This window comes from Rhinatrema bivittatum, chromosome 1, assembly GCF_901001135.1.
Source record: "Rhinatrema bivittatum chromosome 1, aRhiBiv1.1, whole genome shotgun sequence".
In the NCBI taxonomy this organism is placed as follows: Eukaryota; Metazoa; Chordata; class Amphibia; order Gymnophiona; family Rhinatrematidae; genus Rhinatrema; species Rhinatrema bivittatum.
This window is the reverse complement of record NC_042615.1, coordinates 348429114-348556519: the sequence shown is the minus strand read 5'-3', so window position 1 is coordinate 348556519 and position 127406 is coordinate 348429114. Positions and strand designations below refer to the sequence as shown.

Below are 127406 nucleotides of genomic sequence, written 5' to 3'. Positions count from 1 at the left end.
CAGGGAAGTGGGTGGGGGAAGAGGACTGATGCTGGGCCCCTGGAGAAAGAGAGAGGGGATGCAGCCTGCCTGCTGGGAGAAGGGAAGTGACCACCAAGTGTATGTGTGTGTGGTTGGGGAAGGATGGGGTAGGGTCTTATGTGGGAGCTGCTTTTTTACTTTTTGTTAATTGTCCTCTGTTTAGATTTTTATCTGCATTAGAATTGTTTAAGAAACACCTTAAGTAAATTCTAGGGATTTCTGGAAGAGAATAACTCTCCACTTTCAGAAATGTATTTGCCTAAGGCTAAGAAAGAGATTGCCTGTGGAAGTGGCAGGAGTAATGGGTCAATTACTTTAAGGGAGTCTGGCTTTATCAGACCACCTTGAAGCCTTGATTGATGATATCCCTAGTAGAGCTACCGTATCAGTTACCTTTTGTAGGAAATTAGATAAAGATCTGGTATTTCAGAGATTCTTGGATCAGTTGTTTTGTGGACAAAAAAATAAAATATTCTCTGTTGTTTCTAGGGTGAGTCAATGTCGAAAGAAGCAATTTAAAAAAAAAAAAGATTTGTGTTTACTGATCCTTTCCATTTGGAAACTTTCTTGAGAGATAAGCAACAGGATAATTAACATCTTATATTTAGCAGATTATATATATATTTTTTTTTCTCCTCTGTTTCCTTGTCTCTTTGAGCTTGATATGTTCTCTCCCTTTTTTTATTGGGGATTTCAATCATCGTCTGTTTCTGGTATGCTTTTTTGATGCAATAATATGATTGGATTCTGTTTTGTATGATTAGATTTATTTTATTTGGCTTCTAATATATGATAAATCAAATTATAAATAAAAAACAAAACAAAAAAACAAACAAAAATGTCCACATAACAAAGGCAGAAAAAAAAAAAGCCTTTTCCTTCTGGTTTAGTGCTTCGGATACATCAGCTTGGGAATGTGAATGTGCAGCACCTCTGATTTCTTTGTATTTTGCAAATTACAGACTAAGGGCCTCATTTTCCAAAGCTATCGCAGGCCTGCGCTACTGAAATGGGGGCGGAGTCGGCCCTGGAAGAGGAGGAGTCGGGGCGTCACCGGGGACGACTCCGCGACGACGGCGCACACAGCGAAAAGGTAAGTGCCTTTTCGCTGCCTATTTCGCGCCCAGTAACTACACCTTCTATGGTGTAGTTATTGGGCGCGATGCCGGCAGCGATCGCACCGCGGCAGTGCGATCGCTGCCGGCTAGCGCAGGACTGCCTCCCAGTAGCGCAATTTTCTAAAGTATCGCAGGCCTGTGATACTTTAGAAAATGAGGCCCTAAAATGCATTTTTATTTCTCTAGTGTTGCATTGCATGCACAGTCTGGCTTCTTGAGCTCTCCAATTCAGATTTTGTCTGCATATTTCTACTTAGCATTTGTGGTCAAGTAATTTATATTTGGTGAGAGTCTGTCTATATTTTGTCTGTTATGTATGATCAAAGTGAGGTATTCGGCAAGCTTGTGGTTTCTGGGTAATGATCTGTAGCAATCCAGCTTGTTCTATTTTCCCAGTAAGAGGCGTATTGGTGTTCTAGGGTTGGATATAATATTTGCAGTGCTGTCATTTTATAGCCCCTGTGGCCAATTGGAGGGAGTCGGGCCCTGGATGGTGGCCCCTTCCCATTCCAGTCACAAGGAGGGCCCTGCGTTTGAGTGCCGGCACCTTTTTTTCCAGAAAGAAAACACTAGCAGGACCAAAGATGTGTAATGGCTTGCCGGAGTAATTGAGGGCAGAGACAGACATAAAGTGCTTCCAAAAAAATGTTTGAGACATTTGCCACATTACAGGCACAAATGCTGCATGCCTTCTCATCTTCTCTCCTCCTCTGTTTGCCTCTTCCCTCCTTTCTGCTGGGCTCCCTCCTCTCTTTCCCACTTCCTGCTGCATGCCTTCCCATCTTCTCTCCTGCCCTCTGCCATTTTCCCTTGTTTTCACTACACTCCCTCCTATCTTCTAACCTCTTCCCCGCTCTCTCTTCCTCCTTCTTGCTCCTTTTCCTCCTCTCTCAGAGGCTGATGCAGTAAGCTGGGTTTGGCAGAGCGCACAGTTTAACCCTCAGTTGTGCACGAACCTTACTTTCGCTGCAGCAAGGAGGTTTTGCACACAAAAAGATGTGCTTACAACATTGTGCGTTTAAAGTTCGTGCCCTTTGCTTGGAAATCCCATGCTAATGACGGCATTAGCTATTACTTCCCTAGGCTGAGTGGTGGGCTGGATTGCCTCCTGTTTACTTCGAGCTGGCAACTTAACTCCTAGTCTGAGGTGGAGTAAAGTTTCCACTGCTAATGTCAATCTATTGACGGAAGCTGGAGTTCCAGTGCCAGGACCTGTACCTGGTATTTTTTATGAATAGAAAACATGCTTTGTGTACCGAGAACATTTTTTTGTGCAAATAACTCATATTTTATGCTCAGAAAACTTGGTTTAAAATAGTTTCCATGCATAAAATATGATTTACGTGATAAAAGTTTCTGTGCGGAAAGCACTTTTTGTGCACCGAAATCATATTTTATATATGGAAAACATGATTTGTGTATGAATCCTGTTTTTCTGCCAGCCAAGCCCTTTTCTATGTGCCCATTTTCTGGTTTATGTGTGTATTTTAAACTCCTGATGCATTAGCATACAATTAGCTCACTGCATGGGGAGCTTGTGCATTAAGAAACTGTGCACTGAATTTCGGCGCAGTTTTAACACTCCGCTTTTTGCATCAGCCCTTCAGTCAAACCCCCCCCCCCCCTCTATGTGCCAGCAGTAGTCATTTGAGCACATGGCTGCTTTCCTTGTCTGTTTGGTTCTCCTGAGGAGGGTGAAATCAATCAGTTCCAGGAGGGAGGAGAAAAGCAGCTGGCTGTTCTGCTAGATATCCTGAAGAGGACTTGCTGGGGTGTGGTCAAGACCGTTTTGGGTGTGGCCTATCTTAAGCACATGAAGGAAGGGCCGAGTCAGCAAAGCTGGTTTTGCACTGTGTATTACTATTTATTTCTGAGTGTTGGCTGAAATGTGAATTGCCTGTAGCCCCTGTCCCATCAGCTCTTGGGCACAGGAACACACAGGGAAGGCCACGGACCACACACAAGAGCCCATGACTTTCCAGGATTCCTGCACAGGGGGGGAATAATCAGCCTTTTTAAAGGCCATTAGGGTTTTTTCTTCATCAGGAACTCTTCTGCAAATCAGTCAGTCACGCCAAATAACACGCTTCAATCCAAAAAGTGCTGTTCAAAAGGAAATCTTTACTGAAATTGGTGACAGGACGACAAACCAAAATCCGACAGTACACTAGAGGGTGGTGCACTCCACTGTACACAAAGTCCAAAAATACAAATTTCACTCTCCTTCACACATAGGTAGATTCTTTGGGACAGGTTCCCTTCTTTCCTGGACCCTCCCAGTATCTTTTGAGTACTGCAGAACTCACTTCCTTTCTCTTTCCTCTTTGTTGAGCTTCTGGCTGCCTTCTTTGATCAGCCAACACTCGGGACTTTTCTTTGTGGTCCATTCTCTCTTAGGGCTCCCGGGTACCCTCATCCAGCAGTTTCGGCAGCATCTTTTCTTTAAGGCCTCAAAATCTGGACTTTCGCAGGGATGCTTTGTCCTCTTTCCATAAGTGTGTTTGTGTTTATTAAGTGTCTTACTTCAACAGCAGCCTTGTCTGTATACACTTGTTAATGCTGTGTTCATGCTTTTATTCTGCATACAATTTGTTACGCCTGCTGTCCGCGGCACGGCCCCCTCACCTTTCTACTGTAACTCCAGCCACTGGTTCCTCCTCGCTGGCGGCGGCGGCCCATCAGCTTTGTCCTCGGGCCTCCCCCGGTGCCTCCGGCTCTGCCACAGTCCCCGGCGTTCCCGGTCCTGCTTCCACTTCTTGGTGGGCCTCTCCGCGTGGCCCGAGGAGAGAGACTGCTACTTGCGCCGCGCCCCTCCCTAGGCACGCACGCACGCACGCATCATTGACTCTTAAGTAGGGACCGCAGCGGGAACCTAGCCGCGGCCCCGGATGATGACGTCAACACAATCTCAGTATTTAAGCTCAGGCTCTGCTCCCTAACGTCGCCTTTGCAACAGGTCCCCTTGCTGGTCGAGAACTCATTGCTTCTAGAGATTCGTCTCAACCCTGCGTTCCTGTTCCTCGTTGTTCCTGGTTCCTGTCTCTTCGTTCCTACCCTGCTTATGCTTTGGATTGACTACACGGACTTTGACCTACGCTTCGCCTGACTACGCTACTGCCTATCTCCAGACCCAGACCTCTGCTTCGTCCGACTACGCACTGCCTATCTCCAGACCCAGACCCTGCTTTGTTCGACTTCGCATTGCCCATCTCCAAATCTAGAACTTTGCCTTGCTTGACTACGATATTGACTATCTCCATGATCAGACCTCAGCTTTGCTTGCCACTGCCTTTGGATCGCCGCCAGCCCTGACTCAAGCCTACCATTGGACGCCTCTTCTGCTTACTCCCTGGACGTGGTTTCTTCAGGCTTCGGCCTACTTTTGCTCGAGCGCCCCCTGTCTGCCTTCGTTCCATTGGTGCCCGAGTTTCCAGGACATTACCTAGTCCGGAGTAAGACTGTACCATCTTTCACCTGCTGTCTTTGGGCTGAACCAACTCCTACTGCAAATATATACAGAGGCCCACCTAAGTCCTGCTGGCCCCGGCACCCAAAGGCTCAACCTGCGGGGAACGAGGGCTGGTATAGGTGAAGCTCCAGCAGCCTCTGCCTTTCATTCCACTCCACCTGCCGACGGTGGGGACCCGTAGGTCCCTACCTACGGGTTGCATCAACCCCACCTTGGCCCAAGGGTCCACCTCCGACGCAACACAATTGTTTTGTTTTCGGTTACATTAGCAATGGGTGGTCTGCCTACACATTCACTGCTTTTGCTGTTTTCAGTGCAGCTGCCTCTTAACTAAACCTCTGAGGTGAAAGTAGGGAACTCAGAGTTTTCCTTGTATTTCCAGTCGGCTCTGCTCACTGTCAGGCCAATGCAATATCAGCGTGCGTAAAAGAGGCGCACATGATTGAGCGCCCAGTCTCTTAACGCTCGCTGATCCACCTCTCCTGGGCACTCGATTTAATATTAAAATTAGCTACCATGATAAAAAGGAAGCGCTTGGGGAAATTGTGAGTCCCTAGCGCTTCCTTGGCATTGGGTGCCCAGGAAATGTGGCTGATAGTGTGGGTTAGTGAATAGATGCTCAATGAAAGTGTCTGTTTTGTCCTGCTGCTGGCACAGTATACACCCACAATATACATAGCCTGCACTGTGGATATTGTGGGTGTATATTGGGCCCCCAGAAATTTTTTTTTGCAAATTTTTTTTAGATGATTCTGTGATGATAGTAGTAGGAGGGATTACAGAAAGCAGGAATTTTGTTATTTTTACAATGACCCCTTGAGCTTGGCAGACCTTTACGCCAGGGGCTGGTATAAAATTTGCCATGTTGCAAGGGTGCATTGGCTGTGTGGGAAATGTTTTGCCTCATGGGGATTAGCTAATAGCCTCATCTACATGTACTTTACATGTGCTGAATGCTATTAGCTACTCGCTCGATTGAATGCGCGTTTTGGATGCGCTAATCCCTGTTTTGCATTGGGGGTTATGGATGTGCATTCATAACACGCGTCCAATCGCGTGTTGAGCCATGCACTGGCCGCAGCGCACAGCATTGAATCGGCCTGGATGTGCTTCAGCAGCTGCTCTGCCTTAGCCTTGCAGTACCATCCTCATTTTAAATGTCTTTATTTGTGGTGACCCACACTGCTTTATTTGCGGTTTTCTCCTGATTATTTGCAGTAAGACTCTGTTTATTTATTACTAAAGTTTGGAGTTGAAGAAGTGGCCTCCTCCTCTATCTGCAAATTAAAGACTGAGTTAAGCTGTTTAGGAAATGTGCAGTGGAGATCTTCAGCTTGGAGAAGAGAGGACTGAGAAAGGAGAGACGCTTATAAAATCATGAGTGGGATGGATACGGAAAACAGTTATTTATTTATTAAGCTGTGGAATTTGTTGCCACAGGATGTGATCAAGGATCTAGCAGAGCTGGGTTTAAAAAGGAGTCGGACAAGTTCCTGAATGAAAACTCCATAAACTACTATTAGCCAGGTAGACCTTAGTGACCCGATTTATCCACTGTCGGCAACAGGATATTGGGCTCAGTGAACCTAGGTTCTTATGTTCTTAAGCGAAGAACAAAACCTCACAATAGTGGAAATGCCAGTAAAAAAAAAATTGCACAGTACAGAAAGGACAATAACAAGAACACCATTCTTTCTTTGGCACGGACGCGGGCTGCCCAAGGTGGGCGATGCCTTCCCCACCAATCGCAGGGTCGCAGGCGGAGCCATTCCCCCAGCCACAGCCTACCAGCGAGATGGTGGGCGGGGTTACGTCCGATGGGAGGCGGGGGGCGGGGAAGCCCTTCCCTGGGACTCGCGCCCCTCTCTCTCTCTCTTTCCCCGTGCACTCCCTGAGACGGAGCGGGCCAGTGGCCATGGAGGCGGTGGGGATACTGGCGCTGAGCGCGGTCTCCATGTGGCTGATGCTGGTGGTGCTGCTCATCCTGCTGCCCTCCGTGCTCGGCGTCTCCCTGGGCATCTCCGAGCTCTACATGAGCGTCCTCGTCAAGACCCTGGAGGTGGGTGACGGGAAAGGGAGGGTGCGCGCCGATCCCTGGGGTGCACTGACGGAGCGGTGCGAAGGGGAGGGCGGCCGCTTCCGGAGGCTGGAACCAGTGTCGCCGCCGGCGGAAAGTCAGCGCGATCTTGGGGGAAGAGAGAGTGTTAGAGGCGGCCTTTCACTCCTTAGCCGTCAAGTAGTTGTGAAATTCAGCAGACGGACGTTGAATACTGCGCCTGTTGGGTGTCCCACCCTCTCTCTCCCCCCCCCCCCCCCCGATTACTGGGAGGGAGTATAAAGGAGGTGCATGGCACGGAGTTCACTGCTTTCCTAATACAGCGCGCTTAACTTTTGGCAGTCGCCGGGGCCCTATTGCGAGACCCGCATCTTAGGGGGCCAGTGTCAGCTGCTTGTGACATTTAAATGAATGCGCAGACATGAGCGCAGCTTGGATTTTGTGCTGCTGTGAAGGTTCGGAAGTATTCGATGGCCACTATTAGAGCCTTGGAGCCACAGTGTGTGATAACTAGACCACTTGTTGTGATGGTTGTGTATGTTCTTTAAATTCTTTTATTCGGTTATTACAAAATATTTCATGGTGCAGTCTACTAAATCTGCAGAGGACTTCATTTTTTTTTTTGAAGCATATAAACACCAGAAATACAAGACTGACACTCCCTGTAAAACTCTGCATATTCTTAAAGGATGTTGTCCAAAACTAAGTTTTAGAAGAAAACACATTGATGGGGTGGGGCTGTAGCCGATCACCATATTAGGATGAAAAGCAATAACTTCCCTGTGCTGCAGTGTTGGCCGCAGTTGTAGTCCTTTTTCACCTTTATCGCATTGCTGGGTATAGAGAGGTTATTAGATGGAGCTGGATTCCATGGCCCTCTGGACCTCTGCCAGCCCGAGTTTGTGAACCGTGTACATCGTTAAACTCTGCCAGTCTCGCTTTTTTAACCTTTGACAGCTTCTGCTCTTTAGTAGGAGCCAAAGGTTAAAAAAATCTAGCTGTTTGATTTATAGTGTATCAGTTGGGGATATTTAATGCTTACTGTAAAAAAAAATAATTTAATTTATAAAATGGCTTTACTCATTCCAAATACCCTTCATACTGTATCAACTGATTTATCACCCTGTTAGAAATTTGTGATCAGAGGGTCACTGCCTGTCTAATATTCCAAGCTGATTAGGTTTTCATAATTCAGAGCTGTTTTCAGTAGCAAGTACAATGATATGGAACCAGCTCCCATTCTGGTCTATTAAAAAAAAAAAACCCTACGCGTGCCAAAGCTGGGAGTTACACGTGTGACTTGGCCCAGCGTGTGCCACGCGTATTTTATGTGTAATTTTGTTTATTGAGCAACAAGTAAAATACAGTGCAAACAAAACAGTGCATAACATTTTTTGTAAGAATCACCGTCCCCCCCCCATACATCCAATGCTCAAAGATACAGAGATTGCATCAAGTTGGGGATGATGTTGGGGTCTTATATGCCAATCCCCTTGTAACTGGAATTGGATGGACTTCTAGGCTCCCTCCCCTGTTTCCCCCCCCTCCCCTCCCTGTGTGATTGCGGGTCCAGAATTATACATCAAAACATAAATAGATATAGTTGTAACAATTTACAGAGTATTCAAGACCATACTCCGTGCTCTGTGGGATAGGGTGTGAAGATACAGGTCCCACACCTTCAGAAATTGGGTCCTTGTGTTGGGTGAGGATCGCGCCGCTAGGGATTTCTATCTGCATCATCTCATGAACAGCATTGCGAACCGCGTGAGTCTGCATACACACACTTTTTTTCACAAAAAGGGGCGGGACATAGGTGGGCTGGGTCTGTACCATGAAGTCTGCATGTAAGTCTTTACCCACACAAGCACGTGCCAGTGTCCCCTACCGCGTAACTTTATTTCTGCTATGGATGGTGTGTAAGTTGTGGTAAAAAAAAAAAATAAAGTAGTCACTGAGGTTTTAATGCTCAGGGCTAATAGGGTAAAAGGGAGGCAAGTTAGCTAGTGGGGTTAGGAAGCCCTTTCCTTTACTGGGGCGAACTGGGAATGAACTGGGAAAAGAGGTAATTGTGTTGGTGCGCATGTCTAGTAAAATCCCCCCACTTATGCCAGAGAGGTGGTGTTTGCATGCATGTGCGCGCGCGTCAGTATGACATCGTGCACACGTGTACGCACAAATAGCCGACTTTAAAACATGAACGTATATGTGTGTATACGTGTGTAGGTTTTTAAATCACTGCGTCCATGTGAGTAAGCCAGAAAATGCACACAGGTCTTATTTTTACCTCTTTGAGTTTGCACAAACAAGTCTGCTGGAAAATGTGCAAAAAAGCAGCTGAAAATACACTTATTCAAGCAGGCATTTTATTTTACCTTATTAATCACTTGTATGGCCATGTTTTTCAGGTATAGGCTATAAAGTTTATCAGAGTCGTCACTGGCCTATTTGGTGTAAACTGTTTTTTGTTTTTTTTGCCTACTAGTTTATGTATTTTTATGAATGTTTTAGAATGGAAACTGCTTAGAACATGGGATTATGCGGTCTACAATTAAAAAAAAAAAAAAAAAGATCATCCCTCTGCAGCAGCCAGTCCTTTGGTTAATCTTGGACAGCCGGGTGTGGATGATTTTCGAGTCGGCATGTGGGGTAGAACCATGAGAGTTGACAAGGAAGTTCCTGGCAAACCTTTTCTGCCCTCCTCGCTGCTCCCTGTTCAGAGACCTACTGTGTTCTCCTTGGAGGCCATCTGGGACGCCGTAGTGGAGTTGCGCAGTTCTATTTTTCAACAGCTTTCCCCTGTTGTGCAGAAACGTAAAGAATTAGACCAAAAAGTCTCTCTTTTGAGTAATACTACTACTGATTTGGGACAACTTACTGCTGTAAGTATCCAAGCAAACTCAGTCCAACAAACCCAGCTTGTACTGGTGAAGGAAAATGTTAATCTGGCTTTAAAAATGGACAATTTAGAGAACAGTGTGAGGAATACAAATCTCAGATTTATTAAATTTCCCAAAGTGCCTTTAATATCTCCTAGAGAGGTGTTAAAGAGATATTTAATTGAAATTTTACAGGTTCCTGAGAACGCAGTACTCTCTATTTCTAAGATCTATTATCTACCACCATTTAAAAGGGGTATGAATGAGGCACAGGGAGAAGGAATGGAAACTCTGAGACCTGTGGAAACTCCCATTGTGGATGTCTCTACTTTGCTTGAGACTTCGGACACCGAGTTGGCAGTTCCAGCAATGCTTATTGTATCGTTGGTCCTTGAACCGGACAAAGACTGGCTGTTGAGACTTTTTCTTTCGACATAGATTAGACCCTTTTATGCAATTTAAAGTAAAAGTCTCCAGACGGAATAAAAAAAAAGCACAAGCAGTTTCTACTAATGCGTTTTCAGGTTCTGCAAATAGGGGGTATTTTTTTTTCAAATATCAGAATAATTCATATATATTTTTTGACCCCCCTCAGCTGACCCAAGTTTTGATTGGTAAAACATCCTATCAACTCTCCTGACATCCCCCAGCCATAGTAACTTGTAAATAGTTCCTCATCAGTGTAGTATGACTGTTGTTTAATTGATCATTGTTTTCTTTTAATATAATTCCTTGGGTTGTGAATTGGAATGCCCTCTTTTTTGTTTTTGAGAACTTAAACAGGGGATTGAATGAGATATTTGTGTTATTTATGGTGGTGATTTATTTTCCTTCATATTTCAGTGTCTTGTTTTCTATCAAGATGTGCATCTTGTTTAAATTGAAAATGCATAAATTAAAAAAAAAAATCATCCTTCTTGGATGCTTTCCTTCATTTTCACCCCATCTGTAAATCAATTTTATTGTGGCTAGTGATCAATAAGAATTTTAGCAGAAACTTGAAAATACATCTGGAGATTTTCACCTGATTTGTAACCTTTACAGTAAACTCCTAATTACCCGTGCCAGTGAGGAGACACCAAATTGACAGAGTGCACAAAGTCCTGTCATGGAGCTCGGGTGCCAAAATTGTTTGCTGTGTGCGTTTCTGAAGTGCTTTGGGATCCTGGCCCTCTGAAAACTATCATGTGGCCTTCTGTGTAAAGAGTTTTATTGTATTGCCTTCTTTTTTTCCCAAGGCCTCATGCTCACCAGGGTGAGCTTGCTCTACACACACTGGATTGCAAGAGGGCGCTTGCCTTCTAATCCATTCAGCTTTTTGTCTCCTTCAACAGAAACCGAATAGGAGTCGCTGTCTCTAAACAGACTCTATCCCATTGGCTAGTGGACTGCATTGCTTTCTGCTATGTACAGGCGGGCCTGCAGCTTGACGGTCATGTCAAAAGCTCACTCTGTGCAGGCCATGTTGGTCTCGGTGGCTCACTTGCATGCAGAATGGCGACCTGGAGTTCCCTCCACACTTTAGCCTCGCATTACTGCCTGGACAAGGATGGTTGGCAGGACAGTCGTTTCGGACACTCCGTCCTCCGTAATCTTTTCCAGCCATAAAACCTAACTCTCGCTCTGTGGGGCCCTATCCTTGGGTGCAGGCCTGCTTCTGTGGTTGTTGCAGCTCTAGTTTTTGCACACACTTGCACCTCTTCTCTGCTGCACATGTTCGGAGAGGCCTGGAGCTACTTAATCACCCATCTGTGAGGACTACCATCCTGCTTGTCCTTGGAGAAAGCAGTTGCTTACCTGTAACAGGTGTTCTCCAAGGACAGCAGGTCTCTTCTTTCTCCTGCCATCTTGCTGGTCCTGAGGGGTAGGGGAGGATGGGGGTGTGGTGGGGAGTGAGGCTTGATGGGGATTTTTGGTGAGGGCTGTTCTAACTGGCCTTTAACTTTGGGTGGTTATTGTACAAAGGCAGTGCTTGTTAGAGAGATGCAAAGTGCTGCTTGGTTCTGTATTTAACAGCAGTTTAACGTAGCTGGTAAATTCCGCCACTAATATGCGTTAGAGGCCTATTTTTTGGCTTCCATTAATACATAAGCACATTTTTTTATACCCGATGTCCTTTCATGAACCCTGTTTGATATTAATTACCTGAGGGAGAACTATGTTTATTGTTAGTCAGGACAGCAGCTAGAATTTTCATGTCAATATTGATTAACGAAATAGGGCGGCATGACCCCCACCTCCAAGGGATCTTTACCCCTTTTGGGTAAAACAACTATTACTGATTTGTTCATATTGGGAGATAAAATGCTCGAGGGTACAAGACCATTATAAAACTTAGTCAATGCAGGAAGTACCGAAAATTTCAATATTTTAAGGAATTCTGTCCCCAGAACGTCCGTTCCTGCAGCTTTCCCAAGCTTCAACCCTTGAATAACTGAGAATATTTCTTCTCCATGCTTAGGGACATTAAAGTATCAACTCCCATCTTCTGCGAGAGTTTGGGCCACAGAAATTTGGTAAAAAAAGTTTCTCAGGCCTCCATATTTATGTCTTTATGGCTATTGAGATCCCTTTAATACTCTTAAAAACCTTTCTGTAATGTCAGAAAGTGAATGTTTTCAGCTCCCCCATGCCATCTCTAATGCCTGCTATACAAGATTTTTGGCCACGTATCTGCACCAAGTTTGCCATGAGTTTACTCTGCTTGTTACCAAACTGGCACAATTGGTATTGAAAAAATCTTAGAGACTTTTTAGCTCTCTGGTGCAAGAGGTGATTCAAAGCAGCACAGACTTGGTCCACTTTAAATTTGGTTAATTCGGACAAATCCGTCCTATGTTGCGATTAAGCAGCTTTCAAAGCTTTTGTTAAACTTAGAATCTCTGCATTCTGAATTCTGTTAGTTTTTACTTCATAGACAATTATGTGACCCCGCACCACAGCCTTGCCAGCCTCCCAGAGCAATGAAGCTGAAATTCCAGGTGAGGAATTTTGTCTTCAAGTATTCCTCCCATCTATTTTTCAAGTACACATGAAAGCAGTTGTTGAAATAGAGTTCAGGGCTCATCCGCCACGAAAAAGAGGAATACTGAGAGCTTCCAGTGCATGCTTGGAAATGGATATTCTACCTATTGTGTGTGGCCTCCCCTCATCCAGGGAAATAGCTTTTCAGACACTAGCACATAATCCAGTCTAGAATAGGATTTGAGGATTGGAATAAAAAGTGTAGTCTTGCCGTCCAGGGTGTAAAACCCTCCATATATCTAGCAAACTCAGCTCTTTATACAAAATGTTAACCCCCTGCCCCTCCTCCTTCCTTTCAGGGTTTTTCATAGGTTTACAATCATTTTTCCTATCAACTACAGTATTAAAATCTCTCCCAACCATCAATTTATAGTCTGAAAATTTGGCAGGCACTCTTCAACTTAATGAAAAAGTTGTGAGAATATGTATTGGGCACGCATAGATTAAGTAAAACAATCTCTTGTTCATATAGCGTACCGGCCCCTATGACATATCTGACTTCCTTGTCCTGAAGTTGGCACTCGACTTGAAACTGCACCTGTTTATATATGAGAATCACCACACCCCTGTTAGAGGAATGTATGCACTGTCCCACCCCCCTGCCATTTCAATTTCTTAATGCTCCTTTTCTGTCAAATATGCCTCCTGCAAAAATACAATCTGGGAATGCAGCCTTTGAAACACAATCAATAGTTTTTTGGGGTTTTTTTAATGTTTTACTGGTGAGTGGATACTGACTACATTTGAGTGTAGTGATTTTAACCTTGGCCAAAGCCAAACATGAGTTTTATAATAGCTTTCCCAGCACTTTTCAGGGCATGATGAAGGAACTCTCATAGTCCAGAGGCCTCCCAGCCTAAGCCTCCAGACTACTCTACTTGCGTTATGATTCCAGTTTCTGTCCCCCTTGACATTATAGCTGGGAAGTATGTCCCCCATTCCCCTAACCCCTGCTTCCTCTTCCACACAATCACACTCAAACACATTCATACACACCATCATAAGCATATAACACAGAACAGTAACTCCCTTCCCGCTCCTAGAGACATAATTTCCCCCAGTATTCTCATTACTTCTTATCCTTCTCGGGGGGAGGTATCCCATAGATCATCCCCTCCCTCCTGTGAAATTAAACAGACCCAGTATTATCGGAAACCAAAAAGCCTGCCCTAGTACTATGCACTCAGAGGAGCATTCAAGAACAATGAACTGATCTGTTCCTGACAGTCATATTTTAAACCTTTTTATAGTGAAATGACCTGTTGGGGTAGGGAAAAAGCAGTATGGGCTAGCCTAAAAAAAGATGATGCTTCCATTTACAATCGGTGTGGTCTACAGGCCTCCAGTTCAGACAGACGAGCTGGACAGAGATCTGTTCAGACATCGAAAAGAAGGGAGAAGTGTTGCTCGTTGGAGATTTTAATCTGCCGGATGTAGACTGGAATATCCCTTCTGCGGAATCTATGAGAAGTAGAGAGATAGTGGAAGCCCTCCAAGGGGCTATGCTCAAACAAATGGCAATGGATCCCACAAGGGACGGAGTAATCCTGGACTTAGTGCTCACAAATGGGGATAATGTCTATAATGTCTGGACAGGTGCCCACCTGAGTACAAGTGATTATCAGGCAGTATGGTTTGATTTTGCGAATAAGATACAAAGCAGTCACACGAAGACCTGAGTTTTGAATTTCAAATATACAGACTTTGACAAAATGGGGATATACCTAGAGGAAGAACTGGAAGACTGGGAGAAAATGGGCAAGGTAAAACAAAAGTAGGTTAAAATAAAAGGAGCTATTACAAAGGCAACAAATCTATATGTTAGAAAAGTAAACAAAAGTTCAAGGAAAAAGAAACCAATTTGGTTCTCAAAGGATGTGGCTGCCAAAATAATGTTAAAAAGATCAGCTTCAAGAAGTATAAAGGATCCCAAAAAGAGGAACACAGGGATCAATACCTGGTAAAAATGAGAGAGACAAGGAAAGAAATCAGAAAAGCAAAAGATCAAGTGGAAGAAAAGATTGCCCAAGACAGGTAACAAAATACTTTTCAGATAAGAAAATGAAGAAAAGCCCAAAGTGGAATATTGAAATTGAAAGGTGACGAGGAGCAATGTGCTGTGACAGACAAGGAAATGGTGGAAATATTAATCAAATTCTTCAGTTCTGTGTTCACTAAAGATCCTGGAGAAGGACCGTTGCTGATTGACAAGACCGTAGAAGGGAATGGCTAGTCAGAACACCTTTTACTGAAGAGAATGTATGGGAAGAGAAGGATAATACGAGAACTCGGAGATGTCCTGGCAGGTCCGCTGAATGACCTGTTCAATAGACCCTTGGAACCGGGAGTGGTGTGAGATTTTAGAAGAGCGGTTGTGGTCCTGCTTCATAAGAGTGGTAGCAGAGAGGAGGCTGGAAACTACAGACCGGTTAGCCTCACTTCGGTAGTGGGAAAATTAATGGAGATGCTGCTGAAAGAAAGGATACTTAACTATCTACAATGCGGTAAGTTGCTGGCCCTGAGGCAGCATGGATTCACCAGAGGAAGATCCTGTCAGACAAATTTGATATTTTTGATTCAGTGTCTAGAGAACTGGATCGAGGAAGAGTGCTTGAAGTCATCTATTTGGATTTCAGTAAAGCTTTTGATACCGTTCCACATAGGAGGCTTGTGTACAAAATGAGAAGCTTTGGAGCGAGCACCAAGGTGGTGGAGTAGATTACAAACTGGTTGACTGATAGGAGACAGCGTGTAATGGTAAGTAGAACCTACTCTGAAGAGAGAGCCATGTTAAGTGGAGTGCCACAGAGATCGGTATTGGGAGCGGTTCTGTTCAATATCTTTGTGAGCAACATCTCGGAAGGGATAGAAGGTAAAGTTTGTCTAATTGCGGATGATACCAAGATTTGCAACAGAGTGGACATGCCCGAAGAAGCAGAGAGAATGAAAAGGGATTTACAAAGGCTTGAAGAGTGGTTTAAGATTTGGCAGTTGGGATTCAATGCCAAGAAGTGCAGAGTCATGCGTCTGGGATGCAGTAATCCAAAAGAGCAGTATGAGATGGGGGGGGGGGGGGGGGGGAGCTGATGTACACGGACCAAGAACGGGATCTTGGGGTGATAGGTTCTGACGATCTAAAAATGGCAATGCAATGTGACAGAGTGATAGCTAAAGCCAGAAGAATTCTGGGCTGCATAGAGAGAAGAATAAACAGCGAAAAAAGGAGGTTGTGATGCCCTTGTACAGGTCCTTGGTGAGGCCTCATCTGGAGTATTGTGTTCAATTGTGGAGCCATTATCTCAAAAGGGATAGAGACAGGATGGAGGCAATCCAGAGAAAGGCTACCAAAATGGTGTGGCGAGAGTATCATAAAACCTATGAGGCGAGACTGAAGGATATGAATATGTATACCCTGGAAGAGAGGAGGTGCAGGGGCGATATGATACAGACCTTCAGATACCTAAAAGATTTTAATGATGTACAAACGTCAAACCTTTTCCGTTGGAAAGAATTCAGTAGAACTTGGAGTCACGAAGTGAAACTCCAAGGGGGACACTTCAGAACGAACATCATAAAATATTTTTTCATGGAGAGGGTAGTGGATGCCTGGAATGCCCTTCCAGAGGAGGTGGTAAAAACCGAGATAGTGGAAGAATTCGAAAGGTCATGGGATAAGTAACTGTGGATCCCTAAAGGCTAAAGGATGGAAATGAAGAAAAGAGTGCATGGAGGAACTTGATGGTGCGGCAGTTATTACCGTGAACCAATAAGCCTTGATACTGTTGATGCAACTCCATCATTGCTTTCTGTTTCAGAGGCTGGGGAAAAGGGGAATTGGATTTATTCAGCAACTGAGGGCCCCGACTTTTACGGACTGAGGAAACAAATATGAATGTAACTTGCTGATGTGGCGGTTACTACACTTTAACCAATAAGACTAATACTTGATGCTACTCAAACATTGCTCTCTGCTTCAACAGCAAGGCATAACAGGGAATTGGATTCAACCGCTACTCAAAATAGAGCGATATCCCTTGGTAGCCCAAAACTTTGGAACTCCCTCCCAACTAAACTCAGAATTCAAGAAAACCTAAAAACATTCAAAAGAGAATTAAAAACTTGGTTGTTCAACAAAGCATATCAAACCACCCAAAGAATCAACTAATCATCACCCCCTCCATTACAACCTCATGATTAAATGAATATCAGCACAACTATGCTTTTCAAAATAAGAATGAACTTGTTTTGATCTTAAGCATGGATTTGTTTACTACTAAGCCTAATAACATGTTATGTTTTTACACCCCTTGTCAACCTTTATCCCTATAACCTAATTTTGTAAACCGTTATGATGGCGTTATTTTGACGTTTCCATATGACGGTATATAAAATTTGTTAAATAAGGAATAGCCTAGTGGTTAGAGCAGTGGACTATGAACCAGGAGACCAGGGTTCGAGTCCTGCTGTCGCTCCTTGTGACCTTGGGCAAGTCACTTTACCCTCCATTGCCTCAGGTACAAAACTTAGATTGTAAGCCCTCTGGGGATAGAGAAATACCTACAGTACCTGAATGTAAACCGATGTGATATCCCGATTGAGATCGAATGGCGGTATATAAAAATAATAAATAAATAAAAAAAATAAACAGCAATCAACGAGGGCTAGTGTGGGAAACTTATAAGCACAGGGGTAAAGGAGAATTGGATTCAAATAGCAACCAACGAGGGCCCTAATTTTATGGTCTGGGAAACAGATAAGCATGGGGTAACCTACATGGCACAGCACAAACTACCATAAGTTTACTGGGCTGACTGGATGGACCATTTGGTCCTTTTCTGCCTTCATTTCTATGTTTCTATGAACCAAGAAAAAGTTAGACTGGCATAAAAGTCATATCCAACCTGAAGTTATAGACCACATATCCAAAGTTTTCAGAGCCACATCCCACTTGAGACTATCCAACAGGTTATCCATCAGTGAACATGTGTGATTAAGCTTGAGAATCGCTTAGCAGTAAAACTGTTGAAGTTACTTGCTGGTGTCTGATTATACAAACACTATGCTATCACTCCTTATTTTCTTTTTCAAGGGTGGACAGGAACGTGGCAGCTTCTGTTTTGGTTTTATTATCGAAGTGTACTCTAAGCTTGTCCGGAAACAGTAAAGCAAATCAGATCCCTCTCTGGTGTAATTTGGAACACGCCATCAACATTTCTCTCCGCTGTGCAGCAATTTGAGCTAAAAAAATCATTAAAAAGCAAGATTTTGTTTCCCATGTATTCTTCGGCTGCTTGTTGATCTTGATCTTATGAGACCAATTCAGGATATGTGCCATGACTGGCCTAGGCTTGCCTTCCCTAGCATGTGGCGGGTCAATATGGTGTATCCGCTCACACCTGAGGCGATCCTGCGGAATCACTACGCCAACACGATCAGGAAGCCATTTTTCAAAAAAGTCATTAATTCGTCCTCTTGCAACCTTTCGGATAGGCTGATGATCTTTACATTATTGCGCCTGTTTCGATTTTCTTAGTTCTCAAGGCGCTCTGTTAACGCTGCATTTTTTTCAGTCAGTTCCACGACTTAGTGCTCTGCCTCGGCCAGCCTATCATCTTGGGCCGAAATGTGCTGCTCTGGGTAGTCTAAGCACTTCGACTGCCCTTTCAGGCTGCCTTTGATATCCTCCATAGCAGATTGTATTTTTATGTTTAAATATATTTTATTAATTTCAAGAATGCAAACAAAACCAGGAGAAGGTGTACATTTTGAATTTTCACAAACATAGAAATACATATACGGTAGTAGTCATAGTTCCCCAGCGCATTAACAAGCCAACACAAAACTATTTATGCAAATGTTAATATATACTTCCTAATTCCCTCCTGGTTACTGCCATCCCAACTAACCACCCTCACCTACCAAGGAAAGTTCACCAACCAGTCAGATGCCGTGTTCTTGCACATCTGACCCTACCCAAAAGCCCAACTCTTCCTACCCTTCCAGACCCCACCTCCCTCTCCTTACCCCCTACCCCCAGATTCTACCTCCAAGTGTGTGGGTAACCAATATTCTCTACAAGGTATTCAAAATTAAGCTCCTAGCTCTGCTTGAAAGAATTTGGATATACAAATCCTATACTCCCAAAAAATCTGGTCTTAGATCTAAAAGGGGAATGAGCTGCCAAAGACTCCATATACATCGTGGAGTGCACAGCATGGCGCCATTGCCAGTAAGGAGGAGAGTTGTTTCCCCTCCAAACCAACAAGATTGAATGCTTCTCCTGAGCTAGTAATTTCCTCACAAGAAGTCTCTCCTCTGGCTTTAAAATATATATAGATAAACGCATTTCAAATAATGTTTTGGGCTGCAAAGGCAAAGCACATCCCAACAGATTATTTATGTAAAGCACTAGTTTCTTCCAAAAATGAGAAATAATAGGGCATCCCCAAAAAGCATGGACAAAAGAATTAGAAACCCGCCCTCCAATGTTCCCAAAGAGAACGTATGCACCCTACTGGGCCAAATCGCTGCAGCCCTTTATTAAATCAAAGATAAAGAAAGTTTGCTCCATCAGCAAGCCGAGAAAGTGTAAGACTTCTCTAAACAGAGGTACCCTGGTCTTCTCATTCATTCACCCTTAGTAAATTTTTAAAAACATTTTTCTTTTGCATTTTAAAAATTCAAATGTTGTCATTAACCCTGAGTAATACAGAAACAATTAAATGCAAACAAATTTGCCCTGATGTCAGCTGATGTTTTGAAAGGCCTGCACTGCACCAGGGGACTTATGTCTTTGTAGTCTGTTGCTCTAGCCAGGATCTCCCGATCTCGGCCCACCCAGCCCCTACCTGGTGCCATCATGTGATAGGGGCATACCTAGAAAGGCGGCCAGATGGCACCATTTTTTTGCTATTGAGCTGCTGGTCTGGAGTCTAGGGGGGCACTCCATGCCCCACTAGGCCACCAGGGAGATAAAGGTTAGCCCTGGATGGACTGGGGTCATTTAAATGCCTACGTTATTTTTGCAAAAATATCGCACGCTCTTGCCACGATAGGGGTTTATCAGGTGATAAATGCCTGTCGTGGCTGAGTTAATGATCCCCTTAGACTGTAAACCCTCTAGGGACAGGGAAATACCCACAGTACCTGAATGTAATTTGTTTTAAAGTGCTGAAAAGTATATAATATAACTATAAAGTATAAATCAAACAAGTGATATCCTAAGAAGCAAGGTATAGGAGCATGAAGCCATAAGAAACAGCCATAATATTTAATAAAAAATTATCATCTTTCTTTACGCATAAAGAAATTTCACTAGGGTAGCAGGTTAAGGTAACTAAAGAGTTTTAAAATAGTTTTAAATGTGTTTTTTTCCCTTCATCTCTGGTGATTCACGATTGGTGAGTGACATTGCAATGCAGCCCACGATGCTGATGTCCCAAGCCAATTTTAGCTCTATAGGGAGCACTACATTCTAACTCCCCCCACCCCCCGTCTAAAGGTCTGAATTGCTAACAGAACTGATGCTGACGACAGTTGGTAATAGGATATTTATTTATTTTTTTTATTTTTATTTATTTTGAATTTATATACCGACATTCTTGTACCAGATACAAATCATACCGGTTTACATTAAAAACAGAGTATGCAGGAGTATTACATTAAAAACAGAGTATGCAGGATATAAGACCAAGACCAGGGCATGTAGTGTATCCGGTCTGCTATTAATAAGCCATCTAGTTCAAACGATCAGCTCAGCTACAAACGGCACAGCATGTGCTTTTCATTCAGTCAGCATGCACAAATGTGAGGCAGACGGTTACCTACCATTTTGTCCTTTCGATAAAGTTTCGGTGACCATGAAATCCTTCTGTCACTTTTCAGAGCAGCTTTCAAAAAGTCAAGAAGACTTCCAGTTTAATCTCTTCATACGTAAAATCTGGTCTTATCTATGATTTCAGTATTTGACCAGAAAGTTAGCCCTGTCCCCAACCTTGGCTCCGTTCTACCTAACATCTAATGCCCCCTATGTATCTCCAGCAAGACATTGTGTGGTTTGAATGTTCAGTTATTTGAATGCATTTCTCTTCATATTTAAGGGAATCTCTGACAATCATTTATTCTCAAACCTTAAGGCATGGGTTGGTTTATAAATATTTAAGATGGAATTTACCCCGCAATCAGATTTGCTGTGAATTGACCGTTGAACGGTTTGCTCAGTGGGATGAATGGGCTCCGGTTCAATGAGGAGTGGATGTTCCAAAACCAGGGGTCTGATTTATGAGAGATTTTCCCATAGGCACAAAATGAGAGAGGTTTATTGAAGTGGGAGGAGGAGGAGGGGGAGGTGTTTTTAAGACAGCTTGTTAATGTGTTGCTTTTCTCCCCCTTTTTTTTTTTTCTCCTTGAACAGTGGGCCACGTTGCGGATTCAGAGGGGGTTCAGAGAGCAGCAGAAACTTCACCCTTCAGCTTCCAATGGTAAGAACTTTTCAATGCTCTTCGTAAATCTGGAGCACATCTGAGCGGGTCTTCAAGAGCTCAGGGGAAGGGGATAGTCTTGCTCTTTTCTTTTTTGCCGGAAAGTTCTCAGTCCTGAACTTCTCGAGTAGGAGCTGAAGCTGCTGGATTGAGGACCTGTTACTATTGAAGTGCACTCGCTGTTGTTATCTGAGGTATATTTGAGGCCCTCTGTAAATAGATTGCCAATATCCATATGCATCCAGTTTTTTGCTGTGGTTGTATTCTTACTTTGTCATAACTGGATTTAAATATATATCTTGTTTGTGGAAGTTCTACCCTCTTGATTTTAATTCAAAGTATATTTTTGTATTTTTCGGGAGCAGTTTTTACTTTTTTCAAATTATGTTTGGATATGGCCCTGCTCCTCTAGTGCCAATGGCCCTCTGCCCTGAACTTGGGCTGTAGATGTTCATATTGTTTTCCTATCTTTTTGTGCTTCAGGGTAATTGGTAAACCTTTTTTTTTTTTTTTGTTTATCTGTGTGTGTGTTTCTAAAGTAAGACCCTTAATTTCCCCAATTTGTGGAAACAAAGAGTGTGATATTTTTTGTCTTATGAAAGGCATGAATAACAATAGATTGATTTTTTTAATTTTGATGCAATTATTTGAAACCATATCTGGAATTATCTTTCATGGAGCGGTTTGTACTGTGTGGAGGATTCATTTTGACGTTATACCTATCCTGGACCAATTGAACTCATCTGGGTCAGGAATTGGGTCTCCGTTCTCATGTGGGGGTGCTTGGAGTATTCTAAGCTACTTTTGGTTTGAGCTTAAGTCGAGTATGTAACTTGAAGGCGATTGCTAAGCCAGGGCCTTCCACTGGCTTTTTAATACAATCCAAAGTGTTGTAGAATTTTTCTTATTTTCTGATTTATTGTCATATGGATACTTCTGTAGTTCTGAGTCAGGGCATGCAGTTGTAACAAAACAAAAAAAAAAGGAGCAACTGTTCTGGTGTATCCCAGAAAAATGAATGACTTGGGGATCTTATGGGTCTCTCTTTTTTAATCACTGCTAAGTTTTAATAGGGGGACACTGAAATTAATTTTTTTCAATGTTTGGCTTTTACTGACTGAACTTGGCAGTGAGTGCTTTTTCTTTTAAAACAAAACAAGACTGCTTTCAGAGGACTTGACAGTCTCACCTCTTTAAAGGGGCCATAGAGTTGACCGAAGGAGACCTTGGGATTGAGACTCTTTTATATATATATATATATATAACTGCCACCTTCCCCATCTCCCGAGTAATTCATCTCATTCAGTCATGGTGATTGGTCTAGCTGGGAAAATGTTATTGTCAGCCAGTTTAGTTCTTCATTGGCAGGGTCCCACTCTCTTACGAACATGCGAAATATGTATTTGACAGCTCGCTCAACAACCTGGTGTCACCTGTTTGCCTGTAGGCGTGCACATCTTTTGCTGTCCCCTAAAAGGAAATTCTGAGTAACAAGAGGTTCCCAGGATGTGATCTGCCGGCTGAGACCCTGATAGTGGAGTATAGTATCCTTTCCAAATGCCTCCTACTCCAAATCTCCTACAACTATGATTATCACTTAGCATTTCTAGAATGCTGCCGGACATATGCAGTGCTGCTCACTAGTGCTGTTCAGCATTAGTAGGAGGCTATGCTGTTGGACACCATGAAGCGAGGGCAGAAGTAATTTTTTCCAAAAGAAAACTCTTGGCATCATAGGGCCATTTTCAAAGTCTCATTTGAGGGCTGACTTGCGATAACTGTTAAAAAGTCGCCCCTTTGTGATTTCATCAGAACTTTCCTCTGATCTTTGCTTGCTTCCGTGCGAAGGAAACCTGCAAAGTATGTGGTTTCCCACTACACAGGCATCATGTTATTTCTGAACCAGGGTCTGGTCCTGTTAAGTGTGCACAACTGTAAATCAAAAAAGCCTCACTCCAGCTTCAGTCCTCGCAGGTATAGCTAACTTCAGACATGTCAGCACAGGTAGGCCTGCCTCTCTTGCTCTGCTTTTTCCCTTTAACAGCTAATGCCTCTGGAATTCACTCCTTTTCACCGTGGCCACATGAGTTACACACCAACAGGAGCAGAGAGCTGGCTTCTAGGAGCTCGGCCTCTGGGGCTCTTTCTCCTGGGAGTGCTCTCAATGGGTTGACACCTGCTCTTTAAATAGAGCCTTAAGTGGCTTCTCCTGGGCTCACCCATTTAATGTTGCAATCTGCGCAGCTTCCGCAGCCACAGGTTTAACTCTCTCTTTCTTTCCCATTTAATGGGTGAGGTCTGCCCACTCTATCATAGCTGACTTTTTTTTTTTTTTTTGGTTTAGACTAGAGGATCGGCTGGCCTGTTATTTCAAACATTAGCATAACTTTGCTGCTGTGTAGTCGAATAAGGTAAAAAGCTAAAACAAAATGCAAGATTGAACTGTCACTATAAAAGTTTTTTAATTGGAAGGCAAGTTCAAAACAGTTTAGGCTTGAATAATAAACAACTAGCACTAATTTGACACAATCCTTCCATTTCTGTATATTCCTTCTTTGATAATTTAGAAGTTTGGGAAAATAAAGATTTAAGATGTCAGCTTTGGGTGGTGGGACATATAGTTCCCTTCGAGCATCTGATCAGTTAGTACAAAATTCCAGAGTCTACTCTGTTCATAGTGAAGCTTTAGAAAAATCTCTCACTAAATTGAAAGACATACTACTCCATAATCAGCTTTAAAACTTTAGCAACTTAATAAAATGAAGATGCAGACAGAAGACCAGCAGCAATTTGGAGGCTATCCAGTTTTTTGCACTGAGTGCCACATGTATGATTATCTGCTTGTTGGTGAGATCTTTATCCACAACTTAATGTACAATATCACCTTCCCCGGACAAAAACCACTCTTAAGTTATACACTCCTAGTAGAACCTTACGTTCCTCTAAGCATTCGTTACTTGAAATTCCTTCTCCTCATTTCACTCTTCTTGACTCCACTGGAGAGCGGTCTTTCTCTATTGTGGATCCAACCCTGTGGAACTCCTTACCCATCCAACAGTGACCCAAAGGAATTCCAGAAAGCCTAAAAATATTTTTCTTCAACCAAGCATTCAAAGATCTTTTAGTATATGATCCAGTCGGCTACTTAACAGGCATATCTCTTTTTAAGCTAGGCCCTCAACCTTCCGGATAAGCTTTGTCCAGACACCTTTGTGTGTTTTAATCGTGTTGTATTTGTCCTTGAATTTTCATGACTCTTTTTTTTTTTTTGTTACCTGCCCTTAACTTTGGAGGGCATGGGATATGAATTATTTTAAATAGATGTTGTATGTGTGTGACCCATGCAAACTGCTCCTGGTTCTCAGAGAACAAGATCGATCTCTGGAGGCCAGAGTGGCACACCTGGAGGAGCTTAGATAGAGAAGACCTTCAGAGATATAGTGGAGATGTCCTAGCTTCCGACAAGTAGCCCTTGTGTTGCTTTGGAGGAGCATGTTCACCTGGCAGGAGGTCATCACCTTAGTGCGGCAGGATGTGACCCTGTAGCTAGGACCTGCCCTTCAAGTGATGCTGTATTGTCGCACACTGGGGATGTGTCTCCAGGGATCCATGACTAGGAGGGAAGACCACAGTAGTGAGTATTTGATCATTAGGAAAGTAAATAGCTGAGTGGCTGTGGGCATGAGGATTGCTTGTTAACTTACCTGCCTGGTGTGAAGGTAATGGTCCTCATGTGCCACCTAGATAAGATTTTTAGAGTGTGCTGGGGAGGAACTGACTGTTGTGTGGTACATATGGGTGCCATTGACATAGGAAAGTGTAGGAGGGAGGTTCTGGAGGTTAAATTTTGACACTTAAGTAGGAAACTGAAATCCAGAGCCTCCAGGGTTGGCATTCTCAGAAATGCTTCCTGTTCCATATGCAGGATCCCAGAGGCAGCCTGAGCTCCAGAGTCTCAATGCATGGATGAGACAATTGTGTAGGGAAGAGGAGTGTAGATTTTCTGAGGAACATTCTGGGGAAGGGGGAGCTATTTCGGCGGGATGGGTTTCACCTTATCCAGAGTAGAACTAGGCTGCTGGCACTTTAAAAAGATGATAAAACAGCTTTTAAACTATATGATCAGGGAAAGCCGACATTTGCTCAGAAGCGCATGGTTTGGAATGATGTCTCTTTTGAAGGATACTAGCAAAACAGGGAAGTCAGGGCATCCTGATAGGTTGCAATAAATGTTAAAAATAGCCCCAGTGCCTTTTAAGTAAAGAGCAGACAGAGCCGAAGGATTCCAAATTACTCCTGTCAATTGATGAGCAGATTGTTAATACAAACAAAAAACATCCTTTGTAAGTCTGTGTATACAAATGATAGAAGTCTAAAAAACAAGATGGGGACATTAGAATGCATTGCACTGAATGAAGAGGTAGATATAATTGGCATCTCAGAGACCTAGGGGAAGGAAGTTAATCAATGGGACACTGTGATACCAGAGTACAAATTATATTGCAATGATAGGATGGATCAAACTGATGGAGGGGTGGCACTACGTTAGAGGGTATACAGTCAAACAGGATTAAAGTTCTACAGGAAACAGAATGCAATGTAGAATCTTTATAGATAGAAATTCCATGGGGCGGATTTTAAAAGGGTTACGCACGTAACCCCGAAAACCTGCTCCTGTGCGCGCCAAGCCTGTTTTGCATAGGCCCAGTGACACGCGCATGTCCTGGGGCTTGAAAAAGGGGCGGGGAAGGGGCGGGACCGAGGCCTCCGGCACAGTGGCCGTGCCAGGGGATTGCACGCTGGCACTTGGCCGGCGCGCGCAACCTACGCCTGCCCAGAGGCAGGTGCAACTTATTTAACAAAAGTAAGGGGGGGTTTAGATAGGGTTAGGGAGGGGAAGGTGGGGGGGCGGGGGGGCGGAAGGAAAGTTCCCTCAGAGGAAAGCCATCGGGGCACTCCTAGGGCTCGGCGCACGCAAGGTGCACAAGTGTGCACCCCCTTGTGCGCGCTACCCCGGATTTTGTAATATGCGCGCGGCTGCACGCACATGTTATAAAATCAGGTGTAGATTTGTGCACGCCGGGTTGCGCGCACAAATCTACGCCCACGCGTATGTCTTAAAATTCGGCCCCATGTGAGAAGAGGAATAGAATAACATTGGGGTGTATTACCATCCACCTGGCCAAAATGAACAGACAGATGATGAAATGCTAACAGAAATTAGAGAAGGTAACAAAATTAGAAGCACAGTAATAATGAGTGATTTCAATTACCCCAGTATTGTCTATGTAAATGTCTCATCAGGACGTGCTAAGGAGGTAAAGATTCTAGATGAAATAAATGATTGCTTAATGGAGTAACTGGTATAAGGACAGACAAAGGGGGGAGAGGAACTATTTTAGACCTAATCCTTAGTGGAAGCATGATAGATTTATTTATTTATTTAGGATCGTTTATATACCGAGGTATAGCAAGCTGCCTTCACTCCGGTTTACAGTTTAACAACTTCTGTGAATGGTTGACTGAAAATCCAAGTTTTGAGCTCCTTTTTGAATGATTTGGTGTCGCTGATTGTGCTTAAGTAGTCTGGTAAGGAATTCCATGCTTTCGGTCCCACAATGGAGAACGCTCTGTTCCTAGTGTTGGAAAGCTTAGCTGAAGGAAGAGGGGGTATGGTTAGGTGCAGTTTGCTGGTTGTTCTTGTGCATTGTGGTTTGTGTATCTGGATCATGTTATCGAGGGCGTTGTTCTCTGTTCTGTAAATAGCGTTGTGTAAGATAGTTAAAGTGTTGAACTTGATTCTTTGTTCGACTGGAAGCCAGTGCAGACTTCTCAGAACAGGGGAGATGTGGTCTGATTTTTGTTTTCTTGCTGGTTCTGCAACAGTTGGAGAGGTTTTAAGGCAGATTTGGGAAGTCCAATCAGGAGAGAGTTGCAGTAATCGATGCTGGTGAAAATACGTGATTGCAGGACAGTTCTGAATTCTTGTTGGTGTAGTAGCGGTTTAAGATGTTTAAGTATGCGTAGTTTATAAAAGCTGCCTTTAGTTTTCGTCGCGATGTGCTTTTTGTGGTTTAGTTTGTTGTCGATCCAGATATCGAGGTCCTTAGTGTTGTTCTTCAGTTGGATGTTAGTGTTGTCGATTTGTAATGGCGGCAGTGGGGTTATTTGGCCTGTGTTGTTTCTTTCAATGAGGATGCATTCAGTTTTGTTCATGATGAGGCATAGTTTTAGGTGGTTCAGCATGTTTCTGATTGTGATAAGGTGGTTGGCTGTTAGACTCAGTGCATCTTCGATCGTTGAGGTTATTGGAATGAGGAGTTGAATGTCGTCGGTGTACATATAGTATGTAACACCTAGACTTGAGATGAGTTGGCAGAGATTTGGTGAAAGAAGTAATGGTGTTAGAGCCATTTGGTAATGGTGATCATAACATGATCTAATTTGATTTGATAACGGGAGGAAAGATGCTAAGGAAATGTACTGTGATAGCATTTATCTTTCCAAAGGGAGGTTATGAGAAAATGAGAAAAATGAAAAGAAGATCTCCAAAGGTCAATAGTTTACATCAGGCATGAATGTTGTTTAAAATTCCATCTTGGAAGCACAGAACAGATGCATTCCGTGCATTAAAAAAAGGTGGAAGGAAGGCTAAACTACTGCCAACATGGTTAAAATTTGAGGTGAGAGAGGATATTCTAGCCAAAATAATCTTTCAAAAAGTGGAAAAGGGATCCAAATGAAGAAAACAGGGAACAGCATAAGCACTGGCAAGTTAGATGCAAAGCAGTGATAAGGAAGACAAAGACAGAATTTGAAAATAAGCTTGCTGTGGAAGCAAAAACTTATAATAAAAACTTTTTCAGGTACATTTGAAGCAAAAAGCCTGTGAGGGAGTAAGTTGGAACATTAGATGATAGAGGGGTAAAAAGTACATAAGGGAGGACATTAATTAAATTATTTGCTTCTGTATTGACTGAGGATATTGTAAGACAGATATCCATGCCAGAAGTAATATTTAAAGATTATGATTCAGAGGAACTGAAACAAATTTCAGTGAACCTGGAAGATTTACTAGGGCAAATTGACAAACTAAAGACTAGAAAATTAATGGGCCAGATGGTAAACAGTGCTGAAAGAACTGAAAAATGAAATTGTAGACCTATTAGTAATCTGTTGACTATCAAAATCAGCTACGGTACATAAAGATTGGAGGTTGGCTGATGTAACACTGGTTTTTAAAAAGGGATCCAGGGTTGATCCAGGAAACGTCAGGCTACTGGTTTTTAGTCAGTGCCAGGAAAAATGGTTGAAACTATTCTAAAGAACAAAATTACTAAACATAGATAGACATAGTTTAATGAGACAAAGCTTGAATTTAGCTGAGGTAAGTCTTGTCTCACCAATTTTATACACTTTTTTTTTTTTTTTAAGCTGTGGGTAAAGGTGAGCCAGTTGATGTGTATCTAGATTTTTTCGAAAGTGTTTGACAAAGTACCTCATGAGAGACTCCTGAAGAAATTAAAAAGTCATGAAATAAGAGGCAAAGTTTGGTTGTGGATTGAGAACTGGTGAAAAGATATAACATGGAGAGTGGGAGTAAATGGTCAGTTTTCTCAGTGGAGAAAGGTGAATAGTGGAGTGCCCCAGAGATCTGTACTAAGACTGCTGCTTTTTTTTTTTTTTAAATATAAAGTTTTATTGACGTAATGAACAATACTGTAGTATACAAACAAAGGCAAATATGTCAATTGGATTATCATAGAATAAACCCCCAGTTATCTCCCCTCCCTCTCCCTGCTCTTCGTCAGGCATATACATCATAGAAACAAAAACAGTATTGTAAGAGTAATGTGGAAAGTAAGTTAAGATGTTCAAAACCGTACACCAGTGGTGTATAGCGCAGAATGTAAGGGCGAGATTATAAAGTTTGTAATAAAGCACACGAAGAAACAAAAATGTCTCTTGTTATTTATTTACTTGTCCAAGTTGGAATCAAGCCGTAAGGCGCGCAAAAAGGGGATGAGGTATAATATAAAAGAGAAGATAAAATTCTCAGATTCCCCCTGGCTTAGAATGAGTGTTAAGCCACTTTAAAAAGGGAGTCCATAAACTCTGATGCGCAGCCATCCGGTCACGACGCAGAGCAGTGAGATGAGCCATCCTATAACAAGAATAAAGTCTATGAATCACAGCAGGCAGAGATGGTAAGTGAGGCGATTTCCAGGCCTTGGCACGTTCACAGCGGGCTGCAATATAGACTTGTGATGTGAAGGATTGCAGAGGCTTAGGCAGCTCCTCAATGGGAAGGAGAAGGAGCACGTGGGTCGAGTGCAGGGGAACGTCCACTTCAGTAATGGTCCATAGCCACTGTTGCACAGTGTCCCAAAAAGGAAGTACAAAAGGGCAAGTCCACCAAATGTGAAGATAAGTACCTGCCTGCCCGCAATTCCTCCAACATTGATCAGGAACATGAGAATACATAGCATGCAATCGAACTGGTGTCAAGAGCCACCTATACAATAACTTATAGCAATGCTCCTAAGACTGCTGCTTTTTAACATATTTAGAAATGACCTAGAGACGGTAACAGTGAGTGAGGTGATAAAATTTGCTGATGATTCAAAATTATTCAAAAATACTTAAATCACAAAAAGATTGTGAAATATTGCAAGATGACCTTGCAAGACTGGGAAACTGGGTATCCAAATGGTAGATGACATTTAATGTGGACAAGTGTAAAGAGATGTATGTATGGAAGAGCAACCCAAATTATAACTACACAATGCAAAGTTCTACATTGGGATTCACCATGCCGGAAAAGGATCTAGGCATCGTCGTGAATAGTAATTTGAAATCCTCTATTCAGTGTGCGGTGGTGGCCAAAAAAAGCAAATAGAATGCTAGAAATTATTAGGAAAGGAATGGAGAATAAAACAGAGAATATTATAATCCCTCTGTTTCACTCCATGGTATAACTGCACCTTGAGTATTGTGTGCAGTTCTGGTCACCGCAGCTCAAAAAAGATATATCAGAATTAGAAAAGGTACAGAGAAGGGTGACCAGAATGACAAAGGGGATGAAATGATTCCCCTATGAGGAAAGGCTAAAGAGGTTAGGACTCTTCAGTTTGGAGAAGAGGTGGCTGAGGGGGGATATGATAGAAATTTATAAAATAATGAGTAGAATGGGTTAATGCAAATCTGTTTATTCTTTTTCAAAATGTACAAAGACCAGGGGACATGCAATGAATTTACTAGGTGATATATTTAAGAGAAATAGAAAATATGTTTTTTTACTGAATGCATAATTAAACTCTGGAGTAATTTGCTGGAGGATATGGTAAAATCTGTTAGTGTAATTATGTTTTTAAAAAAGGTTTGGTCAAGTTCCTGAAAGAAAAGTCCATAAACCATTATTAAAGTGGACTTGGTGAAATCCACTGCTTATCCTTGGTATAAGCAGCATGGAGTCTATCGACCTTTTGAGATCCTGCCAGATGCTTATGACCTGGATTGTCCACAGTTGGAAACAGGATGCTGGGCTTGATGGACCTTTGATCTGACCCAGTATGGCAAATCTTATTTTCTTAAAATGAAAGTGAGTGGATGGAGTCTCAGGCAGATGAATCTAGTAGATTTGGTGTCTGTGTAGAGATCTTTCCTCCCCCACCCCCCCAACCAAATGAAATTTATAGCAGTACTTTATGGAGGACTTTAAGGGCTAAAGATTTGCATTTGTGTTCTTTGATAATGAAATGGAATCTTGAACTTTGACTTAATCTTGATGAAGATGATTTGAATGAAATATGGGAAGAGGTCCACCACATCTCAATATGTCATAGAAGAGTTGACATAATGATTAAACTCTTGCCTCATGCTTAAGATATTTTCATTGTTTTATCATAATTTTAATCATAACTATAGTCCATGGTTCTGGAGGAAGTTTGGTTTAAAGCAGGGGTGGGCAAACTATGACTAGCGGGCCAAATCTGGCCCTTCATCAGCTTTCTTCCGGCCCTCCTATCGATTTTTAAAATTTACATTATATGTGGCCCGTGCAAAAAGAGGGCCTGGCTGCCTTGTGGTGCATGAAATTATGCACTGGCAGGGTTCCCATCCCTTTGCTAGCAAGAACAGACCCTACAGCATTGCGTGCTTGTGGGGCTCCCACTCCCTGCCAGTAAGAAGAGGTCCTGAAGCTTGGTGGGCCCGAAGTTGACCTGCCTGGCTTCCAGCATCCAGCCAGCAGGAAGAAGACAGAACAGTGACAGGAAGTGTGAGGAAGTAAGGGTGAAAAGTGCCTGAGAGAAAAGGGGAGGGAGAGGGTGTGTAACAGAGAAGAGTGAAAGATGGGAGGGGTGTGAAGGAGGGGAGAGGGTGTTTGTCTGAGAAGGAAGGGCATGAGTAGGAAGGAGGGAAGTGTGACAGAGGGAAGAAAGTGAGTGAAAGAAGGAGCCTGACTGACAGGTTTGGGAGTGAGGAGTGAATAAGATGCAAGGGAAGAGTTGAATGGGAGAGTGAGTGACTGACTGAGAGGAAAGGGAAGGGAAGGGGGTGAATGCAAGAAAGGTGAGTGAGAAGGAAGGGGGATGGAGGAAGTAGAAGAGGGAAATGAGAAGAGAAGGTAGAAGGATTACTGAGTGTGAATGTATACGTATGAGTATATGAGAGAGAGAGGAGAAAGTGTGTTCTCCTCACTTTCGCTCCTCACTTTCGCTCCACTAATCCACCAATCAAAAGTTTGTAGGTATTGAGAGACAAACATTTTTATCCTTATTAGTTTTAATTATTGGGTTTTTGATATGACTGCTGTTTTGAAATATTTGATTTTTGGGAAACATTTCATGTTTTTTTTATCCTTATTCTTCTTAACTATTATATATTCTATTCTTCATCTGTTTTGAAATATTTTTATTACTATGGTTTATTCACTGTTATGATTGATTTATATTTTTTGACATTGTTTTATGAAGAATTGTGATATTTCTGTTTTTGCATTATTGCACTGAAATATGAATCTGTCTTGTAGTGGTTTCCAGTTAAATTGTTTTGTCTGCATCTTTCTATTTATACTTTATGGCCTTTTTCTTCTTCTTTGGTGAGGGTCTGTTTCTGTTCTGCATTTGTGAACGAGGTAAGGTAGTCTGCTAGCTGGGAAAAACGTCTTGTACCTCGTGGGTTGAAGATCTTGCTAATTTTGTTAGAGGCTGGGATCTGTGATTGAAGGGGCTCCTCAGGTGCTAAAAATGATCGTGCGTAAGCCTGCTGGATACTGAAATGCTTGCAGCAAGTGCTGGGGGTTTGGTTGTCATGTTGAGCTCTAAAGGGAATCCCCCACCAGGCTCACTTGGCCCTCGTTGCGGTCGATAACTTGAAATGTGGACCCAGCACAAAAAAGTTTGCCTACCCCTGGTTTAAAGGGATCTCATCTGCATGTCCACCTTTTCTAGATTTTAGGTCGAAAGTGTTGAGGGAAATGTTATAAAGTAGGTTTTGAGTTCTGCATCCTGCCCAGGACTAGCATTATTGGGATACTCGGGTAACCTGTCTGTAGTCGACAAAATGAAAAATTTTGTCCCTCAGATGTTAGCCATGAGATTTATTATTACTCAGTGTTGGAAACTGTCACGTGTTAGAGATAAGTGGAGGTCTCAATTCTTTGAGATTTCTTGGATTGAAAGACTGTCATATTCTCTTAAAATTATTTAAATATAAGAAATCCCTTATTTCATTTTCATCAAATTAACATACAAACTTTGCAATGGTAAGCTATTATCCATTGCTAAGCACACAGTGAAATGTATACAAACATCAGACAAAAACATTATTCCCAACCTATGCCATCCTTCAAATGTACCAATAGTTGGCTTACTTGCCCTCATGTGTATTTTATTTACTTTACAGACAAATCATTCATAATCATGCTATGAGCTGTACATGATAGTGATTGCAAATACATATTCCATGTCTGGAGAAATGTAGGCTTGGTCTTAACCATATCATATTTAAGTACACATTTTTCCATTTTTCAGAAATTAACCATAGCATTTCGTAATTGTTGTAGGTGGTTCAGGTACCCTCCATTTCTGCAAAATTGCATTTTTTTTTTCCAATAGAAATACCTTTCTGCACCATAGGCCCTGTTGCGGAAGAGCATTGCATGTAAGTCATGAAATAAAACTGCCCTTACATTTAGAGGTACTCGTGTCTCCATCACCGAAAAAATTAGTCCCATGACCTTTCGCCACGAAACGAATTTTGGGACATGTCCAAAATTGGCTAAGGGTACCACATTTCTGATGCAAATCTGATGTAGATAAATGTAGAGCTTTGATTTGCCTCTGTGGTATGTAAAAACGGATTAAAACTTATATTGGATTTCTCTCAGATCCATATTGCTAGTAATTTGCTCAAGTCTTTTAAAGCAGTTGGTGTAATGATTGGGAGCAAGATGAAAAGCTATTTCCTCTTGCTAATGGTTCTGTTGGGAATGATACACTACTGGTTTATACTTTTTTTTTTTTTTTTTCAAAAACTTATAGAACCCTGAAACAGTGTGGCATGTGGCATGAGGGATCCTCCTGATCAAACAAATGCAAGAGGAGCTGCCTGTTTTCCAACTTAAGATCCTGTATATTTAAAAAGCTTACATTTGAAAAAATGACATTTGTTCCATATTAACATTTTCTTTGTAAATCTTGGCAAGTGGCTATCTGAACACTGTCCCCAAAAAGATGCCACAACTATTTGCAAACCCAGTGAGGCCCATTTTGTAAAAATGGCCAGACGAATTCCTGTTTGGAAAGTCTTATTACCTGCACTAGAGAGAGAGTGAGAAACCCTGTAATTCAATTTCAACTGAGTACAGACCCATCTTCAAGCCTTCATAAGTGGTTTATTCGATTCACTGTATTGTAGCTGACCTGGGAGTTGGGAGACAGTACTCTGTAATTGAAATGTTAAAACCAACTTTTGCTCCAATATTTGAGAAGTGTAATATGTAGTATTCATTAACCAATCCACTATGTACTTAAGTAAACATGCCATATTGTACCAATGCAAATTGGCCAGGCCCATTCCTCCTCCTTCCCATCTCTCCACCAGAGCAGTCAAAGCTATCTGGGGTTTTCAGTGTCTCCATATGAAAAGACAAATTAGAAACTTGATCTCTTATATTTTTGGTAGCGAGGAATATTGGCAAAATTTGGTCCATATAGAGCCATTTTGGCAAAATTTATCATCTGGAATAAACTGATCCAGCCCACTAGTGACAGTGGTAAATCTCTCCAATTCAATAGCAGGCGCTTAGAATCATCGTGTAATCTATTATAATTAGCTGTATGCAACCTGGTAATATCTTTATAGATATTAATACCCAAATATTTAATTCATTCATCTGCCCATGTCGGTCCAAATAGATGCTTCACAGTATCCTGCATTAGTAGGGATTCATATTTATTCAGATTTAGAGATCAGGGTGCTAGCAAGCTATAGTTCATGAATTCCTGCAGACATTGTCAAAGGATGTAACTGGGTCTGTAATATGAAGTAAAATATTGTCCGTGAAGGTGACCACTTTAAATGTTTGTCGCCCATGAACCAATGGGAACTCCTTTTGTATTAGGATTGTCGACTGTCCTCTTTGAACTTCTAAGGATAATAAGAAAAGCGCTTGGGACAATGGGCATCCCTGTTTTGTGCCTCTTACTTATTTCAAAAGGTTCTGAAAGGGAGTCATTCACTATCTCCAAGGCCACAGGTCCATGTATAGCGCATATACAACCTGTAAAAAATAACCTGCTATACCAAATGCTTGCAGAGTTTCCATCATGAAAAGCCAGTCCACTTTATCAAAAGCTTTTTCAGCATCAAAACTAAGAACAAGAGGAGGAGTCTTATTCCAGGTACTGGACTCCATTGATGCCAACAAACTGCGAATATTCAGAACTGAGCCTCGATCTTTCACAAAGCCTACCTATGCTTCCCCTATTAAGGTTGAAAGATATTGTGCTAATCTGTCTGCCATAATTTTGGCTACAAGCTTGAGATAAAAATTTTTAAAAGGGAGATAGGTTTATAAGACTCTGGGTACTCTGGTTTTAAAAGGAATATAATGTGAGCCTTGTTGGAAAAATAGGGTGGGTGTTCAGTTGTTTTACATTCTTCTGCCATACTATCTAAAGGAAGGAGAAGCTGATTCATCAACAGCTTATAAAATTCTATCGGGAAGCCGTCTGGGCCAGGGGATTTCATAAGTTGTGCTCTCTGAATACACATCTGAATTTCTTGTGCCTGAATAGGAAGTTCAATTTGATACCTGATCTTCTGTCAATTTAAGTAAGCCTATTGATGCCAAATATTCATGTACTTTGGGATGATCAGGTGAATATAATTGGCAATAAAAATCCATAAAGATTTTACATAATTCTTTGTTGGTATGCATCAAATGGCCTGAGGCCATTTTCATGGCCATTATAAATTGGGGCTGACTCCATCTTTTAGTTAAATTTGCTAGTAATTTCCCTGCTTTATTGCCATAATTATAATATTTACAGCGATAGTAATTCAAGCCCTTTTTAGCTCTCTGATGAAGTAAGGTGTGCTTTTGAAGTAAGGTGTGCTGATGAAGTAATTTGTGCTTCTAAAACTCTTGCTTTATTGCCTGCACAAGGATTCTGTTCCTGAGTCCTTTTTGCTGCTTGCATACAGCACTCCAAATGTAAAATAGCCTTATTGATAGCCCTTTAACTCTTAGGACTAACTTGGCAGTCTTCCGAAAAAGAATTGGGTTCTCCCTGTGTGCCCCATTTGTCTCCACAAATGCTTCTTAACTCTTTAAGTATTCCCTAACTATAACTACATGGGAAAACTCTAGGTTTTATGAGAGTCTGAGGGTCTAAGGCCTTCAACCTCTATCCCACACCATTGAATGGACTGAGAAAGCAGCAGCCATTATCTCTGTTCTACTGACTTGAGAGAAGGTCGCACTACTAACAAGTAGTCTACACGCGAACAGGTTTTATGTGCTTGTGAGACATGAGTGCATTCTTGGGTCATAGGATGTAACACCCTCCAAATCTAAATTCTGGCATAGGTAAGAGACACCCAACAGTTTCTTTTGTCCTTGTCCCAGAAGTTGTTTTATTCAGGACCGGGTCATGTAAACAATTAAATTCCCCTCCTGTAAGCAAGTTTGCCTGGTCATAGCCAGACAAAATATGAAATAATTTTGTGAAACAGACATGCTCATAACATTTGGGGCATATAATTTACATAATACATTTATAAAGCAATTCTACCACTGTTACGTATCTACTTCAGGATCTTCAGTGATCTTATTTACCTGAAATGGCACTCTTTTCCCCACCAATATGACTACTCCCGCTCGCCTTTATCCTGACTGAGCAGGATAAATTTCTCCCTGCCATTGCCTCCTAAGCTTTGGGTGTTTTCATTAGATAAGTTTCTTGTAGCATTGCAATGTCTGCTTTCGCTCTTTGTAGAGTCTGAAGGATTTTATACCATTTAATTATAGTACAAATGCCTGATACATTTCAAGTAATGTAACAGATCACTTTATTGCTCATCTAACTCTCTAAGTAGCAAAATATACATACATTAGTATTTCAGATTCATTGCCCATAGCCCCAGCTCAGAAAAACCAGCAAAACCCCTCTTGTTATCTAAAAAGATGCCCCCTCTCCTAGAAGTTGCGGAGGTCATTTGTTGTGAGTAGGGGGCTCCACTCACAAACTGATCCTCAAACCACAAACTCTCAAACTCCAAAATAATTTTTAAGCTGTAGACTACACTGGAAATTCCAAGGTAAACTACTCCATATAAAGCAAACCACTCTGGAATGATGATTTGAAAAAAAAGAAATCTCAAAATACTTGCTTCCCACTCAGTCCATTATCATAAACTGAATAAAATCTTCTGAGATCCAAGATCTCGTTGCCTAACGAATTATTGCCTGAAATTCCCCATTCCGGGCGAAAACGAAGGGCTCGCGAGAGGCTGAATTTAGAAGCCTCGACGTCGGGTTAGTGCAGAGGGGCCGATTGATGCCCATGTCCTCAGATGGAATGGAGAGCCGTGCAAAGAATCTCTGGAGGCTTGTCGTGGAGACGCAATGACATCCGACAATCTCCTTGATTCGATAACAACTCTATTCCCGGCTGAAAGAATGGCCCCCGAAAACCCGGCATTGAGGCAACTACCCTGGTCCGACCTGAGAAGTACCCGGATGATGCCAGGGAGGAACCCCCACGATACTTGGAAGGAACCCCGAGTAGAGTGGAGGCTTCAGCAATTGTCGGGTTAGGAGGAGGAGAAACCCACCGATGAGAAATTCAAACTCTGGAGGAGATTCTGGCTTGGCAATCGGGTGATGAAGCTGAAGAGGTTCTTTCCCAGGAAATGGAACCCGTTTCGACGCCGCTGGTAAGACCTGATTTGTTCACATTGGAAACAATATGGCTGGCTACAGAGACGGTGAATAAAAATGTAACGACACAACTAATATCTGTAAAAACTAAAGTGGGTCAAATGGATAAACAGTTAAAGAAAGTGAAAGAAAAGCAAACTGAAACAAAAAAGGAAAGACTGTGAATCAGATTTTCTTAAAAGATACATAATTTGTCCCATATCTATAGATAGATTGGAAAGTTTAGAAAACCAACAAAGAAATAAAAATCTAAGATTAATAAACTTTCCTAAGAAACTGACATGTGGACAAAATATGCATTAGAAATTTTGAAAATTCCACAAGTGACATTACCACCATTGTCCAAGATATATCTTTTTTCTTGTGGGTAAATAATATCAAGTAGAAATAAAGAGATGCAACAGCTGTCTCCGATAAATTTAAATTTGACTGAGAGATTGGAAATGTCTACCGAGGAGGAACCTTTACCAGCAACTTTGATTATAACATTTCTATTGGACTCAGATAGGGATTGGATTCTGAGGGTTTATTTTTGGAGTCAACGTTTGAGAGTTCAGATTTTTCCCGATTTAACCAAGGAAACGCAATTAAAGAGAAAAGAATTTCTTGAATTAAAACCTAGTGTAATACAACTGGGAGCACATTTTTAAATTAAATTTCCTTGTAAGTGCCTTGTTAAATATAGGGACCTTACTTATACCTTTTTCTTGCAGTCTCAGTTAAGAAAATTTGTTAATGACAGAGTGTTAATCAATACAGAGAGGAATATAAGTCCAGAGATGGAATAACCTCATAAAGGGGGTAAAAGTTCAGAAAAATTAATGCCGTTTCCAATTAGCGCTTTCTTATAAATGGAGTAATTTTCTTTGTATTAATATGTCGTCTTTTTGTGATGGATTTCCCATGCATTATAGTGGGCTATTGTATGGTATGATTATGATTGATCTTTTCCTGTAATAATTAATGTGATGTAGTATTATATTACTAGTCATAACCATTTTTTCCTTTCAATGTGTATTGTTCTAACATTGAAAAAATCAATAAACAGTAAATTGGAAAAAAAAAATCTGCTGAAGATGGAACACAATCCATAGTGATGTTCCATAAACATTGTAAATCTCAGCATGAAAAGGAACGAGTATCCAGTCTGCTTTTCTTGGCAGTCCTTCCAGAGTAATACAGAACGAGGGTATGGAGATCTCTGATTCACAGTCTTAATATTCAGCCAACCTAGAACTCCCAATAATTCACGTTAACGGGAATTCAATATTTAACTGTCATTTGCCAAACTCTGACACCACAATTTGGTTGATGTCACAGGAATTAATGTATTAAGGAATGCCTGTGCTTCTGGCATGGATTCATAGGTCAAGGGCTGAGTTCCATAAAATACCTTCAGTTTTGCTGGATTTCTGTAAGTGGAATCGCAAGTTCAGCTCAGCTATTTTTGCACATACTGGTGAGAAGGCTTTGTTTCACAGAGACTGCTGCGTGCCTCCGTAAGTTAGGAGTCATTTTTGCGATAAAGCTGTAATATCTGAGTTTTATGGGCCGAGTTGAGCAATTTCGCAAATACTGGGTGCGGTTTGTTTCCAGTAATTTTTATTCCCCAGGTGGGGTGCACGCTCAATTTTGAGAGGCCCATGATGACCGCTTAATTTAACGGTAGGTGACAGCCAGGATTCCAGGGTTTGCACTAATTTACTGTCAGAGATTGCCTCCGGGAGGCCGACAAATCGCAAGTTCCCCCACTTGGACCTGTTAATAGAATCAGACAGCACAGTTGAAAGACTGTCAAACTTGGTTTATATTTTCTCAAATTTGTCTGCCAAGGCACTGGCTACTGCTGCCGTCATTTCCTGCATGCTTCGCTCAGGTGCCTCCGAAGCAGAAGATGAGGTTGCCACATTCGTCATGTTTCCCGGCCCAGTTTTCAACTTGTCTCTCTCTCTCTTCTGAACTTTTGTGGTCATATCATCCTTGACGTCCTCCATTACTGGCTCTTTTCTTTCCAGCCTGATGTTTTAAGAACATAAGAAATTGCCATGCTGGGTCAGACCAAGGGTCCGTCAAGCCCAGCATCCTGTTTCCAACAGAGGCCAAACCAGGCCATAAGAACCTGGCAATTACCCAAACACTAAGAAGATCCCATGCTACTGACGCAGTTAATAGCAGTGGCTATTTCCTAAGTCAACTTGATTAATAGCAGTTTGCACCTAATAAGCTGCAAGTGTCATGATCTCCCAAGATTACACTGTGAGGTTTTTTTTCTTCAAGTTGGGGAGTGGGGTCCAGGATCAGAGGGAAATGCGACCTCTCTTCCACTACATCACGTGACCCTCTAAGATTGCTTAAAACATATAACAATTTTTGGGGGAGACTGGAATTTCTACTCTTCGTCAAATGAATGTGAAACCAAAGTGTCACCAGATATACTTTATTTTCATCGTGTACAGTTCATAATTTGTCATATTTTTATTTATATTCTTTCTGTAGTACTGCTTTACTGTGTTTAAATCACAGTTGGATATGTAAAATGTTAACTGTCCTGTTAAGAAGTAAAAAGTTTAAATTGGATCAATTTTGCATGTGTAGTTTTGGGGTGAAATTTGTAATTCTGCCTCTGTTTTTCAGTCTCCCCTTTTCATTGTTCAGCCCCGTTGCAGATTGTGATGAGCCGGTCTCTAATGACCTGCAATAAATTCTCCCTGCTTTTACAGCAGGGTTTTAAATGAATGTCAGCCTGTTCACATTTTGCCAGACTGACACGTGGCTTTTCATTAAAGGCTGCCGTCAAGCCAAAGGACATGCTTGGTTCTTCAGAGTATCAACTTGTTTTTCCTGGCTCTGGTTCTTTCTGTTGTCTCCTAGAAATGCATAAATTGTCGAATTTTTTTGTAATCTTATTTTTTTTTTTTTTTTTTAATGGCCAGAGTTGAAGCCTTGACAAATGGCACCACCACTCACAACTTTCAAACTTGTACTAATTTAGTCCCTTTGCATGTCTGTAATGTTTACAGTATATGTGCACGTATTTTTCTGTGACTATTTATTTTTTTAAGGTATGTATTTTTTTTATTATAGCAAGCCACTTGTTTACAAAACATTCCTTCTCCAGTTTCACATGCTACATTTTGGTGTGGTCTCCTATTAAATAAGGATTGTTTGATGTAGGCGGAGCTCTCAGATGTTTTAAAAACACATCCTAAGAATGAAATAAAAACAGGAACAAATACAGGAAGAACTTAATGGTTTTAGTGTGTGTGTTTTTTGTTTAAACTGCCAGCTGAATCCTTTTGCCAGCAGTGCTGTTTTAAAACTTCCTCTCTCTTTTTTTTTTTTTTTTTTTTTTATGGTGGTGGTGGTAAACTGAAAAACTGTCATTCAGAAGTTTTTGGGGGTTTTTTTAAAATAAATTGTTTTAATTGTGGTCTTTCTCCCTAGCTGGCATTTTCATCTTGTGGTGATTACCCTTAGCTGCCCATGCCTCTCCCAGCAAACTTGTCTGGTGCTGGGTGTTCTGCAGTAGTTGACAGGGAGCCACCCTCGAATGAATCAGTTGTCACCACTGCAGCACAAAGTGATAGGGGCAGTCTGTTTACTTATAAACACGCCCCCTTTTCTCCACGGGTTTTGGAATGATGCTTTTGTGCATCTAAACTCTGATATCCAGGCTTGCAGATTGGATCTGCGAGCCTTATGAACATCTTGTGGGTTTCTCTTTTTTTTTTTACATCAACAAAAAAACAAAACAGGTATGAGGAAGGAAAGCAGGAGGTAGTGAGGCACGGTCCTTGCTCTTACTAGGAACTTTGCACCCAGGGCAGAGTCCCTCCAGGAACAACACATTAAGTTCTTTTGCAATACTCAAGTTTGGCTTCTCTTTACTGAAACATAGAAATGACAGCAGAAGACCAAATGGCCCATCCAGTCTGCCCAGCAAGCTTTGCATTTTTTTTTCTCATACTTATCTGTTTCTCTTGGTTCTTAGTAACCTTTTGGTTCTATTTCCCTTCTACCCCCACCATTAATGCAGCGAGCAGTGTTGGAACCGCATCTAAGTGAAATATCTAGCTTAATTAGTTAGGGTAGTAACCGCCGCAATAAGCAAGCTATACCCATGCTTATTTGTTTACCCTATGTAATTCAGTCCTTGTTGGTTGTCTGTATATAGATCCATTTTTCTTCATCCCCCCTGCCGTTGAAGCAGGGGGAATGAAGAAAAGTGTGTACATGAAATATGTGTAACTGAAGACAAGCGTGTGTACATGAAATATGTACACACGCAGACAGGCCAGAAATCTCTTTAAAGGCAACCCAGAAGCAAATTTGTTTACCCAGACTATGTAATTCAGTCCTTGTTGGTTGTCTGTATATATATCCACTTTTCTTCATTCCCCTTGCCGTTGAAGCAGAGAGTTATGCTGGATGTGCATTGAATGTGAAGTATCAGGCTTATTTGGTTTGGGGTAGTAACCGCAGTAACAAGCGGTTACTACCCCAAACCAAATAAGCCTGATACTGAGGTTTGATATATCAAACAGGTAGTGGGTTGAAAGGGTTTTTTTTATTTTTTGTAAAGGAAAAAAGAGCGGTTGGGTACTCTTTGTTTCTTTTACTTGATCCTTCCCTGAGTAGCCTCTTCCCTTCTTGCCATCTCTTGTCACAGACAGCAATTTGCCTCCCATAGTTTTTCTTTCAGCCCCACCCCTACATTCAAACCAAGTGTAATAGTGAGAGTCTGCCCTCAACAGCAGAAGCCCCCCCACACCCAGGCTCCACTGCAGTTCTTCGTGTGCTGCTGGATGTTAATATAGTACCCGTCATAGGTTTTTCTCCATCATGCACATGACAGCGACTTCAGGAGCGCATGCCCAGCCCTGGTCAGATCATGGGAGAGCACAAGTTGAGAGCAACTGGGATCTCTTGCTTGGCAATGTCGAACGCCAGCCTCTGTAATGAATGCCTGCCCCCCCCTCCCCCGATGGAGCTGAAGAAGTTTCTGAGCAGTCAGCCCAGCAGATTCATATCGTGGCATAACATGCAAGAGCTATCCCCCTGGTCATGGCAAACACTAGCTGTGACCTCCTTTTAGCATTAGAGCAATGGTTCTCAGCCTTGTCCTTGCATGCTCTTGCTTCCAGGGTAAGCAGATAAACTTCATGCGTGTTCCTTGTGGTTATGCTGAAAAGCTGACTGCCTGCATGGGTTTTGGAGGACCAGGTTGAGATTAGAGGGATTAGATTGCTTGTGACGAGAGGGAACGTCTGATCCTCTCTCTGCCATGCCGAGTGCCCATTTTGGTGATTTATATTGCTCCTAAGCCTTTGCCTGGCATTGCCGCTACCATTTTTAAAAATTTGATTTCAGGACAGATTTGGTTTGCTGCCTCATATTTGCACTGGTGTAGCGGTGGTCCGGAAGAGAACTGGTGGTGATAAAATGGGGAAGACATTTTTAGCTCTAAACTTCCTAATGAGGAATGGACTCACTGTGAAGTCTAAAGTATCACTTGACTGTCTGGCATTAAATAAGGGGTTTGCATTTCTTAAAACGTAGTATCTAATTCACTAAGGGTATTTCCCATAGACACAAAATGGGAGAAGAGCCTTAATGAATCTGGCCTGTAGTGCATTGCTGGAGCTGTGCAAGAACTTCCAGCCCTTAGTTTAAATAGAGCCGTTTAAATGCCCTCAGCACTTTGTCTGTGTTCTGAAATTGTTGTTGCCTGGAACTTTGGAGATTATATGACAGCTGAAACGAGGTAGGTTTAGGAGTGGCATTAGATAATATTTCTTCACTGAAGAGGCCCAGAGGCTCCCTAGTTGTGAAGGAGAAAGCCAAAGATGGGCTGGAGTCTGTGGTGGTATGACGGCAAGAAAAATTGGCAGACCAGATGGAACTGACAGTTCTTTCTACTATTATATTATCATATTCCATCTAAGTTTCCATTAAACAGCAGCGAAAATTCAGAGATAAGTGCTGCTTTTGGGGGACAAGACTGTTTAGATTGAAGCACGTTATGGGCTAGATTAGGCTGAAAGAGGACTTTTGTGCTGGGATTTGCGAGCACCCGTTTCTAATTTCCACCAGCAGAAGAGCAGTCAGAAATGTTAGCAGGCACCGTTTGCCTTTCAGTGAAGCAGGTCCGGACAATAACACATGCCATGCTGGGAAAGAGCAGGAGCCATGGAGCCCAGCATCCTGTCTCCCAACGGTGGCCAGTGCAGGTCACGAGTACCTGGCGGATCCCATAAAGCAGATCTGTTTCCTGCTGCTCACTCCCAGGGAAAGCAGTAGCTTTCCTTAGGCTACCCTGGCTAATAATGTGTGGTGGACGCTTCCTCCAGGAACTTGTCCAAACCTCTCTTAAGCCCAGCTATGCTGGTCACCCTGATCATGTTCTCTGACGGCGACTTCCACAACTCGATTGTGCGCTGAGTGGAAGAGTAATTTTAAGTGATTTGTTTAAAGTCTGGTTGTTGGTTTCATGGCGCGCCCCCTTTGTTTTAATATTTCTTTTGAAAAGGTAAATAACTGTCCACCCCTATTCATGATTCTATAAACTTCTATCATGTCCCCTCTCAGCTGTCTCTTTTCCAAGCAGAAAAGCTGGAGCCTGCGTAGCCTCTCAACACAGGAGAGCCCTTCCATCCCCTTTATCATTTTTGTTGCCCTCCTTGGCACCTTTTCGAATTCTGCTATGTCTTTCTTGACATGGCGACCAGGACTGCACACAAAACTGCAAGGTGCAGTTGCACTTTGGCTTCATACAGAGGCAATATATTTTACATTTTATTCCTAACACTGTGCACGCACGCATCCACGCACTCTCTCTCGCACGCACGCACTCTCTCTCACACGCACGCGCACACGCACGCACGCACACGCGCACTCTCTCACTCACACACACACACATGCACGCACTCTCTCACTCACACTCTTACTTTCAATTTATTTTCCATAAGGACTCCAAGCTCCTTTTCCTGGGTGGGCCAAATGCTCCTTATCTGCTTAAATCTATCATGTTATGTACTTTCTTTGACCCTATGAATACTCTGAGCTGCCATGGGGTAAGGAGTATTTGGCTCACTCTGCCTCCCTGGGTGCCCTTGCCTACGCTCCTATAGCTAAGGGCAGTTCTCAGCCATAGAAGTTTGACTCTTTCCCCTTAGCTGGGAAGTGTAGCCAAGTCAGCCTGCGGCCCATGAGCAGGAGTAGGTGGCTTGACTATTTCAGCCAAAAAGCAGGAACGTAGACCTTTTTCAGAGTTCTTGGTACTTGGTAGTGTGTGACCGAAGAGCTTGGTGCCATATTGGAGGGGGTGATATGGACTGCAGTTCACAAGTGGCTCACTTTTTGCAGATTTCTTCTTGGCTATAGTAGTGTGTGGAAATCCAAAATGCAGGGTGAATTCTTAGAAACCTTTGATGTGACTAGTTACCGTGTGGTTGTCATAAAGCTCTGGAGCTGTACCGGGCTGGGTTCTGCCTCACATTTCAGCTGCACATTGTTTTTTTTTTCCACAAGTACCACCTCCCCTTCCCGGAGCAGTTCCTATGCAAGTCATTTCCCTTTGCTGCTGTTTTTATGGCTTTTTGTTTGTGGGGGGATATCCTTGTGGTTGTCTGTGGTAGAGAACGCATACAAAGGTTCTCTCAGCAAGTGCTGGCTGGGGCCTTTGTTTGTCTTCTACTCTGCGATGGGGGGTGGTGTCCTCTTCATTTCCTCCATGCTCAGGGTTGGAGAGCAGCCCCATCCGTGCACAGTTTCTTACTTGGCAGCTCTGATCCTGTGCAAATTGCCTCTCTGGCCTGCTGCTGCTTTCTCCATAGCTCTTTGTACATTGACATGACACTCGGGACGCGCTTTCACGTCAGCTTTTATGGCTCATTTTCATAAGAAATGTGCAACTCATCTGACAATGTTTATTATTTATTTAGGACTTACATTCTGTTTTTCAGTTACTTTGGGTGCCTGGACAGTACATTAGGATAAGGATGGGAAGGACTGGAAACATCACAGGCGCCTAAAACTGAGTGGCCGGTGCTGCCTGGGCCCAACTGGAGACGGTGCCACCGGTCGCGATCAGCCCCCTTTCTGCAGGGCTGTGCTGAGGAAGAGCTGCTGCCAGAAGGAAGAGGTTAGCTAGACTGAGGCTAGGGAGGGGAGAAGAAAGCAACCATGAGCAACAAAAAAGTTTTTGGCTGGGAATTAAAAAAAAACAAAACAAAAAACGCTGTCCAGCTTTACAGATGTGGAATTAGCTAGTTTCAGCGTACAGTGATTTTGTTGCGTTCAGCTTTCACTAAGGACGCAGGATGGTGTCTGCACACTGCGATACGAGCTGACACGTGGTAGGAAATACCACTGGAGTGACTCAGAGGTAGTCTTAGTGAAAAACTTGAATGCAAGTGCAGATGGTACTTTTTTCATTGCAAGAACTGGAACCTGTAGATTAAAACTGTGTGAAAAGGGAACTGCCCCTCCCCCCACCCTGCCCAGTATGTCCAGTATTTTTCTGTGATTAGGTACTACCGGTGGTGATGGAACCCCAGAGGCAGAAGGTCAGTTCCTAGTTTTCTGTTGGCTGCAGAAGCTGGTGTGAGCCTCACAGGTGTGTTAATGCTCTTGGCTAGATCTTGCTACTTTGCACTGGTTCTAAAGGTTGGATAAAGTGTGACCACAGAGTACATCGTGGGTAGCAACAGGTTTTCTGACAAGTAAATGTTTCTTTTGAAACTTTCTTATTTTCTTTTTTTTATTTTTCATCCAAAAAGAAATCTTCCTTTTTGTTTTGTTTGTCCCCACCCCCTATCTGGAAGTCACTCGCATTGCTGTTTGATCTTAGTTCTCCTTCTGTGGAACTGTGCAAGGTTCGCGATGAGCGAGCAATTCTTCAGCAGCTGACTTGGGGGCAACTGTAGTGAACTCGCTCAGAGTTTTTGGCCTGCGTTGAGGCCTTTGGCAGAGAACTTGAACTCAATCCAATATTTCATAAGAGCAAAAGTTGCATAACTAGAAAGTCCAGACAAACAACACTTAATAAGATTTCAAATCCCTGGAGGGTTTTTTTTTTTTTTTTTCTGCTGTGACGGGGAGCAGAAGTAAGGCTGGTTTTATTTATTTTGGTGTAGGCCTTTACAGACTTCTTGTGGCGACTTTAGGTTTTGTAACAATGCACCTCCTTGAACTTTACTACCTGTGGTGGGCTCCCCCCTTTTGATTTTTTTAAATCCACTTGTTTAATAAGGAGTTTGGTGTGTGTGTGTGTGTGGAGAGGGAGGGTTAATTGTGGATATAGAATTTAGGACTCATTTTCTCTACTTGCTCTGGGTAAAGACTAACTTGATGGTTTGGGAGCTCGGACCTTGTGAGCCCTCAGGTCTGTAGAGAGGTTATAAACCGAAGCCTTGGACATTGGAGCTGGCTTCTCCAGCTTCTGCGTTTCACGCATATCCCAAAAGAGGAAAACGAAGCTGAGGAGAGAAGGTACTTGGAGAAGTATTTATATGCAATACAGACATCTTTCAAAATTGAAAGCACAGTTTCTAGACATGCTGTTTTGAAAGCTGGAGCACAGAGACTTGTGAAACATGGAAATGTATTTAGGCCTCTTAGGGCTGGTTGTACAATACTTACACTGCAATAAAGGAGTGAGGTTAGATAGTGCTCAGCTGAACAGCAGCTTGCAGAGCATTGCAGGCATAATTTTATTTATGGTTTGATTTTGGAGAATTTTTTTTTTTTTTTTTTTAAGAAACTTCCCTCCTAAATTCAGGCTATGAATTTCAGACGTGTTTGTCTGATTTTAAGGATAAAAGCATAGACTTTGTGGTTGGGTTACAAGCTTGAGTGCTGTGTGCAAAAGAATTGTGTGCTTGCATGTGAGGGTTTTTTTTTTTTTTTTTAAAAATACAAAAAAACTGGACTGTTTTGAGAGATCCAGATATGAGTGGTGGGGCCAGTGTCTCCTGTTTCTCACTCTTCGTGTGACGCCGCTATACAGTGAACTTCTTAAACGATAAGACATGGCAGCAGGGCTTAACTGTAAAGCAGGGGTAGCCTCCGCTGGTCTTTGAGAGCCATAAATGGGCCTGGTTTTCAACATATTCATAATGAATATGTAGGAGATGCACTGCTTCCATTGTAGGCAGATCTATCTCATGTAGATTCATTGTGGATATCTTGAAAATCAGGCCTGTTTCTGGCTCTCGAGGACCGGCGTTGTCCACCCTGCTGTAAACCTTCAACATATTTGTGTTTGTGGGGCTTTATAAGTGCTGGTAGCTTGTACAGAATGCTTCAAGGTAAAGCTCCAGTGCTGCCCACTTCAGTTTTTTCACATCATGTGTACGATATAAATGTTAAAGGAGGAGGAGCTGATTTTAAGTGGTGGGGGAGGGGAGGGATGTTGGCCTGTTTAATTTGCTGAATGCCACCTGGCACTTTTGTTTTTAATAATAATTTGAGGGAAACTGAGGCACTGGCTTGTTTCTTGCTTCTCTTTGAAGTGGGTAGTTCAGTTTTTTGCAGCTGGAGACTTCACGTTGACTGATCATGGCGGGTGGGCTTACTAAAGTCGCTATGGTCTGATTCCTGCACATAATGGTGGCATGAACCCGCCATTGGTTGTGGTGGTGATCTGAAGCCAAGGTGTATTTGTGTGGAGCTGTATTCCTCGGGTAAAAGGCATAATGTAAAGCACAGTACTCCAGTGCTTCTCAGACTGGAGGGGTGGATTGAACCTAGAAAGTTTCGTTTCACATCATTCAAATCATGGTGCAGGGTACTAAAAACTAACTTTTTGGGGGAGTGGGTGGGGGGAAGGGGAACCAAGAGTACTGCAGGTAAGGAAAAAGGAGGTGCGACCTAAAAAGACAGAGGAATACTTCTCTATTGTTTTCAAATAAGTGTTTAAAAACCTCCAAAAAACTGAGCACTTGGACTAGGAAAGTGGAACAAGCGGCAAGTCCCAGGATATTTGACGGGCGTCCAGCCTGATGAAGCAGGCGCCTGGCTTTGGACTTCTGCACGCGTAAGGCACTCAGCAGAGCCCCGCGCTTACATCTCGATCAGGTGTTTGGTAAGTAAAGGACCCCCTCCCAGAGATGAGCTACTTTTCCTGAAATAGTCAGTTGTGTTTTGTCTCTAGCTTTCCAGGTGGAAGAATTCCTTCACCGCAGTTAGAACTGGCAGAGGCCGTATTACACCGCGCTGTCGCTGCAGTTCCTCCAGGTTAACGCGGTTTTCGTGAAGCATAAGTAGAAAGCAATCTGCAGATTGGGACCAGGCAGCTGTTTTTTGTTTTTAGCTCATGTAGCAGTCTGTTCCCCAACCCTCCTTTTTTTTTTTTTTAAACCAGTGATCCTATTACAAAATCACTTTTTATGATTTTGTGACGGTCGTTCTTTAAGGAAGCCATATTTGAATATTCAGATTAAAGTGGCATGGTATTGGGAGACATTTTTCTGATTATAGTGGTCTGTTTTTCAGCTCGTGGACACCGTCTGCGGTTTTTCTTGTAGGATCCTCATTTGTTGTGCTGGTGGTGAAGAACAGAACCGCCACAGACTTGGGATGAGGTACTGTTCTTAAGAGGGCCCTAGTTCTTTCAGCTGGCACCTCTGGAGGCAGCTCGACTGAGGGTGGAGACTAAAATGAGCCTGTTCTTAATTGTCAGCTTCTAGTCTTTTTTGAAAATGTTCTTCCTTTTTAATTAGTTCTTCAGATTTTTCATAGCAGGTATATATACAATGATTCCCTTTCTCGGGGACCCTGTCATCTCTCCTGTCTTGGATGGTGTTCGACTTGCTCCTCACGCATGCTGTATATGATGGATTCCCAGGCCTTTCCTGGCCTGCTGTGACTTCTCTCCTCTGTTTCTCGCTGTGTCTGACTGGATGGATAGCGAGCCCTGTCTCAGAATAAATCTGGACAAGTCTGGTCTTCTGCGTGGCACCTCCCGGGTGTATCCCTTCTTCCCTCTGTACCATTTGTTGATTTAAAACATTAAGCTGAACATGGGGGGGAAGGGGTTGTTTCCAGACTGAGATGAGGTTGTTACATTTTAATAACAGCATGTGTGGAGCCCATAGTTCTGTGCTATTTCCACTTCCTTTCCTTTCATCCTAACCTTATTTGTTGCGTGTAATCTGGAAGTTGTTCACAGCTTTCCTTATTCCCTTCTCTCACCTCTTCTGTTGTCTAAATGTGACGCCCCATCTGCATAGGGTGTCAGACTTGCTGCTTTCCTCAACTTCACCTCTACCAAAACTTTGTCTAGGCCTTTTACCCTATGCAGGTTTCTCTTTGGGGGGAGGAGGGAGCAGTGCCAAATGGGAACACATCTAGGTGCATTTCTATTTTTTATTTGTTGAATTAATTCAGAGTTGCAAAATATACATTTTTAATGTTGTACACATTTAAAATGAATGTTGCATTTTAAAACTTTTTTTAATGTGTATTTTTGAAACCTTGTATAATTTAAGGCTCAGAGCACCAAATTAACATCTTGCCTTGAGTGCCAATGCATCCTGGTCTGGCCTTGCATGTCTGTCCACTACCCAGTCCTGTGGGCTTTGCAGGTTAGCATTCCGCTGCCCCCCCCCCCCCCCCCCCGTCTGTCCTGCGATCTGGGCTAGAATTTCTTGTACTGAATCAAATCCAGGAATCAGCACAAGCCATGGGCCCTACCTGCTTCTCTCTTCCCTTGAGCCTGTTGGGGATTAAAGGCTGACATTTGCCCTTGGATTTCAACACAGTAGCGACTCTTGCTGTGCTAAACCGATTGCTTGCCCAGCTGCAGATCACACCATCCCATGCGACTAAGGATAATTTGTGCAGTTAAGATGGCAAATACCACCAGTATTTTCCCCCACCTTCCTTTTAGTTTGGTTCTAACCAGACAACATAAGATTTCCAAGTGTCAGTTTGTGCGCTGGATGTAACTGTATACGTTGCTCTTCTATGCCTTTGTGCACATCCAATTGATGACTGATGACCCTTTTTTTTTTTTTTTTTAAGGTTTATCAGGTTCTATCTTTGTAAGGTTTCCCAGCTTTGGAACCTCTTTCTTTCCTTCATAGCAGTAGAACTATTCCTTTTTTTTTTTTTTTTTGTGCAGGAGGGATAGGGACACGCTGTAAGCCTGGATATGTTGGTGAATTTCCACGGTTTGAGCAAACATTTCCAAATATGAATAATTTTTTGCAGTTCGCTTGCCATGCATTTGGTGTTTAAGGTCAAGAAACCAGACGAGGAACAAAGAGCAAGTTATGTAATTTGAACTTCCTGCACTGTAGAAATAAAAAAAACAAACCAAGCATGCCTTTTGATATTAGTTAGCCTCAGCCACCATTTCACCCTATTCTCAGCAACTTTTCTTATCACATTCCTAGTGACAGTTCAAAGGTAGGTAGGTAGTGTAATTTATGACTCAGCTGTTAACAGTCCAAGGATAAGAACATCAGCAGAATTCTGTAGTTCATATATTTTAATACAATTTTAGGATTTCTCTTGGTAATTGGACATGAGCCTGGACACTTTTTTGTCTGTACCCATAGGAACCAATTCAGCTAATCCAGTATTAGAAATACAGTATGCTTAGCGGAAGCTCGCAGTCTTGTTTTACCATACAGGCAGATAGCACTAAATAGAAGTCTTGCTCACTTAAGCTTTATCCATATTTGACTGAGAATACGTTCTCGTTGAGAAAACCAAAAACAAATTCTCGTTTTTGTTTTTATATGTGTCTCCTAGCCAGAGGGTCTCACAACAGATAAAAGCAATGCACAGAGTAAAGTGGAGCGTAGACAGCAAAACTGAGGGAATTGGGCCTGTGGGTGAGCTCATTTTGACTGGATGGGGTTTTAGCTTTTTCCCATTTCTCTAGAAGATGGCCAGAAGGCTACAACCCTGGCAGTCAGAGAGAAATTTATTCCATAGGGAGGGAGAATGGAAACAAAAGAGAGTCTGCTTAGTATAGAGGGTGGAAAGAGGGGTGAAAGATTCATAACGGATAAAGGCAGCAGTCACGTCAGCAGATGTAAGGCGGAGAGAGAGAGTTTAGTTGAATTACTTGTTATAGCGCCTTTCCAAATAAAATTCAGAGCTAGGCCATGGATACGTATCGAAGTACAGACCAGGAGTTTGAGCATGCTGTGATACCTAAGAAGGAAACCAGTACAGCAAGAGGAGTAGAGAAGCAATGTTTACAAAAGCAAGGGAGACAAAATGGTGTACGCCGTGCAGCATTTTGAAGAAGTTGAAGGGGATGTGGTGCGGAATGGCGCAGACCAGCAAAGTAGCCTGTTGCAGGAGTCTAATCTGGAGAGGAAAACCGCTTAAAAAAAAAATCCCAAGAAATTCCACCTAGAACCAAAGGAACCTACTTTCTGGGACATGCACACCTGTGTTCCATGTGTACACATGGATCTGGACAAACCCCCCCCCCCCCCCCACTCCTGTCATAGTCCTTGTGTCGTTGTCGTCCCCCCACCAACAGACATATCCTGAAAGTTTGGCTTGGATAGGACACCAAACAGTAGACAATGTGCACACAGATGCAATGATCTCATAACCCACCCTTTCCTCTGGAGAGTTCTCTAAAAATATAAACATTAGATATAAGTAATAAACATGTTTTAGAAATGTTGTGAAGCTGGAAGCAGAGAATTCACGGTTTTTTAGTTTCAACAATTTTATTAGATTTTCAGAAAACAATACAAGGAAGTGAAAGTGGCTCGGACAGGTTGGGTTCTGAACCCTATCCGAGCCTAACCACTAACAATATCAAATCCATCACTGAATCCCCTCCCTCCCGTCCATCCCTTCCCTCCCTTTCCCAGCCCCACCAAACAGGAACAATAATAGAAACCATGCCTGCCTTTAAGTGTCCAAATCTGGCCATTGTAAAAGAGACCATGGGAAGCCACCACATACAAATAGGGAACCTCAGTCATTAAGAATTAAACTTCTGGCGTGATGTGGCAGAGATTGCAAATAAGAGTCCCAAATGAGCAAGAATCGCCGGCGAAGCTGGGGTGAAGCTCACGAGCCCAAGTCTTCCATGCGTAACGTGTAGTGAAGTTGGTTACGCCAGGTCCAAAAGGAGGGGCCTGCAGGAGCCCGCCAATGCATCAGTATCACTTTTTTCCCTACTAGGCATGCTTTATGAATAAAAAGACGAGGACCCCTTCTCAATGAAAGGCGGGGAAAATGTCCAAAAAGAAAAAACAACGGAGTGATAGGAAGAGTAACTCCCAATAAGGACATCAAATAGCTGGCTATACGACCCCAAAATCGCCGTATGGGGAGGCACTCCCAAAAGGCGTGTCCCAGTTTTTGAAGTATAGCTGGTAAAGGAATGAGCAGGATGCAGAGGCATACCAAATCCTTCAGCAGTTGGAGAGTGGAAAGGGTTCAGCGTCAACGAACTGAAAACCAAGAAGAGGAACACTAACAGAAGTGGGGAAAAAATAGGACAGCCAGTTTGATGGATTCGGCGTGAGATTTTGCATACAGCCAAGATAAGCCAGCGGAGAAAGTGAAGGAGATAGGTGATTTGGGAGAGACATTTTGAAAACTTACTTTAAGCAGAGCAACACCTTCCTTTTCTCTCTCTCTTTTTCAATAAACTTTTCTGCGGTGTTGGCTGATTTGACTATTTGCTGGATGAATATTCTGCCTGTGGATAAGACAATACCGGATTCTCTTTCTTGTCACATTCCTGTATATGAACTTCAGTGGTGAGCGGTCACATTCAAAGTAGGGAATTTTGGGAAAGTCACATGATCACCTTCTCTTCCTCTGGCCCCAGACCCCACCACCTACCTTAGACTCGCCCCTCAGCCACTGGTATAATCACCAACCCTTCTCTTTCCTCTCTCCCTATCCCCCTAGCATAATTGCTATCCGTTTCCTTTCCCCTCACCTCTTTACTAGGTTCTCTTGCTGAACTTTGCCAGTATGCTTCACTCCTGATGTTCAGCAGCCCCTTCTGTTCTAAGTCCCAGGATTGCACATTGAGCTGCTAGCCTATTTCTTCTGCCTCAGTCCTTCATGGTCGTCAACAAACCCCAGACCTTACCTGGGGGGCGATGCAGTACAGTGCGCTGAGCCCAGAGCACTGTATATCCCGCAGTTGGACACGGGTTGTAGAAGCGCTAACTAATTCCCTTATGCAATAAGGGGATTAGCGCCTCTACAACGCACGTCCAGTGCGGAGTGAAACTAATAGCGCTCATCACGTGCATCTAGGATGCACATTTTATTGATCAGAAATTAACGCCTGCTTGGAGCAGCTATTAATTGCTCAGCGCTATTAGAACTAGTACAGAAAAGCAGAAAAAACTGCTTTTCTGTACTGCCTCCTACTTAATATCCTTGGGAGGTGCCTTGGGATATTAAGTGGAAGGAACAATCCTTTAAAAAAAAATAATTAAAAAAAAAGTTTTTAAAAAAAAGCGCTGGCAGGGGTTTGGAAAATGGACGCTGGTTAATTCAGCGTCCAGTCTCTAAACCTGACTACCGGCACCAGAAGTTTATAAATCAATATTAAAGTGTCTGGCACTTAATATTAATTTATTCACTCCTTCACTTATTGCCCATTGGTTCTTTTCACTGACATTTCCCCTTTCAGGACAGCCTTCTGAAAGGTGATTGGTCCTTTCACTGACATGTGACAGTAAAGGGACTAATCCACAATAAGTGAAGGAGTGAATAAATTAATATTAAGTGCCCGACACTTTAATATTGATTTCATGCACTTCTGGTGCCAGTAGTCAGGTTGGGAGAATGGACGCTGAATTTATCAGCATCCATTTTCCTAACTCCTGCATGTGCGCTGGTTAGGAAAACGGGACGCTGATAAATTCAGCATTCATTTTCTTAACCGGCGGACAGCCACCGTCAGCGGGACCTCTCTCCGGCTCGCGCTGTCAAGGATGCGCTAGGGGCGCGCAATCGCCCCTAGCGCCTCCTGGACAGTGCGAGCCCTAATTTAAATATTGCATCGTGCCCCCAGGAGAAGTGCCTGGGGACGAGTTACCATATTCTGTCAGGTGGGGGCGAGTTACCATATTCTGTCAGCTTGCACGGGCCAGTGACCCTACAGCAGCCCTTGCCTCTGTTGTACCCATGCAGACCAAGTCTCAGCATGATGTTGGCCTACATGGGTTAGTGATGCCCATTTAAAAAAAAAAAAAAAAAAAATGGATGCAAAGAAGGCTCTGATCACACACCACTCCTGGGCTTGTACACACCTTTGAAACTAGTTTTTAAATCTGGGCTGTAGAAGCATCTGGAATTGACCATAACAGTTGATAATCAGTGTCTCCTGAAAATAAAAAGTATTTTATTTCTGTGGATTTTTTTTCCTGTCCTGCCTTTTTTCTTTATTAAAAAAAAAGCTACCATCCTACTCCTCCTTTGAAATTTAGGTGGCATAAAAAAAAAACCTAACCCCCTTGGTCCCTTTTATTTATGTTGAAACCTCATTTCACTATAAGTCAACAAACAAACTAATCTGTGCCAAATTTCTTGTGTGCATATGTTGAAATTATAAGCTTCCAAGGTTGGAATGGGACACAGAGATAGCTGCATTAATTAGTTTTCAGTGTTTACCTTTTTAAAAAAACAATTTTAAAAACATTATTTTTTATAACAAGAGTCTGTTAAAAGCTTCCCTATCTCTGTTTACAAACCTACCTAAAAAATAGCAAGGAGGATAATATATTTACATGTCGGTCTTGTGAACTGGAAGATGACTGCAATTTCTTCTTAATTACCCTCTCTCCCCACCTTTTTTTCTTTGGCTAGCAAATACTTTTCCCTTTTACCCACTGGTTCCGTTTTCTCTCTCTCCTTCAGACAAGCAAATGTCTTACCTTTTGGGAAAAGGCCAGTAGAATAAGAGAAGAAAAAAAAAGTCTTTTAAAACTTTACCCCACAATCCTGGCTCAAGTGGACAAATCAGTCCACAGGCGAACAGCTGGCAATGTAAAGGAAGCGTGTTGGATGTTTCAGGCAGGATTTAAAAATCCGAACCTTCAGGTACTTTGTGCTGGATGCTAAGCTGAAGGAATGTGTAAGATCACTTGTACTTTAGGTGATTGTGTAAGTAAACACTGTCCCTGTCAGGGTCAAAGGATAAGATGTTATCTATGCATATGAGTGAGTGTGTGTTTTTATTAAAATATCTGCATTTTTGGAAAATTGGAAGGATAGTTCTGGCTTCTTTATGCCTCTGACTACAACCCTCTATGATTATAGAAAGCAAATGTGATTGTATTATTTTCTAAAAATTATGAAATCAGCTTATTCTTCAGTGTAGCCAAATGCATAGTTGGTTGGGTTTTTCTTTTTGCTGTTATACTTGCCTTTGCATCTGCAGACTTATCTTTTAAAATTACATCTTTTTTTTTTTGTTGGTTTGCCTCTTTCTCTGGTTGGGACCTAATAACAGCAGATGACCACGTTTTGCTCTGTGCTGCCGTGCTTGTTGAACCCAAATTGTCTCTGAAATAAAATGGAGAGAATATTTTTGAGAATCCCAATATCGGCAAAGCTGTGAGTTGAGGTATTTGGGTCGAACAGAAGTTGCACTGTAGCAATCTGTCCCACTCCATTGTCAACAGATTTCTTTCTGAGGCCCAAGCCCACATACGATATGCATTGCAGTAAGCTTAATGCCATATGGAGTCACGTGTCCTTTTTTTTGCTTTTTTTGTAGGGTTTTCTGATTGGCATTTCAGCCTTGCCTGCAAATATAATATACATGTTATTTTAAGTAATATTTTTACCTTAGAAAACTGTACTTTGAATATCCTTCATGTAAAATCTGATTTAAATAATTTTTAATTGTGTGTGTGGAGAGGGCTGTTGGTGGGGGAAGGTGCAAGGCTATAAGGTTCACCTAAGACGTCCGGAGCCACATGCAGATAGTTCACCCAGAGAGAAAGAGGAGACCCTATTGGTGCTTGGCGCCCCACACAGGTAGAGCGAGCAAACCAAGTTAGCAGGAGATTGGGAGCTGTCTGCACTACTACTGAACCATGACTTAAGATATACCAGCCTAGCTGCCTAATAACATCAAGCTGAGAAGAGCTGTGCCACTTTGATGTTTGGGTAGCCATAAAGTAACTCAGTTTAATTCTAGCTTGCTTGTTTTACCAAATACTTTCACCATTGCTCTGTGCAGGTCAGTAAAGACTGTGGCTGGTACATTACCAGGTAAGTGCTGAAAGAGTTATAATAAATGGGATAAAATATTCATTTTGAGTAAACTGATCCTAGCAGCCCAAGACCCACACACATTGTCCCACTTCCTTATATCAGACATAATCCTCCCCAGTATAGGGCTCTTGTTAACTTTATAAAGATCCTGTTGCATTGCATATTCACAATCTTAATCCCTTAACATGTAAATCCTTGCGCAACAATTTTGGAAGAAAACTGTTCCCTAGGAACCATCACGTTAGGGCCAGTAGGATACAATTCTGATTTGAAATAATTATTCACAGTATACACAGGAACATCACCATGTTCTCGAAGAATAGCCGTAAGGGCCACAGATTGGAATTTTTAAGACATGAGGGCGTATGCCCTTCAGAGTAAGAGGCAGTTATTATTTTCAGCCAATAATCAGAGCATCCTCTTCACAAGCCATTATGGACAGGGATTTAAAAAAAATGCAAGCTGTAGGACACATTTTTCCCAAATTAAGTTTTAAACCCTCCAAGAGATTGCAAATTATATGTATCTTTTTTGTGATTAAACCAGCTGGGGAGGGGCTTCCAGTAATCCGGCAGTCACTCGTAGGTTTGGCTCTTCTAACCTCTTCAGCTCAGAATGGATTATGGCAGGGGTCGGGAACCCATGGCTCGCGAGCCAGATATGGCTCTTTTGAGGGCTGCATCTGGCTCGCAGACAAGTGTCGCCACACTTCGCGGTTCCCCGCTGACCCAGCTGCTCCCCGGTCCTCCGCCGCCCGGGCTTAAAATGCTGTCAGCCCGGGCGGAACGCGGCGGGACAGCTGGAGTCAGCGGCACCGGCGTGCTCTCTTCTCCTCCTCCCCCCCCCCGCGGCCCGGAAGAGGAAGTGGTGAGCATCGGGTGCCTGCGCGGAAGAAGAGACCACGCTAGTGTGGTCTCTTCTTCCTGCACAGGCACCCGATGCTCTCCACTTCCTCTTCCGGGCCGCGGGGGGGGGGGAGGAGGAGGAGAGAGCACGCCGGCAGCGGCACGACTGGAGTCAGCCGGGTGCCAGCGCTGGAGTCATCGGGTGCCTGCGCGGGAGTCTTCCCGCGCAGGCACCCGATGCTCACCACTTCCTCTTCCGGGCCGCGGGAAGAAGAGAGCACGCCGGTGCCGCTCAGCACCGGCGTGCTCTCTTCTTCCCGCGGCCCGGAAGAGGAAGTGGTGAGCATCTGGTGCCTGCGCGAGAAGAAGAGGCCACGCTTGTGGGAAGAAGACTGCAGCGCGGCTCGGAGGAAAATGAAGAGTTTCAACCGCGGCCGATGGGACTCCGCCTCCGCGAGGGCTGAAAATGAAGGAGGTTAGTGTTGGGGGGTGGCTGCTGCTTCCGCGAGTTCCTGGGGTGGGGGTGGGGGGGAGAGAGAGAGTGAATGAGCGAGCAAGCATGTGTGTTTGAGATCCTGTGTGTGTGAGTGAGATTGCATGTATGTGAATGATTGAGAGCCTGTGTATGTGAAAGAGAGTATGTCTGTGATTGAGAGCCTGCCTGTGAGAGAGAGAGCATGAATGTAAGTTTACCATTGGGAACCTGTATGTGTAAGTTTGTGATTGAAAACCTGTTTGTGTGAAAGAGTATGTGTGTATGATTGAGATCCTTTGTGTGTGAGAGAAATCATGTGTATGTATGATTAAGAGCCTGTGTGTATAAGTAAGAGAGAGATCATGTGTGTCTGTGTCTGATTGACAGCTGGTTTAGGTGATGGAGCATGTGAGTATGTGATTGAGAGCCTGTGTGTAAATGAGAGAAAGAGAGGACATGTTTGTAAGCATGTGAATGAGAGTCTGTGTGTGAGAGAAAAAGACAGCATGTATTTATGTGATTGAAAGCCTGTGTGTGTGTGTAAGCGTGAAAAGATAGACAGCATGTGTGTAAATGTGTAATTAAGAGCCTATATAAGTGAGTGAGAAAAAACATGTGTATATGTGAGTACTGAGAGCATGTGTGTATAGGTGTGTCATTGAGAGCCAGTGTGAGAGAGAGCGCTGGTATGTGACTGAGAGAGGAGAAAGTTCCAAGCAAACCACCCCACCTCCTGCTAATTCAGAACAATCTCAGGACACCTGGATATCAAAACCTTCCCAGGTATGCAGAGCAAAAAAATTTTGTATCCTTATTATTTTTCATTACTGGATCTTTGTGTCTGCTATTTTGAAATATTTTGTTGGTATCTGGAAATGTTTTATATGAGTTTTAATTATTGGATATTCCTCTCATCAGCTGTTTCGAAATATGTTCTTTTTGTTAGTACAGTTTTACTGCTGATGATTTTATATTTCTTGATTTGTTTTATAAGGATGGGTGATGTTTCTTTTTTTCCTTTGTTACAACTGTATACAGAGACTCTGGCTTGTTGCAGTTTCCAATTCAGTTTTTTCTGCATGCTTCTTGTTATGCGTTTTGGTCTCTTTATTCTATGTTAGGTGAGGGACAGCACGTGATTCAGGTGAGGTTTTCTGCTGGCGTGTTGTTTCTGTGTAGGACTCTATAGCAGCCTGACTTGGTCCGTTTTCCTAATAGGAGATGTATTGGTGTCTTAAGGCCTGGTGTAATATTTTCAGAGACTTATTGTACATTAAAAGTGGGATCTTACATAAAATGCACACATTTACTTGTATTTAGTTTTAAACATATTGTATGGCTCTCATGGAATTACATTTTAAAATATGTGGCGTTTATGGCTCTCTCAGCCAAAAAGGTTCCTGACCCCTGGATTATGGTGACCTTGGACTAAAAAAAAAAAAAGTAGCAAAATGCTCGCAATCTGGTGTTAGGTGAACATTTTTAGAGAAATTAGGTAATTCTTTGGCTATCCTAAACAATTCTCTAGTGCAGTTCTTTGCAGAGGCAATAGAGACTACAAAAATCTGTTGTTAGAAACAAAAATTCAGCATAATGCAAGCCCAAAGATGTTTAACTTCCAATATCATGGGATTTTCTTCTGACATTCTGAATGCTTATCTGGTCTTTTTAATGCCTGCCGATCATCCGAATACCAATGCATACTTTTCCTAGTACAAGAGCGATTGAATTTCATGAAGAATATTAGTGATCTCATAACGCTAAGAAATAACTGCTCGATCAAATGTATGCCCACTGTCCTGTATCTCACTAACGAAATAGTGCTTTGTCTGTCTTTTATATCTGGAACAAGGACTGAGATTCTTGTTTCTCCTGAAATTCATAAGAATAAAGACCAAGGCTACATTTCTTTTAACCGTGAACTGACCTTGGCACTGGAGACCCTTTTTAAGATTTTAATCTTATTCAGAGTTGCGAAAGCTTTGGAACAAAAGATTAAATCGAATATCTGGCCTGCAGAGTGGGTGGGCTTTCATCAATTGCTCAAGAGCAGAGAGAAAATGTTGGGCTTGATGACAAGAGAGGTCATTTTTAATATGATTGATTTAAATCATCTAAAACAAGGCAGGTGATCCCATACTAACACCTCTGAGATTCTCCCCAGGCAGACAATAATTAATCATGAAACCTACTTGAAAATGAGACCCTGTCTTAATAAATAAACATTCACAATCCATCAGACGACAATGGTAGAAATGAGCAACTAAAAATGTTATTTTCTCTAGCCTGGTGGAGTAACCAGGTGTTCAGATCTGTTCAACTCCATTATCCAGTGTGAGCCAGGATTCTCTAAAAAAAAAAGATATCTGCTCTTTGTTCTAATAGTTTCATCCTCAATATCAACTTTTACTTCTGATCTAGCATTAATTTACAAGATAAACAAACTGCTAAACCCTGTCCTAAGCCAAGTATACCCAAGATGGCCCAGCTAACTCAATAGATTTAAAACATCTGGGTCTGCTTCAGAAAAGGGTTATATCTGCTGAAACTTTCTATAACATTAATCTTACCCAACATATAAGAAGGATCTCCTTGACATGGGGAGGGTCAATAGAGTGCATAACTCAGCGTATCCCTGCCCCCAAAAGGACGCGCATATTTTTTAGTACCCGCATGTTTTTTTTTTTTAATGCAGGAATCCCCATGGTTTATACCCATTTTTTTAATAAAAGTATGTGCATTTATTTTATATGTTAAAATGCATGTAATACCCTCTATTTATGCACGGAGGCACGTATTTTATAAAATTGTCTGATGTATGCCTGTATCTTGCTTGGGGAAATACTTGTATAGTTCGCTGAGACCTTCTACCACTTGATCCAAACCCACCTACCCAAAAACTGAAGATGATAGGTGTCTGATTTAATTTAGGCAACTAGATTAGCAGCTGTACATACTTGTTCATAAAATGCGTAAATATGTATATACTTCAAAACCATGAAGTATACTCAGTGACAGTATGCTCATACTTAGCCCTTCTGAAAATCAGCTTACTGAGCACAGAGGCTACTTAAGCATGAATTTCCTGTTCATACTCCAGATCAGTCCAGACCCCTACCAGCAGATGGCGATAGAGAAGAAAAGCTTTACTGATACTGCACTACTTAGGTTAGTGTGCCACCTGCAGTCCTTCAGTATTTCTCTGTCTCCAGCAGATGGTAGAGGTGTAAAACCTGGCTTAATTCCACACACAAAAACAGAACAGTACCTCGAATCAATATTACTTAAAACCAAAAAAGATTTGAGTCAAACATTCAAAGAAATCTTTTACCCATTTTTCTTTTCTCTACAGGGCACGGTATCAGATAAGTAGTACTTGTGATTTTAATTTACATGCTCTTGCGCACAGTGGGCTTCAACCAGTATCATAAACCAAGCACTGAAGCTCACATCATTTACCAATTTCCGCAATTAAAAAAAAAATTATTTCAACTTGAAAAACATTAAAAACAAAATATCAGTTAGCTTTTAGTATCCACTTCTTTCCTACTGAAATATTTAGATGTGTCCCAACATTACCAATGTTTTTGGCATCCTCCGATGCCTTCAACAGGGGAATTCACTCAAAAATTCTTTCAAATGATGCCATTTTTGAGAGATCAAATTGAGCTGTGTGAAGCTGGTACTTTTTCATTTCTAATATCCAACTCGCAAAAGATTTTATGTATCTATACATTTCTAATCTGCCTTTTGAATAATATTGTACAAGGCAGAGGACATAATAAAACATCAGAGAAGAGAGACAACATAAAGAAAACACAAGTTAAGATATAAACCCATTCTTTGAAATGTTCATCCCCACACCAAGCCTAAAAGATGTTGTTCCAGGCTTTCTCTGGAGTTGCACCAAGAGGTGTGTGTTTGTTTTTGGTTTGTTTTTTTTTTATATAGTAAGTTGTTTCAACAATTTGTTCATCTAAACCTTGCAAGTAATATAATCCTAGGTGTAAAGGCACGAGGTGGGGTTTGGGATACTTAACCCAAAATGTCTAGGATTTTAGTCCAAAACTCAAACTTATGACATTTCTACAAGCTGTGCATCAGTGTTCCTGGATCCTTCAGGTTTCAGTTTAAACATTTTAAACTGACTTTCGAAACTAAAATTGGAGTTCTGGTTAAGCAATTAACTGTTCTGTGAGAAAACACTGAGAGCGCCAAAGGCATCTCGAGCTGCTTCTGCCTTGTTTGTCAAGGGAAGACCCATTACATTTCTAAAATAACACCTATTTAGTTGTTTGCCTTCTCGTAAGCTCCTATCTGTGAACAGGGTATGGGTTGTTTTCTAGAAAAGCATACAATTGCTTTTTCTTATTTGATCATGCTTGTGTTTTGTTGATCTTACAGGCATCATCGTAAGGGATGAATCGCCTATGGAGACGGAGATTGCGGGCTTGCGGAAAAACATGAGCCAGGATGAACAACGTGGGGATTTTGAGCTGTCGGACGTCTTCTACTTCTCCAAGAAGGGCTTTGAAGCCATCATGGAAGATGAGGTCACGCAGAGGTTTACCTCAGAGGAGCTCTTGTCCTGGAACCTTTTGACAAGGACCAACAACAACTTTCAGTATATCAGCCTGCGGCTAACCTTGATCTGGGTGTTTGGCGTTGTCGTGCGCTATGGCATCCTTCTGCCGCTGCGGTAAGCCACAAGTACAGCCATGGCAACACTTCCCGTCTCTATCTTGATGAAACAAGGTTACAAATTAAGTGGAGGGGAGAGCGTGGAGAATGGTTTCAGAGAGCATCCGTTGTGGAAACTGCTAATTTATCTTATGTGGAGATCTTTTGAATCCCTACTAGAGACCATGTACAATATAACATTTGTGTGGGGAGGAAACGTGATAACAGCATTTTGTGTATATAGTTCCCTACATGGAAGTGAGTATTTGGTAGATTTCTTTGGTGTATATAAAGCCAGACCACTATTTTTTATTTATTTATTTATTTGTAAGGTTTTATATAATCCTAATGCCTCCAGGGACTTTTTTTTTATTTTGAATATGGGAGTTTCTTTCCTCCCTTCCTATCTGTTTTGTATTTTTGATGCTGCTTTATTAAGTTTCTGAGTGCCCTTTAAGTGTGGGTGCAGCTACTTTAACATCAGTGGGAGAGGTTGCTTGAGTGAGAAGGAACCTGCGGATCATTAGCACACAGAGGAGGGATGACTTGCAGCCATCCAGAGAACAAAGAGAGTGGGGAGAAAGGAGTGGGCATGGACCCTCCACAGGGCCCAGGAGCATCTACTGGGGAAAAGAGGAGTAACTGCAGTATCGTTCTGATACTAAAAGGGGAAAAGAGGAGAATAACTTGAGGAGGTCAAGCAGTATAAGGAAACTACATGGGGAAAGGTAGGAGATAAATGATTGTGTATTGGAAGAGACATCTAAATCTGGATTTTAATTTTACATTGGGAAAGAAGTATAAAGCTTGCCTTAAACCAGAGGGATGGGAGAAAACAGATTAACGAATGAATCACTTGGCTTTACCATTTAAACTTTAAACAAGACTTTCTGAAGTCACAAATTTATTAAAGAACTTGAATGTGGATCTTGACCTCAAAGTACACAAAGTAAAGATCATTTGCATCATTTATCATTAAAAGTAATGTTGGAAACTGAGTCAGCTTCCAGTGTGCTTCTTGCTGCAAAGTGACTTTTGTGCTCATCACTGCTGTGTACAAGATTTGTGAACTGGGAATTAAGTGTCGCAATGCGAAGGGCCTTAAAAGTTACCTTTTCCCCCCGCTCAGGGAACACTGAAGTTTAAAGAACTGTAACAGTAAGGGACGTTTACCACCTGAAACTGTGATATGAAGTACGGCCTCTGGTCCACTCTCCGGGTAAACCAGCCTAGTGTTACATGTAACAAAAAAAGACTTATTACTACTTTTTGAGCACGAATGACTTTGAATGACAGATTCAGATTTCTGCATGGCTGATATGTGTCCATTAGATAAGGAAGGCTAATTAGCCAATCAGATTGACATTTTTGAGAGGTCCAGCGCTTGAATAATGGGTCACATCAGCCAATACAAAAACTTTTGAGGTACTCAGCTTTTCTCTGCAAGTTAGTTTCGGGCCGATACAGTAAAATGCGGGGGAGAACCAGAGGTCCGAGGCGAGCACCCGCTCTCCTGACGCGCGCCCAGGCCACTCTCCTCGGCGCGCAATCGAGTATTCAAATGAGGGCCCGCGGTAAAAAGGAGGCGGCTGTTAGTGGGTTTGACAGCCAACGCTTAATTTTACCGGCATCGGTTCTCGAACCCGACAGCCATGGGTTCGGAAAACGGACACCGGCAAAATTGAGCGTCTGTCTTCCAAGCTGCGGGCTGATTTTTTATTTTTATTTAATTTTTTTAACGATTTTTTTACTTTTTTTTATTTTTGGGGCCTCCGACTTAATATCGCTATGATATTAAGTCAGAGGGTGTACAGAAAAACAGTTTTTTTCTGCTTTTCTGTACATTTTCCCAGTGCCGGCCAAAATTAACTCCTTCCTTTGGGCAGGCGTTAATTTCTGAGAGTAAAATGTGCGCTTGGCTGCACATTTTACCTTCTTTATGGCGCGGGAATAACTAATAGGCTCATCAACATGCATTTGTATGTTGCGGGCGCTATTAGTTTTTTGGGGGTTGGACATGCTTTTTCCTCGTGCCATTACCCCTTACTGTATAAGGGGTAATAATAGCACATCCAGACGGGGGCTAACGGTGCACTCGGCCTGAGCACACCGTGCTGTATCGGCCCGTTTGTGCATGGACCCTAAATTGGGTAATCAGATTGACTGAGTTAAAGATTTCTCGACATGTAAATTTCCCTGCACAACCTGGAATTTGTCTGAAATTGACCTAAAAGATGCCCCTCCTCCACCCAAAATGAGAGAATCTTTACTGTCTCGTACTTTTCCTTTATCTCTTGAACAGAAAAATGCTCAGTGGATTTGTGCTATCAAAGAATATAATTATTTAAAAAATGTAATTAAAATTTTTCGTATGCTACCTATAATGGAATATCACTTTTAGATGGTTCATAATGATTGGTTTTGACATTAGTTGGGTCAAACTTAGTAAAACACAAACATTACATAGCAGCGTAATGACGCTGTATGGTACTGTAGGAATGATTTTAACAAAGTCTTGTGTGCAGCCATTAGAAATTCCCTTCAGTGCCCAGGGAAATGGCAATAGTCTGTCTTATAGGTTTCTGGTTGGGTTTTAACTCCATTCTATAAATACTCTTTACTTTGCATTCTAAACTTCCTGCTCTACTTGTTGGTGGTTTCTTTTTTTTGGAGCTGCCTCTTTAATGCCTTAAACCTTTACAGACATCACATAGCTGTCATCCCCTCTGCTGGTGAGCCAGCCTTCCTACTGTCACATGCCCTGATGCAGGAGTCAAAGTTTACTAGTACAGAGCACAAGCCATCGGGTTGGTTTGGGCTGTAGGGGTTTCATTCACAAATATCCTGTTGCCTGGCTGCCTATTAGACTTTGGGATGTTTTCCAGGACTAGATGAATGGCCTGAAGATGATGTTCCCAACTAATGATAAATATTACTGCCAGTTCCCTGGTACTCTACCTACATGTTTTCAGCTTCCATTAAAAAAAATGCTTTGGAGTGTCTAACAAAGTTCATGCTATTCTTTTTTGTTAAATGTTCTCTTCATCCAAATCTACAATGAAGGGAAAAGGTGATCAGTATACCATACCACTCTAGGCTAAGGACCCTGATCAATCTTTAGGCACGATTTCCTAGCACTGTATACCTCTGCTAAATGATAATTTTTTACACTCCTATTAGCAAGTGGAGACGCCCTTTTTCAGTGACATCATCACTTGGTGTGTAGGCTGGTGGTACCCTGGCAACAGTCAGTATTTCTCCGTCTCCAGCAGATGGTGGACTAGTGCAGAAGGATCTCTTGGCTCCCAGGTCTCTAGCCTTCGGGCTCTGTCCCTGGTGGAGCAAGCTCCCAGGACAACAGCTTGCATGCTGTTTTCCCCTAGTGGAGCAGGCCTGGATTTTAGCTCCCAGGGTTCCCTTTGAGGCCTGGTGGAAAATTGACCTGGATTGTGGCTCCCAAGAATCCCTTCGGAGTCTGGTTTGTTTATTTATTTAAAAGAATTTCTATTCCATGCATATCCACAGTGCATGGTGAATTTCAGGAGAAACTTGCATAATAAAACAAAAAAACATAAAATCTGCAAACGTGGTCAAAACAAAACAGGCCTTAACCAACTGGTTTAATCCTGAAAAAAAAATAGTAGTAAGAGCAAAAATTCCAAAAACAACACCAACTCTTGGAGGCCATCGCCAAAAGCCTGTTTAAAGCAATGAGCCTTTAAAGCCGCCTTAAATAACTGGCTACTTGACACGCTCCTTAGACATTTTAGCAGTGCGTTCCATAAGGTTGGGCCGATCATGGAAAAGGCTGTCTCGCTTGCTTCAAGATGAACCTTTCGAAAGGAAGATGTTTCCAAGAGTCAATCATCAGCCAAGTGAAATGCCTCAAAAGGACGGATATTCGCAGTATGGCACTGAATCGTGGGATAAAGATGTTATTTAGCAACTTGTATATTATAGTGCAAATTTTATATTTAATGTGCCATGCTACAGGGATCCAGTGCAGCCCTTGTAAAATTGGAGTTATATGCTCGCAAACCTCTTTGCCGGTTAGCAGTCTGGCTGCAAAATTTTGAACAATTTATAAAGCCAGAAGGACCTTAGCAGGCATCTCTATGAGGAGCAAGTTGCAATAATCCATTTCCGTTAAAATCAATGTCTGCAAAATTGAACAAAATCTGGTCCATGAAGGGTCTTTGGGTCCCCCCCCCCCCACACACACAGACACAAAAAAAAGTAATTCTGGTTGGCAGCTGCTTACAGTAGCCCTACTGTGGGTGATTCCTTGCCCAGCCAGGTCATGGTTTGGGTCTGGTGGTCCCTAGAGGTTGCCATTCCTTTGTTCCAAAGTGTTGACGGTGTGTCCTTGTCTGTTAGCCTCCAATAGTAAGTGGTAAAAGCACTCTCAGGAAGCCTCAGAGATTGATATCTGTGTTGCAGTACCGCTCAAGACTCATGGGTTAGGGCGGTACTCTGGTTTCAGGTTCTGAAAGAAAAAGGCTGGTGGTCTCTAGGGCTCTCTGTCAGAAGGGAGGAATTGGATGTCTTGGCAATATGTCACTTCAGTGTGGAAATCCTTGCTCTATCAGTCTGGCAATGAGGCAAGAGGAGTTCTTTTCTTTCTTGGACCTTTTAGAAGCTTCTGTTAAGATCTTTAGAGGTTTTTTTTGGCCCTGTGTTTGTATTTGAATGAAGCATTTCCATTTTCAATTTATGATTTGCCTTGGTGGCGAAATCTTTCACTCTGAGATTGGAAGGCTAAATCCCATCCTTATTTTGATCTGTACCTTGGGTTTTGTAAAGCTCAGAAGTGCCTGTCATCCTCATCCAGGGTAGCTGAGATCATCAGTCTTGGGTTGAGTGATGAGCTTCTCAGGAAGTCTGGTGTCTTTCCAGTCTCTTGATTTGCTGGGGAGTTTGTCTTGATACTAGGGTAGGTAGAGGCTTCCTGACTCAGGTGAGCATCAGTAAATAGTTAGCTCAGGTGTGAGACTTATGCCACTGAGTTACAAGGATGATGTATCTCCCGCTCCTGGCTTCTGCGATAGCCTCTCTGCATCTATTTCCCTGGGGCCTGGTCTCGCCTTTGGCTTCAAATGTCTCTTTTTCTGCTAGTCCTCGTAGTCAGCACTACAGGATGTGGCTCCCTCTTCTACTCTGTCAGGAATGGTCTGACTCAGGTGGCGAGTACTATGAGCTATCAAAAGGAGTGAAGCTGGATCCTTCCAGATTGATTGTGGGCACATCGGACATAAGCCTGGTGTGCTGGGGTGAGCTCTGTCACCTCTCTCATGGTTCAAGGGATCTGGTCCAAGAAAGAAGCATGTGGTCTATAAACAGACTGGAAACCAAGGCTATCTGGACAGCCTGGTTGCAGTTTCTGCCTTTATTGGTTATTTATGTGAATGGGAAAGGGGAGGCTCAGAGACCAATGATAACCCAGAAGGCAAGCAAGTTGTTCTGGAAGGTGGAGCAGAGCTTACTGTGCTTTTTAGCTGTGTGCATTGCATGCGTAGCAAATGTTTAAACTGATAATTTCAAACGGAATAAGTTGGTTACCAGAATGTGCGAGCTCAGACTGGAAGCTTTCCTGAACAGAAAAGATTATGGGGATCCCCAACAATTGAATCTGATGGTGACAGATTATTCAGCCGCCAGAAGGGAAAAAAAAAATTCAATTGCTCACAGCCTGGTATGCCAGAAACTGGCTTTGTATTTTATCTTTGAGGAGTATGTTATCTCAGACAGGAATATTCTTAAGCACTGATCTTTTCTGGCAGAGTCTCATTAGACTTGAAGCTTTTTTCAAATCTCTGGCCGTTTCACCGTGGCAGGTGGACATCTTGTCCATGCTAACCTTCCTGCAAAAAGGTTTTTTTTTGACAAGGGCTGGGCTCTTAATTCCCTGGAGGTCCCCGTTGCAGCTATTTCGTGGTCCAGACAGCAGAGTCAGGGAGATCAGTGTTAAACATGTTTGCTTTCTCCTTGGGGCTCTGGCTCCCAGTGGACTCTGAATTTGATTCTTAGAACTCTTCTCTCCAGGGAGGGATTGTGGCTGGTGGAGGAGGCGTCTCCCTGTTGTTGGCTGTGAAGATCTGGCAGGCTCTGGACAGCCCTTTGACATCATCAGCAAAGACCCAGGGGCCTTCAAATCCCTGCAAGCAGCGGCGTGCCCTTTTATCAACTTTTTCCACTGCCACGTTCTTTTCTTAAAATTTTTTAATGCTCTTTATTTAATGGAGTAGCAAACACAACTGAGTACCATGTAACAGAAGTAGAGGTGCATATAAGCTGATAACAATAACCCCCTAAAGAGGCAAATGACAAAACTACTGCCAGAGCAATAATACAGCATTTACATCAGCAATAAAACATTGTCTACATCCCAGTGTCCTCTAGTCCCGACCTAAAGCTGATGAATTAAAATTACTAGGGACAGGTGGACCAATGGGACCAGAATCTACCCCATGTGGAGCTGTAAGAGTACCTTTTGAAGGCATATGTCTACTTCTCTATGCGGGCAATTTTGAACATCTGACAGCGCCAGCTATTCAGCGATTTAGCAATGGTAAATCTAGCAGCCAATAACAGATGGTTAGCCAAAATTTTAATATTTTTTTGAAACTGGAAAGGGTTCACAATAAGTCAGTAGAGCCAGTTCAGAAGAAATCAAAAGTTCCTGCCCAAACATTCATGAGATCACCCTAAAGACTTTGACCTAGAATTCCTGGTCCCTAGAGCATGTACACCACATATGCACATGTGAGTCTTTGTTCGCAGGATTGGCAACACATAGCAGAGGATGATGGAGTAAACCTATTAAACATTGTAGGAAATCTATAAGTGCGATGGAGGAGTCTTAAGTATAAGATCAATTCTCCTGTGACAGAACTGTGGTACACCCCACTCTTCCTCGTCCAGGTGTAAGAGCAATTCATCATTCCAAGTCTGAATGAGGGAATGTATTTTAGACTTGCTTACCAGAGTCTCTACTAAATAGGGGGGGTTATTTTCCAAGCCGCGATAGGCCCTTATCGCATGCGTTAGGGCCTTGTTGCGGCTGTAAGATTTAAATTAGGGTGAGGGGAGGAGTTGGAGCGGAGTTAGGGAATTATGGTAATTGCGGCGGTAGCACTGCTGGTGATAATGTTTAGAACATTATTGGCGGCAGTAGCGTGGGAAACAGCACCACCTTTTACGGTGGCGCTATGCCTGCGATAGTGTGCGGCAGGTGAAACCGCACGCCGTGGTGTGGCCGGCTGCAGGCTATCGCCCGACCGCTCCCCTTTACCGCCGTGTTCATCATGAATCCTGGCCTAGGTCATTTCGTGTGTTTTGTTTTTGTTTTTTATTTCTTGATTTTTCATACGTGCAAGTCTAGGACTAAGACATCATGCTTTGAGGACTGGTTCTTTTATTAGAATGGTCTCTGGGAACCATTTGATGGCCCTTTGAATGTACTATTATAAATCAGTAATGGTTCTACTTAGATTAACAATGCTTTCAGTTTTCTGAATGCAGTTTTTCTGTTTATAGATAATAGGTAGGCTTATTCTGCTAGGAAATCTAGTTATACTTTTTGTTCAATTTATTTCCCTTTTTCTTAAGTTCTCATTGTATATATAAGGCCAAGTCAGCCCATGTGGTTTATTTTTTTGGACTGTTTTTTGATTGTCACAAATTAGGAGTTTTAAAAATCTATAATTTGCAAGGTGCTTCATGACACAGTTCATAAAATGCCTTTCATGTGTAAGTGTAATCATGTGGAATATTTGTGACAGGTTTTCTATTTTTCCCTTTGGATTGATTTGAACTTCCTTCATTTTTCATTGGAGCCCTAGGGTCATTTGACCATTTTGGTGCTCTTTTTGGAATGGTGTATGTATACCTCTTCTCTTAGTAACATTTCCTATCTAAAACTGATGCTGTATACAGAACTTTATACAAGTGTAGTGTTGACGAGAGCAGGTAAGTTCAGTTATCTCCTGGTGTGTGCAAAGGTTATTATATTGTTAGAATTTTGCTATTTATACACCTTTGATGCAGTGCATCCACGAAACTTGTACATGTAGGGGGACTCGGCATTTTCAAGACTATTTGTGAAGGTTTATTCTTAAAGGATTTAATAAATTACCTTTGGAGCTCTAAAACAAATTACTGCCTTGGATGTATGATTGATTATACTTTGACATTCTAAGTTGAATGAACTTTTAAGTCTGCAGTCTGCACTGCTCCTATTTGGTGACACATAAACGGCTTTGATCCAACGTATGAAATTGGAAAGAAATTTATATTTGTTCAACACTTTAAACATTGAGGGCTATGAAACATGATCAAAGGCCTTTTTGGCATCCAAGGACAGAATCAGTCCTGGAAGTTAGTTTTTGAGCCCAACATATCATGTTAAATAGTCCTCTGGAATTAGCGGTGGAGGTTGTGCCCTTCACAAAGCCGGATTGGTCTGGATGCATGAGGAGTGGGATAAGTGATTTCAGACAGCTGCAATATCTTAGCCAATATCTTGATATCTGAATTAATGAGAGATGGGTCTGCAGGAGCTACAATCTAATTGATTAGTTTTTGTTTTTTTTAAAGAATGATATCAGCATCCAATAGGTTACCCATAGATGTGTAGGTACTTTAATGCTATTACGGTAAATAAGTTAACATAGGAGACAGAAGCAGCAAACGCCGTTTATACTTCTCAATTGGCTACCTATCCAGGCTAGACTTTTACCTAAAGAGAGGGCCATAGTAGCCCTATATATCTCTTGCCCCTGAACTGGGCGTGCTAAAGCCTTTCTCTGCTCATTGCTAAGCGATAAATGAGTAGTTTTCAAAAAGGCCTCAATTTCAGCTTTGGTAGTAACCTGTTTGGATGACTAAAGATTTTGATAGAAATTCTTGAAAGCTTCAGAAATGGCCAATTGTGTATAGCAAAACCTCCCAGATGGATGTTTGTTTATTTAACAGCATTTGTGAATCACTTGATAGATTGAAACAATCGCCCAAAGTGATGAACAAAGTTAACAAACAAAACCAAATATAAGATTCACATATTTAAAACATAATCATTTTAATATGAAAATATAAAAAAATAAAAAAACATCCTAGCAGTACATACGGTATTTGATGCCAACCCCCAACTAATTCATACTCCCGTACAGCAAATGAAAATTAGTTTTCAATCATTGATAAGATATTCTGTAATTGGCATGAATTTCAGATAGCAAAAGGATCTAATTGTCAATAGACATAAACCATGTCTTTAACTTTTTACAGAATTTTACTAAATGTACTTCTCTCAATTCCAATGGAAGGCTATTCCCTAAACCTGAACCTGAAATTACAGCTGAAAAGATGTTACACAAACGAGAATGACCAAATTTCTTTCTGTTTGATCTTATCAACAAAGGCCCTTTGCTTTTGTTTCTGTATTAAAATGCAAAAAATAGCTAGTATGTATGCAAAAACATCAATGTATAAGAAATATAACTATTTTTTTAAATTCTTTTTTATATATTATAAAATCCTATTAAAACAGTTTTGTGAAAAGAGGAAAAGACCTCAGCATTGTTTAAGGTCATAAGAGTTCAAACCTTATAAACCAGTTGTTGCAATCATAGGTCAGAAACCTCATTTTTTGATTACAAAAAGTGAAAATTCTTGAATTTTTTTTATTTTGTGGTCCCCCCCTTTTTTTTGTTGTTCACAAAACCCATTGTCATTTAAGCCTGCTTGAGGAATCAAACTTATACATTGATCTTAGGGTTTTATATAAAGCGTTATATATGCCCAAAAAAATTCCTTTTCAACTTGAACTGTGTAGCTTATTCCACACTTATCTGTATGTTGTCCAAAATTTCTTCAATTTCTATGAGCTTGTTAATGTATATTCAAACAATTTAATCTTCTCCAAAATTAAAGCGCCGATGTTGACAACGTTTTGCTAACTCTGCATCAGGGCGAATTCTACAAATCGGAGAGATAATAGAAAAATGTTTTTGAAAAAAGATTAAGCTTTTTAACAAATGGAAATTTGGTACGGTATTGACACTCTATTTCTCCAGAATATTCACGATTACTTTTTTAGCTTCATGTCCTCTGTCTCAAAAAAAATGGGTTCAAATAACCAAGATGGCCATGCCTTCCTTTAAAGCTTTCTGAGATCTAAGTATATACCAATCACAAACCACGATTTTACGTTCTCACATGTTTTGAAAAAACACTATTATGTGATGATGGTACCTTACCTATCAATTATATACAAATTATAAAGTGTTTAAGCATTAATTTAGTTTAGACTGTTCCATTCGATCTTACTATTAAGACCAATGGGCTCCTCTGCACATAAATTGAAAATCCATTGATGTTCTCTTAGGTATAAAAACCACTCACGATTACCTCCCCCTTCAATCAGATTTAACACAATCTATGGCAAACCATTTAAGATCTTTTATACGGTGTTCTTCCTGCAGACAGGGCTACACAATGGGAGCTATTTTTCTCATGTTTCTAATACAGTTTTTATGTTCCCCTATGCGTTGTCATAAGGATCTTGTAGTTTGTCCCACATAAATCTTATTGCAGGGGCATACAATAATATAAACTACAAAACTTGTTTGACAAGTAGTAAAATGTTGTAGCTTGTATGTATGTATGTCCCATTATTACACAGAGATACTCCTTGAGCTGTAAAGTTTGGTCACAGATTGAACAATGACCACACTTATTATATCCCAAAACATTCTGTCTAACGTCAGTGCTTCTCTGTTCTTCTCTGGTAATGTAGCAGGACACAAAATTTCCTTTAGATTCTTACTTCCTGAAAAAGCATCCGAAAATCCAAATTTTCAAATCCTGGAATCATTTGCACTAATTGCCAGTGTTGACGAATACTTCTGATAATCTTATGGGAAGTCGGAGAATATCTAGTCACACATGTTGCTGTGTTCGAATCTTCTTTCCTCTGTTTAATGCTTAATAATGCATCCCTATCATAATACAGAGCTCTTTTGAAACCATTCTTGATGCATTTATTAGGATAGCCTCTTAATCGAAAGGTTTGCATTAATTCTTCAGATTTCTGCCAAAAAATGATTTTATTGGTACAGTTATGTCTGTATCTGAAAAATTGGGAGACTGGTAAGCTAATTTTTAATGTAGCAGCGTATTCCTGTCTGTGGTTTTTTATACACACGTTGTAACTTTCCCCATTTCTGTTTTCTTTATCAAAATGTCCAAAAAAGATATTGCTGTAAAATCGTAATGCATGGTAAATTGTATAGTGATGTCACATGAATTAATCCATCTACCAAACGAATGGAGTTCATGTTCACTGCCATTCCAAAGAATAAAGATATCATCTATATATCTCTTTTAGAAAAAAATCCTTTTACCAAATGGTGAGTTGTCAATCCATGTCTGTTCAAATTGCATCATAAATAAATTTACTTTGGAGGGGGGCCATCGCTGTCCCTGAAACTTGTCGAAAAAGTTCATTTTGAAAACTGAAAAAATTTTGTTTCAAAGCGATAATGGCTACTCAATAAAATCTGTGGGTATGCTATGTGGTCTAATTCTTTTATTCAGAAAATCTTCTATTACCTTTAGCGCATCGTCCTGGGGGATAGATGTATACAACAATCGAATGTCTAAAGAAACCAACCATTGATCTTGTATACGATCTAATAATGGTTGTCACCTGTAAAAAAAAAAGCTATATCTCTTACATACGTTGGACCTTTTTCCACAAAATCTTTTAGAAAATAATCAAATTGTGATAATGGTTCCAAAATGGAATCATTGGATGAAATGATAGGTCTTCCTGGAGGAATACAAAGAGTTTTATGGATCTTGGGTAACACATATATATATCACTGGTACCTGAGGATGTTTAGAATTCAGATATGTGTATTCCTTTGAGGTCAAAAAGCCTAAATCTTTGCTATTGTCTCTGACTTTTTGAATCATTTGTTGTAATTTTTTAGTTGGATCCTCTTTTAATTTTTTTTATATGTGGTATCATCATCAAGTTGGTGTTTAATTTTTTGAATGTAATCTTTTCTGTCAACATGATCGACCCACCCTTGTCGGCCGGTTTAATTACAATTTCTTGATTCTTGGCCAGATTAAATAATGCTTGACGTGAGGTTTTATCAAGATTGTTACGAAATTTTTCATCTTTTTGTTCCAAGACTGATACATTTTTTAAAACCATCTTTTAAAAATCTAACAATGGATGCATCGGACCTGGTAGAATCCATGTTGAGGGCTTTATTATGCTCAAATCCCCATGATGGGAGGCATTTATTTTATTTATTTATTTTATACGTTTTTATATACCGAAGTATTGGCAGGGACCTTCACTCCGGTTTACAGTGTTAACAACGCTATACATTGAAATCAGATGAACAGTTTTAACAGTTAAAGTTATAATGAATATTTATAAAAACCTGTTAAAGGTCTAAATATGTCAGAATTGTTAAAAACATAGACATACTTTACCATATTTATAATTAAATCAGAATATAAACAAGGGTAATTAATAGCTCTTGGGAGCAATACAGACGGTGTGTTAGTGATATATTATCAAGTGATATGAAGGTTAAGATGATCAGGTAGTGAGTTGCATTATCTTTAAAGAAAATTTTTAGCAGTAATTTTTTGATGAATTGCTGAAAGTCTATGTGAAATTGAAAAGGATCATGCTTCTCTGTTGGCACAAAAGATAGCCCCAAATTCAGGACCGTCACCTCCTCTTCCTGTAATTGAAATTTGGATAAATGAATCACTGTACTTTCTTTCCTCTAAGTGGACCTCGCAACCTCATCGTGATTATAAGGAGGTGCATTGTGGGCTTTCCATCCAGTTCTTCCTCTTCTCAGAGCAAAGGCTGGCTTCTTTAAAAAAAAAAAAAAAAAAATCAATGTCAGATTGCATTCATTCATGTTCATCTTCTTTGGAAGAGGAACCTTCAGAGAAATTGTTGAAGGTGACGTTTCTTTTCTTATTCTTAGGTAACATCCATGCGTAGATACTACCCCTCTTATAGTCTTGCTCATCCCTATTAAATTTGGAGAGCTTATATTCTCTAAGATCTTTTTTTAAATGTGTCCACTGATTTTTGAAGATCTGAAAAATTATTTTCAAAAGTTTCATGATCAATCTCCGTTTTTAGCTTGACTATTTTTTCATCTAACTCAGCTCGCAATGTATTACATAAATTCTGTGTTGATTTGATAATTAAGATCATTAGATCTAGTGAGCATTTGTTGAGTATGGCATTCCATCTCTCCAAAAAGGCAGACTAAAAAAGTCTTGGTTCTTTATTTATCCTTAAACCTCTTGTTATCTTTTCCTGCTTACAGCACTCAATAAGAGTTATCCCATGCAACTCACTTCTGGTGATCCTCTTGGATAATATCAATAATTCTGACCAAGTACTGGAAGTGGTCTTAAGCATCGTGTTGGAAAACAAAGATGATTCTTTTGAAAGATTAGATATGTATTCTTGAGAATAACTGAAGGCACTTTGCCATGTGTGTGCCATCCCTACCACTTTGGTATGAAAACTAAAAAATTAGGGAAACACTAGAATCTAGTAATCAAAATACAAGATAAATCTTTTTAGAACCATGCTGTTTGTTTCCTTTCTAAATCCACAATTTTATCCTCAAGTTCATTTTGCCTCTGTTATCTCTGCTTACTTATGACTGACATATGCAATGATACATGCTCTGGACACTTTTTTAAATATTTCCCAAAGAAGCACCGGAAAGTAATCCGCTAACTGATGATGAAATAAAAAATTGGACATTACCACTGTCATGAGTTGCTGGAATTCTACCTGTCCCAGCAAAGAAGTATTCGGCCTCTATGAATTTCCAGGACAGGGGAAAACTTAATAGCAAGTAGCTGCATTGTTGCCATGTAATCTGCAGGATATACATAGCGTCCTGTAAATAGGGCTGGACAGGCTCCGGACATAGCAAAGCCCAAAAACGCTTGAGCTAAAACAGAGCCCCCAATCCGGAAAGGATGACAGAGCTTCCTAATCCTGCACGAATCGGGGGGGAACCTTCGTTGGTTCGAAAACCTTTTTCTGTTTGATTTTGGATGCAAGTCCTCCCTGATGCAATAGTAGTGAAACACCGTTCTTTTATTGGGGGATGGAGTGTTTACTTCATCCAGTAAATCATCATCATCTGTACCTCGGAAATTCAAATCTTCCTTTGAATTTTTTTTAGATCATTTTCGACAATTTGAATTTTGCTATACACCTCTCTCTCTATTCAAATTTGTGCATGCTCATTCACTGTAAAAAAAAATTTTTTAATTGAATTTCTCTGCTTACTGGTTGGTATATCTGCGTGGTGCCTCATGGCTTAACAAAGGGATTTGGTGGTAGTGGAGTAGTTTTATTTTTTTTTCCTAATTATCTGTTTAGTTTCTGTGGGGGGTATACAGCTAGCACTCAGATTCAGTACCTAGGGAGGGTAATTTTCAGATGCACTTCTGCAGGTAAAACAATGGCTGTCTTATGAAAATTTGCCTGCCCATATGCATGTAAAAATATGGGCATGCATCCTGTGTGCCTGTACTTTTAAATGCACTGGGGCAAGGTGTTCTGGGGGGGGGGGGGGGGTGGAATCTTAGGAAGGTTTGCATTTATTCGTATGTTTTTTGATTTTGAAAAGTAAGTGCATACAATTTTTCCCTAAACCCCTCACAAAGTATAAGCTGCAGGTAGTTTTTGTGGGAACATTTTTCAAAGAAAGCTCACGTATGTAAGTTCACTTTAAAAATGGGTATAACTTGGGCGTCTAGCGTCCAACAGATTGTGGATTGTTATAAAATGGTCCCCGTAGGGGCAAAGTCCATGAATGCTCTTTACCTGCAGGCTATGCAACAATTCTCCAAGGGAGAGTATCTGCCTAGTTTCCTTTTGAAACTACTTGTGGATGCTTGCATCTATTTTTTGCATTGGGTACCTTTTTATTTTTTGCCTTCCCCCCACCCCCACCTAAATATGTCCCTGAAAACATCTTCTTGCAGTACTGCTAAAGCACACGCAGAGAGGGAGGGTAATATTCAGACTGCCAATTTCTACCAGAAAAATATTTTATCTTTATAAATGATAAAAATTTTCAAAGCCAAAGTGAAAAAATAGTGAAGACATTTCAGGAAAAAGGGAGAATGCAACAAATATCACAGAAGCCCGAAAACGGCAGAGTTTGCCACTTTATTGTACTTGTGCATTTCCCTGTGGTCCTGCTTCTTTACTGCCTATGTCACGTGCTGCTTCTTTTTATTTGTAAACTTGCTGCAACTAATTGCCTCCCAATAGCTCCCATTATCTTGTCTTGCTCAGCAACTATAGTAGTGCAGTAGCTTCTGCTAAAGATTTTGGTAAAGCTGGTCCTGACCCCCCTACATTTTTCATGGCCCTAGCTATTAGCTATGGGGGAAGTTCATGGATTTGGTCCCCTAAGTTCTATTCTGCGTGGGTCTCACCCTGTCTTCCCATAAGAACATAAGATTTTCCTTACTGGGTCAAAGTTAAGGTCCATCAAGCCCAGTATCCTGTTTCCAGCAGTGGCCAATCCAGTTCACAAGTACCTGGCAGGATCCCAAGGGGTAGATAGATTCCAAGCTGCTTATCCCAGGGAAAGCAATGGATTTCCCCAAGTCCACCTTAATGGTTTATGGACTTTTCTTCCAGGAACTTGTCCAAACCTTTTTTTAAACCCAGCTACACTAACAGCTTTTATTACATCCTTTGGCAATAAATTGCAAAGTTTAATTATGTGTTGAGTAAAAAAATATATTCTCTTATTTGTCTTAAATGTCCCCTTGTCTTTGTACTCTTTCAAAAAGAAAACAGCCGATTCATGTTTATTCGCTCCACTCCATTCATTATTTCATAGATCCCTATCATTTCTCCCTTCAGCTATCTCTTATTCAAGCTGAAGAGCCCCAAACTCTTTTAACCTTTCCTCATAAGGGAATCGTTCCTTCCCCTTTATTATTTTAGTTGCCTTTCTCTGTATCTTTTCTAATTTGTTATCTTTTTTTTTTGTGATGCAGTGACCAGAATTACATACAAGGTGCAGTCGTACCAAGGAGTGATACAGAGGCATTATGACATTCTCCATTTTAATCTCTATTCCTTTCCTAGTAATTCCTAGCATTGTATTTGCTTTCTTGGCCGCCACCCTACACTGAGCAGAGGATTTCAACATCATATTCCTGAGTGGTTACTCCAAATGTGGAATCTTGCATTTTGTAGTTATAATTTGGGTTGCTGTTCCCTACATACATCACTTTGCACTTGTTTACATTAAATGTCATCTTCCATTTGGATGCCCAATCTCCCAGTCTCGCAAGATCAACTTTCAATTTCTCACAATTCTCTTGGGATTTAACATCTTTGAATAATTTTGTATCAGCAAATGTGATTACCTCACTCATTCCCATCTCTGTCATTTATAAATGTTAAAAAGCACTGGTCCCAGTACAGATCTATAGGGCACTCCATTATTCACATTTCTCTATTGGGAAAACAAGCCATTAGCCCTACTCTGTCTCCTATCTTTTAACCAGTTCTCAGTCCACAATAGAATATTGCTACCTATTGCAATGAAAAATGTTTAGCAAAGGACAACAGGAAAATAGAGACAGTGTATTTCTCATGAACAAAAGCCTTTATTTCTTATGCGCATAAGGAAGTCAGCTCATAAGCCTAAGAGGCTGACTTAATTTGTGATTGAATTGGCCAATCTTAAATACAGTTTTGCCTAGTAATTAAGACAACACTCCTTTAATTTAGGGTCACAAGGTAAAAGGAAACATTTGCTTACTTCTAACATTCCACAGAGCCCTGGGAAACTAACTAACCTTGAAGATCTACATTTTATGATTCTTTTCCTGGGGAACTATGACTACAAAGTGATACATTATTTCTTCTACTTATCTAAGGAGAGACAGTTTGAAAGAAGCCCTCAATTTACAAGCAAGCAGTGCCCCCTGGACCCCTTTTGGTAAATTTCCACTAAACAGATGGCCATAACAAATTTTATTATCACACTATCCCATGACATTTTAAATTTCCTCAAAAGTCTTTCATAAAATACCTTATTGGAAGCTTTTTAAAAAATCCAGATATACTATATCAGCTGGCTCATCTTTATCCACAGGTTTATTCCCACTTTCAACAAAATGTAGCAGATTGGCTGTCCCATTAAACTATGACTCTTACGTTCAGTTATTTTGTTTTTTATAATAGCTTCAACCAGTTTTCCTAGCAATGATGTCCGGCTCACCAGAATATATTTTCCTGGATCACCCCAGAACTCTTTTTAAAAACGGGCATTATGTTGGTCACCTTCCAATCTTCAAGTATTGTCACTGATTTTAATGATAGTTGACAGATTGCTAATAAAAGGTCTGAAATTTCAATTTTTAGTTCTTTCGCACTCTAGAATATGTACCATCTGGTCCAGTGATTTGCTACTATTTGATGTCAGTTTGTCCTCTTCTGTCTTCCAGGTTCACTGAGATTTCAGTTACTATGAATCATCACATTTAAATATCACTTCTGGCATGGGTATCTTCCTCCAAGAGAGTGGAGAACAAAACACACCAGCTGAGAGATCCAGATACTAAAGCAATGTGTCAAATCGGATGAATCATCCACAGGTACAGAGACTATAATGAAGAAGGAATGATTTATTCTCTCAATGCAATTCACAGGCAGACATAGGGGAAGATTTTTAATCTTACGCTCATGGGGTACATTTGTGCGCGCTACCTGGCGCGCACAAATGTACACCCAATTTTATAACATACGTGCGCTGCCAAATGCCATACTGGGTCAGACCAAGGGTCCATCAAGCCCAGCATCCTGGCCATAAGAACCCGGCAAGTACCCAAAAACTAAGTCTATTCCATGTTACCATTGCTAGTAATAGCAGTGGCTATTTTCTAAGTCAACTTAATTAATAGCAGGTAATGGACTTCTCCTCCAAGAACTTATCCAATCTTTTTTTAAACACAGCTATACTAACTGCACTAACTAACTGCACCTTGCGCTCGCCGAGCCCGAGGGGAGCCCCGATGGCTTTCCCCATTCCCTCCAAGGCCGCTCCGAAATCGGAGCGGCCTTGGAGGGAACTTTTCTTTTGCTCCCCCCAGCCCTACCTAAACCCCCCCCCCCCACCTTTTTTTTTTTTTACGCCTGCCTGAGGCAGGTGTATCTTGCGCATGCCGGTCGGCTGCCGGCACGTCATCCCCCGGCACAGCCGCTGTGCCGGGGGACTCGGGACTGCCCCCAGACCCGCTCCCAGACCGCCCCTTTTTCAAAGCCCCGGGACACACGCGCGCCCTGCGGTGCGCGCAGGGGTAGGTTTTAAAGGGTTATTACGTGCGTAACCCTTTGAAAATCTACCCCATAGCTTGCAGATGAGTACAATCTTTATAAATGTGTTGCTCATTTAAGCTTTTCACAACATTGTTACCTTAAGCACTCTTGAAACTTTGTATACTTGACTGCATTTATAAAGATTGTACTCATCTGCAAGATATGTCTGCCTGTGAATTGCATTGAGAGGATAAATCACTCCTTCTGTTTCATTAAGGTCTCTGTGCCTGTGGATGATTCATCTGATTTGACACACCCCTTTAGTATCTGGATATGGGTATCTTCTTTACATCTTCCTCAGTAAAGAAAGAAGCAAAAAATTAATTTAATCTCTCTGCTATGGTCTTGTCTTCTCTTAGTGCCCCTTTTACTCCTTAATATTCTAATGGTCCAACTGACTCCCTCACAGGCTTTTTGCTTTGAATATACCTGAAAACATTTTTTTGTTTCTGCTTCCACAGCACAGCTTCTTTTCAAATTGTACCTTTGCTTTCCTTATCAGTGCTTTGCATCTAGCTTGCCAGTGCTTATGCTGTTTCCTGTTTTCTTCATTCAGATCCCTTTTTCATTTTTAAAAATGTTATTTTGGTTAGAATAGTCATTTGGCCTTCTTTTCACCTTTTTTTTTAATTCGTGGAATACATTTGGTCTGAGCTTCTAAGATATTTTTAAACGTCTATGCCTGATGTAAAGACTTAGGAAGTAGTTTTCAAAGGAGTTATGCACTTAAATATAACATACTATTGTAACAATTTTCAAAAGCCTACTTATACATGGAAAGTGCATTTATCCATGTAAAGTCCAGTTTTCAGTATGTAAATACTTTTGAAAATTCCCCCTTAACTGTTGCAATTGCGCCTTTCAGTTTTTTCCTAACCATTTTCCTCATTTTATCATTCTTCCTTTTGAAAGTTAAATGCTATTGCAGTAGATTCCCTAGGTGACCTCCCTCCAATTATCAAGTCAAATTTGATCATGTTATGATCACTATTGCCAAATATCTCCTAACACCATTATCTCTTGCACTAAATTGTGTTCCACTAAGGATTAGATCTTAAATAGCTCCCCCTCGTGTTAGTTCTTGTATCAGCTGCTCCATGAAGCAGTCATTTATTTCATCTAGAAACCTTTCCTCTTTAGCATGTCCTGATGTGATATTTACCAGTCAATACTACGGTAATTGAAATCACCCATTCTTGGGTTGCTAATTTTGTTAGCTTCCCTAATTTCTGTTAGCATTTCATTGTCTGTTCATTCTGGCCAGGAGGATGGTAGAACACTGCCAGTGCTATTCTATTCCCCTTCTTATAGTGGTTTGTTTACTCAAGCTGTAGTCTATCTATCCAGATCCTCCCATGCTATGTCCATGGCAGGGTCTCTCTTTAGCTAGCTGTCTGTGTACTGCCTCCCTATCCCCAAAATGTCGGTCAGGCCACCTGCAACAATCCCAAGGTTCCTCTCTCAGGTGTCCTAGAGTTTAGATAGAATATGCGGTGGCTATCTGCTCAGTAGCAGTTTTACCCAAAGTCATCAAAGAATGATTGACAACTTCTTTTTTTTTTTTTTTTGCAAGAGTGAAGGTTTCTCTGGTCATTATGTTTTTATATATGAAATGTTTTATGTTATGAAATGCCCTTGCATGTTTTTTTTTTTAATGTACTCTCATTTTGGGCCTCTGGACAGGGTTGAATAATACATACGAACAAATAAGGAAAATACTAAAACCTTAACACAGGGACAGCCATATGCGGACACACTCTGACCTGTCTAGAGATGTTTGAGGAAATATATTTTGATGAGAAGTGGAACAGTCTTGATTGCAGGCCTTGAAGCAGACATATGACACATGGGACCATGCTGGGGTTTTTTGAATTTTCAACAAAAAAGAGAAGTGGCTTCAGTGTTTTTGTAAAAGAGCACTGTTTTTTTAAAACAAAAGTTTTGTGGATTCATTCAGCAATATTGAAAAATTATATTAAAAGAATGGGACTAGGATTAAAACGAGTGGTTTTCCTCTGCCACAAAGTTTGTTTTTCCACATTTGACTGTCTCTGCATTAAGTTTTTAGTATTTTCCAGGTTAGGTAAAAGTGATCTAAAGTAACCTAAACGATTCAGCTAGTGATTTTCAATTGGGAATTAATTTTTCACTCTGCTTTTGGGATTGTTTGTGTTTTATATGAAACAAATGGAGGGGCTCATGAAATGCGAACCTGGTCGCTTGTTGCAATAAAGTTTCTTCATGCCTTTTATTAAATGCTTTCCTGCTTTTTTACCCCATAATGGAACATATGGCTTATGAGGACTGGTGGGGTAAGGGCCTGTGGGTCTCATTGAGGATCCCCTTTTCTACCTTATTTTTCCCCTCTTTATAATTCGGGCCCTGCTAGTCATTCCACTGAAGAAAAGCTCAAGCACAGCAATCCCGATTACTAGTACCGTTCATGTTCATTCGCTATTGTGAACCTCTTTGACATGTAACACAACTTAGTTGTTTTTATAGTGTATTATCCCTCCCCCCAAATTTCTCCTTGTGTTTCTAATTTATATTGCTATGCCTGGAGACATGTTTCAATATTCATGGTCATGTTTTGCAGCATCACCCTGGCTACGATTGGGATCAGCTGGCTGGTTGTGGGTGCCACCCTGGTAGGACAGCTGCCAGAGAGCAGGTAAACAGCTTGTTGAAACTGCGGCACCTGCGTACTTATCCCGAAGTGTTGATCTAACAATGAGCATGGAGATTAAAACAAAACGCAAAAAAAGCCCCAGACCATAGCACCAAATCCAAGGCAGTCCGGGAAATGGGATTTTACATGGCAGAAGTGTGCACAGATAATTAAGGCAGCAGCTGCTGGTGAGGGCTGCTGTGCTCTTCTGTTTGAAGGGCACGCACCTGGGCGGTGTACTACCGGTGGAACAGGCTTGTCAGCTCACTTTTCCTCTAACAGCACCAATTTTGTTTAGATGTATCAAAAGAAAATCCATTTTAGCCTTGTGGGCTGCTTTTTTTTTTTTTTTTTAATGTAAAAAAAAAAAAAAAGCTATAGGAAAAAACCTTGACCAAATGAAAATGTTTATTTCTCATTTAATATTATAGCGGTCTAACAAAATGAAGGAATTAATGGTAGAAGGAAGTTGAGATAAGGGTGCTCTTGTTGTTTTCCTCTCTGATAGATAGTGCCATCAGTGTATACAGTGCTGTACAAGAGAATTCACATGCTTGTAATGGCCCTTCCTTGGAAGACCTGACAGTTTTCAAGTTAGGCACTGAGAAGTGAAGTGGCCTGCTTAAGATCATACATTGAATACTGGAGAGAAGGGGAGTGGAGCTTGGGTTTTCCAGTTCACAGCTCTCTGCCCTGTCCACTGTGTTAAAATGCCATCCCAAAGCAAGAGTGGTAGATGCACAGCAGTTGTGTCTATAATATTGTGCTAAGTTTTGAAACCAAACTTTCTCGGCATGGCTCTTTTCCTAAGATTAAACCATTTCTCCTCCTCGTCTTGTCCACCAAAATTCATGAAAATGAGGGTGCCCTTGAACTCCTCTCAAGCTGCAAGAGAATTTCGCTCTCTCTGAGCGGTGAGAGGTGACATTCAGAAGTTAATATGTATGTGGTGTTAGCTAGTAGCACATGAGTAAACCATTATTAAAAAAAAAAAAAAAAAAAAGGCGTGTCTTTACTTCTGCAGGATGAAAAGCTGGCTCAGTGAACTGGTTCACCTGGTGTGCTGTCGGATTCTTGCAAGAGCACTGTCCAGTGCTATCCAATATCATGACAAGTGAGTGAACAAATGTCAGACAAGTACAGTAGGTAAATATTTGGTCACATTAGTAACAGAGGGATGGCTCGCTGGCTCAGCACTTTGTGTGACAGAATCTGAGTTCTGTTTTTTTTTTTTTTTTTAACCGTATGGTTCTATAATGACCTTTCTTCTTTTGTGCTCCATCTAATGAAATGCATGCCTATATGATATTTTTGATGAGTTGCCCTTAAGGAAAGTTAAAGTTCTTTTAAGGTTAAACAAAATATATTGGGTACTCGATTGCTCTAGCGCTGTCAGAAATCAGACCTCTTGTTCAGATGCAGCATCTGTCTGTGACACCTAAGGCCAGCAGCAGCAAACTTACCCTTAGATTCATCAAAATGCTATAATAATGCATGGGTAACGCCCACGCTGAGAAAAAGGGGCATGTTTATGGAAACTTTAGAATTACTGTACCACGTGGTAACAAAGCACTTCGCATCGATAGTATCTAGTGGTTTGGTAAACTTTTTGCTCCCCGTGATAACTCCTATTTCGCATCTCGCGCTGAGAGAGAACAAGCTTCTAGGGAGGCCCTCACAGTGTGCAACTATTTATATGCCTATAGGAGGGGCATCTAATAGCTCGAGGTGTTGTTGCTGGTGGTTTAGGGGCCAGTTTTTTTCATGCAGATTGAGATGTACAAACAGCACAGTACACCTCTGTGAAGATTTGACGTCATTTGGAGTGAAAACTACAAAAAGACAGCCTGACTGTTTATATTCATATGTATATGTAACTATAGATGTTTCAATTTTCAAAATATACCTTTATTGTTTACTCAGTGTTTTTATTTTACTGTTACATGGCTCTAAACAATTCTTGCTATCACACTATTATCAATGCATCCCCACATTTCCAATTTCTAAAATCCCCCTAATTCACCATACATATCCCTCTCATACATACTCACACATTCATCCCTATCATAAAATACATATGACCATTACCCAACCATTTGCCATATCACAAATACATGTCAACCCCAATATATATTGTGCTGTTCTTATGTTGTGTCCGTTGCTGCTCGATGCCCTCACTTCGCCCTCTTTACCTCTGTGGCGACTCCCTCCGGGTCTGATGGACGGTTAGCTTCCATGGCATCTTCTTGCCATCTCCCTCCGGCATCCCCGGACCGGAACGACGCTGCGGATCCGCCATGTACCTGATGATGTAGGGCGCACGCTCCGATTGATGTACCAGCAAGGGCGCGAACCTCGGGGGCGTCCCCCTGAGATGACGTCATCCGCTTCCAATATGAAAGGTCTCTGTATCTGCTAATGAATCGAGTTAGCAAGGGGATTACTTCGGCTTTTCTCCCAAGCTACTCTGCCTCCTCGGACTTACCAGGGGTACCCGCTCTTCGGGGGCCTCGCTCAATTTTCTTTATTTCAGATTGCAGATAGGAACCGGTACTCGCTCCTCGAGGGCCCATGTTCCTGAACACTCTGAAGATTCTCTACTGCCTGGAAGCTATCTCAGATACAGACATTTGTAAGTTACCATCGCTCTCTCAGAGCTTTCCCTGGAGCTAGGTACTCACTCCTTGAGGGCCTAACCCTTTCCAGCTACTGAGCTTTCTAAAGACCTATGTGAGTTTTGTCATCCAGTTCTGTTTATGAATACATCATACCCTTTCTACTCACTATCTATAGTTTCTCTACAGCTCAGCAACCCTGGGATCGCTGTTCTAGTACCTGAGGGACTTCAGCCAGCCCGGGCATATCAGCTCACTACTGCCACCTCTGGTGGTTCTACTATCCTGTCTAATAAAAGAATTATCTATGTCTGTCTCCGTACCCAAGCCTAGCCGCTGGTCCCTCTCAGGATATCCTCCTGGGGGCGCAGTCATCTGCCATCGGCCCAAGGATCCACCTATCTACTTTCCTCTACACTGAGTGCCCTCTCCAAGCACTCTGCTGGTAACAGATTGCTACTCCTTCTCCATCAGGAGTCTTCAGCAACAAATTCATAACAGATTGCTACTCTGCAGTCTAAACCCTAACAGATTATTTACTACTCCCTCTACAGGAGCTGAGCATATCAGATTGCTAACTCCTCCCTTCCTCAGGAGCCGATTCATAACAGATTGCTAACTCCTCTCTTCCTCAGGAGCCAATTCATAACATCTTATAAACATTCATCCGGTGTCAACCTTTACTTGTAAGTCACAAAGTCTGCACTAGCGTATTTGTGATTTCAAAGACCACAGTCCTTTTTCTTTTACCACTGGATCTTCTTCAATCCAACAGAATACTATATTTTCACTCAATGTTCACTCTCTCTTTACTGTGTCCTTAAACACTGAAATCTCTTAATCTTCAGTTAAACAGATCTTTCAACAAACATCAATGTCCACACAGTGTACTGCCTCCGAACCGCTTCTAGGTGTACACACTCTTTTGCAGAACACAAGCTTTTACTTAGCCAGATCAGACGTAAATGTTGAAAAACTTACAATCCACTCGCTCTCTTGGACATGCAAATACTGCGTTTAACCAGACCCATATTTTATTTCACTGGACCCACTCGACGCCATGGCATTTCGATGGCGTCCCTGCCGCCTGCTTCAAGGGATCGTTCCACACCACCTCTGGAACCCACTGGCTCACTTTACGAATCCCGTGCTACTGCACTATTGCTTCAAACACATGAAACTATCAAAACAGCTTCATCAGCATTATAATGCTCTTCATGTCTATTTCTTACAACAATCTAAAAGAACAATACAACCTCTATATTCATCCATTTCCTCAACACATCCCTCCTAGCTACGTGAATATATCAAACACTCATACATACCCTCAAGGATTTCAGCTGTAGTTCTACTCACATCCTGTTCAGAAAAACTTTAGCGGTTATAAACCCAACCACTACCCTCCCCCCGCCTACCTCCATCCCAACATTATGACCTCACTGACACACAAGCCACAAAACCTTCCTAACTCCTCCTTCCAGCTAGGTACCCCCCATCTTTTGTTAATGATTCACTTATTGAATCACCTGTTGAATCATATCAAAGGAACCCCTCAGTCTAGAACATCACATTCTATTCTACTTCCTTATTAAGACCTGTTGGCTCTACTGTATTCCAATAAAATATATATCTTTGTTCTTTCATAAGAAGGACTCTATTTAAATCACCCCCTCTTGTTCTAGGTTGTATTTGTTCTAATACAGTAAACCTAAGGTCTTCCACTAAATGTTGTGAAGACCCCCAGTGTTCAACCAGAGGTGCTTCAATCCTATTTTATTTATTTATTTATTTATTTAAGTTTTTTTATATACCAACATTCAAGACGATAGTCCCATCATGCTGGTTCACAAGAAACAGGGGTGCAATTAAAATAAACTTTACAATTTGAACAATAGTGCAGAAAAACAGTTACATGTAACAGGGAATCAATAACTTGGAGTAAGAAGGAAAATGAAGATCAGATAATTATAAATATATATAATAACATTATAAGGGGTGGCTATTAATGCTATTACTAGCGAAGTATGTTGATTGAAGGGAGTTAAGTAATGTTGGAGTTAGCAAAGGCCTGCGTGAACAGCCACGTCTTGAGTCTTTTCTTGAATGTTGAGATGCTGGGTTCCATTCTAAGATCCGGGGGAATGGAGTTCCATAAAGTTGGACCAGCTGTGGAGAAGGCCCGATCTCTAAGCGTGATGTGTCTGGTAGTTTTGGCTGGAGGTACTTGAAGTGATCCTTTGTAAGCATCTCTTGTCGGTCTTGTTGAGTAGTGTAATCGGAGGGGGATATGGAGATCGATTGGGGCTAATTGATGGATGTTTTGAAAATGGTGAGAATGGCCTTGTAGATTATTCTGAAGTGGATAGGCAGCCAGTGGAGGCCCATCAGGATAGGTGTTATGTGTTCTCTTCTCCTGGTGTTAGTGAGTATACGGGCAGAGGCATTTTGGACCATTTGCAATGGTTTGGTGTGTGATGAAGGGAGACCAAGCATGATGGTGTTACAATAGTCCAGCTTTGCGAAAATGATTGATTGTAGAATCGTTCTAAAGTCATGAGTGTGGAAGAGAGGTCGTATTCTTTTCAGCACTTGGAGCTTATAAAAGCAGTCTCTGGTGGTTTTGTTGATGTTCGCTTTCAGGTTTAGGTGATTGTCAATTAGAACTCCTAGGTCTCTCACTTGTGTAGTGTTTGGTAAGGTTGGATGAGTGTGTGTGAGGGAGCTGTTTTCTGGTGTGATGATTAGAAGTTCCGTTTTTGATGAATTTAGTATCAGGTTGAGACTATTACTATTAATACCTAATACTATTGCACCTAATACAACTCATATGTTCTTGGATATGTATTTTCAGTTTCTGTACTGTCTTACCAATGTATCCCAGCCCACAGGGACACCATATTAGATATATTACTCCCTCAGACTCACATGAGGTGCAGGATCACAGCTGAAAAGGACGTCTGACTTTGTTCTATGAGACAGTGTCATATGCGGTATTGAGGATTAAGGGTCATTTGGAGTGAAAAACGTCTCACAAAGATAAAATTTTGTACTATGTTATCTCTTCCCTGTTATAGAGTCAAGCTAGGGTGAGAGAACATAGTAGAAATGTCATCTTTGTGAGAATTTCCTCACTCCAAATGACGTCAAATCTTCACCAAGTTGTGGCTTCATGTCTACCTTAACTGGAGCCTCATGCTCTGTACAATCTAAGTTGTTACCAGGTCTTGCTCATAATTGTTTCCTTGTACAGCACAGATGTTTTGTTTCTCATATTGTAAAGTTCTTTCCAAAACCATGCTTACGTATGCAATCGTGCAGCAGAATGGTATAAAAACATACCATAGATTCACAATGAACTCCGATGAACTTTGTGCATAGTTCCTGTGGATGATAATTTTTTTGCTCTTTAGCCTGGCACCCTAAAGGGAGTCTATACTATATTTTTTCCTAAAATGAAATGGCACAAGTACTAGGCCTAATATGTAATTTTATTTTTAAAAATTCCGCTCTTCTTTTTGTAGCCATTCGCACTGAGTGCTATTATAAAGATGCCAGACTGGGTCCCCAAAAGGAACTTGCAGGCTTGATTAGTATATGAAATTTCTGTTGCTTCAAATGGGCTTTTTATAAAAGTGAGAAGTCCATTTTTCTCTAGTCAACAAACTTTGTCACATGGATTGTGGATCAAATTAAAAATGCCATCTTGAAAAATGGGAGAATAACCTTCAATTGTTTGGTTCTGCCCTTCCTTGTCCTCTGCTTTCACACAATAACAACCTAATGGCACAGCAGTCCTCCCCCTCCCAAAGCAGCGAACACTGCAGTTTTTAAAGACTCTTTTTGGGTCCACGTTATTTTGTTTTTGTTTTTCAGAGAGAACAAACCAAGAAAAGGAGGCATTTGTGTTGCCAACCACACCTCGCCCATTGACGTCATCATCCTAGCTAATGACGGGTGCTACGCTATGGTAGGAGCAGGCAGAGCCAATGTGCTCGAAGCACGTTTGTGAGGGAAAAGGGCATCCGGCCTGGAAGTTTTCATTTGCCTGTGGGAAGCAGTGGCAACCCGGCGCGCACAAATCTATGCTCGATTTTATAACATGCATGCGCAAGGGGGTGCACAATTGTGCAACTTGCGCACGCTGAGCCACGCAGCCTTCCTCCGTTCCCTCCAAGGCCGCTCCGAAATCGGCCTCGGCAGGAACTTTCCTTTTGCCCCTCCTCTCCTACCTAACCCGCCCCCCAGCCCTACCTAAACCCCCCCCCCCTTACCTTTGTCCTATTAGTTGCACCTGCCTCCAGGTAGGTCTAGATTGCGCGCGCCGGCCAACGACTGGCCCACGATCCCAGGCACAGCAGCAAAAGGCCGCTGTGCCTGGAGGCCCACGCCCTGCCCCTTTTTCAAAGCCCCAGGACTTGCGCGTGTCGCTGAGCCTATGCAAAATGGGCTCGGCGCGCGCAGGAGCGGGTTTTCGGGTTACGCGTGTAATATACGCATGCAACCCTTTGACAATCCACCCCATTATAATTATCTGCCTGTGCATATAAATCAGGTGGCTATGCTTAGGTGTTATACTTTTTTTGTGCCTAAAATATACATGCATGTGTTTATAAAATAGGTAGAGATAGTAAGCACTTCCATTGCATTGCAAATATTCATGCTTAATGAAACCCACGCGCAAACTTTCAGAGCAGAACTATGCGGTATTTTATAAATTGTGCAGCAACTCGCTGCAGTTTGTTAAAAAGCTAGGATAAATCTTGCATCTACTTGCGCACGCAGATGCAGTACCGCGGATAGATTTGAAAGCTGGGCTTCCTGTGTGGTAGAACGTGCCCAACACCATTCCCTAGGGAGGAAGCCGAGGCATTGGGAAGGCGATACCTGGTGTCTAGTCATGCGGTGAGTGGCAGCTGAGGCCTTACAGCTCTCTGCTCCCTTGCTTTATTAATCCTTTCAGGAGCCCTACATAAGGTACCCAATACAGATGGTTAAAAAAAAAACAAAAAGCAAAGGACAGAAAATGAGGTTAGCCTTGAAAAAAAGGGGCTGATGAAAACCATTCACGTCATAGAAAGTACTTTAAGTTAAAGGAGTGCTCCAACTTGGCTACCTCAGCCTCAGATGGGGTAATACGCTCCCTGTTTGGTGTTGCACTAAAATATAGAGCTGTATATACCTTCAAAGAGAGAGTAGAACTTTTTATAAGCTATGGGGCTCTGTTCTTGGTGCTGTGCACCCAGTTAACCCATAAATTTCTGCTAAACGTGTTGGGGAATGTTTTATAAGGAAGAGTGCAATGCCCTGCCACTCAGCACGGGACCAGGGCACAGAGAAGTCCTAACAAGGGTCCGGCCTGCAATATTTTGGAAAGCAGCTTTACCTCCCCTGCCCTTGTATCTGCTACATCAAAGTGCTACTTTACTATGCAACCTGTCCATAGGTATGTCTTTACGTTTTATTCTTTAGTGGTGATAATTAGGTTTTATTATGGAGTGCCTTTTTAAAAGAATTCATCAGTGCAAGATTTCTGTATGCTTCAATAAGGCAACTGTAGCACTTCGTGGGTGAACGGTGTCTACCCACTTTTGTGCCCGGTGTCACGTGGCTGTTTCCAAAGGGGAAAGAGATCAGAAAAAACCCCCCATTTGTTATTACTAAGAATTCCCTTTTGATAAAAGGACATGCAGGGAAATAGCAGCTTTCCTGAGGCCATGTGCAGACTGTGGGGGACCAGTTCTCTTGAGTTGTACTTCACCACCGTATGTTTTAGGCTGCTTGCCTACACAAGTGAGCAACCTGCCCAAACCCGAGGCGAGAGGTGAAACCGGGCATAACCTCGAGGCAACATAGCATCGACACTGTTACTCTTTGGCATAAAACACAGGCACGGTTGCTTCTGGTATCCAGTTTGTGCTTGTTTGGTATCTGTGCTGGTGCTGTGGCACTAGTAAACTTGACAGCGGGATGGTTATGAGGAGCAATAGCATTTTGTGTTTTTTTTTTTCACTTTTCAGGTGGGCCAGGTTCATGGCGGTGTAATGGGAATTATTCAGAGGTCTATGGTGAAGGCTTGTCCACATGTATGGTTTGAGCGCTCTGAAATGAAAGATCGCCACCTAGTGACTCAAAGGTAAGTCCTGGATGAAAATCTTGGTCCTCTGTCCACAGCAGCACTTGGACTCCAATGCCGTGGGCCTGGATTAAGGAAAACAGGTTTGATTTAGCCATCCAAGACCTTGTAGTATAGGATATACTATATGACATGTATATCAAAGAAAGCACCTGTTTCATGGCTGATCTCTGCAGTCAATGGTGCATAAGAAGGCAAAGAGGATGAACGATTGAGAACAGTGGCATAAAACTGGTTCCATGGACCCTGGCATTTTGGTAGCGATGGTGCTTATCAGAGAGATGGAGGTGAGAGAAGTGCTGTGTCTTGGATTTGCTTGGTAACCAGATTTTCTTCCCTCCTTGTGCCAAGACATCTGACACAGCATGGCACTTCTTATGTCTCTTGCTGAATTGTTTTTCTGGTAGTGGGGCGATGACTGTTTAGATGTTACTGGACAAAACTCTTCAGTGTACCACAGCGGTACTGCTAAGTAAAAGGAGTTATAATTTTGAATCTTTTTTTCTTTTTTTTTTAATCACAGGTTGAGAGAACATGTTGCAGCTAAGACGAAATTACCAATTCTAATTTTTCCAGAGGGTAAGAGATAAACAGCTTGTACTATACAGCGCTGTGTTTACCTTGTAGTGTTATATAAATGTTTAGTAATAGAAGCAGACCTCCATTTTTCTGCTACCATTATATAGGTGTTTTTCTTTTGAAGGGTACTTAGACTGACATTTTAAAACATGTTTAAACCCCTCCAGTCTTGGTGTGATTTGTTTCGTGGGTGGATGGATGGTTGAATGATGAATGGTACATTATGTACTTATTTTTAATTGTAAACTGTTGGTTTGTGTTACTGCTCCGTCATTGAAAGTAAAACTGATTTGGCTAGCCACACGTCAGTGAATGAGTTATTACCAATTCATGCTATGTAAGTAAAGCAACGAATAGGCCCAAGCTGAAATAGTTTTTATAGAATTATTTATTAATTTTTGTCTCAACAGGAACCTGTATCAACAACACTTCTGTAATGATGTTCAAGAAGGGAAGCTTTGAAATAGGAGGAACCATTTATCCTGTGGCAATCAAAGTAATGTAGTGTAACAGCATTTTAAAAGCATTTTTTGCTTAGATACAGAAAATCCTTGCTTGGTGCAAGCAGGAGCTGAAGGGCCTGATAGTATATAAATAAGTACACGCTTGAAATAGAATTTCTGATGGTAGATTGATGATGCAAGAGATTATTTCCAAGTTCTTGGGCCACTAGCTGAGCAACATGACAAAAGTGAAAGACCAGCTTTTCTTTTCCTCGGGGGTGATGAGTGCAGATCTCTCTTGGAAAAAGGGACATCTATGGTTTCAAAAACTCATGTACACCATCTTTGGATGAATTTGCATGGTTTCAATAAACAGTATCGTGACTTGGAAGGAATCCAGTTTTCTGCAGGACTGATGGGATTACTAAAACTCTGCATACAGGGATAGTGCTGTAGAAAATTTTCATTGAATAAGTGTTCTGCTTAAACAGTATAGAACACTGGAGGATCCAGCACATCTGTCTCTATTCCTTCTGTCCTCAGATGTGTAAAAGCTCTCTTGCGTGCTACATCTTGGTTTTCTGTTTCTCTTCTTTGTGCTTTTTTTTCCCTTATTTTATCTTATCCTTTTATTTATTTATTTTTTAAAGATTATCCATTCTCTCGACCCTCATTCTATTTCTTCGCCCTCGTATTGGTTCAAGCAGTGGCTAACAGATGTGCCCTGCTCTCCAGTATCCTCAGATTTGCTGGATGGTACTGCATACTCCAGAACTCTTAGCACTGAGGAGGTCGGGAAACAAGTGTATTGGCAGAGCTAAAATGTGTGTATCTACCTTGCTGTATACCCCTTTCTTTTAGGTAATGCCTCTGTAGCCTCACTCTGCACGGTCTCCACAGCTCCTTCTAGGTATCTTACACATGCTGTACCCTAAATGGTAGGTGATGCCAATCCTGAGTCATGCTGCTAGATTTTCTCCTCTGTTAAAGGAGGAAGAGGAGTGGAGGTGGTGGGAGGGAGGCTTCTTAAAAAAAAAAAAAGTACAGAGGCAGACACCTTGGCATCAGCAACACCCTACTGAAATTCAATGACATTAAGACACCAGGAGAGTAGCATTATATACTGGTTTTATTTTACTTTGAAGCACAGGTATTGTTATAAAAGGCTTACCACATATCAAAAGCTGGATTCTTTTAAGGTTGAGGTACCTTTCTATTGGAGCAGCATGAAAAATAGTGGGGAGGCAGGAGGGAGATGGAATACATGAGGGATTTAATGCTCAGAATTTGGATAGGTCACGAGTTTTGCCTGAATTTGATTGTTTATTTTGTAGAATTCAAGTTTATTTGAAACTTGTAACAAAATCTTATTTTCTCTTCTTATCTGATTAAAGGTTTGTCAGATCAGGTTTTGAGGAGATTGTGGAGTTTGAGGTTATCATTGAAGGAAGGCATGGTGCCTATGGTATTGAAGAAAGCTGCCGTAACTCCAATTTTGAAGAGTACTAAAATGGACGCAGGAGATTGTGCTAATTATAGGCCAGTATCAAACCTTCCTTTTAGAGCTAAAGTTTTTAGAAAAAAATAGTAACAGCCCAGATTTCTGACCTTTGGGAAGCATCAGAGACACTCGATTTTAGCTCAAATAGGATTTAGAAGGTATTGTAGTATGGAGACTACTATGTGGCTTTGATGGAGCAGGTGTTACCTAGGTTGGATACTGGGGAAGCCGCCTTAGCTGTCATACTAGATCTGTCCTAGTGCCGTTGATTTAGTGGAACATAATGTTCTGTTGCAGAGATGATGTGAGTTAGGTCTAGATGGTATTTATTTATTTATTTAAAAGGTATGGCGCTAAATTTGCTTCCTGCTTTTTTGAAGGACTGAATGCAGTGTGTGAAATTTCCAAGGGCATTGTTCTTCATTTAGGGTGACAAACAATGGAGTTCCCCTGGGGTTCCTTTCTGTCCCCTCTTCTTTTTAATGTTTATATGTTCCCTTTGAGTAAGCTTGTCTGCCTTCATGGTTTTATTCATTCAAGTTGTGGTGCCTTTTGTTCTGATACAGTTAAGCGAGAGTTTGTGTGTAGTAGGGGACTGGTTAGAGCGAAGCAGGTTAGCATTTAATACAAAAAAGACAGATCTACTGCAGGTGGGAAAGGTAGTAGATCTTTTTTTTTTGCAGGTAGAGGATGTTTCTGTGATTAGCAGTTGATGAAGTGAAATCTCTAGGAGTTAGATTAGACAGCAGATTGAGTGTGGAGAAACAGGTGGTCCAGGCTGCCTGGAGCGCTTACTAGAAATCTTAAATTGGTGAGGCAGCTCCATTTTTGGAGTTTCGCGCAATAGAGGCTCTGGTCTATGCATTACTATTATCACGTGCATATTACTGCAACGCTTTATAATTGGGGCTGCCATCTAGGTTGCTTGGGAAACTGCAAATGATACAGAGGATGGCAACTAGAGTAGTATTGGGAAAATCTAGATGAGACTCAGCAGATCCATTGGCTGCTGATTAAACTACGTTGCAAATTTAAATGCTGCTTGTTGGCATTTTTAAATTTTGAGAGGGATAGGACCACTGCAGCTCAGCGCCTGTTTAAGTTGGCAGTATTCAGGCTGGAACTTAAGACTTAACTCCTGTTATCTAGTTCAGCTTCCCCCGGCTCGATCTTTTTAAACATGCCAGGTTGCAAAGCCAGGTTGTTTTGGCTGCGATTCCATAATGGTGGCATGCTTTACCATTGGAAATGAGGAAGGAGTATGATCTAGTTAAATTTCAGAAGAAGCTGAAAACTTGGTTGATGTTATCAGGGGATTAAGCTTATTGAGGATCTAGACAGGCAGTTATGACCCACCCAATTTAAGGCGTTCAGAACACATCACCAAATTCTATAACACATCGTTACTTCTCAAGTATCCCCAACCTGGACTTTTATATCTAGGAAGACTATAAGGGACTACTGTGAACTCATGGTATTTCTACAATTTGGTGGAATGCCAAATGCGGCAGTGTTCAAAAGGGCAGTATGTGGATCGTTTGTGATTTTTGTTTTATTTGTATTGCATTTTATTTTTGGTTTAAATTGTCCATCGCTTTGTGACTTTAAAAATTTTAACTGGAAAGTGATTTATAAATGTTTTTAAATAAATATAAAGATGTTTGAGAACGTACAGGCCCCTGCTGGAAAGATTTGACAGGGAACTGAATATGGCAGGAATGCACATTTAATATAAGACCCCCGTCTTAAGCCTAGCATATGTTTTGGTACAGCACATGTCGACTGTAGGAGCACTGATTTAGGGGAAAACTGCCTTAAGTTGGCATTCCACCAAATTGTAGAAATACCATGAGTACCCAGTAGTCCCTTATAGTCTTCCTAGATATAAAAGTCCAGGTCTGGGATACTTGAGAAGTAATGATGTGTTATAGAATTTGGTGATGTGTTCTGAACGCCTTAAATTGGGTGAAGATGCTCTCTTAAAGAGACACGTGCTACTCACCAGAAAAGACCTTGGGGTGATCGTATCTGATGATCTCAAGGCAGTGGTCAGTGCCAGATATATGCTATACATAGGGAGAGGCATAATTGATAGAAGAAAGGTGATGATGGTGAGACTCCCCTGCCGAATATTGTGCGGTTCTGGATACCACACCTCTACAAGGATATAGACAAAGTCGAGGAAATCCAGAGGAGGACTATCAAAATAGTGCAGGGTCTGTGCCAAAATCTCTGAGATGAGACTTAAGAACCTAAATGGGTATACCATGTAGGAGAGAGTGAGGGATATGATAGACATTCAGATATCAAAGGTATAAATAATGCACAAGAAGCAAACAACCTTCAGTGGAAAAGAAGCATTAAATCTAGAAATCAGAGGATGAAAATTCAAGGAGGTAGACTCTGGAGTAACATAGTTTTTTGACGGAAGGATAGTCAATGCATGAAATAGCCTTCCAGTAGAGGTGGAGACCAAAACAGCAACAGAATTCAAGAGAGCCTTGGATAAGCACAAGAGGATCCATAGTGTGAAGAAGTGAAGGGAAAGTGTGTCAGCTGGGGTCTGTGGCATTGCACAAGGATTGAAATTGGGAAGACTAGATTGACTTTTACAGTACTTAATCTGCTTTCATTTTCATTTTGTTGGGAAAACCCAAATCCTTACTCCTGAAAGAAGCAATATGTTGCCCAAGGCTGCCACTTTATACTTGTGCAGCATGGATGAACACATCTCAGAACTGTTATCCAGGCCTGGGCCTACATATATTGACAGATGTTGTTCATACCTCATTTTTTTAAATCAGGCTCATTTTGCAGTACTGCTGGGCTGAATAGCAATATTAAACCTTGCCCATAATCTGGCTATCCCTGTTGTGTGGGCTTGTTGGATCACAACTGGCAATAGCCTTAAAATGATTCAGAGAAACTAAGCTGATAATAACAAATCCTAGATAGTTTGTTTTCAGAAGCAATTTCTGATTGTGATCCAGTTGATGGGGAGGAGGGGTAAAAAATATCTGAATTGGGAGCTGGTCATTTTGGGGCTACTTTCTGTGCTTTTCAAACATTTCATCCTGTTCACGCTTGTATTGATTCATTATTTAGTTTATTATAATAAAGGAAATGGGGAGCTCAGCTGAGTACTTAAAACATTTGAGTTGTAGACACGTTTTGCTATGTGAGAGCACTTGTTCTTGAGGATGTGTCAGTCTGTCTGTACATTTGTTGCAACAAGGCAACTACTGCACATAACTGTCTGAAATGTGGCAGGGGAGATCATGAGTAATAGTTGTTGGAATTGTATTTTCATTCAGATCAATGCAAAATTACAGTTGTCTGTCTTTCCCCTCCTGCCCCCCCTCCCATGCTGATTTTCACTTGGTCCAAGGAAGGGAAATTAACTTTTTTTGTTGTTGTTGTGCTTCTAGCATGCAGGTTCCAACTTGGCTCTGTTTTTGTTTGTTACATGTGGAGGTTGTTTTGAGAGTACTTCACAAGACTGTCATTCTGCCTTTGCAATCTTCACTCTAGAGGGACTATAGAACTCGCAGGCTTTTTCAAACTTGGTTCTTAAGGGCCCTCAGCAAGGTCTGGATTTTAGGATACCTGTAAAAGAATAGGATTCTGTTACATTTGCCTTTCTTTGTTGTACGATACCAGTTTCCATATTTGTCCTCATGACTCCAAAGCCAGTGAATTTTCAGGATAGTCACAATGAATATGCAGGTGATATATTGGCATACATTGCATAACCAGGATATGCAAACCTTATCTCATGCAAATTCATTGTGGATCTCTAATAACCCAACTAGCTGTTGGAGTCACAAGGCCAGGTTTAAGAGTCACTGGTTTGAGCCAGGTAAATTTGCATATTTTGGGTTCTCTTGAAAACCAGACCGGATCGAGAGTTACAAGAATAAAGATTTGGAGAGCTGTGCTTTTGTAATAGACAGATTGCTTATGCAGATACTTTTGCAGGATAGATGTGTGTCCTGTCAGATCTGTGCAGCTGCTTCTCATTCCTTTGTTTGTTTGTTTGTTTTTCTCCTTGCAGTATGACCCGCAGTTTGGAGATGCTTTCTGGAACAGCAGCAAGTACAGCATGGTGAAATATCTGTTGAGGATGATGACCAGCTGGGCCATTGTATGCAACGTCTGGTACTTACCCCCTGTGACCAGAGAGGTGCGTCCTGTCTCTGTGCGCTTTGACACATCACAGAATGCTCAACCAGCCACATGCCTCATTTTTCAAATTCATATTGACTCCCATCCCCACAAAAATATATGAATAAATGAGAGACTCAAATTTGCTGTGACAGCATTTCATTTCTGATTTTTTCATGGAAACAACTGACAGAAATACAGATGGTAAATATTTGGTCATTTCAAGAGGAGAACTAGTTTCTGAAGCGGGTAGATTTAAGTATTTCTCTAAGCCCACCAGATCTGAAAATGCATAAGGCTGGCATGTTGGAATCCTATATGCAGCCACTCTGAGGTGAGCAACTTGCTAGCTTTCTGCAAAACACGTTTGGTGGTGAGGGCACAGGAGAAGGAACAGTGGGGTTTTTTTGTTTTTGTTTTTATGTTTTTCTGAGATTAAAATGGAGAAATAGTTTGTTGTTGAAAGTCTCAACCATCACAGGATTTCTAATGAAGGATTCTTACAGTCTTCTGTGTGCAAAGAAAGTACCTGATGATTTGGGATATCCTGTAAAAGTGTGCGAGGTGATCAGATTTGCAGATAAAACAAAATTATTCAAAGTAGTTAAATCACAAGCAGATTGTGAGGAGTTGCAAGAGGCCCTTGTGAGACTGGGGAATGGAGACTCTAAAACGTGGGCCCATGTCAGCGGCGCACGTGGCCTTCGCTCCCCCACCCTCACTCTAAGCAGCTGGGCACTTCATCGAAAGTCGCAATGATGCAGCTGAACTTGCGGCCTTGTGGAGGAGAGGCTGGTGGCTTTTGATGATGTCGGTCAGCATTTAAAGAGCCGTGTGTTCTCACCTTCCCCCTTTTTCATCCAGTGTAGCATTTGCAGCAGCAATGGAAGCCAGAGAGAGTAGGAGCTGCAGGACAGAATTTGTGATAGAGAGGCCTCCTTCCCTCAATTGCATGGTTCAGCCACCAGAGGCTTTCAAGAAGATGATATCACCACAGGCTGTTATTACAAAGAAGGAGCCAGGAAAATTCAGACTTGTCTTACCCAAAGAGTGCTTCCATGAATGACAATCTACCCACCAAGGAATGCAAGGTGCAATTTGCTTCCTTCAATAGCGCCATAGCCCTGCTGAGAGGATGCAGTCTGAGTGCCCTGATGGTTAATATGGATATCTAATCAGCATTCTGACTGCTCCCCATTCATCCAAGCAGCTTCCCATTGCTGGGTTTCAAGTTTTGGGGGCAATACTACTTTGATAAATGTATACTGATGGCTGTTCTGTATCATGTTTCTACTTCGAGTTATTCAGCTCCTTCCTCCATTGGATGGCAGCACAGAGAATCGGTATCAACAACATTATTCATTATCTCGATTTTTTATTTGTTACAAGCATTCCACGACATGGCTTAAGGAGTTTGGCATACTGTTGGCACATGAGAAAACAGAGGGACCAACCACTTTGATTTGTTTCTTGGGGATTGAGATTGACTCGGGCAGGATAGAGTCTAGATTGCTTGAGGACAAGTTGCTTAACTGAGGACAATGCTCCAGTTTGTGTTAGGGGCCAAGAAACTCAAGTTGACCAACATGCAGTCCCTGATAGGTAGCCTGAATTTTGCATGCAGGGTTATACCCATGGGAAGAATGTTTCTCTGTAGGTTGGCAGCAACAACTGCAGGTGTGACAAGACCGCATCACTTCATCAGGTTAATGAGGTCTATCAAGGACAATATGGCAGTTTGGGCATCATTCATTGATGAATTTAATGGAGTTTCCATATGGCGGGAGCCTCTGGTTTCCAGCAGAGATTTGGATATACACTCAGGTGCCTCAGGGAGATGGGGATTTGGCCTGTATTGGCCGGACTCTTGGTCTGCTGCACCCTGGCTGGAGGTTTACATTGTAAACCGATGTGATGTACCTGACGAACGTTGGTATATAAAAGTAAATAAGTAAATTAAAAAATGGTTGCCCTTGCTATATGGGGCTCTAAGTTACAAAACCAGATAATTTCCTGGTGTGATAATCATGCTGTAGTAGATGTAATTAATAGACAGTCAACCAGGTGTCCGAGGGTTGTCGACTTGAGACAAATTGTGTTGACAGACTTAAGACATAACACTACAATACGGGTGCACCATGTGCCAGGTATAAACAATAGTATTGCTGATGCTTTGTCCAGAGCTAAATGGGAATTTGTTCTACGTACAGGTTCCCAACACAGACAAAGCTGGGATCCCGGTCCCGGAGTACCTATGGGGGATTGCACTGCAACCACCAAAGACCTCTAGAAATCGGTAGCCTCGGCTAATTGGGCAGCATACTGCAGGGGTTATGGGCCCCTCCATAGCTTCTTGGTTGGTCATGGATGGACTATGGGTCCTGTACCAGAAGATTTAATTATGTGCTATGTAGCCGAAGCAAAACATGAGGAGCTGTGTCCAGTCACTTGGCTGGGTTGGCTTTCTTTGTCAAGGCACCGGGTTGGGGAGATCCTACCAAAAGCTTCCTGGTAACAAAAATGACTGGATGGGCTAGGAATGTGGGCATTTCAAAGGATTCTCGACACCTGGTCATGTATGACATATTAGACTTTGGCACGCACTTTCTTCTGTTTGTGAATTTGAATTTGAAATGTTCCTGTTCCGACTTTTATTTTCCCTCGCATTCTTTGGAGCGCCACTTGTGAGCAAGTTGGTAGCAGGGTCCAAGATCAACATCAACCCCAACTGAATACCATTTAACATGGGGTCAAGCAATTTACATTACGTTTCACAAGTCTAAGACAGACCAGACCAGACGGGGTGCCACATTGTCTAAAACAGATCGAATCCCTATTTAGTTGCCCAGTCGAGAATCTGGGAGATTACCTAGCCTGGCAGCACACTTCTGCTAGTCCATGCTGATAGGTTTCTGCTATCCCGATACCAATTCCATGCAGTTTTTGGAGCAGCATTAATCAAGCTAGGTGTCAATGCAGCAGAATTCAGAATCCATTCCTTTAGAACAGGTGCAGCTGCCAGCACTGCACAAGTGAGGCTCCATGTGGAAACAATACAGAGAATAGGGAGGTGGAAGTCAGCAGCAGTCAATTCTTACATACAATTAGATTTAGCCAATATTCCTAATCTTCTTAATTGATCTCCTTTTTAGATGTGTCCTGTAGATGAAGGAGGGTTTGAATCATGAGGCATTCCTTTATGCATTGGGCAGCATGGTGGGCACAAGACTGCCCACCATGCTGCATCACTTAGGCTTGGCTCTTTATGGGGTTCACATTTCTTGGTTGGGCATCGCGGCATGCGATGGGATCAACTATTACCTTTCTTGTGGCACTGGAAAGAAGTGCCTTCACCTCCAGAAGCGATGCTAATCCATCTCGGGGGTAATGATTTGGGCAACATGAATTGCAGGCAGTTGATGCAAGTAATAAGGAAAGATCTTGCAGAATTTGTGCCGTATATTATGGTCAGATATTATCCTGCGCATAAAATGGAGCAACTCAAAACTTTGGAAACAGGGCCACAAGAAAGTGAATTGTCAAATCAGAGGATGGATCTACAAGCTAGGGTGTAAGCTGATTTTGCATGATTGGGTTAATAATCAGTGTGAGGCTTGTTACAGGATGGATCGAATTCACCTTTCCGACATTGGGTTTGACTTATTCAACAATACATTATAGGAGGCCTTGGAAGGTGCATTGCGTACTACAGGATGAATTCATTGATAGTTAGCTTAGAGGTGTGGGGATGGCAGGGGGAAAGTGTAACACTGCTTTTATGCCTGTAGCGGGGTACCTGAGCCGGTGTGCAATTTTATTGGCGGGACATGGGTTTTACACTGGCCTTCGGGACTGGGGGTAAACAAATGGCTGGTAGTGCAACAAAAATGAGGGCATGGTAATGCCTGTCAGAGGTCTGTCGCTAGCCACATGGTAGGCAGTTGAAATAGGGGCAACCTGATTAGTAATAGGTGTCACGCTTGGATACATTAGGATAGCAGTTGTTGCCAACTTGAAATTCATTAATAAAACTGGCCACGGCCTTTACACCCAAATAATAGTGTCTGCATTTTCAGTAATTTGTCGTCTGGGCATGTGTGCGTGGGGAGGGCTAAGGCCAATGCATTCACCACCGCTGCAGGGACTAGATGACAGATGAAATTTAATGTGTGGACAAGTGCAAAGTTATGTACATAGGGAAAATGTAAGTGTACAATGCTGGCTTCCATATTAGGAGATACCACTCAGGAAAAGGACTATGGAGTCATTGTGGACATGTTGAAATCCTTGGCTTAGTGTGCAGCAGAGGTGGCCAAAAAAATAAATGAATGTTAGGAATTATTAGGCATATAATGGAGAATAATCGCATGCCGCGATGCCCAACCAATTCATCCAAAAGGCAACCGTGGTTTACCCCAGAGAATAATCGCATGCCGCGATGCCCAACCAATTCATCCAAAAGACAACCGTGGTTTACCCCAGAGCTAAAAAATCTCAAACTACTGCTAAGACAAAACGAGGCTAAATGGCGCAAAAACCCAAGTACCACCACGCTATCTACCTATAAATCAACTCTTCAACAATACAAATACAATACACTAAGATCCAAGAGGAACTATTACGCATCCAAGATCCACCACCTAGTCTTCGATGCTAAAGCCCTCTTTAGCTACGTTTCTAACCTCACACAAACAAGCCCTCCAGAAATAGCTCTCACCCAAGCTAAATCTAAAGCGGAAGAACTAGCAATATTTTTCAACAACAAAATCAGCAAACTTCTAACCCAGCTTCCCTCTAACACCGTTTATACATCAACCTCACCTCAGACCGCCGTCAACAACACCCGCTTAGCTGAACTGGAACTCACTTCCTCCATCGAGATCCAAGATATTCTACGGAAAATGAAACCTTCCTCTCACCCATCGGATCACATCCCCTCGAAATTGCTTCTATCAATTCCTGACACCATCTCCAAATCCCTGTCAGACATCATAAACTGCTCAATACAACAAGGATCTTACCCAGATGACCTCAAAATGGCCTCGCTCAAACCACTACTCAAGAAACCAAACCTAGATCCTAAGGACCCAAACAACTACCGACCGATCGCCAACCTCCCCTTCATAGCCAAGATCATGGAGAAATTGGTGAATACCCGTCTCTCAAATTACATTGAAGAAAACAACCTCCTATTCCCATCACAATACGGATTCCGCAAAACACTTAGCACGGAGTCACTCCTCATCTCCTTAACAGATCACCTCATCTTGGGCCTTGATAAAGATCAATCATTCTTACTGATCCTACTGGACCTCTCGTCAGCCTTTGACACCGTTAACCATTCCCTACTCATTAACCAGCTAGCCTCCTTAGGTATATCAGGCACAGCACTCTCCTGGTTCATATCATTTCTCAGCAATAGAGGATACAAGGTCAAGCTACAGAACAAAGAATCCTCACAACTCCCTTCATCAGTAGGAGTCCCACAGGGCTCTTCCCTGTCTCCTACTTTATTTAACATTTACCTCACACCGTTATGCCAACTTCTCACCGACCTCAACCTCAAACATTTCCTGTACGCTGATGATATACAGGTCCTGATCCCCATTAAGGATTCCCTCGCAAAAACGCTGTCTTACTGGAACACATGCCTTCAAAAAATTCAACTCCTCCTCACCAGCCTGAACCTGGTACTAAATTCAGGCAAAACAGAACTCCTACTCATCACCTCTGAGAACAGCACCATCATCCCAACACAGCAAGACACACCAACAATTACACAAGTGAGAGACCTAGGAGTCCTAATTGACAATCGTCTGAATTTCAAAGCTACTATCAACAAAACAACCAAAGACTGTTTTCTACCAACTACAGGTGCTGAAAAGAATTAGACCTCTTTTCCATGCCCAAGATTTCAGAACCATACTGCAAGCAATCATTTTTTCAAAACTGGACTATTGTAACAGCATCCTACTTGGTCTTCCCGCCTCTTACACCAAACCGCTGCAGATGGTACAAAATGCAGCTGCACGAATACTGACAAACTCCAGGAGAAGGGATCACATAACCCCCATCTTAAAGAACCTCCATTGGTTACCCATACACTTTAGAATAATATACAAGGCCATTCTTACCACATACAAAAATATCCATCTACTGGCTCCCATTGACCTACAGATCCCTCTCCAACTACATAACTCGTCAAGACCGACAAGAGATGCATACAAAGGATCACTACAGGTACCACCGCCCAAATCCACCAGACACATCACGCTAAGAGATCTGGCATTCTCTACAGCCATTCCACCGTTATGGAACTCTATCCCCTCTAACATCAGACTGGAAACATGCATCTCAACCTTCAAAAAAAGACTAAAGACATGGATATTCATACAAGCATTCCCGGACTCAAACTGATATATCTCATCCTCGCCAATCCTTATCTCCAACTACACCATGATTAACCATCTCCATTATTGTTTACATGTTTGAATTAATAACCTGTCCTTTCTCTTCTTTCTCTGCCAAGTTCCAATCTCCCTGTTATATGTAACTGCATTTTCCGCACCACTGTTTTTAGTTTATGTTTATGATGCACCCCTGTTCTATGTGAACCAGCATGATGGGACTGCGTTCTCGAATGCCGGTATATAAAAACCCAAAATAAAAAAAATAAATATAATAATGCCTCTATATAGATCTATGGCACAACCACAGCTTGCATATGGTGTGCAGTTCTAGTCTCTCCTATCTTAAAAAAAACAAACAAAAAACAGAATCAGAATGTACAGAGAAGGACAACAAAAATTTGGGCAAGCTAATAAACAATTAGATAAACCTGGGTTTTTCCGTTGCTTGTTTGTGAGATTGAGTAATATGGAAAGGACTTTCCTGTTGGGTAGTGCTGGGTACTTGCAAGTGACCTGGACTAGCTGCTGTCAGAGACGGAATGGTGGGCTCGATGGACCTTTGGTTTGAACCCAATATGGCATTTGTTCTTATGATCATGTGCTCATTATCTTTCTTTGACACAGGAAGGGGAAGATGCAGTTCATTTTGCCAACAGAGTGAAATCTGCCATTGCAAAACGAGGAGGATTAATTGATCTTTCTTGGTAAGTAAGACTTTTATTTATTTATTTATTTTTTGGGTGTGCAGGGCTGATTGTTCTTCCTATAAAAGTTTTGCTTTCCATTAGGCCTACATCTATGTGCAGTAGCCGTATGGGGTCACAGAACACTCTGCACACAATCTGGTAAAGCAAAGCTTAGTTTACTAAATTAAGTTAAATATATGGATAATAAATCAAAAAAGATAAGTAATACCAACATTGAATACAATATCACAGTAAGCTTGTACATAAAGCAATACAGGTAAATAGGAAACAGACAGAAATAAAGATAGAATATTAATCTAACTAGATAAATGAAGCTTGACCGACGTGCCCGCAAATGCGCAGTAGAGAGCAGCTCTACTGCGCATGTGCGGGCGAGCACGTCAGTCTTAGGCAGCGTCAAAAAAAACCAAAAAACATGGCGGCAGCGGTGGTAGCAGCGGCAGCGGGCGGCGGTAGCGGGCGGCAGCAGCGGCAGCGGTGGTGGGCGGTGGCGGTAGCGGTAGCGGGCGGTGGCGGTAGCGGCAGCGGGCGGCAGCGGAGGCGGTAGCGGGCGGCGGCGGTAGCGGCAGCGGGCAGCGGCAGCGGCCAGTAGCGAGGGAGGGAGGAGAGAGAGAGAGGGAGGGAGGGGACGGACTAAGTGGAGGGACGAAGAGAGAGGGTGGGAGGGAGTGACTGAGTGAGAGGGAGGGATTGAGTGAGGGGGAGGGAGTGAGGGGGAGGGACTGAGTGAGGGGGAGTGAGCGGGACTGAGGGAGAGGGAGGGAGTGAGTGGGACTGAGGGAGAGGGAGGGAGGGAGTGGGACTGAGGGAGAGTGAATGGGACTGAGTGTGAGTGAGAGGGAGAGAGGGGGAGGGAGTGAGTGAGACTGAGTGGGAGGGAGGGACTGAGTGAGAGGAGAGGGAGGCTGGGGAGGAGTGGGTGGGTGAGTGGGTGGGAGGGAGGTAGGGGAGAGAGAATGAGGGAGGTAGGGGAGAGAGAATGAGGGGGAGGTGAGAGACAGAGGGATGTAGCCCGTTTTAACGGGCTTAACGGCTTGTAAAAAGATAATAGAGAACACCTCCCTTATATGTCTTCCCTCTATATAAGCCAGAGTTCTTGGAAACATGGCAGACTCTTGAGCCCGGGGATTCTAAAAAGAACCAGCTGTTTGCTCTTTTGTTCCTTTCAGCTCGTCCAACTAAAATAAGCAAATGCAATGCCTTATATAACCCTCTGCAAGTTAGGTGTTTCAATTTGCACTTTATCCAGGAAATTATTTCAGTACTAGTCTCGCCATTTGTTAAGACATCAAATGTTTTTACTCATTATCAGCTCATGATATCTGAACTAGTCTTTAGCATTTGATCTTCCCAGGTGTTAAAAGATACCAAATGTCTTAGTCTTTGATCTCCCCAGAGACACCAGATGTTCCCTGGGGCCATCCCAGCTCTCCTGTTGCCAGGATGTCCCGAGAATGATGTGATAGTGTCATGTTTTATACAATTTTTGTACTTAAATTATATGCAATATATTGATCCACATTCATCCATCTTTAGAGCCTGTTCAAACCCATAGCTCTCTATTTGCGGTACAAAGTCTTCCAGCAATCTAGCTAAGCTGCCTAAAATTATCTTCTTACAACATCAGAAATCCATTCACTGCCGCATTTTCTGCTACAGATGGGTCAAGTACCATGGCAAACTCCCTTGGCTGAGGCAACAATTTGTTGCTGCTTCATGGTGGTTCTATAATGACAGTGTTTTGACTCAGCCCTTCTCCCTGGGTGTAGGATTTACTTACTCTGCTGTGATGATAAATCCAAGAGAGCTGGGGTGAGGAGAATAGAGATGTGCATTCTTTTGTCATGGTTCGGGGGACCCGAAACGGATTTTCCTCGAACTTTCCAATTAACATATGCAACTGCAAAATGTACTCGTCACCTCTAGTTATCCAGTTTTACATTTCAACCCAAACCTACTCTCCCACCCTTATAAAAGGATGCACAACAAACGGGATCATATCACTCCAATATTGATTAGCCTCCATTGGCTCCTGATTGCTCAAAGAATTCTATATAAAACTTGTTGCATCATTCATAAGGCCATCTATGGACATAAAACTGATTGGCTAAATTTTTCTATTCACATGCACACTCCTCATAGATCATTAAAATCCGCCAATAAAGGGCTTCTTTATGTCCCTTCAATAAATACTGCACATTTGGCCTTAGTCCGAGACAGAGTAATCTCTATCGCAGGCCCAAGCAACTGAAACACCTTGCCAGCTGAGTTGCGACTTGAACCTGAGTTAAAGAAATTCAAGAAAGGGTTGAAAACGTGGCTCTTTGAGCAAGCCTTTATAGATAAGCCACAAGCATAGTTTTAAATTAAGAAGTAATTACCTCTGATTACTGTACTGTATACTTGAAGTTTTTTTTTTAAATTGTATTATATTTTGTACTGTTTTTGATTATTTGTTCCTTGACCAATGTATTTTAATGTTTCTTAAGGTCTTTGTACACTGTTGTGATGTGATTATGAATGACGGTATATAAAATCTTTTAAATAAAAAAATACTCAATTACATCTGTAGCAAAAATTTCATGAGTTATCCGTCTTTTAAAATAACTAGAATGTAAATTTATTTTTAGTTATTTTATTTGAAAAATGTATAATCTGTCTTATTGATAGTTCAAGATGGATTACATAAAAACAGTCATAATAATACGGGTGAAATGGCAGACATAATAATAAAAAAAAAAAAAAAAAAAGAATCCCAAGTGATAAAAAAGATGGAATATATAATAATATCTAGCTGAGAACGAATTACATGTTACACTTGAAAAGAAGAATGTATGGTTTTGGGGGGGGGGGGGGGGGGGGGGGGAGGTGGGAGCAAGTCACATTATCGACCTGTGTCAGGGCTCAAAAGTCTTTTGGTCTAAGCCAAATCCCTGCATGAAACCAAGCGTTTAACTGTTTCTGAAACACGCGAGTACATATCACAGCCCACAACTCATCTGGGAAGGAATTCTATAGTGCTGGGCCAGCTACTGCAGACGTTCTAGCACGGGTCTCTACCACATGAATTAAACATAAGAACATGCTATAATGGGTCAGACCAAGGGTCCATCAAGCCCAGCATCCTGTTTCCAACAGTGGCCAATCCAGGCCATAAGAACCTGGCAAGTACCCAAAAACTAAGATCCCATGCTACTGATACAATTAATAGCAGTTGCTATTCCCTAAGTAAACTTGATTAATAGCTGTTAATGGACTTCTCCTCCAAGAACTTATCCAAACCTTTTTTGAACCCAGCTACACAAACTGCACTAACCACATCCTCTGGCAACAAATTCCAGAGCTTTATTGTGCGTTGAGTGAAAAAGAATTGTCTCCGATTAGTCTTAAATGTGCTACTTGCTAACTTCATGGAATGCCCCCTAGTCCTTTTATTATTCGAAATTGTAAATAACTGAGTCACGTCTACTCGTTCAAGACCTCTCATGATCTTAAAGACCTCTATCATATCCCCCCTCAGCCGTCTCTTCTCCAAGCTGAAAAGTCCTAACCTCTTTAGACTTTCCTCGTAGGGGAGGTGATCCATCCCCTTTATCATTTTGGTAGCCCTTCTCTGTACCTTCTCCATCGCAATTATATCTTTTTTGAGATGCGGCGACCAGAATTGTACACAGTATTCAAGGTGCGGTCTCACCATGGAGCGATACAGAGGCATTATGACATTTTCCATTTTATTCACCATTCCCTTTCTAATAATTCCCAACATTCTGTTTGCTTTTTTGACTGCCGCAGCACACTGAACCGATGATTTCAATGTGTTAGCCGCTATGACGCCTAGATCTTTCTTGGGTGGTAGCTCCTAATATGGAACCTAACATTGTGTAACTATAGCATGGATTATTTTTCCCTATATGCATCACCTTGCACTTATCCACATTAAATTTCTAATACATAAATCCATCCATCACCAACTCCATCTCAGCCTTGAAATACCCTTCAAACTTCATTCCTCCAATAGGCCAATTAGAGATAATCACAAAGGTACTTTGAATTACCCCCCAACTAAAGCCTCACGCCTTTCCTCGACCAAAGACCGAGCTTTTTCAATAGCAGGTCCTTCTATTTGGAACAACATTCCTTCAAGCCTCCGACTAGAACCCTGTCTCACTACGTTCAGAAAAAAACTTAAGACGTGGCTATTCCACCAAGCCTTCGATGATCCTCCAGACAACCCTTAGTCTTCTTTTTCCTCACTTGGACGTAGAAGATTAAAGTCCTACATCCATTCAAACGAAGAACTCTGGCACTTACTGAATAAAGCATCTTTTGCATTAATCCAAATTCCTTTTGGACTATGCTTCTTTAATTATTTTTTGGCCTTTAACTTCCTTCCAGCTCTTAAGCTTCCCAAGTTTTTTACTCCTTGTTAAATGTAACTTTATCTTATTCTCTTTTCTTGTTAATTACTTTTATTTATTGCTTCTGTTATACCCTTGTTTTATGTAAACCGATCCGATATGGTTTATTTACTATGAAGGTCGGTATAAAAAAGTGTTAAATAAATAAATAAATAAATTTCATCTGCCATTTGGGGAAGGCATGTTCAGTAAGTTGGGTCCTGTGGATCTGAGGGCCTGGGATGGCCTGTAGATGCTAGTAAGTGAATCATAAGTCAAGCTTTTATGAATAAGCATGGCTGGTTTGAATTTTATTTGCCATTGTAGGACCAGCGTAACATAGGATCTAAACTTGGCTCCTACCAGTTCCTGCGTGGCAGAATTCTGCACAACTTGCAGGGCCTTAAGTGTAGTTGCTGGTACCTGGTATAGGCTGAGTTACAATAATCAATCCTACTTAAAACCGGTGCTTCTAACACAAAGCAGAAATAATAAAAACTTAAAAAATGTTTAAGTCTCCATAATAGATGCAACTTAAAAAATGCAGAGCCCTCACCACAGATTTAACCTGGTACTCGCTGAAAGGCCCAACTGAAGCACATCTGATTCACACTACTATTCAAAAGGTTTCCATATCAATTCAAACTATGATAGTTTATCTTTACACAGAACAACTTATCTTTTGCCTAAAATATATCTTCCCTAAGCGTCCTATCCAAGATGCTCTTCCAGGCATAGTATCTTTTCCAGGCAGCAGCAATTTTATATTTTGCTACCACCAAGTATTGGGTAATGACTTGCCAGACAAATTGAACATCTGGCATTCACATCAGTCTTTGCTCTGGCTGTTCTTTTCTGCCAGTTTAGTTATAATATTGCTAACCCTCTCACTTCTTCGGGGTTTGCGTGCATGGCATGCCATATGTGCCACTTACCATTTCTGATGACCTATTCTAAATGATCAGTCCTTAAGGTAGCAGCAAGGGGTTGTTTATGCCAGGGCTGTCAATATCTCTGTTATGCTCAGTTTTTATGTTTTTTTATGAGGTATTGTAGTATTGTTTTAAATGTGTTTATGATTTATATGTGTGTGAATTTTGTGAGCTGCCATAATGTGAGAGTGCATGGCTTAATATTTTCAATAAATAAATGATGGGAAGTGGTGGCCTGTGGGTAACTTCAAATGAGATCAACTTTTTTTTTTTGTAGCAAAACAGAATGGCAATAATATTGCACTTAACTGTTACAGATATTGTATTGTACACAGAACATGGTGGCTAGAGAAAGTGTGATATTCAAATTGACCATTGTAGAAGTAGAGAATACTAGAGTTGACCGGTTCCTTTTGTTGCCTGATAGGTAACTTTTTCCTTAAGCAGCCCTCCATGAGGAGTTTCTATTTACAGAACTATTGAGCATACCGATTTTTTTGTTAGGATACTTATTAAATATGTAAATGCCATCAACCAGCAAGCTCCGAATTTTTATTGCAAGGATGGTTGTTTTTTAGAAATCAGGAAACTGGTGCACCTTGGGGGTAGGTGAGGCAGCGTATTCTAATATCCTTTTTCTTATCTTCCAACCAGACCAGTTCAGATGCATAGGCTTGCTAAGCATCATGCCTTATGTGATCCCATACTGACCTCAACCAGCTAGTATTCCCGGTCTCCAGCAGCTAGTAGGAGAGCATCTTGTGCTCTGTGCTGAGGCCTGGAAACAAGAAATTCTGTAGAGAATAGTTTGGAGTTTCGAGGGCAGCTCCTGAGGTGAAAGTCTAGTATTCCTTCCCTTGGTAGAGCAGCACTGCCCCCTCCCCCCCCCCCCCCTTCAGGACCAGGGGAAGGGGCAGAGAGAGGCTTCAGAGGATATCCCAATTGAAGAGGTCCTTGCCCCTGGCACCGGTTGAGCACTCTGATGGGATCGCTGAGTTGCATGGGAAATTTTGCTCTGACTGTGGCTTGTGTTGGCATTTATTTATTTGAGGTTTTTCTATACCGACGTTCGTTAGATACATCACATCGGTTTACATTATAACATAAAAGGTAGCAAACATTGCTTTTACAGGGAACGTTAGAACTTAATACATAAAATAGTGGCTAAAGGATAAAAGTATATAGAAATGTACAAAAGAAACTTAAAAAGAACTTATACATACATATATACATGTGGTGTTCAAATGTAAGTAAAATAGCGCAGAGATTTATTGTGTGTTATGGAGTTGTAGAAAGTTTGGGGAGGGTAAAGCAGGGGGAGTGTGCAGAAAGATGAATTATGTGTATGCTTGCAAGAACAGCCAGGGTTTTAGTTTTTGTTTGAATTGTTGCGTGTTAGGTTCTTGCCTGAGGTCAGGGGGAAGGGTGTTCCAGAGTGCAGGGGCTGCGATGGATAGGGCTCGCTCTTTGGTGGAGTTGTAATGGGTGAGCTTGGGAGAGGGTATGTTTTTAACAATGCTGCGTGTTGGGGTCGGGTGGGTCTGTTGGACCTTCGGAAGGCTAGGGAGTCATTAAGCCATTTCATATTTTGGTTATGGAGGGTTTTGTGTATGATAAGGGTTTTGTATTGTATGCGTTGTTGTATGGGTAGCCAGTGGAGCTGTTTGAGAATGGGGGTGATGTGTTCATTCCTTCTTGAGTTAGTGAGAATGCGAGCAACTGAGTTCTGGAGCAGTTGGAGAGGGGCTAGGTGGATTTTGGGAAGGCCAAGAAGGAGAGAGTTGCAGTAGTCGATTTTTGAAAATATGATAGCTTGGAGCACTGTTCTAAAGTCATTGAAGTGCAGTAGAGGCTTTAGTTTTTTTAGGGTTTGTAATTTAAAATAACAGTCTTTTATGGTGCTGGTGATGAATTTTTTTAGGCTGAGTTGGTCATCTATAATGACACCTAGATTCCTTGCGTGATGAGAGATGGTGATAGATTGATGGGGTGATTGGGTATGGGGGAAAGGGGTGGGTTTGTGCTGGGAAGAGATTATCATGAATTCTGTTTTTGCAGAGTTGAGGGCAAGGTTGAGGTTGGTGAGGAGGTCGTTTATGGCAGTGAGAGCTGTTTCCCATGTTTTGACTGCTTTGGGAATGGAGTCTGTTATAGGGATGACGATTTGTACGTCGTCGGCATATATGAAGTGAGTGAGTTTGAGTTTGGTGAGGAGATGGCAAAGGGGCAGGAGATATATATTGAAAAGGGTGGAGGAGAGTGATGAGCCCTGGGGGACACCTTGGGCGAGGCTGAAAGCATTGGAGCTGTGGTTTCCTAATCTGACTTTGAAATTGCGGCCATTAAGAAGGAGGTAAACCATTGAAGTGGAATGCCTGATATGCTGATTTCTGCAAGGTGGTCTAGTAGAATTTGGTGACTTATGGTGTCAAAGGCTGCGGATATGTCTAGAAGTGCAAGGATGTAGGATTGGCCTTTATCTAGTCCTTTGAGTAAGTGGTCTGTAAGGGAGAGGAGGAGGGTTTCGGTATTGAAGTGTTTGCGGAAGCCAAATTGGGAAGGTTGTAGAATGTTATTGTCTTCCAGGTAGTCAGTGAGTTGGATGTTGACGACCTTTTCCAGGACTTTTGAGATGAAAGGCAGGTTGGAAATGGGCCGGTAGTTGGTCAGGTCCATGGGGTCAAGCTTTGGTTTCTTTAAGATGGGTTTCACAATTGCCTGTTTTAGTGAGGAAGGGACATGGCCCTGAGTGATGGATTGGTTTATGATGTGACTTATAGGTAGAGCAATGGCATGTGGGACAGTGAGGAGGAGACTTATTTATTTATTTTATTTATTTAACAGCTTTTAATATACCGGTGTTCGTGCAAGCACATCACACCGGTTTACAATAAACTTGAGAAAGGAGGAAATTACAAAAAACAGGGAGTGGGGGATGGAGCAGGAGCGAAAAAAAGGGGGGGGGGGGAGAGAGAGGGAGGAAGGTAAGGAGGAAAGAGAGCAGCTGAGAAGGTAAAAGGAACGTAGCAGTATTTACAAGAGAGGTTGCTTAACGGGGTTATACATTGTTGTTTAATTACAGCGGTTAAGAGGGGGGTAAAAAGATTATATAGGGCAGAAAAATGGATGCTTACTTACAACAGTTATGGGATATAATGAAAACTTATTTGAACATTTAAACACAAAGATGTAAAATATTAGCTTATTTACAACAGTTATGGTTATGGCAGGTACTAAAAGGGAGCTTGATTTAAGGTTTTTGGCGCAGGTTAAATGTTTTAAAATTGATAATACAGCGGAGGACGGTAATGGGGATGGGGATGGAGTCGTTGGGGATGGAGTCGTTGGGGTGAGATGTTGGTTTCATTTTTCTTAAGATGGATTCAATTTCGGCGGGTACAGTGTTTTCAAATGAACTTAGTGAAGTTTGGTGGGGTGCGGTGCTTGTATTGGAATGGGATGAGGTGTCGGGGAAACGGGTCATAATATTTTTGATTTTGTCATGGAAGAATTGGGTTAAGTCCTGACACTTTGTGGGTGGGAGGCAGTAGTGCATGTTGCATGGGGGAGTCAGTAGTGCATGTTGCCAAAAATGCACTGGAGAGCAGGAGATAGATCAGCACAAGTCCAGTGCTGCCTTGGACAATCCGTACCCTTAGTCAATGAATCTGTGCAAATGGAACCAGGCATAGCTTTTTTTTTGGCTGATGCAGCCTTTGATCTGGTTTGGACTTTGGCTAAGAGTATAGCTTCTATTGTAGCATCCAGGTATTTGCTGTGGCTTTAGAACTGGTCTGCAGGTTCGATTTTGAAGTCCCATTTGACCAAGCTTTCTTTCAAAGAGAATCTGCTTTATGGTGAAGCTCTAGAGAAGCTGGCTAAAGCTTGGGGTGAATCGAAGATACCCAGGCTACAAAGGGTAAGCCTCAAGCCCTGTTGCCTTTCTACTTAGTATAGATTATGTTTTTCTGATTTCAGAAAAATAAACAAGGTTGCCTTTCTGTTGGTCTCAGGAATTGGCCTTATAGTCGGTTTCAGTCCTTTTGTTCATCCAAGAGAGGTGGAAAGGGAGGAGTTGCCGGGGAGTCTGGGTTCCCCCATAGTTCCAAATGAAGAGAAAATAGGTTCTCTTTCTTCCTTCAACCAGAAATTGGTCCAAATAACATAGAATCTGTGGTTATTTGAAATTGTTTGCATTGGCTATGCCTTGGAGTTTTCCCATCATATTGCAGACCCTTTTTTTGGTTTCTCCTTGCTCCTCTATTCGAAAGAAACAGGCGGTTTGAGATACTTTGGGTCTTCTGCTTCATATTGATGCAATGGTTCCAGTTCCTAAAGATCAATGGGCCCTTGGGTGCTACTTGATTTACTTTTTGGTTCCAAGAAAGAGGGATCATTTCTTCTGATTTGGGATCTAAAGGAGGTCAACAGGCCCTAACAATATCTCATTTCAGAATGGAGACTTTGAAGTCTATGGCTCTGGTAAGACAGGGAGAATTTTTGACAACATTGAATCTTAGAGGCATATCTCCATATTCTTATAAGGGATGAACATTTGAAGTTTCTCCATTTTGTGGTGCTAGACAGTCATTTTCCATTTCTGGCCCTGTCTTTTGGGTTAGCCACAGCTGCCAGAACATTCATCAAGGTACGTCAGGCGGGGGGTTTGGTGCATTCTTATCTGGTTGACTGATCCAAGCAAAGTTGAGGTAGGAGAATGACAAGGTTATAACAAGTGGTGCATTTGTTGCAGGATGTAGGTTGGCTGATAAATTTTGCAAAGAACAGATTGCAACCTTCCCAGTTTCTGGAGTATCTAGGGGCTTGGTTTGATACGTTTTGGGATCAAGTGCCATTAACACCTCAGCAGATCCTAAAATTGTAGAATTGGGTTTGGGCCTTGATCTCCATGGACAGGCTGTTGGTGTGGAATTTTGTTCAGCTTTTGGGGTCCATGGCAGCAGCCTTGAATTAGTTCCGTAGGTGAGAGTTCACATGATACCTTTTCAGAGAGCTCTGCTGTCAAAATAGGACCTGTGTTTTCAGGATTTATCTGGCAGTGTCATTGCAGGTAAGTCTGTCTGCAGTGATGGTTGCAGATTGACAACTTGGAGAAGGGGGTGGATCTGGAATATCCATCTTGGATTATAGTTATGATGGACACCAGTCTGTGGGGTTAGGGTGCACATAGATCAAGTGACTCAGGACACCTGGACAATTAGTTTGGCCCTCCTTCATTTTTCAGCACTTTGGGGACAATTTGTCAGGGTTCACTCTGACAATGCTACCGCAGAGGCGTACGCGAACCATCAAGGGAGGACCAAGAGTGCCAAGATGGCAGCGGAAGCATCCCTTCTGTTGAAGTGGGTGGAAAAGCATGTGAAGGAACTCTTGGCGTTCTACTAATAGGAGTGGAGAATATTCAAATGGATTTTTTGAGCCGCAGCTCTCTGAATCTGAGAGAGTGGTGTCTGTCTGAAGAGCTTTTGCTCAGATAGTAGACCAGTTGAGTTTTTTTGTAATGGACCTGATGGCTTACAGAGGTAGAGAGGTTTTTCAGCAGTAGGAAGGAGATTGGATGCATTGGTGTAGGAATGGCTTTTGTCTTCCCTCTTTGAGTTTCCTACAAGGTCTCTGATAGGAAGAGGTCCTGTGAAGAACCCTCCCTATCAGGGTCTGTCATTCTAGTAGCTCTCAACTGACTGCAATATCCCTGGTTATATAGTCAGGCTCCCCTAGCTCCTGGAGTTGATGTCAGGATCCAGTGAGGCATGAGACCCAGCTCTGTTTATCTTTGACTGGCCCTTGAAAAGACTCAGTAAGCAAAGGGATATTCGAGAGATGTCATTCAGACTCCCTTGTATTCATGAAAGCCTTCCACTTCTCTGGCCTATGTGAGAATGTGGCACCTGTTTGAACAATGGTGTGTGGTAGAAAGCACCTTTACAGAGTATTTTGCAATTTTTGTAAAAAAGCCTTCAGAAAGTTTTGGCACTAAATTTGTTGAAGGTGCAGGAAACAGCCATTGCGTGTTACAGGGTTCACATCTTGGGCTGGCCCCTGTCTTCCCATCCAAATGTGTCTCAGTTTCTTAAGGGAGTCAAGCACATCAGACTGCCAGTTAGAGAACCGGTGCCTTCTTGGGGTTTGAACTTGGTGTTATTCTTTTTGTCTGGAACCTCATTTGAACCCTTGAGGAACATTTCTGTTAAATTGCTGACTCTTAAGGCTGTGTTGTTGGTGGCGGTATGTTCAGCTAGGAGAGTATCTGAACTACAGGCTCTCTCGCAGGGAGCCCTTTTTGATCTTTACTGGCAAATTAGTGAAAATTTGTATGGTGCCCTCACTTCATATGTGCTGCGCATGTTGTATAGCGCTATAGAAATATTTAGAATTTCTTCCAAAGGTGGTATTTGCTTTTCATCTTAACCAGGTTGTTGTCTCTTCCCTCCTTCCCTCTTGTAGGACTGAATAACCCATGCTTCACTGGTTAGATGTGAGAGAGGTTCGTCTGAGGTACTTGAAGCTTACCAACAATTTCAGGAAATCTGATCATCCTCTCATGTTCTTCAGGGGTCAAAAGAAAAGCTTGTTGGCTTCTCAGGCCACATTAGCTGGATGGATAAAGGAGATGATTGGGGCAGCATATATGAATGCTGGCAATACCCTGCCTATGCAGACTAAGGCTCATTCTACTAGGACTCAGGCCACTTCTTGGGCAGAGCTTCATTGGTGGAAATTTGCAAGTTGGCAACTTAGTTGTCTTTGCATTCATTTGTAAATCATTACTGCTTGGATGTGAATGCTAGGGAGGAGGCTTCCTTCTGAGTGCAGGTCTTGAAAGTGGGGTTAGTAGTATCCTACCAAAACGTAAAGCAGCTTTATTACATCCCATGCATCTGGACCGGTTTGGTTGAAAGATAAGGAAAGTGAAATTAGTTCTTACCTGATAATTTCCTTTCCTTGAGTCCAGCCAAACCAGACCAGTCCAGAACCCTCCCTTACTGCCAAATTAATTTCCTGATGTTTCAGGAGAAGAGAGAAGAAAGATTCAGGATATGTTTTGCTGGGTAAAGTAAGTTCCAGTTGTTACTGTATATGTTCTGTGCTCTGGGAGTGGGCGAGTTGATTTAGAAATTTTCCTTAGCTATTGCAGAATATGCTGGCAAGCTGAGGTCCGCACAGGATGCTATAAGGAGTGATGTTCAGCAGGTCTTTAGTCTGTCTCATCTAGCCATACCTCGGTATAAAAAAACCTTTAAATAAATAAATACTGGTCTGTGGGCATAACCCATGCATCTGGACTGATCTGGCTAGACTTAAGGAAAGGAAATTATCAGGTAAAAACTAATTACCGGGGGGGAGAGCTTTCCAAGATGGCAATCTGAGCGGTCACGCTGTGAGGAGCTCCGGTTTCATTTTCTCTTAGAGGCCGTTTCTGATGCCGCATACCAAGTGCAAAGCCCGGGTCCGGGGTGGAGAGGTTACCTCCACACCGGTGGAGACAACACAACTCAGGATAGGGAGCTTTTTCGCCGCGCTACCACCACTTACGCCGGGAGAACGGGTCGCTGGGGAACAGGCATTGGAGCGGATACCTACTTCCCCGACCGAGACATCACTAAGCCCCGGATCTCCATTGAGACCGGCGCCCCCAGGCCGAGACTAGGAAGGAAGATCGAAGGAAACTGCAAGCCCGACGGAGGGTCTCCAGAGAGAGGCTGAAGCGGCAGGACAAGAAACAACTAAAGGACTTACCAAGCTGGAGCCAGAAGCCAAGGTAGACCACCCCCAAGGAGAAAGGGGAGAGGGTTTGAAAATGGCTGTGAGGCTTGATTCCTCGAGCCTGGGTGAGGGCATCGGTCTAGCAGCAGGAATGGAAAGAAGGGCAGACCAGGAGGTAACCAAGGAAGGATTTCTTTTAACAAGAGACCCTGAAATAACACTTGGTTCAATATGGAATGCTCTCCAGTCCTTGGAAAAGGCTATTTTGGGACTAACAAAGGAAGTATTGGAAATAAAAAAACAAGTCCAACATAATGCAACAGAAATATTGACTCAAAATAATAAAATAGATAAGTTAGAAACCTCTGTTGTTGAAATGGGAGATATCCAAACATCTTTGATCCAGAATGAAGAAGTGGTGAACAGACGATTAGAAAAAATTGAGAACAATTTAAGGGCACACAATTTAAGATTTCTTAATTTTCCTGTGTTTAAAAAATGTTTCACCATTTGGACTTATTTAAATTGTATGTGTCGCAAGTCCTTAAAGTTCTGGATGAAGTTAAACCAGTAATAACTAAAGCATACTATCTATATCCAAACGAGAACATTTGGACGGATATGGAAGATCAACCTTTATTAGATATGACAACATTACTGGAATCATCACAGGAGATGATAGTTCCACATCGGAGACCTTTGTTGGTAACTTTTGCATTTTTGATGGACAAGAATAATATCTTTAAGTAATACTTTAGAAATAGTCAGGTTTCCTTCTTTGGGCAAAAAATACGCTATCATCAGGATTTAGTTAAGCAAACTCAAGTAAGAAGAAAAGAGTTTCTTAATATGAAAGTGGAGGTTGTACAAAAGGGGGCTACCTTTAAGTTGCAATTTCCCTGTAAATGTTGTATATTTTTTCAGGGCCAGAGGTATGTTTTCTTTGTACCAATGCAACTTAGGTCCTTCCTGGATACCCACCCAAATTCCATATGATTCTGCTGTTTGGAGTGATTGATTTAAGTAGTGGGGGCCCCGCTCAGACCGTCAGAAAGACTTGAGATTTATTTTTCTTTGTTTAACGATATTCGCTCCCTTAATCTGCTCTCTCTCTGTATTTCTTCTATTTGCTTATGATACAGAATAAGTAATGCACTATTAGAATTTCTTTAAAACTTTTTCTTTCTGTATATAAGAGATTTCTTCAACAAGTGGATACTTGTAATTTTGTTAAAATGCATAAATAAAAAATTAAAAAAAACAAAAAAACTAATTACCGTATACCTTGTCTTTGTAATCCTTTGTCGAGAAGGGAATGTCAACTTTTGTCTCTCCAGACATCAAGGGGCTCCAGCTAGAAAGTTGTTGTTTTTTATTTTTTTTTTTGTGTGTGTGTGTGTGTGTATCTGGAAAACTCACTTTTGTCTTCCCTTCACTTTGTATCACAGGGATGGAGGTCTGAAGAGAGACAAGGTCAAAGTATCTTTCAAGGAAGAGCAGCAGAAGAACTACAGCAGGATGATTGGAAGGCATGATGCAGCAGAGGAAAAAGCAACACCGTGAGGAAGGAGACTCCCTGACTACCTTATTTTATACCAACCTTCCGCGCTTCTCCAGAGACCTCTATACATTAAATGGACTGAAAATCAAACTCCTGAATGCCTTGTTTCCACTTGTCTGTTTTTAGTGAGCAGACTGATCAGTTAGAGGCAGTGTGGCTGATGGGGCCTGTGTGCTTGGTTTTTTTTTTTTTTTAATAAAGGTTCTCTGTTGTAAGACTACCTTTGATTACAGGGTTCCCAGGGTTTGACTGCCACTTTACCCGCATCTGTCTTGTTGACAGTCAGGTTTCCCAAGAACATTTTTTGCTTTTCTTTTCTTTCTATTAAGTAATGCGTCTGTATAACCACATATAACGGTTACGTTGGTTCAATGAAATAGATTTTTTTTTTCCTGAAGCGTGTGCGCTGTTCTTGGAAAGAGTCACCCCAGCGGAAAAGAAGACACCAAATAGACAGCATCAAGTCATGTTTTGTTAACACACTGGTAGTGCCTTTTTTTTTTTTTTATAAGAAAATTTAGGTGTAAGCTGGGATGTCAGTCCCTAGTCCAGAGTGAAACCCAGACTGGTACAGGCTGTATTGGCTGTGTTCCTGTAAGCCTGACTGCCAGTTAAGATTGGCAGGTCATTTATGGTACAGTACAATACTTATGAAAATCTTTATGGTATTTCTATAGATGTTTGACTTTGTACATGGGAAAAATGGTTGTCTTCACGCATGTCTTTATCTTCAAATGAATATTCCTTTGTGTGCCTTCATGCCATTTCGGTTTGGACTTCCTTCAGCTCTCCTGTCTTTTGTGGTGCAATGTATGTGTAACTCGAATAATGTGCTTTTTTTTTGATTTCTGTAATTGGATGACTTTTGAACGTATCGATGCTGCGTTGTTGGATGGTTCCTCATAGCTTTTCTGATCCAGTTTTAAGGACCATGGGATTTCCAGCACTGCAGCATTGGCCTCCTATCAGTACCAGACTTTCTGTACAGTTTTATACTGTTTATTAAACTCAGCTGAATGTACCAGATGAGGAATTGTATTTAAAAGCACTTAACCAGGATCCCATGCGGTATATTTGTGATGCGGAGTGCTGTGCACGGTCTACTTACTCCGACATGCACACATCTTTGCCAACTGTACTCTGACGTGCCTTTTGCTCAGGAAGGCGCTGCTATATTTTTCTGACAGTGACATCTAAGATGCACAGTTTTCTGCTTCTATATAGCTTTTTAATTCTGAGCATCAGGAATAGATTATAATGTAATGGGGAGTGGGGAGAAGGGTCTTCCACTGTCACACCAGTCTGTCCTGCTTGTGACATGCAGTAAAGGAGCATTGTCAACACTGAAGTGGTGTCTTCTTAATTTTATTTTTTTTTAATTCAACCTGGCCTCTTGCCACTCTTTCTTTCTAGGTATCCTCTTCCTTCACACATACGGGAGCAGAAGGTAAAAGCACAGGGAGAGGAGGCTGGGACACGGGGTGAAAAAAAAAAATCTGTCCCCTGCTTAATCCCTGCTATGAAGCAGGGTGGAGAGCAAGGTTTCTGTGATGCAGATAGCATTATTAATTTGTGGATTCCAACCTCCAGCTGTTGAAGTTGGAGGTCAGAGTCCACAAAACTGAAGCTTCCTTAAGATGGACCCTAGGTTTTCGGATTCATGGTGCAGCACTCCACGCTTGCAGGTGCGATGCTGCTTTCTGTGCTTTCTCCTATTTTGTATGGTGATGATACTAATAGGAGGATCCACAGAAAGCAGGATTTTTGGGATTTTTTGATAGGCCCCTTGACCGTGGCAAGTTTTAATGCCAGCTCCTGGGCTGGCATTAAATGCCCCATTACAATGGGCACACTGACCGCGTGGAAATTTTTTAATTTGGGTGGTGATAGCTAATAGCCTCATCTACATGGAATTTACATGTGGTGAGCGCTATTAGCTACGCACGTTTTGGATGCACCGATCCCAGTATTGCATCGGGTTAAGTCTAGTGTGTCCAAAACGTGAATCCAGTCACACTTTTAGCGTTGCACTGACCTTAGTGCATTGGCCTGATAGTGAGCGCCCCCTGCTCCAGTACTGCCACACCATTCTCTAAAAGGTTTCTGCTTGCTGCCAGCCCTTTCCCAGTCTGCAGCAGCCCTCTCCCTTTCTCTATCCCGTTCCCACTCCGACTTCAAGAGACTCACTGGTCCCACAGCCAGTTGACCCTTTCAGAAGGAGCGTCTAGCCTATGGAAGCCTCTCCAAAACTGCACAGGCACCTCCTCTTGGCTCACCCCATCCCTTTTTCTGACTATAGTTTGCCTCCACTTCTCCGTAACTTCCCCCCCATCCCCCATTCCAGAGCATTCCCATTGGCTGAGCGCTACACAGTCTGCTGCGTTTATGGTTCCCCAGGCTCAGCTCGGCTTACCTTCTCTAGTCTGGTCTCCCCTTCCCTCCTTTAATCTATACTTTTCCTCCAGGGCTTAGAAAGAAAAGTGAAGCTCTGGCCAAGACTGGAGAGAGCCACATGGCCCAAAATCCTGCTTTCCCATGTGGATCCAGTGCAGCCAGGGTTGGTGTAAGGGTATTAGGCATTAGTGGTGTGTATTAGTTTGCAACAAAATAGGAAATATCGTCTTTATTTCCTATTTCATTGCATTTCAGGAAGCAAACCCCCCCCCCCCCCCCAAAAAAAAACGAAAGGAAAACCCACAAAATTTCGTGTGGTTTTCCTATCATTTTTTTTGGGGGGGGGGGGGGGAGGAAGGGCACACCTACTAAACAAACAAAAGAAAAAAACAATCCCACCCCAACCCTTCACATTTAATTAAATACAACCCCCCCATCCTCCTGACACCCCCCCCCCCCACGACTTGCTGAAAGTCCCTGGTTTTCCACCAGGGGTCCCGGGAGCGATCTCCCACTCTCAGGCTGTCGGCTGCCAGTAATCAAAATTATGCTGGCCATCCATTGCTCCTATCATGTGACGGGCTGACCAATGGCACCAGTAGGCCCTGTCACATGGTAAGGGCAAAGGGCTGCCGGCGCCATTTTGATTAATGGCAGCCAATGGCCCGAGAGCGGGAGATCGCTCCTGGGACCTCCACTGGACCACTAGGGACTTTAGGCAAGTCTTGGGGGGGGGGGGGGGGTAGGGAAGGGGTGTGTGTGTGTGGTGGGGGGGTTGTATTTAATTACATTTGATGGGTTGGGGTGGGGTTGTTTTTTGTTTTTTTTTACACTAAATTGGGACGAAAAAAGTTTTCCAATCTGGGGAGAGGACCAAAATGGCCCACCCCGGACCCGAAAACAAAACAGCAACGAAAAAGAAATGTATGCACACCACTATTAGGCATCATAGGTAAAGCTTATAGGCTTGTACTCCCTAGCCTCTTCCTCACACACAATTAAAAATTATGCATTTATAATAGCTTTTACATTTAAAAAAAGCCATTCAAATTGTCTTATGAGGTAAAAGTATCACTACAGCATATACATTTACATGCAGTACTGTGGTGTCAACCAGAAAATCCTGCAAAATAAAAAAAAAAACCAAAACCCACAACTGCTTTCTTTCAGGTTTTGTCACCAAAATTCTTCTCAGACCATTATCTGGTAACACATCAAACCCCCATCTCCCATTGTTTTGTCCAGTTACCACCAGCATCTAAGGAGGGCAATGTTCAAAGCCATTGACCTGTGTAAATTGGCCTGGCTGAAAATTGCTCTCGGAGAGGCTAAAAGGTTCATGTGGGAGTTCACAACACGTGTACTCCCGGCCACCTTAAAAAAAAAAAACGCATCTGGAAGTGTAATCAGAATGACATTTTCAAATCTGCATGCACTCCCCCACCCCCTCCTTTTCTCCACCTGCAGAAAAAGGAGGTGCAGAGTCCATGGGAACATTGATGTCCATGGACCTATATAAGCAAATTTTCAAAAACAAAAAACATTCTGAATATAGTTTCTTTTTGAAAACTGCCTACCAGGTCCAGGAGTACACAAATACTAGAGATGTGCATCGTGTCCTCGATCGTCTTAACGATCGATTTCGGCTGGGAGGGAATCGTATCGTCGCCTTTTGGGTGTTTAGAGTATCGTGAAAATCGTTAAAATCGTGAACCGGCACACTAAAACCCACCCCCGACCCTTTAAATTAAATCCCCCACCCTCCCGAACCCCCCCCCCCAAATGCCTTAAATTACCTGGGGGTCCAGCGGCGGTCCGTAGCTAAATCGGGGGAAGGGGGAGGGCAGGAAAACCGGCACACTAAAACACCCTAAAACCCACCCCCAACCCTTTAAATTAAATCCCCCCCCCCCAAATGCCTTAAATTACCTGGGGGTCCAGCGGCGGTCCATAGCTAAATCGGGGGAAGGGGGAGGGCAGGAAAACCGGCACACTAAAACACCCTAAAACCCACTCCCGACCCTTTAAATTAAATCCCCCCCCCTCCCGAACCCCCCCCCCCCAATGCTTTAAATTACCTGGGGGTCCAGCGGCGGTCCGGAACGGCCTCCTGCAATTGAATCGTGTTGTCTTCAGCCGGTGCCATTCTGCGCCGCCATTTTGCAAAATGGCGGCGGCCATAGACCAACACGATTCGACTGCAGGAGGTCGTTCCAGACCCCCGCTGGACTTTTGGCAAGTTTTGTGGGAGTCAGGAGGCCCCCCCAAGCTGGCCAAAAGTCCCTGGGGGTCCAGCGGGGGTCTGGGAGCGATTTCCTGCCGCGAATCGTTTTCCGTATGGAAAATGGCGCCGGCAGGAGATCGACTGCAGGAGGTCGTTCAGCGGGGGTTCCGGACCGGCTGAACGACCCCCGCTGAACGACCTCCTGCAGTTGATCTCCTGCCGGCGCCATTTTCCGTACAGAAAACGATTCGCGGCAGGAGATCGCTCCCGGACCCCCGCTGGACCCCCAGGGACTTTTGGCCAGCTTGGGGGGGCCTCCTGACCCCCACAAGAGTTGCCAAAAGTCCAGCGGGGGTCCGGAACGACCTGCAGTCGAATCGTGTTGGTCTATGGCCGCCGCCATTTTGCGCCACCATTTTGCAAAATGGCGGCGCAGAATGGCGCCAGCTGAAGACAACACGATTCAATTGCAGGAGGCCGTTCCGGACCGCCGCTGGACCCCCAGGTAATTTAAGGCATTTGGGGGGGGGGTTCGGGAGGGTGGGGGATTTAATTTAAAGGGTCGGGGGTGGGTTTTAGGGTGTTTTAGTGTGCCGGTTTTCCTGCCCTCCCCCTTCCCCCGATTTACGATTTTTTGACGATAAATCAGGGGAATTGGTATTGTATCGTGGCCCTAACGATTTTTGACGATTTAAAATATATCGGACGATATTTTAAATCATCAAAAAACGATTCACATCACTAACAAATACCAGTTCCATGGGCTGCTGAAAATGATCCCCTTACCAATTGCCAGGCTGTAGACCCTTGCATCTTTTCCATTACCATCTCAGTTCTCCTTTCCTCCCTTAGATTCTGTTAATGAGGCAGTTGCTTGTTATACTAATTTTTCCTTTGTTTTGGTTATTATTGACCCCTCCGATTCATTCATTCTCTGTCCGGGGGCAGCAAAAAAAAAAAAAAAAAATCCCAGCTTTCTCCAGCAATCTATATTTTTAAAAACTGATACCTGCCCACCCACGGAACCAATGGTAAAGGGAAGGGTATTAGGTACTCTAGGCAAACCTTACAGCCTTGCACATATGCTCTCCTACACCCTCTAAAGACAAACCCAATTAAATTATGCCCTTACAGCAGATTTTACATGAAAAAGAGCATTCAAAAGTACAGTTTTCTGAGGCAAAAATATCACATGCATATTATATTTACATACACTGCTGTGGTGCCAACCAGACTATTCTGCAAAAAAAACCACCTTGGAATTCATATAGAATTAGGTTTTTGTAATGTGTGTTGGGTGTGGGCTTGGCACTCAGAAAGCCAGGAATAAACAGAATTACTATTACAATGTAGTAAACCTCCCATACCAAAACAACCCTAAATGCCAGCACTTAAACAGTAACAGCTTTTTCTACGAAAAGGCAGCACTGCACATAATTACACAAGGCCTTAGAATAACACCTCCTATTAGGAAAACAAAACAAATCCTTATAGAACACCTCACATCAGTGTCATATGCAGAACCTGACCAAATACAGAATAAAGAGACCAGAAAGTATAAACCGAAATATGCAAAAAAGAACTAAACTGGAACACACAATGAACCAACCTCTATAGGCAGAGCAGCAATAGAAAAACAGAAACATTACCATTATTAACAAAACAAATAATAAAATCAAGAAATAGAAAAAAATCATAATAGAAAAATCATATTCATAAAAAGAATGTCAAAACAGTAAATGAATAGAATATCCAAACTTTCACCTACACCAATAAAATATTTCAAAACAGCAGACATA

General features: G+C 42.0%; 1 protein-coding gene across 1 annotated transcript; it reads left to right on the top strand.

The window, feature by feature from the left end:
* The first annotated feature begins 6468 nt into the window (after positions 1–6468).
* GPAT3 (glycerol-3-phosphate acyltransferase 3) lies at positions 6469–122337 on the top strand. The gene is made up of 12 exons (XM_029599392.1): positions 6469–6667; positions 20981–21047; positions 62458–62752; positions 83751–83825; positions 84847–84936; positions 90311–90404; positions 92455–92570; positions 93094–93149; positions 93560–93645; positions 99148–99276; positions 106292–106371; positions 120877–122337. The coding sequence occupies exons 1-12, from the start codon at positions 6524–6526 to the stop codon at positions 120989–120991; spliced, it is 1347 nt and encodes a 448-aa protein (XP_029455252.1). The 5' UTR covers positions 6469–6523; the 3' UTR covers positions 120992–122337.
* The last annotated feature ends 5069 nt before the right edge of the window (positions 122338–127406 follow it).

Bases quoted from the DNA above. Each gene is read 5' to 3' on its own strand.
- GPAT3 (XM_029599392.1), top strand. From the start codon at position 6,524: ATGGAGGCGGTGGGGATACTGGCGCTGAGCGCGGTCTCCATGTGGCTG. The intron at 92,571-93,093 runs GTAAGTCCTGGA...TTTTAATCACAG, and splicing joins CGCCACCTAGTGACTCAAAG to GTTGAGAGAACATGTTGCAG. The intron at 106,372-120,876 runs GTAAGTAAGACT...TTTGTATCACAG, and splicing joins GGATTAATTGATCTTTCTTG to GGATGGAGGTCTGAAGAGAG.